This window comes from Quercus robur, chromosome 8 (assembly GCF_932294415.1).
Source record: "Quercus robur chromosome 8, dhQueRobu3.1, whole genome shotgun sequence".
Lineage (NCBI taxonomy): Eukaryota > Viridiplantae > Streptophyta > Magnoliopsida > Fagales > Fagaceae > Quercus > Quercus robur.
In genome coordinates, this window is record NC_065541.1 from 50,633,313 (window position 1) to 50,774,159 (window position 140,847).

Consider the following 140,847-nt stretch of genomic DNA (forward strand, 5'->3'; position numbering starts at 1 on the left):
AATTGAAATAAAGGTCGATTATCAGGTGGTCGGTGGTCTATTTAATTAGTAAGTACATTGTGTTTTGCTTTCGGTTACCTAGCTTACCCTACATTAATAGTACCTTGTCAGCATAGATAGAGGAAAACATAATGAACAAATTGATGTTCTAATGGAAAAAGGAGACCTCCAAATTTACTTTTCATTTGCTTATCTTTGAATTAATAACACTTTAAAAAGTTCTAGTATATATAAGTTGATCATATATATGTATATATATAAAAAAAAAAAAAAAAAAAACTTAGATTTTAAGCTAAAACAATCATGACAAAGTGATATTTCTTTTCTTGCTTCAAGTTCTCTTACCTTAATAATGCAATACCTTTTCCTTTCTCTTTTTCCCTCCTTTCTGGGATTTCTTTTCCTTTGGTGGATCCAAGCTATGCTATACACCAATTTGCTTGTCCCACGGACCACCACCATTTCACATAATAGTGCTGGATCATTTCGTCTAATAAGCATTATTTATCAATACAAATATACAATGAAAGAAGATAGTAGGGGTACTTAGCTAGCTAGAGGGGCATTTTCTAATGTTATGTATACTATCATGCATTATGTATGAATATTACTCCAATTAATTAATTAATTATTCTGTTAATTATAACTTTTTCATACACCATGATTGACATACTTGTGAGAAGTCACATGGGCCTTTGTCAATAAACTATAAGCCTTTAAGACACGCAATGTATGGTAAATAAAAGACCAAAACAGAAAAGAAAAAAAAAAAGAAAAAAAAGAAAAAAAAAAGAAGGATACTATTTCAAGTTTCAGCCACAAGGAAATAAGACCTTGTACTTGATGTAGAAGAAAGCTAGCTTGAAGGGGATTGGTTGATTTGTGTTGGCCATATAAGTAGGATACTATATCTGTATGTGACAGGGACCAAACTACACATTAATCATTTTGGTAAAATAAACACTCGATGCTCCATAGTCCATACCATTTTCGAAACGATTGGTTGAGCAGGCAAAAAGCTGCTCTGGCGTGAAAATAAAAAAGAAAGGAATAATAATAATAATAATAATAAAAAAGAAACCCACACTTTCTCCAATGTTTGATAAAGAAAAAAGGACTGTTTGTCTCTTACGATAAACATAATAAATGCATCATTCCCTCCAAAAGCCAATATTATTCAGTATTAACTCTAATAGAAAAAAAAACTCTAATAGAAAATTCTTTTTTTTTTCTTTGAAAAAAAGTTATTAAAATAAACTACGCTTAATTTTATTAAAATATAGTAGGATATTAAATGTCAATATATTTTATCATAAATACATAAACCAAACAGGAGAGTCTTGGTAAGGTTTCCTCTGTAAACCTCTGCCAAGCCGTGGCACTGTAGTCTCTTCCTTTGGAAGGAGAGTTTGTCCCTTGCATTAACAGTGTTAGTGCAAGGCTAGTTGGGTTTTTTTCCTGGGGATTGGGAAACACCACGAGAGTTTCGTATTGGATCTCCTTCCCTTGATATGGAAGACTTAACAAAACATTGGAGTTCTTTATCTTTGTCTGAAAATGAGGGCCTCGGACTAAGCCTTAAAAGCGAGCAAGCAGTCAATGAAGTCGGTATCGTCGCTAGATTCCTAACCAGACGCCCTTTGAACCTAGAAGCCATTGCCAACACTTTCTCTCCTCTGTGGCGATCTAAATCGGGTTTCAAAGTCAGAAACATCGGGAATCATGCGACCCTTTTTTCTTTTGAAAACAACTCAGATGCTGAGCGGATTCTCTCGTCGGAGCCTTGGAGCTTCGACAAACACATTATGGTCCTATCTCGATACGATAAGGAAAACCCAATCAATGCCTCCGAGCTAAATAAGGTTGCATTTTGGGTTCAAGTCTATGATATTCCATTAAGGTTCAGAAACAAAGAAGTTGTAGAGCAGATTTGTGAGATAGTTGGAACAATCCTACATCCCAACGTAGATTCAGATAATGAGGGAGGGAGTTTCATAAGGGTCAGAGTCATGGTTGATATATCTAAACCTCTCTGTAGAGGCCGACGCATATCGCTTGAGGATGGGAAGACGCATTGGGTCTCTTTCAGGTATGAACGTCTCCCTAACCTCTGTTATTGGTGCGGCTGTCTCACCCATAATGATAGGGACTGTGAGAAGTGGATTGAAAGCGAAGGTAGCCTAAAACCTGATGAACAACAATTCGGGTCATGGTTACGTGCTCCTCCATTCTTTTCTTCGAGGAAAAATGTTATTTCAGTCCAAGGTTTCTTTTCGAAGAAAAAACAGAGCACAGCAACCCACCCCACCAAACCTCAACAACCCATCCCTCCGGCAAGAGAACAACAACCCCCCCCGAAACTCCTCCACATCCCCCGAGGACATCCTCCGAGATTTCTGATAAGAAAAGATCTGAAGCTGTCAAGGCAGCGGATTTTCCGCTCCAAAAATATTTTGTTAGTTCCGAGGTGGTTCCCCCGCTGAAATTTTCGAACCATGGGGACTTCGAAAAGTTAATCCAAGACCTTGACAGTGACATCCACTGTTTTGACAGGTCGGAGGCTTCCTCAATGGACCCAAAAAATGCCTTACCTGTGAAAGATCAGATTAACCCGCCACACCAAGCCCAATCATCTGGCCCAACGGTTGCATGTTCTCAGGTTCAACCCAACGAGCCCACTCCTCTAAATGATCAAACGAATCTGGATATTGACATCCCGATGACCAAAACCCAATCTGAAGGCAAATGGTTAAGAGTTCAAAGGCCAGCCCATCTCAAGGAAAATCAAAACTCGGCTGTTACTTTATGTAAACGCATCTCCCTTGATCATTTAGATTCCCCAATTCCTCCAAAACGCAGAGGCCGTATTGGCGCTGCACAAGATGAAAACTCCTTACCAGAGGCGGTGGTTGACATCCAGCCCCGCCTTAAGAGATGAGTTGGCTTGTCTGGAACGTGCGTGGGCTTGGGAACCTGCGCACATCCCGAGAGCTCGAGGTAGTCACTCAAGCACAAGTCCCCTCTGCCCTGTTTTTGGCCAAAACGTGGGTAGGTGAAGCTAGGCTGCGTCGTTTATGCAATGAGCTGAAGTTTGACCACTGTTGGATCAGTCCTAGTGCTGGTAAGACTGGTTGTTTGGCTTTGTTCTGGAAAAAATCACTTAAGATTGAAGTGATGTCTTGTTCGCCGAATCACATCGATGCTACCGTTGGGGAAAGTTCAGAGACTCAATGGCGTTTCTCAGGTGTTTATGGGTTTGCCGACAAGGCCAGGAAACACGAGACCTGGTCCCTTCTCCGTGATCTCCACCGGCGATCCCCTTTGCCGTGGATGTGCGCCGGAGATTTCAATGAGATACTTTGGTCCCATGAGAAGCTTGGTCTGGGTGCTAGACAAGAAGGAATGATGAAGGACTTCAGAGACGCTCTGGACGTTTGTGGGCTTATGGACCTCGGTTTCGTGGGGGATAAATTCACCTGGCGAGGCAAACGCGTTGGCGGTTTGGTCCTTGAAAGGTTGGACAGGGCGGTGGCGGACAATGCTTGGTTCTCTCTTTTCCCCGGCACTAAGGTCCAACACCTCCGCACCCATTCCTCCGATCATAAAGCCATACTGATCAAGCTGGAAGGTATTAATCCCCATCCTGATCGCCCTTTTAAATTTGAACAAATGTGGCTTAGTGAGGAAGGGTGTAGCAAAACTGTTAACTTGGCTTGGGGGCCTACTTCGATGAATGCCTCTATGGTTCATATTGCCTCAAAGATCAGAGTGTGTGGTGAGAAGCTCTTGGATTGGAGCCGGCAATCTTTTGGCAGCATTAGGAAGCAACTTGTATCAAAAGGCAAACAACTCTCCAAGGCTGAGATCAATGCTGCCAGGGGTCATCTTGATTACGAAGTGGTTAAAGTCCTAAGAGCTGATCTCAACGATCTTCTAGACAAAGAAAGTAAAATGTGGCAGCAGAGGTCCAGAGCTCTTTTCCTTAAATGTGGGGACCGGAACACAAGTTTCTTCCATAGTAAGGCCTCCCATAGATGCAGAAGGAATATAATCTCTGGCCTTAAGAACTCTGTCAATTCTTGGTGCACGGAGAACAGCGAGATCAAAGAGATAGCCTTTGAGTACTACCGCTCTTTATTCACTTCTTCCCAACCTTCAGATTTTTCAGATATACTGGAGGCAGTTCACCCCTCTGTCTCTGAAGACATGAATACTCGCCTCCTTAGACCCTTCATCAGAGCAGAAGTAGAAGTAGGGATAAAAGAGATGAAGCCCATCACAGCCCCAGGCCCCGGCGGTATGCCTCCTCTATTTTATCAATCTTTTTGGTCGTTAATTGGTGATGATATCTGTGCTGCTGTGCTTGACTGTCTGAACAACTGTAAAATCCCTAAGGAAATTAACTGTACCAACATTACCTTGATCCCTAAAGTTAAATCCCCTGAATTCATTACTGATTTTAGGCCGATTAGCCTGTGTAATGTAGTATACAAAATTGTTGCTAAGGTACTAGCTAACAGATTGAAAGCTATCCTCCCTCATGTGATATCTGAAAACCAGAGTGCCTTCCAAGCTGGCAGGGTTATTACTGACAACATCCTCATGGCTTTTGAAACCTTGCATTATATGAAACACCATCAAAAGGGTAAGTCGGGGTTTATGGCTCTGAAGTTAGACATGAGCAAAGCCTACGACCGGGTGGAATGGATTTTCCTAGAAAATATCATGAAGAGAATGGGTTTTGATGTCAAGTGGGTTAATCTAATCATGGAATGTATTTCGACTGTCACTTATTCTGTCCTTATTAATGGTGAGCCTACCCAAGTGATCCTTCCCTCTAAAGGCTTACGTCAAGGGGATCCTTTATCGCCTTACTTATTTCTATTGTGCTCTGAGGGTCTCCATTTTCTGCTTCATAGGGCAGCGGAAGCTAGGCAAATTCGGGGTGTGTCCATATGCAAAAAGGGCCCTCGATTGACTCATCTATTCTTCGCGGATGATAGTTTGATTTTCTGCAAAGCCTCGCTTGTTGAATGCCAAAAAATCCAAGACCTTTTGGAATGCTATGAAAGGGCTTCCGGTCAAAAGCTGAACCGGAACAAGACCGGCCTCTTTTTCAGTAAATCTACCCCTCCTAACATTCTGGACCAGATCAAATCTTCGCTTGGTGTGCAGGAGATTAAGCAATTTGAACGCTATCTCGGCCTCCCCTCGCTAGTTGGAAAGAAGAAGAAAGCTAGCTTGCTTTATATCAAGGAAAAAGTAGCAGCTAAACTTCAAGGTTGGAAAGAACAACTCCTTTCCCAAGCCGGTAGGGAAGTTCTCCTCAAATCGGTGATTCAGGCGATCCCAACCTTTGCCATGAGCTGCTTCAAACTCCCCCTCACTCTCTGCTCCGATATTGAGGCTTTAATTAGGAACTTCTGGTGGGGTCAAAGGGGGAATCAAAGAAAGATTCACTGGTCTAAATGGAAAACTTTGTGCCAGCCAAAAAGTTTAGGAGGGTTGGGTTTTAAGGAGCTCCAGAAATTCAATGTTGCCATGTTGGCAAAACAGGTCTGGCGACTAGCGGACAACCAAACCTCTTTGTTTCATAGATTCTTTAAGGAAAAATTCTTCCCTAAGGGCTCCATTTTTGATGCTAAAGAGGGTAACGGTTCTTTTGCTTGGAAGAGCATCTTAAAAGGCAGAGACGTGATCAGCAAAGGGCTGCAATGGAGGGTGGGGAATGGTGCCTTGATCCAGATCTACCATGATAGATGGCTCCCCGATCCATTCAACAAGAAAGTGGTGTCCCCTAGTGACTTCCTTGGCTTGGATGCTCAGGTGGCTGTCCTAATTGATAAAGAGAAGCGGTGCTGGCTCCAGGGAGCAATTGACAACATTTTCATTCCCCATGAGGCGGCTATTATTAAATCCATCCCCCTCAACATTTGTGATTGTGAAGATAAGGTGTTTTGGCCTCACTCTCCTGGAGGCAAATACACTGTTTGTTCGGCTTACAGACTCCTTATGGATGAAGAGTTGAGTGAGTCTCCTTCTCCATCTGATTTAACCCCTATTAAGAAAATTTGGAAGGGCATTTGGAGTCTTCATGTCCCGAACAGAGTTAAGACTTTGCTTTGGAGAGCGGGTTCAGATTCCCTCCCCTTAAAGGCCAATCTTTTAAAGCGAAAAGTGCTTGATGTTGACACCTGTCCCAGCTGTAATAGGGAAAGCGAAACCTCCTTTCATGCCCTTTGGTCCTGCACTGAACTAACCTCAGTTTGGGAGGGCACCTTTGGCTGGTTAAAGAAGCTTTCCAAAGATTGCAGCTCTTTTTTGGATGTCTTTCAGCTTTGTCTTACTCATAAGGACCTTGTGGATTTGTTTGCAATGACTGTGTCTCAGATTTGGACTCGCAGAAATCAACTTAGAGTTGGTGACAGTTCAGCCCCTCTGTGGAAACTACTGCCCTTAGCCTCGGACAACTTGCTGGAATTTCAGAGAGCTTCGTCTGAACTCCCAGCAGCCAAAAAGGTTCTCACCAACGCCAAATGGCTCCCCCCTCCTACGGGTTGGCTGAAGGTGAACTTCGATGGGGCTATTTTTAAGGAGAAAAGCCTAGCTGGTATAGGTTGCATCATCCGAAACGACAGAGGTCTTGTAATGGCTGCCTTTACACAAGTTATTCCGCTGCCTACATCAGTAGAGATGGTGGAAGTGTTGGCAGCGCGCAGCGCCATTGGTTTTGCGCAAGAACTTAGTCTAGATCAGATTATTTTGGAAGGCGATTCAGAAACATGCATAAATGCGCTATCCAATGGTGGTTGGGAGTCTTCAAGCTTCGGGCACATCATGAAGGATATCAACTTCTTCGCTTCAGCTTTTAGGAGTTTATCCTTTAGTCACACCCGTAGGCTAGGGAACAAAGTTGCCCATAGACTAGCAAGATCAGCTTGTAATTTTCCCCCTTTTCATGCTTGGATGGAAGACATCCCCCCTGATATTGTCCCTGTGTATGCCTCTGAGTTGCAGTAATGAAATTTGCTTCCCCCTTTTCCAGGGGTGGTTTCTCAAAAAAAAAAAGCCAATATTATTCAGTATTAACTCTAATAGAAAAAAAAAACTCTAATAGAAAATTCTTTTTTTTTTTCTTTGAAAAAAAGTTATTAAAATAAACTACGCTTAATTTTATTAAAATATAGTAGGATATTAAATGTCAATATATTTTATCATAAATACATAAACCAAACAGGTTTTTTAAAATTAAAGGGCTATCGTGGTTTTGTAATATTTGAATTAGTTACAATTTAGGTTTATCATGCTAAACCTATGTATTTAATTTTATACACACTATATGTTGGGTTCATTGTAACATTTAATCATAGTTACATATAATAAAGATGACCATTGCGCATCCTTAATGAGATGGTCACTTCATAAGTATAAGTGTTTGTGGAGTGTGGAGGGACAAGAGCTGAAGTTCAAGTATTCAGGAGTGAGATTCATATACATATACACTTAGATTAGGTTAGAATAGAATTCTATTAGATTAGGTTAGAATAGAATTCTATCTTGTATAATATACATTTAATCATAGTTACATATAATAAAGATGACCATCGCGCATCCTTGGTGCAATGGTAACTCCATAAATATAAGTACTTGTGAAGTGTGGCGGGACAAGAGTTGAGGTTCAAGTATTCAGGAGTGAGATTCACACACATATACACTTAGATTAGACTAGAATAGAATTCTATCTTGTATAATATATATATATATATATATATATTTATATATACTCCATCCATCCCAATTTGTTTGTCATGTTTGAAAAGTCAAATTTTTTAAGGGAATATCATTTATTGTCTTGTCTGCCTTGTAAAAATGTATAAGTTTACAAAACTACTCTTAAATAAATTTATCAGCTTTTTAAAAAAGAGTTATTCTTAATGAGGCAACTAAAAAGGTGCCCCAATTAAATTGATTTTTTATTTATTTTAAATATTAGTTAGTTTTCTTTTTCAAATAGTTTTGAAAATAAAGTAGGGGTATAATAGGAACATTAGTAAACTAATAATTTTTATTTTTAGAAACATGATAATATTTTTGGATATCCCCAAATGGAATAGAGGATAAACAAACTGGGACGGAGGTAGTATATAATAAAGATGTGCTAAGATCCTCGTAACTCAATTAATTGGTATTTTTAATTGAGACATCCAGGATTGAAATCCTTCCTCCTCTAACTATCCAATTAATGACTAACTTGGTATGCTTAATTGTTCAATGACTTTAAAAAATAAAAATAATTAGGATCTAAAATAGAATGCAACCCAAGTTTTAGCAAATAAACATATATTTTTGCTTATCTTTTCCAATTTTATTCAATTTGGACATATCATTACTATTTTTTAAGTGTATGTATATATTTGTGTGTGTATAAGAAACAAACACAAACACACATGCACATGCATACACAAGAGAGGAAGAACGAGGTTTTTAGTTATCTTGCATAACAATATTTAACAAAAAAATTCTATAATATAATTGCATAACTAAGCATATTCTTGGAAATCTTATTAAACTCCAAACCTAATCAAATGATAATATAATTTCATTCTAGAGATTTCATGATATTATTAGGTATCATATTTTTAGAAATCTAGATTTTTGAGAGCTTATTAAGTGTGAATTTAGATGTTGCTGAAAACTGAAAGTTTAGTGCATTTGACGTTTTTCTGTGAGTCTCGTGCACTATTTACGAGACCCAAAATACGGAATTCAGCAAATTTTAAGTTAAAACTGGGTCTCACAGTACTATTCACATATTTAAAAATTATTTTGCTACAGTATTTTCAGTTTTCAATTTTCAGTTATAAGAAGTATCTAAACAGACCCTAAATTATTTTGAACCAAACCCTACATTAATGTACAGTTTGTAAATGTTTCTAAAGAAATAGTTTGGAGGAAAATTTTATGGGTTTCTTTTTATTTTTTTTAATCATCCTTGGAATTGACTGTCTCTATCAATTTTTTCCTTAAACTTATCATTTGAAAATTTAACTTCTGTGCACTTTTTTTTTTTTTTTGACGAAAAATTAAACCTTTTACTAATATTTTCCATTGAAAATTAATGCATTTAATTTCATGATGTATACATAGTATTTTTCATATTGTCAATAATTTTAAAATATTATTATTATTATCATGTACACATATTGTGGTTAAAAATGTTAATTTTAACAAGAACAAAAAAGCCTAATATAAGATACAATTTATTTCAAGGACCAAATGGACATTCACATCAAATCTAAGGATGATATTTGTAAAAATTCTTAAATTTATCTGGCAATAAAATTTTACTTAATCATGAGCCCCATTCATCAATTTCTTTTTTCAAATTATATAATGCAATTGATTTCAGAGCTAGCTGAGATTATGAGAAAGATTTATCAGAGTACAGCTGTACTTCAGTTTTTCTTGAATCTAACCCAAACGTATGGTTTGTAAGTTGTAGCCTGATATAGATTGTTCATACCCAACTTGAGCTCATATCTAACTTGAGCTGTCAGCTATATAATGGGGGGGTATGAATAATGAATAATCCATTGTTACGTTTCTCTTCTGTACGGAGTGAAAGTGAGAGAAAGAGACTATGACTTTAAGGCTAGGATTGAATATTAATTATATACGATAGACTTGAGGCACTTATCTAATTTCTCTGCCGTCTCTGCCTGTGGTCGGTTTTGTTTTTTACTCCAGGCATAGCCACATTTTCATAGACACTTTGAAGTTGCTTAGTTGTTCCGTCGATTAATTTGTAACACTCAAACATTAGAGGTAGGGTTTTTCTCCATGTTTGGTTGAAAATCGTCGGTTATATACAGTTCATCTTATTCTATCTCATGTCAAGAGAAATTTATTTTTACCAATTACATGCACTGCTGAGTCTGTTTGTGTATTAACTAGGCAAAATTTGCCAAACAGTGAAAATTTATATTCTGAAAAATTTTAGCCGGACAGCACGCGTTCAAACTTATTTAGTTAGTTAGACTGTTTTTGAAAGTCGAGTTTGGCAAACTCGACTTTGGGCTGGAATACGGAAAAAATTGCCAAACAGACTATTTCTGGGAAAAAATTAGGCGCGTGGCACACGTTCAAAGTTATTTAGTAAGTTAGACTCTTTTTTAAAGTCGAGTTTGGCAAACTTGACTTTGGGCTGGAAAACAGACGCTATAGTGGCATTTTTTTAGTGGCGTTTGTGAAAAACGCCACTATAGGTTCCCTATAGTGGCGTTTACTATAAACGCTGCTATAGACACTAAAAAAACGCCACTATAGTGTTCGTTTTCCAGCCCAAAGTCGAGTTTGCCAAACTCGACTTTCAAAAAGAGTCAAACTTACTAAATAACTTTGAACGCATGCCACGCTCCTAATTTTTTTCCAGAAATAGTCTGTTTGGCAAGTTTTTCCCTGGAATACAGACACAATAGTGGCGTTTGTAAAAAACGCCACTATAGGTTTCCTATAGTGGCGTTTTCTATAAACGCTGCTATAGCCACTAAAAAACGCCACTATAGTGTCTGTTTTCTAGTCCAAAGTCGAGTTTGCCAAACTCGACTTTCAAAAACAGTCTAACTTACTAAATAACTTTAAACATGGGCCACGCGCCTAATTTTTTCCCAGGAATAGTCTGTTTGGCAATTTTTTCCGTATTAGCTATAAAGTACACTATAACAGTATTAGTATATAGTTGAGTTGAGTTTATAAATAAATCTGATGTAATCAGACACGCTCACAACAGATAAGCTGCTGTGACACCACTAGTTTTGAACATCATTTTCTTGAAAGGTTTGTATTCATTAAAAACGCTAAAAAATAGTAGTTAAACTACAAGCCCTTGATTACGATTTTAGAATATTTACAAGATAAGCTTTACACCCCTAAAAAAAAAGTTTGATATAAAAGACTTTTCAGAAAAACTGTAAATATGGAAAGCATGCAAGTCTAAAGAAAGAAAGTCTAGGCAAGGCCGTATTGGGAATACAGGTTGGCATATGATATAGTAAAAACAACTGTACACACACATATATATATTGCAGTGAAAAGCTAGAAAAGCAAGAAAATTAAAGTTTCATAGAGTACCATTAAACATGAATAAGGGAGGTAGCTATAGGTGTAGGGTGTGATTTAATGAAGAGGAAAGCGACTTAACAGCCAGAGAGGCACAACGGTTTCTCAGTGCACAGTGTGGGGGCAGACGTTAGACTATTAGTGTGGGGTTCACTTTTGTAGAGGGAGATGGGAGAGAGAGATGGAAGGAATGGTGGCTCTGAATAATAGTAATTGTAGCCCCCACTGTAGCCCTTGCTAGCTAGACATTTCATAAAGGAATTATTTTGGTAATGACGCCCCCATTGAACCTAGTTCCCTTTCAGCTATTTGGTTGATTCTCTTGCTTCCTTCTTGCCTTACATATGGACCCAGTATTCCAATATACTCTCTCATTTTTGCAATTTATTAGTTCATATCATCTTAACTGGCAACATAGCTAGCCACCAAGTCCTAGATTGTTGCCTATATATCATCATCATGAAAGGGATATATATATATATATATATATATGCTAGCTAGCTTTATAGTTGTTGCGATTCATCTCTATTTCTTTATAAAAGAAAAAAAAAAATCAGCTATGATGCTTCTTTTTCAGAAAAAAAAAAAATTACCTATGATGCTTCTTTAATAATGTTTAAAAGGGAATAAAAAAACAAAAAAGAATTTTTTTAATCTAAAGAAAGACTACCATCTTTTAGCTAGGGCTGTATTTATTTTAATGGCATGGCATGCAATTACACCATCGACCAAACCTGGAAATTGGTGTGGCAACCCCAAATGAGGAACATGTGTCCTTTACAAGTTACAACCAAACTTAACCACTTGATAGTTGATTTAAGAAGTTAAGAACAAGCTTATTAAGCTTTAAATCTTATTTCTTTCTATTTTGTCTTACTAGAGAGCATAATTCTGAAGTGAAGCTTGATGTATATAGCATAAAGTACACAAAATAATAGAATATATCTGTTAAAAAAATAGAATTATTACAACATAGTGACATGCATGGTAAACAAGGGAAATCATGTGGCATTGATTTCTGTAAGAGAGAGAGAGAGAGAGAGAGACAGAAGGTGACAAAAAGCCAGCACAAGAAATCAAGAATTATGAAGCAGTAGGATATTTAGCCAACTGGGATCGTGTGTCTGGTTGTGCTAGAGTCTTGGGTTTGGGCTGTGGTCCTAGATTATTAACACTCTGGCTTTATCTACATATATATACTGTACACAACAGTAGCCTGTATATAATCCCAACAAAAAAGAAAAAAAAATTATATATAAATTTACTCTTAAGATAAATGACCCTAGTATTAAAGGGAGTGCATGCCCTATCATCTGAATAAATGATGAAAGAGAGGGATATAGGTCCCCAATAGGCCTCTGATACCTATAGCCTTTAGCTTTAAGGAGAGGGACGGTGGCACCACTGACCACCCCACACCTCTTCTACGTGAAATAATGATATTTTCCTCGAACATTCTCGGTAAATGTTACTAAGTTTGTTTTTTTGCTAATCACTGTATGTTACTACTAATTACTTATATAACTTTTTGCCTGTAAATATGTACTTCAACGTATATTAACGTGAAGTTAATCAGTAAGCATGCTTAAAGCCTCGTACACGTGCTAGCTTTTTTCGATTTTGGCTTTCAATATTCTTTCTTAGCCACCCTGTGATGGCCTTGTACTTTGCATTTATGGAGAGTTTATAAAGATAATTGGTATATCTGATGAGAGCCATTAGTTTCTTCAATTAATTTTGCCACTGTGCTAATCTGTTTAGTGTTTTGTGTTTATATATATATGCCTAGTATGGAATTCGTTTTTTCAAGCTCTCTCATCATATGCTTCTTGAATTTCTGATTAATTTGTACGAATGCTGACTATCGCATACCTTTTATCATTTAGCCAACCAAAAAAAAAAAGAAAAAAAAAGAAAGAAGAAAGAAAGATACATCGTATCCTTTAATTTAACAAGTATTTTTTCTTCTTCACGTGATGCCATGTTTGTGCCTTAAAGAATAGAATCTTTCCCTTTTATATTGTAGCTTATATCATTCATATTATCCGATTCTTTCCTAGAAGAGAATTTGAGTTTGACTTCTCCTCTACATTTTGTTATCATCATTTATGCCTTGCAGGCAAGAAAAAAAAGAAGCAGCTATTGTTAATTGATCTCAATAGTTTCCCATTTACTACACAAGAAAGTAAAAGGGCAAAGAGTAAATTATAAGGCTAACTTGTTTGGTGTATTTTACAAAGATCCATCAAGGAATTTATAACAAATTCTAATTGCATTCATATCAATAGAACTGTGTTGTCTGTCCTAGCTAGAAAGGACAAAGAAAATGCAAAGAAAATTAAGGGATGAAATGATTTGTTTATCCGAATGTATTATTCACAGATCACTGCTTCTAGCCAAATTAACTATAAACAAGTCTTTAACCCAATTCCAAACTTTTCAGGTAATTATAAAATATTTCAAAGTATAATATCATACTTTCTTTCCTAACATTAATGGTGATCTCATTATTTAAATTCATGGTAGGGTTTACAATTTATATGAGAGGAAAGAGTACTACAACATTAGTTATTATACTCCTAGAATATTGTATAATTTTCCGAACTTTTTGTTCTATGCCAAGATTTTGAGTCTTCACATATGAAAAATACTAGAGTTACAAATTATTTTACATTTTTTTATTATTATAAATTGTTGATGTAGTAAGTAATTATTGATAAGTGAAAAAAATGATATTAGTGGTGAGCTCAGATGAAAACCATTAAAAATTTGACATAGCAACAATTTGTAAAAATGTTTTTTTATTAATTTTTTATTTTTTATATATAAGATAGAAATTCTACTTTCACTTAATTTAAGTGTAAATATGTGTGAAACTCCTTTTTAGAGATTTAAACTCCAGTTATTGTCCCTCACACTCCATAAACATTTATACTTGTGAAGTGACAATTATGCCAAGAATGCGTGGAGGTGTAAAATAGTTTATGACTCTGTAGCATTACTCTTTAGATATATAAAGTATTTAAAAAGAATAATTCAAATTTAAATTGACTTGAATAAAGTATTAAATGATATATATTTTTATTATTAGTGAAATTTTTGGATAGGTTTTGAGTATTTTTAATATGTCAATTTCAAATTATTAGATGTATGACAAATATAATATCACAAATATTTTTTGTTTATTTAAAATCTCTAAAGCTCAAATTATCACATGTTGCTAAATTTATATAAAATCATTTACACTAAAATTTTCTTCAAATTAATTGATCTCAAATCCTCAAATCTAAAATCTAAAATCTAAATACAACCCATTGTTATTATAGGGGCACTAGTTTTGATCCCCTAATTTTCTAGACATTATAATTACATTGTACTTGAATCGTTACTAAGCTGAACTTGATTCTCAAAAATACATAAATAAAACAAAAAACTTACTAGTGAGATTAGTAAGAATATTCCTAAGATTTCAGGATTCAAAACGGAAAGTACATTTTTTAGTTGAAATTGGTCTTATTAATGTTCAAACAATTAAGTGAGGGTGATGGTTTAGCTCGTTTATTAATTAGGGTTAGAGTTGCAAGTGGTGAATTAAAGGAAGTTGGCACAACTATTCTTACATTGAAGCCATGCGTATTGTATAGTTTGGTCATATACAGCTACTACGGAAATATAACAAGCAACATTAAATAGATTATGGTTTTGATGATAATGTCAGGATGAGCATTGAGCACATAATTAAGATGTAGGTATGAGATTTTTTATTTTATTTTAAGAGAAGTATAAGATTTAACCCGTCGATCGTGTACAATTATATAATTGATAAATTACCAATTGTCCACAGAAAAAAAAAAAAAATTAAATGAGACTTAACAAGTATGAATTTTCTTTTTTAGTCCAACAAGTATGAATTTTCTAAATGTGAAGTAAGGTGGAAATAGGGTTTGAACTTATGAATTCTATAATTATTTAATTATTGTTATCCCATATAGTTTGACTGTACAATTTGTATAGCCTTTATCTCTGTGTTTTTATGAGTTGGGTATTGCCATATTTATGAGCGCTTGGAGACTGATTTTCCCATATACACTATCATTGTTTTAATGCAATTACAAAGATATATTATCTCTTTTACACCTGTATTATTAATCTTCTCTACTTCAACAACTTCGCCATGACTATCATCACTATTTTTGATTGTCAATTGCGTCAGATACAACAAAGAAGATATATATAGTGGCAGGAGGTTCTGTCCAACCCATAAAGCATAGGATCAAATTGGACCACATACATGATACATCAATGGACTTTTTTTGCAATTTTAGTGAGCACAACAGTAAACATACAGTAAGTTGGCCTCTAATCTAATCCTCTTTTTTTCCATACGCATATATAGGGAAAGTGGGTCACACAAAATTGTTCTGCACTCTGCAGGTATATATATATATATATATATATATGAAACTACAAAAAGAAAAACTTGTTTTGTTTTTCTTGTAGAGACTCTCTTCTTTACCACATGATGAACTAACTTAATTTCAAGTGTAAATTAAATAAAATTTTGTTCTTTAAATGACCTTTAATTAGGTTGAGTTTTTTACAGAGCCTTAGGGCAATGCTAGCCATATATAGTAAGGGTAACTCACCTGCACGTAGGGCAAGTGGAAGACTTATTTTAATGCGTGCAGTGTTTCTAATAGTAGTACAAGGCAGATGAAAGTCCCATAATTATTATTATTATTTGCTTGCAGTAAGTTAAATACCTTGCCAGCCATTTCTTCAAACTCGAATAAGAAAAGGATATATTGTGCCTCATTGCTAAGAATTTAATTATTGAGGTTTTTTTTTTTTTGAAGAATTGAGTTAAATTTACAAGAATTGATAGTAGATATTATTATTTTGTAAATCTGCCGATACTTTGAATTATCATGTGTGTATTTTAAAAACATAATATTTAAAGATATCATATAACAGTGTTTATTAATTAGTTATATACATTTTCACCATTATATATAATTTTTTTAACTGCTAAAAGTTCCCTTAAATATTGATAATTACATTTTCCGAATGAAATAAAGAACTCTTTTTCAAAAATTAACTTTATGTAGTTACTGTTAAGTTTTAAATTAAAGTTACATTACGTGGGAATCATTAATTTAAAAAAAAAAAAAAAAACATATGAAAAAATTGGCATAGCCTACTTATGTTTGCAAGAATTAATCATAATAAAAAAAAAAAAAAAACCTATCATTAACTAGTGACCCTGTTGGTACCAATCTCCTCCTCAGTTGCCTTGAGAACATAGGGATCACCCATCATTTTTTCGCTTCCATTAACTTCCTATTTAGGTTGTGTTTGGCTCAATGTAAATTTTTTTTCAAGTGTAAAATATTTTCAGATGAAATTATTTTTCAGAAAGGAAAACATTTTCAAATGTTTGGTTGTATTCCAAAAAATACTTTGGAAAATATTTTTTGGTGTTTGGTTGTATTCTTGAAAATGCTCTAGAAAACACATTTTTATCAGGTTTCTCACATTTTTCCAGGATTCAAACAAATATTATTAAAAAAAATCTCAATATATAAACACAAAAAGAAACATAAATCAAAACAAATTTTTTTTTGTCCTTCCTCAGATAGGACACTAGTCGTCAAAAAGGTGGAGAGAGATAGCTTGAGAGAAAGAGATGGGTAATGGCAGTGACAAGATTGTGAGAAACGTTGTCAAGCTAGAGGCTTTGGGTGACAAGATCAGTGGTTCAATCTAGAGGTGGTAGCAACAGTGAGGGTGGGTGGCGGGTTATAGATCGGTGACGATGAGAGGCAAAAGATAGAGGGAAAGAGGGAGGAAGAGAGGCGATGAGAGGTGGAAGATAGAGGGACGATAGACGCAACTAGCACTTACCGACACATGGAGAGTGTTGAGGCAGCGTGATCTGACCAGATTCGGGTTTGGATGGGGTCAGATTCGGGTTTGGATGGTCGGAGATGGTGGCTTTCCGTTATAGATCTCTCTCTCTCTCTCTCTCTCTCTCTCTCTCTCTAGATTTTTAGTTCGTAAAACTGAGTTTGAATGTAAATCGTGTGTGTAATTGATTTTATGGGTTTGGAGGCCAAATTTTACAATTAATGAAATGGTTTTCAGTTTGACCAAATTTTACGTGTGTAACCAAACACACATCAGGGTGTAAAATATTTTCCTTAATCCATTTTCAGCCGAAACAAACACAGCCTTATTCCATTAATGAATGTAGAAATACAGATAATTCTCATAAAAGATTTCCAACTTTCCATATATAGCCCAGCATTTATTTTCAACCACTAGTAAATGAAGACACTAACCCATACGTTCTTGTGCCACATGAGCAACAAATGGATGGGTTTCATTGCGCCATGTAGAGGTTTTTCACACCCTTAGGCTTATACATCAGCATTCCTCTTCTTAATAACAATTTAAATGGGAGTAAAACAAGAAAACTGAAAAGAAACTGAAGAAGAAGAAGAAGAAGATAATGTTTTATACAACATAATGGACAACTTGATTTCCATGTGATGTTCAACCAAACCATTACAGTTAATCTTGACTCGGTGATGGCTTATTTACACAACCAACTTGCTATATCACGTTTCAGAAATTAAAAAAGAAAAGAGAAAAGCGATTATCACATTTGTTTCAACACATAGCCATCATTTACTAATATATACATGCTGTTAACTAATAGGAGATTTCACGATTTAAAGCTGTCACACGTTTAGGATGCAACTTGTTAAGGTGCACGTTACTTTTCATATATTACAAATATGAATGATTGTGTTTTTTTTTTTTTTTCCTTTCCCCTAACGGGATGTCCAGATACAAATCCATTAATTTGGTTACCTTATGCAAAGATAAGGTAGACCAAATTATGGGTCAATTAGTAAATCAATTACATATTTCACATATACATGGGGCCACTTAAGTAAATCAAATTTTTCTATCAAGAATCTTTTGGTTCAGTGTCACTTTTAACTTATTCTAATTATGAGAGAACATAGGTTCAAACCCCATGGACAAATTAAGTCCACTCAACTTATTGCATGGGAAAAAAGAGAGTCAAATCTGCCTCAGAGGTGGGAAACATATATTACTAAGTTCATGTAACAAACTTGTTCATCCATAAATTTGTTAATAATCCAGACCCGAAGCTACATAAAATTAGTAACCGTATGGATCTTCTCTACTAGTATATTTTTATTTGATTTTGAAATAAAGATCAATTATCAGTGCGTATCTTTAGCGTGATGATCACTTCATATATAAAGTGCAAGTTCTTGTAAGGTGAGGACAATGACCGGAGTTCAAATTTTTTAAAAAAAGTTTCACACATATATAAACTTAGATTAAATTAGAGTGTGTACGTTTTTAGACCGCTTAAAACACAAGTTATTTAACCTAGTTATTTAGCCAAGTGATTATTTAGACAAATTATTCAGATCTAGGTTAACACAATCAAATCATATCATGTGAGTAATGCGAAAATATAAATAACACACAATATGATAACTCAGGAAAACCAAACCGGTAAAAATTCTAAGGAGGATTTAACCTAACTATCCTCATGGTAAAATAGATCCACTACGAAACAATTGAAGATTTTATAATAGAACTTAGACCATTAATATCCTATTACTACATCGTGTAGAAAACTTACTATCACGATCACGTGATAGCTCCAAGTCCACGGACTACTTCTTTCCTTGATTCACTGCAACCACAAGTACTCCCACTTGTGACTTTGAGACTCCACTCAAAGATTTCAGATCTTTTTTAAATTCTTTATGCAGCAACTGAAGCGATCACCAAGTTCTTGACATGAATCTTGATCTTGATAACCCTAAGTGTGTATGACGGTAAACTCCTCTAGATCTCACAAGAGATTCAACACACAGCACATTAAAGACATCTAAAATGTAGCTAGGATTTTTCCTTTTATACTTAGAGTAAAACATAAAACCCTATACGTCAAATTGGGCTTGGGCTGAGTTGGAAAAATCTGCAGAAAATTAATCTGCACGAGGTTCGATCGATCGAGCCTAATTTTTGATCGATCAAGCCTTGTAGATTTAGACCAATAAATCTTGCAATTACTTGATTCCAACTTTACAAATAAACACACTTTGAGCAGCCTAAATCTAGACTCTAAGTTTTGATCATGATTTGCCAACAAATTACAAATTGAAATTCTAATACATTTAGTTCCTAAAATCTCAAAACCTAATAAACTCCCCATTTGGCAATCCATGACAAAACACATTACACAAAATAAAATGCTCAAAGTCAAAACAACCCAATTACACATTATTGCCCAAATTACAATTCAAACTAACTACCAACTATCAGTTGCAAGAATAAACAGTAGCTTCGAATGAATTAACCTATAAATTCCTGAAACACTAAACAAACTATAAACGCATGTGTGGAAAATACAAGTAAACCAAAATAAACAAACTAAAGCAAATAACAAATATGCAAACTAATTCTCCTCCTAAGTTAGATACATCAAAAAATTTTATTTTCTCCCCATTTCAAAAACAATTTTATTTCCCCCTAAACAAAACATTTCAAAAACCCTTTTAAATAGGATTCCCCCAAATTTCATTTATTTCTCTCCATTTTTGTCATGTATTGACAAAAACAACTCAAACAAAGAGTAGATTGACAGTAAACATGAGAGAAAAAAGAGAACAAGGAACCACAAAATTCAAGCTCTATAGAAAATAGAGGTTACTCCCCCTATGAAGAGCAACAACTCCCCCTATGAATAACAAAGGTTTAAAAAAACTTTTCTCCTCTGATAAAAATAGGAAAAACAAAACATGTTTTAGAAAAAACAATTTTGGGGAAAATTTAGGAGCTGGGGAAAATAAAGACACACAAACCAAACTTAAAAACTAAGGTGATGATACACATGAAGAAAAATATTCTCTCTTTTAATAAATGCAAACTTGACACTATGTGACCTATAAACAGTTGCATGAGTAGAGAAAATATTTGTACATTGATTATCCATCATATCTCTTAAGAAAAATATTTTCTATAATTCACACATAAAAAATAGCATGTACTAAAATGTACAAGGGACTCAAAAATTAATCAACCAATTTTTAAATCAAGTTGAGTACTCGATTTAGCAAAGTGTATGCATGTTATGTGTGAAAATAATGAAAGATTTGACTGCAAAACTGTAAGATGGATACAGAAAACAATGCAATGCACGTGAATCCTAAACATAAATGATGCATGAAAAAAAATTTGATCAAAAACTTGGAAACTGAAAATTTTTTAGTTTCAATCGGTCGAGCATCGATCGAATACCAATCGAGTTAAGCAGAATCTACACTTGAAAAATCTAGAAATTTTCGATTGATTGAAAATTACACTTGATCGATCGAGACTCAAAAAAATAGAATTTTTTGAAAAACTAGAAATTTTTCTGCAGTCAATTTTCAAAAGATTTTTCATGACATGAAATGCATGTAAATGATTCCAAAAGTTTTTCAAAAACAAAGTTTTAGATTTTTCTTGTCAAAATTTAAACCAACCCTCAAAGAATTTTGCATCAAACATTACAAAGTGTATAATCTTGGATGACCAAACTAAATTCACACACAATTTTATTTACTAAGTCTAGTAAAAAATCACTTGTGTAGTGTGTGCAACTAGTAATGGCATGAGATATATGTGAGGTGATATGTAGATAGTAATCAATCATAATTTCTATAAAATTCATCACATAAGTTTGAAAGATACTATCACCTAAAGAGTTACATAATATAACTCTCACATCTATTAGAAAACAAGCTTGCAATCATGGAAGTTTCTTGTTTTGCCTCATAATGTATACACAAATTTTATTTCAAAGTGAAAATAATTGATTAGCTAGATAATGTACACACCAATTTTATTTCATTGTGAATTTATTATAGCCCAATAATGTACACACCAATTTTAGCTTTATTTCGAGGCTACACCTTATGTTCTTTTTGTGCATGTGCTACACTTTCTCGAGTACAAAATCTTATGATATGCATTAAGGTATTCATGATTGGTCAGTAAACAGCGGTAAGATGGTTATTTACACCTTTCTCATTAAGTTCAAGTCCTAACAATCAAAAGTATGTGACTTCAAAATCAAGATCAAGTGGTCAAAAACTATAAACAACTCTCACACAACATTCACTACATAGTTAAAACTAACAAAATGCAGTAAAATAAGCTCATCCAAGCTAAATAAGGTACACAAGCATGTTATGTAAAGATAATATGCCAACCTCAATTACACATTCATGATGTGTAATACAAAAGAAACTTTTTGGTTTCAAAAAAAAATTTATGACCAAAACTAAAAGCACACATTATGCTAAATGATTAAAAATGTAAATGCAATGCATGACAGTGCTTAACTAAACTATAGAGGGTACATAAACAAGAAATATCAATTTCTTAATTAACCTTTGAGTACATGTACAAACTAGTACATACTCACACAAAATCAGAAAAAGTTTAGCACTTATATAACACATGCTATTCAAGTTTCTCCACAATGTCAAGCATGTTTTAAATCAAGAGAGAGATATTATAACTCATGTAATCCTCAAAACAAATAAAACAAGACAAAAAATAAAATATTTTTGTCTTTTTGAAAATTTTCAATGTTTTTGGATTTTTTGAATAATCAAAACAACCTAAGAAAATAAAACAACCAAAAACTAAAAGTAAACATGTCCACAAATAATTGAAAGAATTAAATTAGGGGCAAGGCAGCAACACTCACCTTAGAGAATCTTTTCTCACCCATATAGCACAAGTCTTCGGTTTTGTAGGTGAAAATCCCTGTGAAATAGAGTGTATTTGAGAGATTACACCAATCTTCTGAAAAAGACTAAAATCCTACAAATTCCTTTCATAAGCCAACAAGCTTAAATTTTTAAAAAGAATATGAAACAATTTGTATGAACTTATGATAGGAGAAATATTATCACATATCCTATATTGAAATACAAAATTTTTAAATTTCAATCTATGACAATTAGGATGAATGTGACCGGAGACACCACAAAAGTGACAAACAGGAAAAAATTTAGGAATATCAGTATTCCTAACAACAAATCTAGTCTCAAATTTTGGTTTTTACCTCAACAAAGAACAATTTGGTCTAATATGACCAACAACACCACAAAGGTGACAAGTAGGCACAAAAATAGATTTATTATGTTCTCTAACAGTAGATTTAGATATAGGTTTAGAAATTTCAGTTTCTACATCAGAACTTTTACCTTGTATAACCTAGCAAAATAAGTCATTTCTTTATTATTCCTCTTAAAAGGAGGGATAGAAAGTTTCTCAGTTTTAGCTTTAAGAGAAACAGAAACACTTCTATTATCAATAACAGGCTTGGTACTAGTCAAATTTTCAATTTTAGCTTTAGATTCAACTAACTCTTGTTCCAAACTTTTCATTTTCTCATCTTGAGAGGAAATTTGACTTCTCAAAAATTCATTCTTTTTATTAGATTCATCTAATCTAACAACCAATTCTTCTTTTTCAAGATTAGCCAATTTTAACTATTCCTTGAATTTCTTAGCAATTTTCATAGATTTCAATAATTCCTTATGGAGAGTTTCATAGGCATCAATACGATTAATAGAGACACTAGCATCTTCTTTATTCAAATTATCACAAACATGAGCAGAAAGACACTTCAAATTATCCATGATAATAAGGGTCAAGGATCAACTCTTAGATCAAAAGATCTAACACAATAGCTAACCCGCTCTGATACCACTTGTACATTTTTAGACCCCTTAAAATACAAGTTGTTTAACCTAGTTATTTAGTCAAGTGATTACTTAGATAAATTATTCAGATCTAGGTTAACACAATCAAATCATATAATGTAAGTAATGCGGAAATATAAATAACACACGATATGATAACCCAGGAAAACCAAACTGGTAAAAAATCAGGGGAGAATTTAACCTAGCTATCTTCAAGGTAAAACAGATCTACTATGAAAGAATTGAAATTTTTACAATAGAATTTAGACCACTAACATCTTATTGCTACCTCGTGTAAAAAACTTACTACCACGACCATGTGATAGTTTCGAGTCCACGAACTACTTCTTTCCTTGATCCATTGCAACCACAAGTACTCTTACTTGTGACTTTGAGACTCCACTTAGAGGTTTCAGATCTTCTTTAAATTCTTTATGCAACAACTGAAGCGATCACCAAGTTCTTGACATGAATCTTGGTTTTGATAACCCTAAGTGTGTATGAAGGTAAACACCTCTTAATCTCACAAGAGATTCAACACACAACAATTCAAAGACATCTAAAACATAGCTAGGTTTTTTCCTTTCATACTTGGAGTGAAACATAAAACCCTACATGTCAAACCGGGCTTAGGTTGAGATGGAAAAATATGCATAAAATTAATCTGCACAAGGTTTGATAGATCGAGCCTTGCAGATTTGCAAATTTAGACCAATAAATCCTGCAATCACTCGATTTCAACTTTATAAATAAACACACTTTGAACAGCCTAAATCTAGACTCTAAGTTTTGATCATGGTTTGCCAACACATTACAAATTGAAGTTTTAATATATTTAGTTCCTAAAGTCTTAGAACCTAACAGAGTGAAATTCTATTCTAGAAAAAAAAAAAATCAATTAATATTTTACCTTTCATTTCGTTCAAGTAATAAGTGTTCCAAAAACATGCTTAAAAAGAATGGAATGGAATTGTCATTCCTTCCTTCTAAATTTCCAAATTGACATACATAGCTTGGCTAATCCATAAGAAGGTTCTTCAGGGAATCAAACAGGTGTTAAAGCTTCTAGAGGGGGTCCTACCTTTACTCAGTTTTGGCTTTGTTGTCTACTAATTCCTATTTCCGAAGGTCACAAAGAAGTGCTGTCAATCAATCACTAGGGTTTTACAAAGTTTTTGTAAGGCCTCAGGACAAATATATAAAATTTGAAAAATTCAATCAATCAATCAATCACTAGGGGCTGTTTGGATTTGCTGTTTCCATAACTCATAACTCAAAAATGGTGGGACCCATAGTTGAGAAGTCTGTTTGGTTTTTGTTTCCATCATTCAATTCTCTGATTTTTAAGTGATGAGTTATGGAAACTGAAAACACATTTTAGGTGTTTTCAGTTTCCATAACTTTGTTTTCAATGACATTTCTATAATTAAAATTACATAGTGGGTCCTATGGTTAGAGTCAGCCGCAACTTTTGACCTTTTTTTTTTTTTTTTCTTCATTGGGTTTGGTGTCTTCATCTTTTTTATTTATTTTTTTACACTAGGTGGCTTCTTCTTCTTTTTCTTTTCCCTTTCACGCTACGTCTTGGTCTTCTTCATTAAGTTTTTTTTTTTTCACTGGGTTCAATGAGTTTGGGTACTGGGGGTTGAAGAAAAAGAAAGAAAGTAAAAGCTGCACCAAGTTACAGGTATGAGGCTCATAAATAGTTGAAAAATTTGAGTGATGACAAGTTGAGTGATGGTACCAAACAGACTTTGTGTAGGGAGTTGGGGTATTTTAAGTGATGAGTGATGAGTGATGAAAATTGAGTGAGGAGTGATGAGTGATAAAAAAAAAAAAAAATCCAAACAGGGCCTTAATCTTCAAGCCTAATCTACTCAAAGTATTTGAGCTCTCTAAGGTCTAGCTACAAACAGACTTAACGAAGTCTTGTTTCACTTGCTTTCTAGATCCCACAATAATGCTTGATTGCACCACCACACCTTACTGGTTGAATATGCGGTTAAGCTTTAATGCTTTCCAAGTTCCAAAATACTCTCTATACTCAGATTGTGTGTGTGTTGTGTTATGTTTGGATGAAAACTCCTCTCAAGTATATGTAAATTGGAAAGGGAGAGAGTAGAGACTACAAATGAATTCTCTTTTAGTATGAGTAGCTCTCTCAAGAAGTGGGTGTATCTATTTTATCATAGAGGTAAAGTGTGGGAAAGAAGCATATATATAGTAGGGCTAGGCATGACTCAATAGGTATCCAACTAACAAATTTCTCTACAATACCGAGTCACTTGAGAGTTGGCCTTACTTGTGTGTCACTTGCAAGTTACTCTATTGTAACTGAAATTTGAACTCTCACATGAATTCCACATGTCCACTCGCAGGTTGCTTGGTTTTGCAAGTTGTCTCACGAGTTTTAATGTCCAACTGCTCTTCATTGATTTCTAACCCAACCCAATGCATTAATATACAAAGAAATTTGGCATGGAATATGGTCAATATAAAACAAGAAAAATCACAACTTAACAATACTCACTAGTAGAAAAGCAAGAATGCTATCTATGGCAAGGCGCCTCACTCTTATCAGTTTAGTTATTATAGTAATGGCCACAGATAGTTTGCAATCGTTTAGCTGCCAAACAAAGTCATAGTGAGATTGATAAACTGAATAGGAGCTTCCTCTAGGGATTCATTAAGATGAAAAATAAATTACCCCTGGTTTACTGGGATACTGTCACCAAGCCTTAATGCCAGAGGGCTTTAGGATCAAGAAAAGAAAATGTCAGAACAAATCCCTCCTAGCAAAGAGACCTTGGGCCATTCAACTAGATTTAGTTGAAAAGTGGGTAGTAACCCTCAAAAATAAGTACCAATTCAACCTTAATTCTTTGAGAAGAAGTTTCAAAGCAAACTCAATATGTGAAAAAGGGATGGGATAGCTAATCAAGGACGGTAAATTCATTAATTTCTAGTTTGACGACTGGACAAGCCTTAGTCAACTTCAGGGACGAATTTTGGGACCCAAAATAGGGAGGATGTAAAGTTCAAATTAGTTGACAAATGAACTGTGCCCAAATCCTTGTTCCCCAATTAAGAGGATTGATTGGCCTTGTTGTCACAATGGACAGTTAGAAAAGATTTATGCTTATCAAATTTCCCTAGAATTATTAGAGCATTCTTACTTAGAGTAGCCTAACTAGAAGTGGTTGTGGAAACTAAACAAGATCCCCTGGATTCACACCTTAATTCCTCTGGTTAGCCTACCATGAAAGCTTGGAAAAAAGAACTCCTAACAAGAAGAGATCATGAATCATGCTACTATTGTCCCAATTTCTAATGGCACCCTATAGACAGTCTTGCATATTTTGAGGGGCTGTCCTATGGTAGAAAGCAGACTTAAGGACAATTGTAAATTAACTGTGGTAATTGGATTTCACCTCCAACTGGATTCTTCAAATTAACTCAACACAGATGAGAAATATGTGTGTGGCTAGTGTAAGAGTTTTAATTTGAGATATCTAAGGCTCATATATTATAGACTTCTCTAGATATTGGCAATACCAACATTATGATAGCTAAACTTTGTGCACTTAGAGATGGATCCCACTTGGCTTCCAGCTTGGATATATATCGGAACAATCATCGTATAAGTAGATGCAAAATCAGTACGTAGTTAGACTATTCAGTACATACGACAACTCAATGCTTTATTCTCATACATGTAGTGCTCTAATCTTGGAGGCAGGTCACATCTTTAGTTGTTTGAGGTAGCTCAACTCCAATATACACACGGGGAAGGTAATAGTTGCGCAAATCTTTTGGTATTGGCAATATGTAGCAGTGGCGGCTTAAAGAGTTTTTTCAAGATAGTTATTAAGAAACTTAAATTATATAAAATTTAATAAAAAGAAAATTTCATATATTGACCAAAAAAAAAAAAAAAAATGCAAATACATAAAGTCTTACAATTTTTTTTTTACAAATTTTCTTTTTTGGAAATTGTTGTATGACAGTTTCATTATCACTACTACAAGCTATATCCCTTTCAAAATTTTAGTTAAGTATAAATTTTTTTGGGCCTTTTTTTTTTGTTTGTAAAGGCCTATATTGTTAATGAGATCAAAGTTTAAAGATAAAGTTTGGTTATAAACTTTGTTGTAGCTTAAGGCTACAACTTTCATTAAACAAATTAACATGGTTACATAATTTGAAAATTTAATCATTGAATTGCATGCGTTTTTATAATCTTAAAACACGTCAAATTTCATGTCAATTGGATGTTATTTACTATTCGATCCATAAATTTATTTTTTTATGTATAATTTTAGACTACAAAATTCAAAATTTAAATATTTGATTAATAACATAGTTATTACTCTTTGATTTTCTTGAAATTTTGCAAGTATAAAAGATATAAGAAAAAAATGTAATCTAATAGTGAATTTGTCAAAATTCACATCCAATAAAAAAAAAAAATATATATTGAGTGGAGTTGTAACCTTAGTGTAGAAGACTACAATCAAGTTTTTATCCATTTTTTTGGTCACATTTTTTTTAAGGATAAAAAATCGTAAGTTTTAAAAATTTATATGTAATAAATTTTTTTTTCCAAGTCAGGGTGGTATTGTGACTATCCTAAATACAATGAGGTGCTGCCCCTGTGTAGCAGTAGGGAATCTTTTGTGTTGTATTTAGATCATCCTTATATTATTGTAAGCCAATTATTAGCAATGCTCATGGGAGCATTATGAATCCTAGAATTTGTTGCTATTAATTTTGTCTTTAATTATATTCCAATTTTCAACCCAAAAAGAGAAGAAAAAAAAAAAAAAGAGAATGGACAGAATATGCTTTAAAGATCTTTTATTTTATTTTATGTGTTTCCATTTTTTTCCTTGTTCCAAAACGACTATAAGTTATTCCACTATTAACCTACTGTCTTTCTTCCTTTCTCAAATTTTGAATTTTTTTTCTCAAAAAAAAAAAAAAAAATTATTTTATTGTCTTCCCTTATATATACATATATATTTTTGGATCTTATAATTTTAAGTGACATGACACTGTATACATATTTAAATTTGTAATACTTTGTTTCTAAAAAATAAAAAATTGTAATACTTAATTTTAATCATGAAATTGATTAATTTAGGAAAAATGCTATATTCGTCTATAACACTTTCACAACAAATTTTAAGTGGTAAATTGTTATTGGTTCTAATTTGAACCCATCATTGAACGTACTTTTACCCATCAGTAATGGTTAATAACAACTTGCCACTTATAATTTATTGTGAAAGTATTGTACAAATGTTGTGGACATAGTATTTCTCCATAATTAAACATAAGACTCTCTTAGAGCATTGTCTATTCTACATTTTATTTTATTTAAATAATCATTTTTTATTATTTGTTTATTATTATCTTCAGAGAGAGAGAGAGAAAGAGAGAGAGAGAGAGAGAATTTGATGAGATAAGAGATGAGAGTAAAAAATTAAAATAATAATATACAAAACTACAGTTACCTTGTATATTTTTAACTTGACTGATGATGTGGGTGATTTTGGAGCTTAAATATATAAAATCGAATCATTTTTCTACTTTGCATTGTCGGATGCAAATGCTAAAAATGGTAGGTTTTTATTTTTATTATATTTATTTATTAATATTTGTTTGTTTGAATTATTTAACTTAGGGGTTAAGTGTCAACCAATAATAGAGAATAGAGATGAGGGTGATGGATGAAGTTGATCTAGATTGTAGACTTTGGGGTTCCATATATTCTGTGAAATGTGATTACAGGAATCTTTGCCACTAGGAGCAAGGGATAAGAAGGAAGGCGCGCCTGCAGGTCGGTCTGCTTCATTCCCTTAGCCTAGCTTTTCCCACTAGCAGGACCAGCACACAATCAATGACATCAAAAGTCAAAAACACAACCTAACTATAGCTAGAACATGCCCTCTCTATTACTGGCCTAAATTAATACTTATATATAAACTCAAGATAAAAAAAATAAAAATAACTGCGTAACTTGGAGTTCACATCTATCACAATTAAACCATTTTCTTCTGGAAGCGCTGGACTGTTGGGTCTTAAAATAGAGCAGAAGATATGTACAGCTTAATAACACTGATTAAAAAAAAAGAAAAAAAAGAAAAAAGAAAAGGACAAGCTCACATGACCCAAACTTAACCAATTATTCATGGGCCCCTACGTACACTCTCTCCCTAATTTCTTGGCTCCTTTCTCTTCTTCTTCTCTTTTAAACAACAAATTGTATGAACAAAAATTTCTACTTCTCCTGTAGTTGAAGAGAAGTTTTTCAAGCTAGGGAGACAGGTCAACAATAGCAACAATTGCAACTTGACCTTGTTAATTCGGCCATGGCAATTGTCTTGTTTAGGGTTCACCAATTCTTGGTCAAAGAAGAAGGCGCCGACCCTTTATAAGCTGAGCTTCCTTTTGGATCTCTGGGGCCTCAGAAATCTGGTAAACGATTCTTTTGTTCTAGAAAAACCATAAATATTTGCCAGGTGAGTGAGGTCTAACTTAGCTTGTGTATATATGTATATATATATAGATACTGTACCTATTTGACCATGAGGGTTTAATTAGACCCACCTTCTAATTTTTCTTTTTAATTATTGCCTTAAGGTTGGCTTGTCATTTTATTCCGAAGATCCAGTGCAAATCAGGTTAAAATTGGAAGTGGGTCATCAATTATCATGGAGTTTTTGCAAGAAGAAAAAGGGTTTTCTGACAGAGAAGAAGAGGAGGAGGAAGAGAATATGAGAGAAACAAGTAAGTTGTCTTTTCTTTCTTCCTCTTCATCTTCTGCTTCTTCCAAGTCCAAAGCTTTTCTTCCTCACTATCACCAAAACCTATGGCTAGGGAAATCTGAGTATCATGCTCAAGAAGAAGCTGTGGCTAGATCTTATGATCAAGCTTTAGCACCAGCTGAAGCTAAAAATTTCAGCAGCAAGCTACAACTGATGGAGTTATCGCTAGGAAATGATAATTATGATGAAGCAGCTGAAGCAACTGGCGGTGGTGGTGGCGGTGGTGGTGTTGGTGTTAGTACTCATCATGAGTCTATTGAGAAAGAGCATATGTTTGATAAGGTTGTCACACCAAGTGATGTGGGCAAGCTAAACCGCCTGGTCATTCCAAAACAACATGCGGAGAAGCACTTCCCTCTAGACTCCACCAACGAGAAGGGCCTATTGTTGAGCTTTGAAGATCGAAACGGGAAGCCGTGGCGGTTCAGATACTCGTACTGGAACAGTAGCCAAAGCTATGTGATGACTAAAGGGTGGAGCCGATTCGTGAAGGAGAAGAAGCTCGATGCTGGTGACATAGTCTCCTTCGAGCGAGGTGTTGGAGAGTCAGGTAAAGACCGATTATATATAGATTGGAGGCGCCGCCCTGAGGCACCAAATCTTACAAATTACCCACACTTCGATCGCTCACTTCGATGGCCTAGCAGACTATACTCAACACCACAGCCCTCATCAGTGTCTCGACACTACGAACATTTGCAACAGATGAACTATAACATTCATCCTTATCAACATTATCATCTTCAACATCATCACCACCACAACCACAACCACAACCACAACCAGTACCTTCAAAGTGGCACTCATGACTTGTACAATTACAATGCAGTGAATTCTGGGTCCGGTAGCTCCCTTTATTATTTAAGGTCATCAGGGTCACATGGTGATCAAATTATTAATGGGGCAGCACTGCCACAAGGTGGGGATATTGTTCCTATGGCAATTGATTCAGTGCAGCCGGTTGTGCACCGTGGTAATACTGTGGCTAAACGCCTTAGACTATTTGGTGTAAACATGGAATGTTCTATACCAGAAGAACCAGAATGCCCTTCGGTCTCTATGGCTCCTCAACTATTAAGACTGCCCAATGCCACCACAGTATTGCCGACAATTCCATCTGTGTTTTCAAACAAAGGAAAAAGTTCATTGACTTTTGATGCAGAGCCCTGATGAGTTCGTATTTTGCATTTGCTGTGGATATACATGGTAAAACCAAGTGAAGAATACAGTATTGAATGGGGTTTTCTTTTATCTCAGCTACGAATTAAAGGGCTTTCGAAGTCCACAACTTTCTTTTATCTTCAACTTTCAAAAATGTTGAAGATAATTAATTAAGTCGATCTTTAGTATTTCAGTTTTTTTTTCCCAGCCTTATTTAATAGAGTAGTTGAGCATTGGGGGTTTTGAAGAGGAAGTGGTCTATATAGTGACATCAAGTCGAAATCTTTCAATTGTGTATAATACAATATACCAATATTATCTAAGTATGGTTCCTATCAAGTTAGGGTTGTACTTCTTAAATTCTGTCCTTGCCATGGTCCCAAATCATCATTCACTTTATTTTGGCTTTAATTTTGTTATTTACATAATGGAGCTGTGTGTACTCTCTCTCTTCTGCCACTGCAAATTTTTAAAGTACATATATGTATATATACACACATATCTAATATGAGTAATTTAATAGTTGCCACTTAATTTCTTTCTCTCTTTCTATTCTTCTAATACTATTGCTAGGTTAATGTTACTTCTGCTGCTGCTGCTGCTTAATTAGTTAGGCACACTTTGCAGTGATGCGCCGAAAGTTGCAGCATTGTAAAAAGGTAACATATGTATTTTTGTAAAACAACTCTTTGGATTAAATTAAATTTTTTTTTTTAAATTATAATTGGGTAGTAACAATAATTACCCTTGTTTTTACCTTGGTAATATATTCAAGTATTCTTTAAACAGCCGCCTTGTTCTCTGGACTCTTATACACAAAAAGATCCTTCATACAGAATAAAGTGGATGTTCCCCAAAATAGTAAGCCTCCATATCGTATCCTTCTTTTTGAGCACAATTCTATCAAAATTTGTGCATCACAATTTTTCTGTTTTATATTTATATATCTTTCAAATCCCAATTTGTATCATATGTTAATATGATTGTGAAGATTCAACATATAGTAGCTCAAACACCTTCATAAATGCCACATTGAATCACAATCTTCTCAATATTCTAGCTTCACTGTGCTGTTTAATTTATGGTTTCCCACTTTTACTGAGGACACTATAGTCTATAACTATCTAAGCGTATGAAGCAGAAAATACTTTTCTTAATCAATGTAGTTAATTTCTGTCTCATTCTGGATAAATATGTAGCAATCAAGGAACCTAGTTCTTTTATGTACATGTCTGTTTTTTTTTCTGTTTTTTTTTTTTTTTTATAATTATTTATTTATTCAAGAAACTTGATTTGATTGATTAGTGAACCCAAACAGTCTGTAGCCGTAGTTATAACCACAGGGAAAGTGTTCATGTTGTCTATGATAAATTAACATTCATGAAATAGCACATATCTGTATTAGTTCCTATTGCATTCATATTCTCCTTTATTTCTTTAATATATTATGTCATGCAAATTGCCAAAGCTTGATTTTATGCTTTTAGCGTAGGTATTACTCAAGGCATATATTAATTTGTTAAGACGTTTCATTGAAATAAGATAGAACCTGATGTCTTTATGATGTGGGGGAAAAGATGCTAGAAGAAAATACAGTAAATAAGATGGAAATGTAAATTAAAAGAACAGTTTAAAGATAGTATATATAAATGCGCCCAAATTTAAGCAAACCTAATGAAAAATAGTAAATCTACAAATATAAGCTTAAATAAATAAAAACATGAAAAATGATATGTCTACAACATTTTTACAACAAATTCTGAGTGGCAAGTTGTTACTGGTTGTTATTGTTGGGGCAAAAAAGTAATCTTAGTGTTAGTTTCAAATTTGAACCAATAACAACTAACCACCTGTGATTTGTTGTAAAAATGTTATAGACGTAGCATCTCTCTAAAAACATACATAGAATTCTACCTATGTCTCAAAAAGTTCCCAAATTCTGAAAGGTTTACAAATATTTTTGGGAAGAAGTTTAAGATTCACAACAAATTATTAGAACCAAGAAGACATAAGCATGCCATCTCTCAGCCGCATATACAATGATTTACTTATTTGAGTAGAGTCTTCTTATCATATATGCCTCTTGTTTTTCGTGCTGTCTGGTTTCTCAAATAAGTGGACAACATTTCCTTTAACTATGGTTCCAAAACTTTTCTATGGTTCTAATGAGAAAAGGGCACTAGTTTTTTTTTTTTTTTTTTTTTTTTTTTTTTTTTTTTTTTTCAGGTAATATTTGTAAGTTTACAGGTTGGATTTGGTGAGATGACAAGTGTCTTTTATTAAAAATGATAAGTTGCAAGTTTGAGTCTAGAATCAACCTCTTTTTAAAAAAAAAAAAAAAAATAGGACTTATCAATAATCTAAATTTCTCATACCTCGTAAACATGAAAATTTTGTGCTCTAAGTACCATCTTTTTACTATTTGTAAGTTGAAAAACAAAATGATGTAACACTAAAATATCAACTGATATTAAAAAAGGATTTGATAATTTAGTGCTTAAACTTGCCCTCGCACTGCAGAGATAGTTTAAAACCAAGTACGAAAGCTAGCATCCTATATTATACTCATACTTACTGCCCCGTCAATGCTATCAAAATTATTATTTGACATGGATAAATGAAAGATTGAATCATCTCCCCAAACCCTGTAAGTTGTGTTTTTGAGTTTTGAGTTCCATGTATTTTGAACATCATCTCTATAGGGAAATTGCAGGTCAAATGGATGTATTCTGCAGCTACATTAGTTGTTATAATTACCTACAAATCATTTAACTAAGCACCCTACATCTTGATGAAGCTAATAAAATAAAGAAATTATGTGGTTGATCAAATGAAAACACACTTATAATATAGTTGCAACTGTTGCACTCTACAAAGTATGCTATAATGTACTTGAGTCAGGCAAAATCCTGTTCATTTTTTAAAGAAACAAATTTTACCCAGAGATAAAGAGAACAACAGTAATGCAATGCACTAAACATGAAATATAGAAATATCATCCATTTAACATCAGCACATGACATTTGGGATTATAAAAAATAGCATGATTATTTTATGAAGCTTTTCAACTGACAAGCAGAAGGGAAATATTAATTTTGTGAAATGCTTTTAAGGTTGCTTTGCATTGAATGATTGTCTTGTATGGAGGTGGTCAAGGTCAACTCTACAGAACCCTAATATGCATGTTAATTTAATCTCTTCACGAAATTACTATTTGCTTTATACAGTGACTAAGGTACTGTGTGCTTCATACAGTAGTACTGCATGTGATCTTTCTATTATGTATTGATAATTAATTGTTTTCATTCACAAGGCTAGGTGCAGAAAGATTTCGCAAAATTTTAAGAGGCTAGGTGCAGAAAAAAACAGTGAAATATGCGATCAACATAACATAAAATAATAGGAAATTAAACATTTCCAGTTGGTCATTCTCTCTAATTTTGGTCCATGGACCAATAGGGATTTATACAAGATTTTATATAATAGTGGATATATATATATATATATATCTATCAAACATAAGTTGTTCACTATATTGACTAATATTCTTTAGCGTGTTGCAATTGAAATGAGTCATTACTTTGACTAAACGGTAGATTGTGTTTATCATTGTCCATAGCTGCATGTGACCTTAAGATAGTAACATATAATAATTCTTTGCATGCTAGCCTGTAGAAATACTATTTGGGCTTTACTTATGCAGGGGCTGTCGAGATTCATGAAAATTTGTCAGACAATGATCTGTTGATTTAAATTCTAATGAAAAGGCATTGAGATAATAAAGAAATAATAGGAGATGTCTTCTTCTTTTTCTTTTTCTTTCTTAATTTTTTTTTTTTTTAAAATTTGCGTCTGATTGAACTAGTACATTCACAAAAATTACAACTTATTGGTGCCGGTAGTGAACCTATATAAAAATCAATAATAACTTGTTAACTTAATAGTTGTAAGAAATTTTGTGCCTCCCTTCAAAATTTCATAATATATATATATATATATATATATATATATATATTTAGACACTCAAAAATAAGAGTTCCTCTCTCTTGCCCCCTCCCCTCAAGCAAGGTTGGAACCTCAAAATAATTAAGGAACTCCCCATCCCCTCCACCCCCCTCCCCCTCCCAAGAGAACTTGTGTCTAATTGAATTGATGCATTCACAAAAATTACAACTTATTGGTGTCGGAAGTGAACTTATATAAAAATCAATAATAACTTGATAACTTAATAGTTGTGAGAAATGTTGTGCTTCTCTTCAAAATTTTATAATATTTATATTTAGACACTCAAAAATGAGAGTTCCTTTCCCTTACCCCCTCCCCTCAAGGTTGGAACCTCAAGATAAGGAATCCCCCCACCCCCTCCAAAAAAATAAAAATAAATTGAGTTTAAGTTGGCCCAATGACAAATATATATATATATATATATATAAGGAAATTTTTTTAGATATCCCTTTTGATGGTAATATTTTCTCTTGCATTCTTAAGTTCTTGATTACTTGACTTTAAGGGCTTCATTGATTTCATCGGATTTATTTATTTATTTTTTATTTATAATTGCTTTTGGCAGATAGTTTGGTAATTTAGATTGAAGAGGAAATTTGTAAGAATCACAGGGAGATAATAATATAGAGATAAAATATTTTATTCTTTAAAGATTTTATACCATTGATGAGAGATGCTAACTTTTTTTTGGATATTATTTTATATGTCTACAGCAAATTAGATAACACTTGTATGATTATTAGAATTTAGGAATTATATATATATATATATAAATGATTTACTATAACATTAAAAATTTAGCATATATACTACGTACAAATACACACTTTGAATTTGTCTAATATATTATTTTAAATAAATTTTTTGGAGGAAATTTCCTCCAATCTACTGCTTGACAAATCAAAGATTATGTAGTTGTACTTTTAATTATATAATCTGTTTAAATATTTATGTATATTGTTTAAATGATTTATTAATGAATGATATGATTTAATATATGTGAGTGATTTTATAAACCAACAAATAGCAATGGATTGGAATAAATATTTTCAAATTGGTTTAGAAAAACCTTGTCCAATCAATATTATAATTTGGTCCATTCAACTGAACTTATTCTTTGCTCCACTTCTAAGTAATATCTTGAATTCTTCTTAAAAAAAAGAAGAAAAAAAATATCTTGAATTCTCCTATAAAAAAGAAGAAGAAGTAATATCTTGAATTCTAGATGACACACAGTCGGAAAGACTTTAAGGGTTGTTTGATACATGTGTTTAAATATATGTTTTCAGTTTTTAAACAATATTATATGTATTTTTACACATTTATTTTCAAAAAATATAAACAATATTACTAAAATAACCTGATAATCCATTAAACTCTTAAGAACAATAATCAAGTACTAAAAAACATCTAGAATGGTTTGACAGACTTGATGACGTATGGTATAGTGGATGTTGGCAAAATGTATATATATCGTAACGAATAGATTGATAGAGGTCGAAAATTGTGCCATACTGTCTTCATAATAATTATAGGTACGTAGATGATAATATTAATAAATTCACAAAGATTCCTACCCTCCAGGCCCTGAAATTTGAAATGTCCACCTAGCTAGCTAGTAGAAACAAACAATATAGGTTTAGGTTTAGCCTCAGGCTCAAGGTGCATATATTAATCCACGATGATAATAATTAAATAAGCCACAGATACGAGGTACAAATTATAAAAATTAAAATTTTTTTTTCTTTGGTGATGTTGTCTAAAAATTCTTATAAATTGTTGTATTCACTTATCAAAAAAAAAAAAAAAAAATTGTTGTATTCAGTTAAACTTGTAGGACGCGTGCAATGAAAATCACTGGTCACCCCTACGGCTAAGCTAAAAATTGCATGGACCACCTTAACGTACGACTCTAGGAGCTCTCTCTCTCTCTCTCTCATGGATTAAAAAAGACTTTAGAGAGAGAGAGAGAGAGAGAGAGATCTTTACTTGTAAATAAATAGTGGTAATTTTGTAGTGTGTTTAGATTATTATTTTTCTTATTGCCTTATATATTTATGTAGATTTTTTTGTCAATTTTTAAGAAATAAGCAAGTAAATGTTTCAGAAAAAAGTTAAAAATCAAACACATGCTTAATTTAATGTTTAACCTAACTGAAGTAAAAGAGTGTCCCTTAATTATACATTTCTATCTGACTATCTCTGTGTGTTTCTATGGCTGAAATCTAAGGAGTGTAGACCTGTATATATGGCTAGAATTGTTGTAATATTCTTTGAAACCCTAATAATTAAAGGTGACAATATTTGGTGCAGTTGGTCCTAATTATGTTAAACTTGCACCCAATATCTGAACAGTGCAGGTAATGGAGTGTACGTATCATTGAATAAATTCCTGTTGAGGTGATTATTACTACTTACTCTCCATCCACTAGCTTTTCCTACTCCAGATAGAGGCTACCTCTGATCTACAGCTTTAATTTCATCCCAGTGTGGCTAATTATGGTCTGCTACCTTCAATATATTGAAGGGATATGGCAGCAAGTAAATAGGGTAAGGGTAACTATTGATGCTTTACACAATGATTACACTATCACACAATAATATTTATATTTATGGTCTAGTTAGTTCAACTAATAAAGTTTTTTTATTATCGATTAAGAGATCTGGAATTCGAACCTCGCCTACACAAAAAACCTATTGATATTTTAACTTGATGATAAAAATCATCAGTATAAAGAATATCCAAATTTACTAAAAAAATAAAAACCAAGGGAGTCATTAATTTTGTACTGGAGACTATTACAATTTGAGTAAGAGAATGAAATAGGAAGATACATGTGTTCACTTACTAAACCACGCTTAAGTAATTGTATATAATTATTTTAAGTGAGTCATATATGTGCATTGCACATGACAAAGATACATGTTATATTCTTATTGTTGGTTGTAGTCTTAGACTATGTCCTTAGCCCAAATACATGAAACCAATATATTAACTTAAATAACATTTTTTTAAATTAATTTTTTTTACTGTTTTTTAATGTACTGGTCAAAACATCCAAAGTATTTCAAGAATAAATCAGTATAATATGGTATTTTATTCAGTACATTTTTAAAGAGTACCTACAATATAAACCGGGGATAGCCGATATTGGTATAATATTATTTTTCTTGATGTGAACACAATGTGAAAAAGACTGGGGTAAGGAACACAATGTGAATCAAAGTAATTTTTATTTACATAATGCAGTAAGAGGTTAAAGAGTTTTTTCTGATCTTCTACTACTGAGAGAGTGTTGAAGTGGCTTAAAAATTGGGGTAAGGAACAAATTAATTAATAAGGATGCACCGCACACCATATTATCTACCCCTTCGGTAATGTCAGTCAGTACTTCAACCAACTCCGGAGTAATAGATTAAAGAGAGAAAGAATTTCTCTTTGTCAGTCAGCTTTCAGACTCTAAAACAAAAGAAAAAGAAAAAAGCTTTGTGTTTAGCCTTTAGGGTTTGATTTTTTTTTAAGTTCTCTATTTTATTAGCTAGTTGATTTTTCGTCTTATCATGGCCTCTGAACTTAAATTTTATGCCAAAGTACGAGCAAATCTTAGTCTCTATCTTTGTGATTCTTTTGCCCTATTTTTCTATTCTGATTTGGCCTATCTAGCTACTATAATTTATTGTATACACAATCACCAACGGAATTAGGATACATTCTAATAAAAGAAAACTAGTATTAAGTACAAGAAATTGATATTGTTCTATGTAAAAATCAATAACTCATCACAATTGTCCTCAGACGAATTTCCACATTCCAAAAGTATTGCTTAACATTCACATCAGTCCGTGTATAATAAAAAAATGTGTAAAATTTACATAGTTTTACCTAAAAATAATTTACATTAGTCCATGAATAATTGTGTACATTTACAAGTTTTCTACAATAATCTTGTAAATTTACCCTGATACTGTTAGGATCATATTTTATGTAATTGACTAATCCTTTAACAAAATGCACTTTACTTGTAATTGAGTAGATCTAAGATGAGTTTAATACATCAAGAAATATGTTGTTCAAAGCATATCAAGTGCTCGTATGAAAACTCATGAAGATTAGTCCAAGAAACAAGTGAAGAAAAATTATTCATTAAGCCTTGATAGATAGCTCGAGGGATGTCTACTATCAAGACTTAATGTGAAGCTCGATAGATAGCTTGATAGTAGCTCGATCTATTGAGAACTACGATTTTCAGTTTTCTAGATCTAAATTTTGGCCTAGGCTTATGTATTTGTTTAGGGTTTCTTTTCTCACAACCCTAGACATATATAAAGCCTATTTTAAAAACCGTCAACACACAGGTATAGAGACCAAGAGATTTTTTTTTTCTCTGTGAGAAATTACTGCGTTTGTACACCATAGGGTTTTGTAATCAAGTGCTTCCTGATCTTCATTGTTGATGAAATGAAGAACATTACAACCAACAACATCGTTCAAGTTGTTAGAGTTAGTCATGTACAGGGATCCGTGCAAAGAGTTAGCCATAGATTGAAGATTTGTACATCAAAGGAAAGAAGACTACTACAAAATCAAGTCCAATTGGGTATTAGAGTGAAGGTTCAACTGTAGGTTGGTATTTCGGGATAGGCCAGGGTAGTTGGTAAGATTTCTTATAATTGTAACCGCTTGATTTTTGATTAGTGGATTCTTAGAAGTGGTGACCTTAAAATCACTCGGCATGGTTCAACTGTAGGTTGGTATTTTGGGATAGGCCAGGGTAATTGGTAAGATTTCTTATATTTGTAACCGTTTGATTGTTGATTAGTAGATTCTTTGGAGTTGTAACCTTAAAATCACCCGGTGGAGTTTTTGCCTTACGAAAGGTTTTCCTTATTTGTCAACAAATTACCGTGTCAATTTAATTTTCACTGAATTTAGTTTATTTGGTGATTTGTTGGTACCTTCATGATTTGCAAACAATTGAACTTAATTAATCAACTTGGGTAATTGAATCAATTAACTTGGGTCAAGTTATCTTAACCCAACATATACTATTTATTTTGTATTTAGTTGTTTGTTCTTTCTTTACGCATCTCGAGGATGAAGGAAGAGAGTAGATGATGGTTGTATTTGTGTGTGAAAAAAGAAAAACGATTTATAAAATTAAAAAAAAAATTGATATTTTAATGAAATGTAGTGTAAAATAAATAATTTGATGTGGGGTGTTTTTGAAAAGTATGTATGTAAAATAGAAAAAGTAGATTCTTGTACTAAAATAGATTGAATTTTTTTCACGAACTAATGTGAATGATCTTACTAAGCTCATCAAACATCTCTTTCAATATGTGATAAGACAATACTCCATTCAACTAATAAAAAAACTTAAAATCAATTTAAATACAAACAATCTAACAACGTAATTTAAATTTTCTACTGATTAATGAAGAATTTAAATTAATTAAACTTGTCAAATACGTAATCTATATCATACTAAATTAAGAAATTCTTTATTAAAAATATAATAAATAATAAAAGCTGTGACATAATCAATTCCAATTCAAATAACCTACATAACTATAACAATTATTAATACCATCGAAACCATCTTTTTCAAATAGAGAAATGAGATAAGACACTTGCCCATCCACCTATTAAAATCAAGGGAGTCAATACCGTACTGGAAGCTGTATCGGTTTGGCCAGCAGTACGATATATTTCGGATACCGGTCAATACCGGTGTATCGTTTTAGGTTTACCGCTATTTTTTATATTTATAAATAAATAAATAAATAAATAAATAAATATATATATATATATATATATATATATATATATATATATATATATATATGTATGTATGTGTGTGTGTGTGTATATATATTATAATAAATATAAAAATTTACCATAAAACATTTTCTCAATTCAGAACTAATTATTCATGGTTTTAGACTTTAGTATCTATTAAAAGAAAAAAATATAAAAAATAGAAAGCTTAAAAGTTACCATTGCATACTAAGAAAACAAATAATACTAATAAGTTAATGCAAATAAGTTACCATTCTGCCTTAACAAAAATTCAAAAATTACAAAACTTAAAAAAAAAAAAAAAAACTTTTTTCTGTACCGGCTGGTACGCCCGATACAGGCCAATATTGCCCGAAATTGGCCGGTATGGCTGGTACATGGCTAGTACGGCCGGTATTTAAACCGGTACGAAATGTTGATGTTTCGATACCGGTATACATACCGGTACGGTATTAACTACCTTGACTAAAATTCTTAATAATCAATTTCAATTCAAACAATCAATATATATATATATATATATATATATACTTTTAAAAAAATTCAATAAGGGGCATAACCAATGATCAGGCCTAATCAAAAGAGGATTGGGCTGAAAAGCAGGTCCATTGCAATAAATTTGTAGAGGTGAGTTATCAAGGTTAACCATTCGAGCCTTAATAACTTCACTTGATGATTTAAACAAAGGAAATAGTCTAAGACAATAGTTTAAGAAGAGAATGGTACAGAGAAAAACAAGGATTCTTATTCAAGTTCTTCCTTAGGTTGACCAAGGAGCAATGGTTCTTGGAATTATACACTTCTTGGTTATACAATTCTTAATTCCTCTCTCTTTTCTCCCTCTCCCTTCTTTTTTCTCTTTATTCTAGGAGGATCTTCCTTACTAAATATAGCTACTGGGTTTGCATCCTAACCTTCAACTTGGATGGTTGTTAATCCTTCCTTGGATACTTGTCACATTGTTGCTTTGTTGGTGGTGGTAGAGTAGGATGTAGGTTATGAGGACACTATTCAGGGGTCATTATGCCAATAATGCAGTAGATTGAGTTGGTATAGTGCATTAAAGTTGGAGGTGATAGGTGTTTTATCTGGAAGTTTCCTCCTTTCATTGCTTGCACGTCTCTACTTCCTTCTTTGGCCTTCAGTCCTATGACTTTGGTAGTTCGTCTACAACCTCCCGAGGAGTGTATGCTCCTCGAGCTCCTCGGGCGGGCCGATTTCCTCAGTTTCATTATTTGGATTATCCTTATTGTGCTGGGCCTGAGCTGATGAGTAGTTGGGCCCAACTGCTCCTAAGGTCGAGCCTATTTGATAATCTTCATTCTTTAAGCTTCCCACTCCCACATTTACAATGGGTGGAAAAACTTGAGAATATCCCAGTTGGAAATATTATTAGGTATCAATTGAGCTATAAAGCAATTGGTAATTGTAAACTAATTAATCATTAAAGAATTTAACTAAACTTGCCAATACTTAACAAATATGATATTAAATTCTAACATTCATTATTAAAAAAATTAAATAATGAAAGCTCTAACATAATCAAATTCAATTAAAACAATCTAACAATCAAATAACTACAACTCTAACTCTCTCTCTCTCTCTCTCTCTCTCTCTCTCTCTCTCTCTCTCTCTCTCTCTCTCTCTCTCTCTCTCTCTCTCTCTCTCTCTCTCTCTCTCTCTCTCTCTCTCTCTCTCTCTCTCTCTCTCTCTCTCTCTCTCTCTCTCTCTCTCATATTGAGACATTGTGTTGTTTGGCTACACAGCACAGGGGAAGGGAAAAGTTAAGTAATAGGATTTAAGCTAAAATCCTTAAAAAAAATTTGCGGTAATCCTTAAAATTTAATATTATTAAAAATTGATTCTTCCATCCATCATTGTTATGTTTAGTAGTTGGAAATATTTGATATAATGGACACCTCTTCCGGTGCATGTATTTGACCCAACTTCGATTCTAATACATATCATCACACTTATTGATAATAAATAAGTCTATTTCCTTATGAACATGGGATTCTACATACTACTAACTCCTTATTTCCACAATAACTCTCATATCAATTTTTTCTCCAAAAAAAAAAAAAAAAAAAAAAAAACTCTCATATCAATACATTTAGCTTACCAGCTTTTATTCATTTTAATTATTTAATATTAAAATGCCACAAAAATTAGCAACAGTTTTATAGACAATATTGGATGAATGACCAACCTTTTATCTTTTAGGACCATTTTGAGAAATTTTGTTGTTGTTTTGTTTTAGGAAAATTTGAACCGTACATATACTGATATACAGGGAATGCTTTTCATTATTTTTATATTTTAATATACCCAAAAATTGTAGTATAAAAAGGTTTCACAATTGACTGCACACAACAACAATATTAATAATAAATCGAATAGATGCAATATAAAAAATTTCCAAACCTTTTTAATATTCTATATATACCATCATTTAAAATAGGGAAATGTTATGTCTATAACATTTTCACAACAAATCCTAAACGGCAAGTTGTTATGAGTTGTTATTAGTGAGCAAAAAAGTAATTTCAGTACTAGGTTCAAATTAAAACTAATAACAATTTACCACTCATGATTTATTGTTAAAGTGTTGTGAAAATGTTATGGGTGTAATACTTCTCTTTAAAATAGCATAAATATATGGGTGCAATTGAATCCACATAAATATATGTGGTTTCGCCACTGCTAATTAAAAAAAAAAAATTGATGTCGAAGGAATGTGTCATTTCTTTGGATCTTGGATTATTTCAATTTTGAATTTAAGCTTTTTTTTTTTTTTTTTTTTTTTGAGTATATGGTTATTTCAATGGTTTTTAAATTCATTCTTAGGAATGTCATTTCTTTGGATCTTAGATTATTTCAATTTTGATTTTAAGCTATTTGTTTGAGTATATGGTCGTTTCAATGGTTTTTAAATTCATTATGTTTGTACAATTGTTTATTTGATTTGTTTTTTTTTTTTTTTTTTTTGTGTGTCTGTGTGTTATGGTAGCAATTTTTTCATGAACATCAAAACTTGAAACATAAAAGTTTGATGAAAATTACAAATTTAGTCTATGGCACATGAAAATGTGTGCATTGTTAGAATAGTAAAGATCACCAACATCTTAGGTAGACGTGGCAAGCAAGCGGGTTGGGTCAAACAAGTTCAGGTTGAAAACGGGTTTGGGTAAAAAAATGAGTCATTATAATTAGGTTAGAAATTGGTCGGGTTGGGTCGAGCTGTATTTTTCACATGAATTTTTTTATTTATTAAAAAAAAAAAACATGTATTTGTCACTTGGTATGTCATGTAGCAAATTATTTTGTGTGAAATACATTACTTTGAATTCACCATCCATATCAAGAAAAAGTTGTTGAACAAATTGATACTTGTTCAATAGAAATCCCAACATTATTAATCAAAATAAAAAACACGAACAGAAAGGAGACTACATAATATCAACATCCCAAACTATAAAACAAAATTACAAATGCCCAATTGGATAGCTAATTTAACAAAGAATAAAAACTTATTAAAAATTTAAAATCTTAAAAAATAATTTCATAATCTAATATCTTCAAAAATAATCAATAGTTTTAATTTTAGATGCATTATGGTTGACATTCTATTTCAATTTGCATATACATCAAAGTTTGATTGTTTACTTATTTATATATGGTATCTGTAAGGACTCGATTTGGTTCTCAGCCCAAAGGATGGATGGACTCAGGCTTAAAAAGCCCAAAACAATGAATTTGTAGAGAGTGGGTTGGAACACTGGGTTAAAATGAGTTGGATGGCAGATAAAGTGGGTCCAAATGACAAGAACAAAAAGAAAGATTGGTTTAAATTGAAGAAAATCGTCCTCGGCACAATCCAAGGAGATCACCTCTTTTATATTTCTCTTAAATTTGATTACAAGTTTGTTTCTTGATTGCTACATTGTTTCTCTTTAGGTTTTTCAATCCTTTCTTCATGAAGGGCCTCTTCCATTATATAACTCGCTTTAGACGATCTTGGCCCTCCACTTGTTGACCATCCAAGTTTCTACTTGAGTGATTATCCCATCAGACACCCTCTTAGGCCCTCTATGTGTTGGGGTAGCCAATGTAGAATTATTCAGGGGTCTTCTTCACATTAATGCAGCCAAAAAGTTAGCTGCAGAGCATTCAATGCGGTGGTAGCAGTTTTCTCCTAAGATATTTTTAGGACTCCCCCTTGTCCCATGTTTCTGCAATGTTTACTCGTGCCAATGGAACTTCCTGGAATGTTATCCTTGACGGTAAACCACATTCTCTGACCTGGGCTCTTCCCATCCGAGGAGGGGTTCTTCCTCGGCCATACTTCTGGACGACTTTAATTGGATTACACCTCTTCACTTACTAACGCGGTTCCTTATGTAAGTTTTTACCCGTCCTCAGATCATTCAACGTTCTCGGATCGGGCTCTTGGCCCAATACATACATAAATATGGACTCCTGGGCCCAATACCCCTACAATAGCCCCTTGAGATTCTTCTTTCTGGCTCCTCGGGAAGAAAGAAGGATTTCGATGTAATGATAGTTCCCCTACGCCCATTTTATATCGCTTATGATGGTATAGATGCCCTTTTTAGCTACATAAGGCCCGCTCCTGATGCTTCAGCATTCGAGACTCTCCCTCATGAAATTTTTGCAGCTCCATGTTCTCTAAGTTCTACGGCACGATGCAGATCCAACGGCTGAGAATTCTGCGGAAACCTAGGTGGGAATTTTCCTACTTGCAACTTTCTCTTTGATATAAATGCCACTTAAATCAATCACTCATCTTACCTTAGCATTCACTTTGCTCAAGCATACATACATTGAACCTACTAATTTCTCCCAACTCACTCGTGCCCTTATAAGTCCTAAAAGCCTGTCCAAGGATACTCTTCTCCTTCTTGTAAGTCTTCATAAACTTTTACACTCTGTTTTTTCATATATTTTTCTTTTCTCTGTGCTTCTTTTCTCTTCGTCTCCATTTTCTTCTCTCAATCTTCTTAGTTCCCCCAAACCTTTCTAGAAATGGGTAGATTCAAAAGCCTGGTAGACTTTGAGGAGGGAATAGAGAACTTTAGAGCTTTGTATAGGATCCCACCAGGGGTGTTCATTAGGTACTGTAAAGAGGGTGAGTGGCACGAAAAAAGGCAAGAGGGAAAAGTGGTGATCCCAATGATTGCCTTTATAGAGGGTGGGATGAGAATTCCCATGGGTACTGTTACTAGGGATTACCTTAGAGCGTATAGGTTAGCTCCCACCCAATATGCCCCAAACATGTTCAGAATATTAGGGAGTGTAGACGCCTTTAGTGAAAAAATGGGTTTAGGGCTAACCCATCACGATGTCAACTGGGTCTATAACCTTCACCATCTAAAGGGACAAGGGTACTACCTAAAATCAAGGCACCCTGAGGTCAGGTTTATCCAATGCCTTCCCGAAACCAACAAGGGGCTGAATAAATATTTTTTGATTGTGTCCGAGGAGTGGCATGACGGCCTCCCCTGCCCGACGAGAGAGGGGTGACCAGGTGGGGTTTTAGGTTTAGGAAGATTATTTTATAATTACCTCGTTCCCTTTGATTTGTGCTATTCCTGATTCTGAGAGCCTTTTTTTTTTATTGATGATTTTGTAGATAGACACGCCACCGAGCCAAATTTCAACTTGGTCAACAAGGATAGCCTAGACAAAATTCTCCAGGCCAAGGTATTTATAAACAAGAACGGTCAATTACGAGCAGCTCACTTGATCCTGGGATATACGCCAATCTCATCCAGTTTTTAGGCGCCTAAGTGCGTCATAAAAGCCAAAGACCCCCGCCTGCACCGGATAAGCATTGCTGTCCCTAGTCTTCTCCTTCCCGAGGGCACTCCTATCCCAGAAGGCGCTCTCGTCACTCAACCTATCCCAGAAGGCGTTCCCAAAGTAGCTTTTCCACTTCAACACACAACTGGTGAAGCTACCTTTTCCCAAGCTACCTTTTCCTAACCTACCAATAAAGAAGTAGATGAGGAAGAAGAAGAAAAAGAAGAGGAGATAGTAGACATCTTAGACTTAGAAGACTTCTACGATGTTTTTAACCAGCCCTTGTCTCCTGATACATCAATTGGTGACCTCGGCCAGCTTTCCTCACCTCAATCCAATCACCTTGAAGAAGCTACGTCCTTATCAGATGAGATGGGGATACATTGCAGACCCAGGGGCAGCTTGTTGGAAATGATGGAGTCCCAAGCTGGGAATAAGGCACCCGAGGCTACCAGCCAAGCTAAACTTCCTCCTCTTCCTACTTCCCATGACACTTAGCAGGAGGTTGCAGACAAGAAAAGGAAGAGGGAAATGAGAGGGAAGGAAGTGATGGAGGAAGGCAAGGACGTTTCTTCCAAGGAAACTGAGCCTTAGAGAGGAGCTAAGGCAGCCAAGACTAATCAATCCAAGTCATAGACCAAGGTGGCTCCTAGAGATAGAGGGTGTGACCTTCGCATCAAGGTTTCCAGCTGGAATCCAGCCCTAGTGTTGGATGGGTCCCCTTTCCCAACAAACTCCTCCATTAGGGATCTCCAGCAAGGGAAGGCTGGGTACGTAGCAGATGCTGTAGAGCAAGCTTTGCTACTACCCAGTGATATGACTGAACTGAGGACCTTGAGGACACACGAGGTGTTTGTAGGTTTGAAGAGAGACCTAGCCAAAGTAAGTAAAATCTTACACTCATCATTTATTCTCTTACTTCTTTATCTATTTACTTACTTTTCTTTTTCATTACGTTTCCTACGTAGGCTGTCCAAGCTGCCTTTAGGGCCGAGGAGCTGGTGGACTACTCCCACTAGCAATACAAAAGCGAGGAAGGAAGGAGGATTGTTGCTGTGGAGGCCTTCAACGTGGCTAAGAAGAGCCTGAAGGAGTTGAAGATACAACTCTCTCAATTTGAGAATGAGAGAAATAGTGCAACGGCTGCATTGGAGGGGGCAGAGAGGCAAGTCGAGAATGTAAGCAGCTCCGCCAAACTGAGCTCGACCTTGCTGCTACTAGGGAGTAAAACAAGATATTGATGAAAAAGTTGGAGGAGGCTAAGAAAGCCAAGGACTAGGCTGAGCAGGACGGCTACAACGTGGGGGTAGCTGAAACTGAAGAAGCCTTCAGGTCCGAGGTCATGGGGGTGTGTAGATTTTACTGCCTCCAAGTGTGAAACGAGACTCTCAACCAGGTAGGGGTTAAGGCCTCCTCGGCGCTCAGGAAGGTAGAAAACATATATTATCCTCCTACCATTCGAACCTCAGGCTCCTCACCTTCCCAGGTCGACACAGCTCCCAATGTTGCCAGCCCTACTGAAGAGGCCTTGTCTAAGGATCCTCCCCTTCCCAGCAATCTTCAAAAAGGGGAGGATTAGGCCAAGGAGCAGGAAGCCCCCTTTAAGATGACAAAGCCCTCGGATGCTCCCAAGGACACTTCCAAGGATGGGGGAGCCTCTTAGATCCTTGAATTGGTCCTGGCAACTCTCCCCATCCCTGCCAAGGAAGATCCAAAAAGCAAAGAGATGGCATCCTCCACAACAGCCACCACCCAACCTAGTAAGACGCCCAAGGACAAGCTCGTGATCAAAATGAAGTCTTGAATTGTCCTTGTCCTATTTTTTGAACTGTTTTGCTTTTTGTTTGTAATATAATCAGACCTTTTATACGTAAACTGCCCTTTTCCAAGGCACAGTTTAATGAAATATATATATATATATATATTTATTTTGTGTTTGTGATACTTATGTCTTTTGCTTGTTTGGTTTTTGTTTTACTTAGTACTTGACTAATCATGACAAGGAGATATGACCCCATTCAGTTATCTGCATAGGCGGTAACACAATTCCCCTACCTCCCTAACTAGTCAATAGAACAGATTAAAAACTACTAAGTCCACAACATCATTAAAACACCCTTTTAACTTCCAAGTCCATACATTACAATAGAATATTTATCCACATCATTCTCAATAGGCGTTCTTACCTTGGGCATGTGGTTTGAGGAGGCAAATGTAACTGGGATTCTGTTTGGTACATAGGTTAATAACTTGAAATATCAATTTACCCAAGGTATGTGGTCCGAGGAGCTAGGCATGACCAAGGTCCTGTTTGATACTTGGATTGATGCTAGGAAGTATTAATTTACCCAAAACATGTGGTATGAGGAGCCAGACATAGCTAAGATTCTGTTTAATACTTTAAAAAATGATCAAAAGATATCAATTTACCCAAGGTATGTGGTCCAAGGAGCTAGGCATGACTAAGGTTTTGTTTGATACTTAGATTGATGCCAGGAATTATTAATTTACCCAAAGCATGTGGTCCGAGGAGTCAGGCATAACTAAGGTTTTGTTTAATACTTAGAAAAATTATCGAAAGATATCAATTTACCCAAGGTATGTGGCCCGAGGAGCCAGGCATGACCAATGTTCTGTTTGATACTTAGATTGATGTCAGGAAGTATTAATTTATCCAAAACATGTGGTCCGAGGAGCAGGTGTAGTTAAGGTTCTATTTAATACTTAGAAAAATGATTGAAAGATATCAATTTACCCAAGGTATGTGGTCCGAGGAGTTAGGCATGACCAAGGTTCTGTTTGATACTTAGATTAACAATAATATCTAGCTCAACAGATAATGCAATAAACGAGAGTGTGACAAGAAAGACTTTCATTAATAATAATATATTTTCAGGTTATTTACATTCCAGGGATATAGTACAGCATTCTCATCTAGGTCTTCAAGATGATACGCACCTATTTCAGCCACCGAGGTGATGCGATATGACCCTTCCCAGCTGGGCCCCAACTTTCCCCTATGCTGGGTTCTTTGCAGTACCTAGAACCTTTCTTAACACCAAGTCTCTAGGTGCCAGTGGCCTTAGCTTCACGTTAGCATCGTACCCTTATTTGAGCTTGTGTTGATAATAGACTAGTTGGACCATGACATTTTCTCTTCGCTCTTCAATTAAGTCTAGGCTCTTTTCTAACAGCTCATCATTGTTGCTCGAAGTGAAAGAACTTGTTCTCAGTGTTGGGAATCCAGTCTCCAGAGGAATAACAGTCTCGGCTCCATAAGTCATTGAAAAGGGGGTCTCCCTAGTGGACCTTCGAGGTGTAGTTTGGTATGTCCAAAGGACGTGTGGCAATTTTTCTACCCATTTTTCCTTTGCATCGTTCAGCCTCTTCTTAAGCCTACTCACTATGACCTTATTGACAGCTTCAGCCTGTCCATTCCCCTAGGAATATGCCAGGGTGGAATATCTATTCATTATGCCCAAGTCACAACAATATCTCCTGAAAGCTTTGCTATCAAATTGAAGTACGTTGTCTGAGATGAGGGTGCGAGGGATTCCAAACTGAGTGACTATATTTTTCCAAATGCATTTCTTGGCATCCACGTCCCTGATATTCACCAATGGTTCAACTTCAACCCACTTGGTGAAGTAGTTTATGCAGACCAACAAATATCTCTTATTCCCTACTGCCCTGAGTAAAGGGCCTGCAATGTCCAAGCCCTATTGAGCAAATGGCCAAGAGCTGGATAGAGGATTAAGGACACCTCCTGGTTGGTGAATGTTTGGCGCAAATCTTTGGCATTGGTTACATTTCTTCACATACTCTTGTGCTTCCCTCTGCATATTTGGCCACCAATAGCCTTGAGTGAGGGCCTTGTGAGACAAAGATCTGCCCCCTGTGTGGCTTCCACAAATCCCTTCATGTAATTCTTCCAGGTTTAGCTTAACCACTTTAGGGTGTATGCATAGCAGATATGGGCTAGAAAAAGATCTCTTATACAATTTTTGGTCCTTGGATAGCCAAAATTGAGGAGCCTTTCTTCGCACCTTGTCAGCCTCTAACTTCTCCTCGGGCAAGAAATCCTCCTTAAGGAACAATACAATAGAGTCCATCCAGCTAGGACTCACCCTAATCTAATGAATATGAACCACATTTCCCTCCATTTCAGTAGGTTTACACAAGTCTTCCATAAGAATCACTTGAGGTAAACTTTGTGCCGAGGAGGTTGCCAGCATGGCAAGAGAGTCGGCATGTGTATTTCTATTTCTAGGGATTTGTGATAAATTAAAAGACTTAAATACTGACTGTGAGTATCTAACCTGGTTCAAATACTCCTGCATTCTGAGATCTCTGGCCTCCAGCTCTCCCCGAACCTGGCCCACAACCAGCCTCGAATCAGAGAAGATTTCCACTACTTTTCCACCCATCTTTTGGACCATAGTCATCCCAGCCAACATAGCCTCATACTCAGCCTCATTATTTGTGGCCGAGAAGCCCAACCTCAAAGAATTCTCGATTATGATCTTCTCTGGAGATATCAGAATTAGCCCCATTCCAGATCCTTTGTGGTTCGCAACACCATCAATGTATACCTTCCAAGTCAAAGGTTCTTGTAAGGAGATAGCGCCAACTAATTTTCCATCCATGTTTTGCTTCTCTACTCTCTCCTCTAATGGGGTTTCAACAAATTCAGCCATAAGATCAGCGAGGACCTGACCCTTAACAGAGATGCAAGGTATGTATTTAATATCAAAAGCCCCTAGGATCGTACCCCATTTTGCAATTCTCCCTGTGTAGTCAGAACTCCGAAGTAGAGATCTGAGTGGAAGCTAGGTTAAGATAACAACTATGTGTGATAGGAAATAGTGGGGGAGCTTACGTGTAGCATGCACCACTGCTAGAATGACCTTCTCCATTGGTAAGTAATAGACCTCGGCCTTATGTAGTAACTTACTTACATAGTAAACTGGCCTCTATACACCACTATCAACCCATATCAGCACCAAGCTCACCGCGTGGGAGGCCACTGCAATGTAGGCAAACAAAACCTCATCCACCTCGGGTTTGGACATAATGGGTGGCTGAGAAAGATACTCTTTCAATTGTTGGAAAGTCAAGACACACTCCTCGGTCCATTCAAATCCCTTCCATTTGTTCAACAACTGAAAGAAAGGCATACACTTGTCTGCTGGTCGAGGCATGGGGAAAGGGTCTTTTGGGTAGGCCTTATTCAGATTTGTGAAGTCCACACATACCCGCCACTTTCCATTTTTCTTCTTTATAACCACAGTATTGGCCAACCATTTAGGGTAGAACACTTCTTTAATAGCCGCGACCTGTTTAAGCTTCATCACCTCGTCTTTGACAGCGTTAGAATGATCCTTAGATGAGCGCTGAGGTGGTTGTTTCCTAGGGGTAACAAATGGATTGATGTTTAAATGATGGCATATGAAGTTTGGATCCACCCCTGAAACTTCGTAGGCATTTCAAGCGAACACATCAACGTTCCTCTTGAGAAACTTCACCAGCATTTCCTTTTCCTGAGGTGATAGTTGAGCCCCAACCTGAAAAAACTTCTCAGGGTCATCACCCACAGTAAATTTCTCTAAATCCTCACACTTCGCATCCTCGGCTGGTCCCTTGATAGATACTTCACTTTCAAATGCAGAGTAGACGAGACGGTCCTCAAGGCATGAAGCCAAGATCTAGCCACAACGGCTGTGTAAGGAGAGTATGCATCCATTACAATGAAGTCTACTTTGACCACCTCTGACCCTGCCTGCACGAGCAACCTAATCTGACCCCTTGGGATGATAACTTTCCCATTAAAGCTCACCAAAGGTGAATCATAGGCTGTCAGGTCCTCAAGTTTTAAGTTCAGCCCTCTGTACAAGTAAGGGTATATAATCTCTACATCGCTGCCCTAGTCTACTATCACCCTCTTCACATCATACCCTCCTATTCTGAAGGTGACCATCGAAGCATCATCGTGCGGCTGGATGGTTCCTATCTTGTCCTCATCTGAAAAACTTAGTGCTAGACAGATCTACACTTTAGCCCTCTTCGGCTCAAGGTTATGGTCCTCGGCCTGTAGCTGAGCTATAGACATCACCCTAGAAGGATAAGAACCAGTCCTCCCTGGCGTAGCAAAGAGGACATTGATTGTGCCTAACAAAGGCCTTGAAGAAGCGTTCTTTTGAGCCCTTGACCTTGGTTGGTCTCTTTGTCCGTTGGGCCAATACAAAAATTACTGTAACTTTCCCTCTCTGACCAATTGCTCCAAATGGTTCCATAGAGTTCTACAGTCCTCGGTGGTGTGCCCTCCTTCTTGGTGGTGCTAGCAATGCAAACTTTGGTTGCGCCTCGTGGGGTCTCCTCCCATTTTGTTCAGCCATTTAAAGTACGGCTTATTCTTGATTTTTTCCAAGACTTGATGTATTGGTTCTCGGAACACTGTGTTAACCATCTGAGGAGCCGTAGGCCCAGATTGCCCGGCAAAATCCCTTCGAGATCTGTTATTGTTATAGAGGTTTGACCTAAAATCCCTCTTCTCCTAAAGGATAACCTTACTCTTCCCCTTGCCTTGCTGTTGGTCTTCTTCGACCCGTTTATACTTATCTATCCTATTCATGAGTTGGTGTACATTGGTGGCAGGTTTCCTAGTCAAAGACTTCTTCAAGCCATGCTCGACAGGTAGACCAACCTTAAAAGTCTTGATGGCTACATCGTCAAAGTTGCCATCTATCTCATTGAACATCTCCTAATATCTGTCCGAATATGTTTTCAAGGTCTCCCCCTCTCTCATGGACAGAGACAACAAGGAATCTAAGGGCCCAGGGACCCTGCTGCACGTGATAAAGCGGGATCCAAACACCTGAGTGAGCTCTTTAAAGGAATCAATGGAGCCTGCTCCTAAGCTATTGAACCACCTCATGGCCACGGGCCCTAAAATGGAGGGGAACACCTTGCATATCAAGGCCTCATTCTTGGAGTGCACAACCATTCTTTGGTTAAAGTGGCTCACATGCTCCACAGGGTTCATCTGACCATTGTACATGGTGAATGTTGGTTGAGTGAATTGCCGAGGAAGTCTCCCTCCCTCGATTTTGCGTGTGAAGGGTGATTTGGAGATTTGGTTAAGTGCTCTACTCATTGTGTCATTTCCCAAGCCTTTGGAAGATGAACTTCTGCTTCTATGCTCGTGATGGACATCTTCATCATACGAGAAAGACTCACTGGGAGGAGTCCTTGACCTGTGTCTGTAACTATGATCCTCTTCATCATCAACAGAAGAGTCAGACATGGATGGAGTTCTTTTTCGCCGTTGGTGACGCAGCTTTCTCTTCAGATTGTCGATTTCTAGTTGCAGAGCCCTTATATCCTCCTCGTGAGAAAGGTGCCTTGCATTTTGAGACTGGCTCCTGCTAGTGTGGGTGGTATGCACACTCTTCTTTGTTCTAGATTGACAAATTAATCTTCACGTTGGGACCCCATAGATTCTGCCTGGTGTGGACCTGACCCTACCATAATTGCACGTCAGACTCACTACAACACCAAAAATTCCCACAGACGGCGTCAATTGTAAGGACCCGATTTGGTTCTTAGCCCAAAGGATGGATGGACTTAGGCCTAAAAAGCCCAAAACAATGAATTTGTACAGAGTGGGTTGGAAAACTGGGCTAAAATTAGTTGGATGACAGATAAAATGGGTCCAAATGACAAGAACATAAAGAAAGATTGGTTTAAACTGAAGAAAATCGTCCTCGACACAATTCGAGGAGATCATTTCTTTTATATTTCTTTTAAATTTGATTACAAGTTTGTTTCCTGATTACTACAGTGTTTCTCTTTAAGTTTCTCGATCCCTTCTTCATGAAGAGTCTCTTCCATTATATAGCTCGCTTTAGACGATCTTGGCCCTCCACTTGTTGACCATCCAAGTTTCTACTTGAGTGATTGTCCCATCGGACAACCTCTTAGGCCCTTTGTGTGTTGGGGCAACCAATGCAGCATTGTTTAGGGATCTTTTCCACATTAATGTAGCCAAAAATTTAGCTGCAGAGCATTCAATGCAGTGGTAACAGCTTTCTCCTTAGATATTTTTAGGACTCCCCCCTGTCCCATGTTTCTGCAATGTTTACCCGTGCCAATGGAACTTCCTGAAATGTTATCCTTGATGGTAAACCACATTCTCTGACCTCGGCTCTGCCCATTCGAGGAGGAGTTCTTCCTCGGCCATATTTCTGGACGACTTTAACTGAATTACACTTCCTCACTTACTAACACGGTTCCTCATGTAAGTTTTTTCCCGTCCTCGGATCATTCAACATTCTAGGATTGGGCCCCTGGCCCAATACATACATAAATATGGACTCTTGGGCCCAATACCCCTACAATATCTTTTTTAAATATCATGTTATTGATAAGCAATATTCACTCCAAAAAAATCATCTTTTATTTTTAAAAGCCTTTTTATTTGACTATGGAATGTTAAAAAGTAGGCCTAAGCATCCATAATTTATGCAACTCTCATACATGTTTATAATTTCAAATAAATATTTTTAAGTCTATTACAACTAGATTTTCTTGGTATGTAATTTGTCATTTGATATTTAAAAATCTTTACTTACAGCGTTATTCAAGCAAGAAGAATGCCTCAACCATCATATTTCAATTTGTTTGCATGCAACTAGATAAAATCTCAATATTTTTACACCATTGTATTTGAATGATGTTAAATATAAATACATGTTTTTTTTTTTTAATGGCGTCATCCAATTTTTTTTTTTTTTTAAATTTGATGTTAATTAGATTAATAAAAAAAAAATCGTTTAAAACTAAAAAAAGTAAAATTTTTGTTTGTTTTTGATTTTTTAAAATTAAAATTGAGGAATTAAAATTTTTTTGTTTTAATTTTTTATTAATTAAAATACTGACATGGCATTTAAAAAAAGCCAAATAATTTTTTTAATAATATTTTAATGGCCATGTCAGCAAGCATGGTACTCCGTCTAGCACGTAGGGGGTTTCTGTTAGTGGGTTGACAGCAGGGACCAAAATAGAATCGATTTCTTTTTTTAGGGACTACATTAGTAGCAAAATTAATTTAGGGATCAAAATGAGAATTGATCCAAAATGTAGGGACCAAAAGCCAATAATTAAACATGTGAAATAGAAGCTCAAAAGCATGAAAACATGAAAAAGGGGCTAAACAAAAATATTGAATGTGAAAACAGAAGCAAAAACAGAGAAAATAAAATTAGGGTTTATGGGCTAGTTCATGTGCAGCGCATGAATAACCCTACGTGCGCAAGCAAGATTATGCGCACGTGGGTTTCTGCCCAGAAACCCTAGAAACACACAAACAAGGCAAGGTTTTAGAACACAAATTCTAATAACCTAACATACTTTTAAAACATACAACTACATAAACCTAAGCTATATAAACATATTAAATCATATTACAACAAAGAAACTGAAGCAAACAGGAAGATTAAAGTGTGAAAAGAAAAGAAAAGACAAAGTTTAGACTAGATACCTTGAAAAAATTCTTTTCAAGCTTGTTTTTTGACCATTCTCCTCAGTCAAATCTATTTATAATTCAATAAAAAAGTGATTAGTAATCTCAAACTCAAAGATCAAGGCCAGAAAATGCCCAAATCAAAATAAAATTGACTTGAGGATTTTTTGTGAAAAACTCCCTCTTTGATTTACTATTTCTAGTGAATTTTAGTGTTTTCCGATGAGATTTCTGTCTCTTTTGAAAATATACAATGTAAGGCTACTTATAGTGTGAAAATAGGGGTTTGGAATGACTCTCAAACGATGTGGGATTCGTTCCAAACCTTAACATTAATGCAGAAAACTTGTCTTATTTATGTTTCTGGAATCCGCTATGTGTACGCAAGATCGTGCTTGCGTGCAAAGGCTGCAATAAATAGGGGTTTGGAATGACTCTCAGACGATGTGAGATTTGTTCCAAACCTTAACATTAATGCATAAAACTTGTCTTATTTGTGTTTCTGGAATCCGCTATGTGTGCACAAGATCGTGCTTGCGTGCGCAGGCCGATTCTTGCGGCCTGCGCATAGCAAGAGTTTCCTTAGTTTTACTTTTTCAAAAATAGATTTATTTTCTCATTAAAAGTTATATTTTTCATTTTAACAATTCTCAAGTCAATTTAATATCTTATTGGACTCTAAACCAACCTTGGATCTTATAATTCAGCATTATCTGGGAACAGGGGCTCGAGTCGTAAGGGGTACAAAATGCGGTGTCTAAAATAGTGTACTGAAGATCATTCTAAAGTAATTCAAGGAGCTCAAGACAATCCCAGTGAAATTGAAGACACTTTACCCAAGGAGTATGAAAGTAGGCCTGATGATCAAGAATTACAAATTCTGAATGATGCAGTGTCAGAACCAACAACATTTGTTCGAGAAAGGATACAAGAACAAGATGAGGGAAGTATTTCTACTGGGTAGAATAGCACATCAACATCTTTGGTAAGAGTACCATTTGTAAGGGTCAAGTTAATTCACCCTATTACCAACATCTTGGGAAGCTTAAATGACAATATGCAACTAAGATCAAAAGCACTGAAGGTAATCACTCACTCTTGTTATTTGTCCCAAATAGAACCCAAGAAGGGAGATGAAGCTCTTGAAGATACTAATTGGATAAACTCCATGCATGAAGAACATCATCAATTCATTCGAAATGATATGTGGGAACTGGTTCCTAGACCACAAGGATTTAGTGTAATTGGCATTAAATGGATTTTTAAGAATAAGTCCGATGAACATGGCACAGTTATAAGAAATAAATCGAGACTTGTTGCTCAAGGGTACACTCGAGTAGAAGAAGTAGACTTTGATGAGACTTTTGCACCTGTAGCTAGACTTGAGTTTCGAATTCTCATGGCCATTGCATGTCACTTGAACTTCAAACTCTATCAGATGGACGTGAAGAGTGCATTTTGAATGGGATGTTGCAAGAAGAGGTGTATGTGGAGCAACCTAAAGGATTTGTGGATCCACACAAACCTAATGATCTCTACAAACTGAAGAGAGCACTGTATGGTCTTAAACAAGCTCCTCAAGCTTGGTATGACAAACTGACTTCTTATCTTACGAAGAATGAATTTAAAAGAGGAAATGCAGATAGTACTCTTTTTATTCAGAAGGATAAGAAACATTTTGTTGTGGCACAAGTCTATGTGGATGATATTGTTTTTGGCTATATTGATGGGAATCTTGCCAAATCTTTTGCTTATGAAATGAAGAAAATGTTTGAGATGAGCATGGTGGGAGAACTCACCTACTTCTTAGGACTTCAAGTGATGCAAATTGACAAAGGAATCTACATCAACCAAGAAAAATATGCCAAATATCTCGTAAAGAGATTTGGACTGGAAAATGTAGCTCATGCTAGAACACCAATGGCCACTAGCACAAAATTGGGGATTAATCCATTAGGTCAGCTTGTTGACATTATTTTATATAGAAGTATGATTGGTTGTTTGCTGTATCTTATTGCTAGTCATCCTAATATATCTTTAGTGTTGGTACGTGTGCTAGATTTCAAGTTAATCCTAAAATGTCACATTTAACTGTTGTTAAAAGAATAATCAAATATGTGAATGGGACTAGTGATTTAGGTTTTTTCTATAGAAAAGAGTCAAATGTATTCCTTGCTGGATATTTTGATGCTAATTGGGCTGGAAATGCCGATGATAGAAAAAGAACTACTGGATGGTGTTTTTATGTTGGAACAAATTTAGTTCCTTGGATGAGTAAGAAGAAAAATTCTATCTCTCTGTCTACTGCAGAAGCTGAATGTATTGCTGCAGGAAGTTGTTGCTCATAGATTTTATGAATGAAAAAACTTTTAAGCGATTATGGCATATCACAGGAAACTATGGTTGTATATTGTGATAACTATAGTGCTATTGATATCTCTATGATTCCGGTTCAACACTCTAGGACTAAACACATAGAGATTAGGGATCTTGTGGGAAGAAAAATTATTGCTCTTGAGTATATCCCTACTGAACATTAGAATACTGACATTTTTACCAAACCTCCTAATAGAAGTAGATTTGAGTCCCATCATCAAGTAATTGGTGTTATCACATGCCCCTATGTTTTTCTGATCCTCATGGTCCTTAGTGCTTAATCTCTCAATTCTTAGGACCAAAATGTTTTTGTTTAGGATTTTATTTTTTGCATTTCATTCATGCATTTCATTCTAGGGTTGATTAGGATGTTTTTAAGTTTTTTTTTGTTTTTTTTTTGTTTTTTTTTTTTTTTTTTTTTTAAGAAAAAAAATATTAAAAAAAAATTATATTGCACATCACTAAGTGTGTAATTAAGGTTGACCAATGAAATTTGTATTTCTTGACTATGTACCTTGTTTAGTTTTGATGAACTATTTTCTGCACTTTGCTAGTTTGTGCTATGTAGTGCTTAATTGTGTAAGTTGTCTATAGTCTTTAAACAAATGATCTTGATTTTGATGTCACATTTGATCGTAAGGACTAGAAAATCCTAGGAAAAAGGCATAAATAACCATCTCATCACTGTTACTCATCAATCATGAACACTTGTGTGCAAATCATAAAAGTCGTGCTCAGCAAGGTGTTGCACTTGCATAGCAAGATTAAACGAGATGTTATTCTTAAAAAAAAAAAAAAAGTGTAACAAGGGTATTTTTTTTTTTATTATCTCCTATATGCCCATACATGATATCTTTGATTGTGTTCAAAAGAAAAAAAAATTTTTAAAAAGAAAAATCTTAGGTTCTAAAGACTTAGGTTTTTATGTATTTAGAACTCTAATGTGTATTGTTGGCAAACCATGATCAAAACATGTTGGTTAGTCGTGTTTAAACTTGCTCAAAGTTGGTTCTTTTATGTAAAGTTGGATTAAGCTGTTGCAGGATTCATTTATGCTTCTCGACCTGGTTCGATCGATCGAAGCTTAGGCTCGATCAATCGAAAATCGGGTCAGAGGCATTTTTCTATAGAATTCCAACTCAACCCTAGTTTTTTTTAAACGTTTAGGGTTTTCTAATTTGCCTTAAGTATAAAAGGCAAACTCTAGTCACGTTTTAGTGTTGCTCATATTGCTGTTTGTGTAAATCTCTTGTGAGATCTGTGAGGAGCTTTCCTTTACACAAGCTTAGGATTATCAAGAAGATGATTTCTTCAAAAGCTTGATGATCATTCAGTTGCTGCCATAAGAACTTAAAAAAACACAAGCGGGTGTGCTTGTACTTGCTGGAGAATCCAAAAAAGAAGGAGTCCGTGTTTCGGAACTTGCACGTGGTCGTGTCAATAAGTTTCTACTGGTGGGTAGCGATAGGATGTTAGTGGTTTAAGTCCTGTTGAACAACTTCGATTCTTTCATAGTGGATTTAGGTTTTACCTTGAGGATAGTTAGGTTAAATCCTCCCCAGGTTTTTACCGGTTTGGTTTCCTAGGTGATCATATCATTGTGTTATTTATTTTTCCGCTGCTTTGCATGATATGATTGTTTGATTGTGATAACCTAGAATTGGAATTTGCACTAAGTAACAACTTGGCTAATTACCTAGGTTAATCCAATTGTGTTTTTAAGAGGTCTAAAAACCATCAAAAAAGAAAAAGAAAAAGAAAAAGAAAAAGAAAAGGCAAAAAGAAACAAAATGCTTTTACATGATTGCAAGTGTGTTTTCTAGAAAATGTGAGAGTTATATGATGTAACTCTTTAGGTGATAGTCACTTTCAAACCAATGTGATTGATGATGTAGAAAATTTGTTTGATTACTATTTATATATCATCTTTTCTGTACTTTATACACTTACTAGTTGCACACACTATATGTAAGGACTAGAAAATCCTAGGAGAAAGGCATAAATAACCATTTCACCACTGTTACTCATCAATCATGAAAACCTATGTGCAAATCATAAAAGTCGTGCTCGGCAAGGTGTAGCACTTGCATAGCAAGATTAAACAAGGTGCTATTCTAAAAAAAAAAAAAAGGTGTATCAAGGGTATTTTCTTTTCTATCTCCTATATGCCCATGCATGATATCTTTGATTGTGTTCAAAAATTTTTAAAAAATAAAATAAAAAAGAAAAGAAAAAGAAAAGGCAAAAAGAAACAAAATGCTTTTACATAATTGCGAGCTTGTTTTCTAGGAAATGTGAGAGTTATATGATGTAACTTCTTAGGTGATAGTCACTTTCAAACCAACGTGATTGATAATGTAGAAAATTTGTTTGATTACTATTTACATTCATCTTTTCTGTACTCTATACACTTACTAGTTGCATAGCAAGATTAAACGAGGTGTTATGAGAAAATTGAACTTTTTAATGCATTAGTTCATGCATCTCTAATGCAGTTTGTCCTTGGTTTTTGTATTTTTTTTTTTGGTGTGTTTCCTTTCTTTCTTTAGATCCTTGTCATGGCTCCTAAGAAATCTAGAAACATTAAGACCAAAGCCAAAAGAGTCTCTGAGTCCCCTTTTACACATGTTGAGGAATTTGACCACACTAGGTTTCATGTGTTTCAAAATTCTCAAAAATTTGATTCCTTGGTTAAGTATAGGTCTATTTGGGGTGAGCGATTGGTCAATCTAGATGAGTTAGATTGTTTGGTATAACAAAATCCAGAGTCTAGGAAATTGTTGCCTTTGTGTTTTGACCTTGTACCTCCTCTTGTTGCTTTGATTAGAGAATTCTATTCGAGTCTCTCTACCCATTCTGACTCATCCAGTAGTCATGACTTGACTACTTGGATTTGAGGTGAAGAATTTCAAATAACTAAGCAAATAGTGTCAGAAGCTCTTCGTGTGCCTCTTGTTCGTCGACCTACCTATCTATACACTGCGTCTCTTCATATTGATGATGTTATGATACTTTTTTTATAGAAAAATTGTCACTTGTGGAACTGAACCAAGACTTAAATCCCATGAGTTAACTAAGCTAAATTATATTCTCTTTAGGATAATGTGTCACAACATCTTTTCTATCTCCCATGTGCATACTATTCCTATAAATAGGTGTATCTTTTTGTATGCCCTCATCACTGATGGTCCCATTTGTTTTCCTTCTCTTTTCATTTAAAACATTGTTGAGGTGCATAGGAGCAAGTCTAGGAAACAAAGTCTGTACTTTCTAGTCTTTATCCTTAGGATTCTAAACTTCTTAGAGTTGGACAACTTTCCTTCCCTAGAGTTGATTGTTGGGAAATTTAGACCCCGGTTGATAGAATTAATAATTTCTAAATCCAAGTTGTTAATTAGATTTATTATGAATAAATCTTGTTAAAACAAACAAACATCAATATTATGTCAATATCATGCACAGCGAAATAATAAATAAGACAAGATATGATGACCCAGAAAAACCAATGAAACAAATTAGTTTCACAGTAAAAAACCTGGGGGGAAACCTTCTCAAAAAGCAATTCAATATAGTAAAGAGAAGTTTCAGATCTAGTACAAAACCTTTGTCCCTAGACTCTACAATCCTCGTAAATGAACTTATAGCAGAAATCTTCTACCGCTTCAGAACCTCTGAACTCTTTAATATATGAATACCACCCATTTGCACGGATTCGAGTATGTGACTAACTCCAGCAACTTGAAGATGTTTTTGGCTACAAAGTTCTTCACTTCATCAACAATGAAGATCAAGAAGTAATTGGTTACAAAATCTTAAGGCGTAAATGACGTAGTAACTTCTTGCAGAGAGAATAAGACACTAAAATAAGCCTTATATACGTCTAGGGTTGTGAGAAAAGAACCCTACACATACATGTCAACTAGGGCCAAAAATCAGATCTAGAAATTCTGATTTTGTAGATCTTGATAGATTTAGCTTCTATTGAGCTTTGTTCTTAAATCTCGGTAGATACTGTATATGTCGAGATATCTGTCGAGTTTTAATAAACAACTATTCTTCACTTGTTTCTTGGTTCAATCTTCATGGCTTTAATACTTGACTTGAACTCTTGTTTCTTGAAGTACTAAATCCATCTTAGATCTACCAAATTATAAGTAAAATGCATTTTGTCAAATGATTAGCCAATTACATAAAATATGTCCTTAACATTGATCCATATCATTGCCCATATAGGAGCCACCTTTCTTAGATAGTGGAGTGCACAAAAGAAGACTGTTGAGCCAAGTGTTGGTTCATCAAAGAGACCTCGAGTAGAGTCTATTGTTGGAGATAGGCTTGCTGAGGAGATTCCTTTTGATCCTACAGCTGCTGTTGCTGAGGATGATGTTAATGAGGTAAATGTTGATACTAGAGATAGTGAGCCTATTGTTCCTCCTCCTCTCTCTCTTTGTGCTATGATGGAGATGTTTATGATGACTCAAGCAACTCATGGACAACTTCTGGATGAGCTTATTTCTAAGGTGGCTATTTTGAGAGTGGATTTTTTTAAGTAAAGGAGTGTTTTTCCACCTCAATCCTTGATGGTTGCCTTTGGCAATACGTAACAAAAAGGGGGAGTAAATAGCTCTTGTAATTAGGGGGAGAGCAGATTTTGTAGCTTTTGTAGCTAAGGGGAGAATAGATGATATTTTTTTGATATATATTTGTTTCTATCTTTTGTTCTTGTTTCACAAACACGATATTTTTTGTTGATACATTGATTATATTAATGGTATTGATGATGTTCTTCATTTGATATCTGATCTTCTTTTATGTTTTGTGAATTCAAGTTTAGTTTTTAGTTTTTAGCTTACATTGTATTTTCCACACATGCGTTTATGGTTTGTTTTCAGTGTTTTAGGAATTTACAAGTTCATTCTTTCATCAACTACTACCTACTTTAGCAACTGATAGATAGTAGCTTATGATAGAATTATATTAGGGCAATACCTTGTAATTGGGTTAGTTCTTGAATTGAGCAATTCATGATTACGTGTGTTTTGTCACAGATTGCCAAAGGGGGAGATTGTTAAGTTCTAAATATTTAGGATTAGATGTTTAGTTTCCACATTTATGTATTTTAGCAAATTGAGAACAAAAACATGTCTCAATTAGGTGTTAGACATTGCTCAAGTTTGTTTAAGTCAAGATTCAAGAACTGTCAAGTTGCAGAAAGAAGAAGCAAGCTACTGTAAAGCTTGATTGATCGAAAGATAGGTTTGATTGATTGAAAATCGTATTCTGTAGATTTTAAATCAGGCCCAAGCCTGTGAAAACCATTTAGGGTTTCAGTCCTACACTACTAAGTATAAAAGGAAAACCCTAATTACGTTTTAGAAGCTCTTGGAAGACTTGTGAGTTACTCCTACGAGATTTGTGAGGTTTTTGTAACCTTTTAACTCTACAAGCGTCTACCGGAACGAGATCTACATTAAAAAATTGATGGAAACAAGTTGTTATATAAAGATCTACTGTTGATGGTGATCTGAAACCTTTGAATGGGATCTCAAGTCACAAACGTGGGAGTTTGTGTTCAGGAAATTCGAGATAGAAGAGTTTGTAAAGTCGGAGTTACATGTGGTCGTGTTAGTAAGTTTTACAAGAGGTAGCTTTAGATTTAGGGTTTAAATCTATTGTAAACTTCCATTCTAACATAGTGGATTTTTTACCTTGAGGATAGCTAGGTTAAATACTCTCTAGGTTTTTACCTTGAAACAGTTGGTTTCATTGGATTTTCTAGATCATCATATTACTGTTTTCTTTACTTTTCCGCACTAAATAATATGTTTGCATGTGTTTAATATAGTTCTCATAATTAACCCAAGTAACTACTTGGCTAATTCATTAGGTTAAACTAATTTGTTTTAAAAGGGGTCAAAACAAAACAAACAACATAGATGTTTGAAAAATTAACAAACAAATTGTTAAAGAAAATAAACCATATACAATACTGTACTTACCACATTAGGAAATGAATAAGAAAAAGCCAGATACATTTGCCTACTACGATATTATTAGTTTATGAGAGAGAGAGAGAGAGAGAGAGAGAGAGAGAGAGAGAGAGAGAGAGAGAGAGAGAGAGAGAGAGAGAGAGAGAGAGATGGTGTGTAGACTGTGGGAAGCCGGGGTCAATGATGGACAGTGACGGCTCCAGAAAATTTTTCAAGGGTGGTTATTAAGAAATTTAAATTATACAATATTTTATAAAAAAGATAGCTATATCTCATTATCAATGCTGCAAACTATATCTCTTTCAAAATTTTAGTTAAATATTTATTTTTTGGAATTTTCTTTTTGTTTGTAAATGCCCAATATATCGTTAAAAGGACCGAATTTTGACTACAAACTTACAAATTAACATGACTATATATTTTGAAAATCTAACCGTTGAATTATATATTTTTTTTATGTTCTTAAAACACATGTCAAGTTTCATGTTAATCGGATGTTATTTACTATTTGATCCATAAACTTTTTTTTTTTTTTTTTTTTTGCGTATAATTTTATACTACAAAAACTCGAAAATTAAACATTTGATTGATGACATAAACTATTTATCTTTAATCTTCTTGAAGTTTTCAAGTATGGAAGATATAAGAAAAAAAATGTAATCTAATTGTAAAATTGTTAAAATTCATACCCAATAAAAAAAATATTGAGTGGAGTTGTAGCCTTAATCTACAACTAAGTTTGTTGCTAAACTTTATCCAAAGTTTAATTATATTGGACCTAAAAAAAATTTAGGGTGGTCACACATTTTTTTTAAGGTAAGAAAAATCATAAAATTTTTAAATTTTATATATAATAATGATTTTTTTTCTAGGCCAGGGTGGCCCTGTGACCACCCTAACTCTAACGTGGAGCCACCAGTGATGATGGAAAGGTGGCGGGGTTGGTTATACAAAAAATAAATTACTTTCAACTAATTTTAACATTTGAAGTTTTCTATCATCGTAAGAGACAGCCAAAAATGTTTTATTCAAATTAATTTAAGGCCATTCTAAAGAGTATAAATCAATTTTAAATTGTTTGATTAAATTACGAGAGAAATGTTATGTCAACAATATTTTCACAACAAATTTTTAAGTGTTACGTTGTTACGTTACTAATGGACAAAGAGTAATTTTAGTGATGAATTCAAATTAGAACCATTAATAACTTTCCAATTACGATTTGTTGTGAAAATATTGTAAACATAACTGTACTTCTCAAATCTGATAAATGGTCAAATTAACGATTTAAACTGGCATGATTTAAGAAAAATGATAACTGAAGCTACCTACATGTTTAAGATGACAAGCCTAAACCTAATAAAGGTAAAAAGACCATCCCTAGTTTGCAAACCGAGTATTTAACTTGTACCATAATAAATATATTAACAAAGTATTATACGTGTACAACAAATTTATTAGCCATTTACAATGTACGGTTAGTTTAGGATTTAGTATCCTAAAAACATCTCACATTGATTTCATTATATAATTGTATTTAGTATAATAAAGGTATAACTATTAAGGGCTTTCTTATGTGAACATAGGATGAACCACGTAATCCACACCTTCCCTCTATAAACAATTCTATGATCTTCTTAAGATGGTCAAGATCAAGTGGCAACAAATTTTCATACATATATCTATCTTCAAGCTATATTAAGGAGAGAAAAAATAAAGCTAGTCTCAACAAGTGGAGAACAAATGGTGAGAGTATGAATTACTAAATGGAGGTCATCAAGTTTATTTTGAATAACAGTCTTATTAATATACATTAATTATTTGCATTACAATCTTTTTTCACATATCTTTTTAACTTAATTTCATATTGAGGTGAAAATCATCTTTCACTCATCAATTTCTTATCATTTTATTAAGTTCTCAAGGGTACGTACAAAAGTCTATGCAAAAATGCAAAAATGTAAACCTTATAGGTAAAATGTATATGTGACAATGTGCCAATGTGCCATGCATACACACAATGGCTCAAAATTGAATTAATATTAAAATTACTTTCAATTTTATTACAAAAATACTATTAGAAATTAAATTTTAATTAATATTTAAAAATTGAAATCTCTATATATTAGGAGAGTTTAGAAAGTTAGTCATGGCTTCAAAAAAAGTAAAAAATACCCCTAATCTAATTAGTGAATCCTTACTCTTCAAAAATAAAAAATGGGGTTAAAATTTTATTTCAACAAAATTAAAAAAAAAAAAAAAAAAAACTACTAGAGAAACTTTTTTCCTAAAAATTAGCACTCTCTATTTAAATATATCTCACGAATGTTTGATACAATTTTTTCAAAAAACTAGCACACACTAAACCCAACAATTTACTCCATTTTAAATCATAAATTTTAGTTTTTTAAAAATTCCTTCAACTCACTAATAATAGATAAATTCTTGTGTAACCTCACTAATAATAGATAAAATTCAAATTGAAAAATTACATTAAACTCAAAATAAAAAAAGAGCCTTGTCGCACGTGTGATGAGGCTAGTATCAAATTATAAGATTTGTAATATCTTTAAGAGTATCCACATTGGTGGTGCTAAATTTTTTAGCTTTTATCACTTAAAAAAGCCACTTTATCTATTTTAACTTACCATTTCATAGAGCTACAAGCCACACCAACCCATCCCAACCGTTCACTTAGCCGGATCCGGAGCATGCAGAGAATCAGCAACACCGGGAATCTTAATCGGTGGTGGCAGTGAGGGCTCCGCAACCAACGCCAAAGAGGAGAGCCATGATGACATTCAAGATGTCCTTGGTGCGGTTACAGAGGGAGCTGAAGTTGTAGGAAGCGAGAGGCTGCTGGTGAGGAACAGCGTGGCTTGAGAGAGAGAGAGAGAGAGAGAGAGATGAAAGAAAAAAGAATAAAAAAGAGAAGAGCAACGGGAAAAAAGAATTAAAAAAGTATTAAAAGCAAGTAGCAACTTGCTACAGTAAACTGGTACTAGTAATAGTTTACCGTAGCAAGTTGCCAAATTTTTTAAACTATTGCACCACTAATGTAGCACAACATTTTGTAGTTTGTGGTGGTAAATATAGTATTTTAGCAATATGCCTCCACTAATACTGATGCTCTAAGCATGTAGTTAATGGGTGCTTTTAGGGGTGTTTACCAAACCGCAAAAACCGCACCAAAATCACTCACAAAATGGCACAATTGCACCACATTGCAAGTAACAGTGCACCGCACCACACCCTCACTATATATTAATATATTTATTTTTTTAATATTAAATATATTATTAATAGTTTAATAACCCTAGTTATCAAAAAAAGAAAGTTTAATAACCCTAACAAGTGTTGATTAGGAAAGCCAACCCAAAATAAAGAAAACTAGCTCAATAGTTTAAAACTTGACCCAAAACAAAGGGAAAAAAAAAATCAGTTTTAGGCTCAATAGGAAAAGCCCAAATTTTTAAAAATATACTAACTTCAAACCGCATCTTATACGCCGCACCACATATGTGATCGCAAAAATGAGATGCGGTAATGTAGCACAACATTTTGTAGTTTGTGGTGGTAAATATAGTATTTTAGCAATATGCCTCCACTAATACTGATGCTCTAAGCATGTAGTTAATGGGTGCTTTTAGGGGTGTTTACCAAACCGCAAAAACCGCACCAAAATCACTCACAAAATGGCACAATTGCACCACATTGCAAGTAATAGTGCACCGCACCGCAAGTAACAGTGCACCGCACCACACCCTCACTATATATTAATATATTTATTTTTTTAATATTAAATATATTATTAATAGTTTAATAACCCTAGTTAGCAAAAAAAGAAAGTTTAATAACCCTAACAAGTGTTGATTAGGAAAGCCAACCCAAAATAAAGAAAACTAGCTCAATAGTTTAAAACTTGACCCAAAACAAAGGGAAAAAAAAAAATCAGTTTTAGGCTCAATAGGAAAAGCCCAAATTTTTAAAAATATACTAACTTCAAACCGCATCTTATACGCCGCACCACATATGTGATCGCAAAAATGAGATGCAGTGCAGTTATGGTTTTGGCTAAACTCTAAACCATACCGCACCGCACTGCACATGTAACCACAAAAATGAAGCACGGTGCGGTTATGATTTTAGTTAAACCGCACTGCAAAGCGCGGTGCTAAAAATAGCCTAAAAGCGCACTGCGGACACCCCTAGGTGCTCTTATGACATTTGTTAATGGGTTATTTTAGGAATGTTTTGATATTACTTTTATGAGAAATATAAAAAGCTAAAAAATATTAGTTACTTTTTCTATTCTTATATAAAGTTTCTAAAAATGTTTCATAAACCAAAACCCTTAAGACATTTGTTAACTTTTCTATATCTTCAATATTAGTATTTTATTTTTGATAGATACAACAAAGATGAGGGGAATTTTGAATATTGATTCTTTTTATTAAGAAGAATATTTATGTCAATGCCATTAAATTATGGTACTTGACTTTAACATCACTCTTAAGATAGCATTTAAAAAAACATAAATGACATAAAGAATGTGAATTAAGAATAAAGGAATATTAGTATTTTAAAATAGAGAAATGGAGGTGATATGATAGTTGAAACTTGCAACACATACATTGATACATATCAAGAATAAAGGATTTTTAGTGCATTTGAGAAAGCTGGATTGGTAAGACTATAACCCCCATCAACAACCAAGTTCAATCTACTCACATACTTAGACTCGTCACTCCCCAAGTATAGCGCTGCCTCAGCAATATCTTCAGGCTCCAATACCACTCCTTTCAAGTTTGCAACCGATGAAACCACATCCTCCACCTTAGTCTTCTCCATCTTCCCCAATGCATTCGTTAGCAAAGGAGTTGCAGTTGCAAAAGGAGCCACACAATTGACTCTTATTCCATACTGTCCCAACTCCACACTCAAGTTCTTAGCCATTCCCACCACAGCATGCTTTGATGCCACGTATGAATGTGAAATATCATCGACCAGTATTGAAGCCAGGCTTGAGGTGAAGAGAATGCTTCCTTTCTTTGCTGGAATCATAACCCTAGCAGCATGCTTGACACCCAAGAAAGCACCAAAAACATTGACATCTAAAACCCTTTTGAAATTATCGTTTTCAAATTCTAAAATTCGTGATTCTGCTTTGCCTGAAATGCCAACATTGTTGAACATGATGTCCAGCTTTCCATACTTGGATACAGCCATGTCCACGACCTTTTCAACATCAGATTCATTTGTTACATCACAATGAATGTAAGAGATGGATTCAGAGCCAATGTCTTTGCAAACTGAGTAGCCAAGCTCATCTTGGACATCAGCTATAAGGACCTTAGCACCATGTCGAACAAAAAGCCTTGTAGTGGTCTTACCTATGCCACTGGCACCACCAGTTATTAACGTTACCTTACCTTCTAATCTTCAAGCACAAAGAAATGAGGAAACTAACATTTATTAGTCTAAACTCTTAGCTAGTTTTTTTTTTTTTTTTTTTGAGCAAAACTCTTAGCTAGTTTTTAATATAACATAAATGATATAAAGAATGTGAATTAGAGAATACAAAGTTTATAAAATGTTGTTATAATAATACCTTTTGGTGATGGGATTTGCTGAAGAATTAGCATTCATATTGTCCTTAAAATTGATGGGAAATCTTTGCCAAATTGAAGATGTGAGTTATGTTTGTGAATGTCCCCTTCATTGTTCATAGATAATTTATATAGAGAGATGGTGTGTAGACTGTGGGAGGCTAGGGTCGGGGATGGAGAGGTGGCAAGGATTGTGATACAAAAAATAAGTTACTTTCAACTAATTTTAGCATCTAAAATTTTCTGCCATATTGTAAAAGACAGCTGAAAAAGGTGATGTCTTATTCAGATTAATTTAAGGTCATTCTAAAGAGTATAAATCAATTTTAAATTGTTTGTCAAAATTATTATAGAAATGTTATGTCCACAATATTTTCATAACAAATATCTAAGTGTTACGTTGTTATTGGTCATTTCTAGGGAACGAAAAGTAATTCTAGTGGTGGATCCAAATTGGAACAAATAATAACTTATCAACTAGCTAGGATTTTTGTTATGAAAATATTGTAAATGTAACACTTCTCAAATTATAAAGCATCTAACCTTAGGCATATGGAAAGAAAGTTCCTCGCATTAAACCAAACTTTGTGTCTAATTAGATCACAAATCTTATTTACCTGTTTAAGATGAAAAACCTAATCCTATCTACATGTTTAAGATGACAAGCCTAATCCTAAATTCCTAATAAAAGCACAAGACCATCCTTTGTTTGCAAGCAAAGTATTTTACTTGTACCACAAATTTGTGAACAAAGTATTTTATTTGTACAACAAATTTATAAACTATATATAAAATGTATGGTTAGTTTAGAATTTAGTATCCTATACATATCTCACATTGAGTTCATTATAAAATTGTATTCAGTATAGTAAAGATGTAACTGTTAAGGGTTTTTTTTTATGTGAATGTAAGCCTAACCACGTAATCCACTCCTTCCCTCTAAAAAAAATCCTATGATCTTCTTAAGATAGTCAAGATCGAGTGGCTACAAACTTTCATACATATATCTATTTTCAAGTCATATTAAGGAGAAGAGAAATAAAGCTAGTCTCAAAAAGTGGAGAATAGATGGTTGAAGTATGAATTACTAAGTAGAGGTCATCAAGTATATTCTAAAACCAAAATTAAAAAATATGCATACATAGTAGAATGACGATACAGAAAAATATGGGCTTTCAAAACTTATAAGAAACCTTAGAGCAACAAAAAATTAAATACTTATATATAATATATAATATATACACATGAAATTGATGTTTATAAGTAATTGATATTTAGGTAGATAATATTGTAGTTTGGAACCTCTAACTCTATCTATCTATCTTTATACAGTACGAGTTTATATTAAGTATGATAAACTTTCTTCTTGTCAGGACGAAGCTTGGAGTGGTGACTCATATAGACCTCTTAAAATTTTGAAATGCTATAAGTTTTCTTTGCATTTGAGAATTTTTTTTTTAATGAAATTAGATGGAGGACCTTAAAAAAATTTATTTCCACTATTACACATATGGCCTTGTTGTAATAATTACAAATAATCTCCTTTTTAATTTGGTCTCCCAATTCTAGATTTGGGCTTAATCCACTCTTATAAATGTATGGCCATGAGCTGCATTATTCGGCGTTTGCTTATGTAAAGAAATTAATATAATAAAACAAACGATACACGATGAAACGATATGGGGTGGTGGCGCAGTTGGCTAGCGCGTAGGTCTCATAGCTATATCGAGTTATCCTGAGGTCGAGAGTTCGAGCCTCTCTCACCCCATTTTTGTTTTTGAGCTGACAAAAAAATTTCATGATATATATATATATATATTTTTTTTTAGCAAGCTCCCACCACAGGCTATCATACAGAATAAAGAAACAAGTGTGTACATTGCTTGGCTTCTCGATAAAATATGCTCAATTTGGTTTTGTTTGGGATCATTTTCAGTAGGTTCCTACAATGAAGAAACATAGGTTCCATCAAGAGACTTTTTGCTTGGTTATTTCTAGGCATATTAACAATGCATTTAACATCAAGTTCAACTGGTTGCTCACTTGGTAACAATGCATTTAGCATCAATGTGTAGGGAGGATAGGCCTAAATTCAGAGCAAGCAAAAGGCCATCCTTCAATACTCTCAATTCTGGCAACACACTAATTTTATGTCCCAAAGATCATGTAAAGCTTTTTACCCAAATTCCAAATGAGGAGCCATAGATCTTGAGCTCAACCCACCTAGGAGTGGGTTTAGACCAATTAAATGCTATAGAGGAACAATTCAACCTGGTAGAAGGATTGATGGTTATTTTAAAAAATTCCATTCCTTTTTGTAGACAATTTCTTGTTTGAAAGGGTTAGAGATTCCTATGTAACCATAAATTCCAAATACCTATGTCTTCATAACATGCACAGATTTAGTGCAATAAAATTTGAGCCAGTCCCTCCAACCCATTGTAAAGAAAAGGAGCAAAAAGTAGTAAGTGGAATAGTCATCTTTTCCGAGAAGTTTGTTGCAAATGGACAGTCACTAAGGACATGTCCTATAGATTCTATTTTTTTATTGCAAATGGTGCATACGGGTGATACTACCTCTGGAGCTCAGTACTTCATAAACAGGAGCATTGTTACTGTAACCCCCAAAATCAAAGGCAATAAAAGTCTATTTAATCTGAATAATCCATAAAAATATTAAAAAAAAAAGAAACTATCAACCTTGAATCTGATTACAAAAGTCAGAGCTCTAATTCACCAAATACAAAACATCCTCAAAATAATTCTCCAATACAAAGTTTAATGCTATAAAATAATAATAAAATCCTCAAATCCACAAAAATAGTTTGTAACTTCTATCTCCCAAGAATCTCTACTCCAGTAATCCACCTAATGTATCTGTAATGGGAAATAAAGGGAGGGGGGGTGAGATAACTCAATAAGTGGAATTCACTAACATTGGGGTGTGGGAACAAACCTTTCAAATAAATAATTCTTTCAACAGATTCACAACTTATAACTCACCAATATTTTGTCATCAACTATTTCATGTAAAAGAAAATAATATCTTTATATTGTGAGCCATCATAATATATATATTGATACCATCACATAAACAATTTCCTAGGCTTTTCTCATGGTCAACGTTTAAGCCCTATTGACAGGGTTGTGCTGTCCCCTTTTTGGGACTGGAACCTCTTTTCATCCCATTTCTTAAGGATGGCTCCTTTGGAACCTAAAGGTACACTCCCTTGCTAAGGAGTTTCCTTTTGGATCCTCAATAGTATGCTCCCTTGCTAAAGAGCTATCAAATATGCACTGCCCCCTTTTGGGACCGTCCCTTGCTAAGGACTAACTGCAGTATGATTGTCCCTTGCTAAGGACTAAAATACCATACTGAGCTTCTAATCACGACTTGCCATAGGTTTTCAAAACTTATTCAATATGCCCGCAAAATAATCCATTCATAATTCTCAAAATATAAAGATATATTCACACATACAAGTTTAAATAAATTTAGGTTGTCCCACAAGTTTTTTATAAAACGAATAGTCAATGTGCACGTCAAGAAATTATAAAATATCCATTTATATGTATAGAATAACAATATATTTCTTTGATATATAATAGTTTAATAACCAACACTGTTTGGGAAAACCCCCAAAATTAGTAAACACCACTTACCTCTTAGTTGCAAAATAAAGGAAATCAACCTTCCTTGAATCACAACAATTCAATAGAATTAGAACCTGATTCTCCTACACAGTCGTAGAGAAGACAAGAAACAGCTTACTTGTATGTTGCCATTGAAAATAAAAAGGGACTTCTTATGTATATACACATGTAATTTAAGAGAAAAAAGGCTAGGGTTTTCAAGGTCCATATATGTACTTATGTCACCTCACTTGGGCTTCATATTCCATAGTATTTATCTTCTTTTTAATACCTTAGGCCCAAATTAATTTAATCCATTTTAATTATAGGCCTTCATTAAAAATTTACGTATAATAATTTAATTGGTATCAAATTATGGGGTGTTACAGTTATGAAGTCAGTGGCCAAACGAAATACTTAACACAATGTGTGGTTTGTGTCTGCCAAACCCAATTGCCCAAGGTGGGAGGTAGATTCAGGGACTTAAAGCCTATTACATTCATAGTTGTTGCAAACTAATTTGTAATAATTTTAGTATTTTTCTTTCAAAATCGAACAATCTCTTCGCTTTCGCTTTAATATGTTAAAATGTAAGGTATTAGATATATTGTAGATAAGCAGGAAACAGAAAACATGATTTTAGGGAAAACTAGCCGGGAATTTTCCTTCTTAGGGAGGAGCACTGCCTTGTTTAGGAGGCTTTGTTTAGGTGACAGATAGATGCATCTTATAGCTGAATCCTTCACTAGGAGAGTTGTCCAATAGCATCATTCAGTCACCAAATGAGAGAGAGAGAGAGAGAGAGTTTTAGACTTTTAGCACGCTGACTGAACCCCACAATCACCTACAAAGTTGGCAAACCATAGAAAACTATAGGCGTAGGGAACCACGTGAAATCTTGGAATGGAAGCAAGACTCACACACAGACCAATTTCTGATTAGCTAACAAAAATTTGGAAAGGGTAGGAGCAGCTGAAAGCCTTTATCCTGGCCATGGAAGCTTTAGGTAGAATGTGGCATCAATTGCTAATCAACAAAATGATCATGAAACAGAATATAGCCAAGTCAATCAAATGTCTCTACTGTTCAATAGCATATCCCTGTTCTGATGTTAAGCCATTAGATTTAGAAACCAATATAGCACAAACATGAAGTGAAAAATTGCAGCAATAATTTCCAAACCACATATATAAATGCAAATCTAATCATGACAAAAACCATTTATAAAATTTTCCATTCAACATTAATGTTCACAAAATCCTCAAACCTCAAGTAAAAATATGACATTATTACAATCAAGCCATATATTACAAAATGAAAAATGAAACACTGACACTATACACATGCCATAGATATACGCATACATCTGGGCACTGTATGTCTTCTTGTAACGAAATGTAGCAAAATATAACCCATAAATATTGCAATACTTGGGTGAAACGGACTGATTTTATTTTATTTTTTCAATTTTTTGATAAGTGAGCTCCAAAGGACCGAAATTTTTTTTTTTTTTTTTTTTTTTTTACGAAGTTTAGCACCAGTTCCCATAAAGCAGCATTTCCCGAATAAAGACCACAAACAAAAATATACCTATGAGTATTTTGACAAAATACACCAAGGGCGGAGTAGATTCATGGCCTTTTTGAGATGTCTCTTGGAAAATGAGGGAACCCTTCCGATCACTGCCCGCTGACCTAGGACTATTATCTGCATTGGTACCTTGAGCCATTTTCTGCTCTTTGTCAGATTCCGTAATGGATCTTTCTTTCTGGGGCAGATTAGTAGTAATACTGAGTCTTGAAGCATCTTTGGCCTGCAAAAAGAAATACTATGTAGTCAAAACATAATAGCATATACGTCCTGAATTTTTTCTTCCATTTAAGACAATCTCAGTAGAGACAATAGACCATTCATGTTCTGCTGCAGCTAAATCCTCTCACCTTGTCAACGGATACAACTTTAAGACTGCTATTCTTCGGGTGGAATTTTCTAGGAGCAGCTCTCTGTTCTACAGAGTGGCGGGATCTTGGTGGATATTGAAGCTTCAAGGTTCCTATGCTTGGAGGAGATCGTTGACCCTGCGATTGAGTGCTGAGCACATGACGGATATCTGCAGCTGAGTCGAGAGAAGAAGCATCAAGAACGACACCATTTCTATTTTCTTTGTACTGGCCACGGTTAGACGAGGATGCAGTTCCACCGTTAATGATATGCATTTGCTGGTGCTGTAACATACAGAAATGAACACGAAATTTAAATTTCCAAGCATCCTAAACAAGAAAGTCCAAAAAAGTTGTTCTGAAAGACTACACTGCCAGAAATGTGGCAAAGTATGGGTACTTGACTGGTGCAAAACATCAACAGAGCTCAAAATTTTCATTCTACCCGAAGACTCAAAGATCTATAGGAGAATATTATATAACATTGTAGCAATATGAGATTCATATTATTACAACGTTTTTAGTAATATTCTGCTATAGAGATTTGTGATTCACAAGCTATTAAAGATATATCCTTCAATAGCAGGTACTGGAAAATATATATTTACCTGTGCTTGGGCTGTGTCAGTGTCCGAATCACTGCTTAGTCCACCGCCATTATAGTATATCTTTATCGATGACTCTGGTGTCCTGGAATCATTGGATTGCCTGAATTCTTCAAAGGTATATTCATCCTGCGGGTTGAAAAGTGAATTGACAAACTGATCCTCTTCCTGTTCATTAGCGAAGTCGTAATCCTGTTCAAAGCCATCAGTAAATGTGGGATCCACAACACAAGGTTCCGGCTGATTGTATTCTTTTAGCTGCAATGAGTAAGCGACTTTGTAATCCTGATGCTGAGATTGAAGGAGTGATGCCGGGTCTATGTCTACTCGATTGATTTCATGAATCTAAAATCATAAACAAGAAGGCATCAGTTCCAAAAATGCTTCCCAAGGTTTACATGAAGAAGTTGATATTGGAAGTATGAAATAATTTCAGCATAAGGCACGCTCCTTCTAACCTCTGGAATTGTATGCCCTGGCACCTGAGTTTCAAAATCAGAAGCATCATCAAGGGGAGCCTCATTAGTCTTCACATCTGTTTTTCTCTTTAAGCGGCAGAGGACAAAAGCTTTCTGCACAAGTTGGAGAATGAACTGATATCACTTAGTGGTAGTAAATAACATAAGTTCAGGAAGAAAATAATAATAATAATAATAATAATAATAAATAAATAAATAAAAAGTACAAGAAAATTTCAAACATCAACATCAGAAGCATATAACCAATACTCTTCTAATCGCGTCAATGACTGTCTAGGATGACATTAGGCATCAAGTACTAGAAATATACTTTATCTGTTTAAGAAAGGCTAGTTTTCAGAGATAAAAACAAAGTTACCAATTTCTTCTTGCAAACAATAATGATGAAAGAAAGTAAGTTGGTGGCAATGAGAAAATCTTAGCAAAGAGGCGTTGAACTTCATGGTAATGCACAATAGTTATGCAAAAGCAAGTGTATGAATGTGATTAGCAAGTACCTGATGTGAAAATACTACTTCACCAATTATTTTTCATAGATAGAGCAATCTTCTAGTTCTAGCTGCATACAGGTCCAGGGCATGCGATTCCACCAGTTTAACAAATTTGTCTTGCAATGCTTAATAATTTTTTCTTGGCTAAACAAACAAGTCTTAACTAAAACCAAGATTCTAATTTAGGCGTAATTCTTTAAATGCTTAAAGCACAATTCAAGGACCCAATTACTCAAGGTCAAATCAGATTACCTCAATCAAATTTGAAAAAAATGGAGACTGAATGGATACTAGCAAAATATGAATGATATTGATCATAGGTACAATGACATTAATTGCAGCATAGTCCAAACACAATCAAACGTGTATAAAAGCAAGGAAATGTATTCTTACCATAATCTTAATACAAATTCATAAATTCAACAGCAACAATCTTCATCCAAAGAGAGACAGCAATTAGTGAAAAAATTGATAAGAGCATAACATGAAGATTAACCTCGTGATGATGAAAGGCAACTGGCTGATACTCATGTATAACCCAAGAGGTCCTGACCCCAGTTGGAACACGACCTTCATGGAACACCAAAGTCTTCTTTGTAGCAATTACAGTGTTGGTTCCTTTAGCCCTGATATTCCTATCCCTCCCGGTGGATTTCCAGTAGCCTCTCTTGGTCGCCCTGTTCACTCGGGATCGGTTGATTTCCCGGGCACAAAAGAAGAACCATTCTTGGTCATCTGACTTGATCACTGATAACCCTGCACAACCATGCACAAGAGACAAGACCTTTAATTCATTACAAAACCTCAAACTTTGATGAAACACATTAAGACCAATTCTTAACTTGAAAATTGAATAACTAATACTATTGAGCTTAGCAAGAACAGAGTGGATTGCAACAAGTAAAAAAGATTAATTTTTGGCACTTGTGTCAGTAAGATAAGTGAGTACCGGGTAAATCCCAAGGCTCGTATTTGCAGATATTAACTTCACCGATGGCTCGGACTTCGTATTCCTTGTCGCCTTGCATTTTGAGCCCCAGATAGTGGCTGACCAATTCTTCATCGGTTGGGTGGAATCTATATCCCACCGGTATTGAATCCAATCCAGTTTCAGAATATGTCATGCTTGTCATCTCTCGTAAACTTCAACTTTCGTTAAAGCAAAGAAACTATAAAAAGGAAACAAAGAACCCCAACAACAACAACAACAACAAAAGTAAGCAAAAGATGGTAACAAGTAATAAAGAACTATGTGTTATTGTCGGGTTTGAACTGGAAAAATTTAGATTAGAAGAAGCAGGAGTGAGCAGAGAAGAGACCGTGTTTTGAGGGTAATGAAATAGTTAGAGTGAGGGCTAATGGGCCATTGACTTGACTTGAGAGTAACTCTTCAGCTTAGTTTAGAAGCTATTACCAAACTCCGAGTCTGACAAAAGATTGAAACAGTTTTGGATTGGCCTATGACACGTTGACACGCAAGTGCTCCTGTACTGTGAGGGTGTGGATCCCATTTCTATTTTCTTAGCCGTGTCTTTCTTCTAGGCATTTCAGCTTATTAACCCTGATTTTCAAACATTATAATTAGCTGTCCACGTTTTTAAATTATATTACAGACTAACATCTTGAGCCTAAGAGGCTCGATTTTGGACTGTTTTCAAGTTTTGACGGAGTTTGAGCTGGCTTCTTTTCCACTTGAGTCTTTCCACGTGGAAATCAAGTCTTAGAGACTCGATTTTCAATCTATGGTCCACGGCCTGCCACATGGTTAGGGTAGCTATTGAACATAGTCCTCATAATGTGGGTTTGGAGTCTCTCCGTTTTTTCCTCCAAAAAACCCAGTAGCTCTCTCTTCCTCTCTCACTCTCTCTCTCACTCTCATACAAAACTCACCCCATTTCAAAACCTCAAATCAAACTCACCCTTCATATTTTCACATCCTCATGTTAGGTAAGGTTTCTCACTCTCTTTAGTTGTTATATATATATATATATATATATATATATATATATATATGTATTGTTAGGTTTTTTTATGGGTATGTATATCATGACTATTTTTTTTTTTTAGTTTGATATTGTTCTTTATATTTTTGATAGCATGATTTGAAGGTTTGTAATGGGGTGAGTTGTGTGTGTGTGTTTATTTTTTTTTTTTTTTTTTTTTTTTTTTTTTTGATTTGAGTATGATTAATGAATTTTTATTTTTTTTTTATTTTAGGAACAAATGAAAATGATTGAATGTGTGTATGTGCTAGGGTGAGTATATGCAAATGTGGGGTTTGTATATGCATATGATTTAACAAGTTAGTGTATATAACTATATATTTGTTAGGCTTTTATAAAAAGTAAAAAAATATTATAGATATATGTATTGTTAGGCTTTTTATCATGACTATTTTTTTTTTTTTTTGAGTTTAATATTTTTCTTTATTTTTTTGTTAGAATGAGTTGAAATTTTGTAATGGGGGTGTTTGTTGTCTTTAGTTTTTTTTATTTGTTTGAGTATGAAATGATAACGATTGAGTGTGTTTGTTTGTGATGTGGGGTGAGTATATGCAAATGTGGGGTGACAATTTGTAATTTTTAAACTTTGAGTAGATAGAAAAGGTTTTGCTGTCACTGTTAAATGAAAGAGATAAAATATGTCACTAACATATTACACTTGACTCTAATAGGTTCACAATTTCTGAAGAATATTGATATAAATGTATACTACGGTGGACCCCTTGTCAATCCTGGAGAGATTGATGGATTCCCATTTAGAGGGTTGGGTATCGAATGCTACTACATGATGATACGCCGTAAGTTGAAGACGTTAAATGATTTGAAGAAGAAAATAATGGAAAAATTGAATTTGAACCCTGCTTGTTATGACATAAATTATTTATCGTTACCCACAAGAAGTCCTTCATGAACGGATAAATTACAGGTATATGGCTATCAAAGAAGACAAATATATAAAGATCATGTTTAATAGGATCCATAAAATGCCCCAAGTAAATGCTGTTGAGTTGTACGTAAGTTCGGAGCCGCTTGCAGAAGCTAATACTGAGGAGGTGCAACAAACAACTATATCTTTACAATTTACAGCCTTAGATGATGGATACACTACAATGGGAGGCTATACAATGGGAAGTTATACGCTTTCATCTCAAGATCATGCTGCTAATACTGGTGAAACACTCCAACCTCAAGAGACACATTTAGGGGAGGAAGACAAAGACGAAGATCATGTTGTGAATAATGGTGAAAATCTTGATGATATGGATGAGTATGAAGAGAGGAATGAGCGAGGCGACTTTGACAGGGATGTGGATGACCATGAACTCGTTCCCAATTTTGAAGAGGAAAATATGGAGTACCATGATGAAAGTGATGCAGACAATGAAATTGGCATCCAGCATGATACAAATACGACCATTGCCTACATACCTCCTGCTGAGTCTACGCAAATACTTGGCAAGATATGGTTGATCTTTCACGTCTTTAGATACCATTTGTTTCTACTTGGGAAGATGGGATGCATTTTAGTAAAGGGTTGACTTTTGCAAATAAAGAGGCGGTGAAGTGTGCATTGATAATATACGCACTAAAGGAGAATAGAAATTTTTTTATCCAGAGGTTGACCAAAACTAAATTGTGCATCGCATGCATTGACACCAATTGCAAGTGGTACGTTGAGGTATTCATGAAGGCTAAACTTAATGGTCTGTGGATTGTCATGTCTTATGTGGGTCCACACAGTTGTATACCCTTTGGCCTGCGAAAGGACGGTAAAATGATAGATTCTAATTTTGTTGCATCATAAATTGTGGGAAAATTGCGACAAAATCACACTGCTCGTATTGATGAGCTCTGGGAGATCATTCATACTAAGTATAATCATGAGCTTTCTTACTATAAGGTTTGGGACGCAAAACAAAAGGAAATTGTTAAGATATTTAGGGATTGGGAGGAGTCTTAGCAAAAGTTGCGAAAGTTGTTGATGGCATACTTGGATCAGGATCCGGGTACCCAGTACAACTATTTCGCCATACCTAGGGAACCTAGTACTACGTTACTGCGCTATGTATTTTGGGCATTTGCTCCATGCATTGCTGCATTTAGATATTGCAGGCCAGTAATCAGTATTGATGAGACTCATCTGTATGGTAAATATCGAGGGGTGTTGATGATTGCAATGACAACTAATGCTAACCAAAAGGTTTTACCTCTCGCCTTTGCTGTTGTGGACAAGGAGTCAGGGCATAGTTGGGGGTGGTTTTTAGAGTGTCTCAGGAGTTCGATAGGGCATGTGATACCTAATGAGTGCATTTGCATTATTTCTGATCGACATAAAGGTATCAAATGCACCATTGCAGAGTGGCCTAGAGGTGATGATGGAAGCATATGGGTATTTCACCGATATTGTCTTCGACATGTTGATAGCAACTTCAACACACACTTTAATGACCCGACTCTAAAGGCATTGGCCTTGAAAGCTGGATATGCGACTCATGAAGCTAAATTTGAGTCCATAATGCAAACCATTAAGGATGTCGAGATTAATGCAATGAGCGGTGTAGAACCTGATGATCCCATTATTGCCCGCCTGATACCATGCACATATCTAATAAGTGAGGATCTGGACAAATGGACCCAGTCACATGATGGTGGAAGACGTTACGGGGCAATGACAACCAATATCTCAGAGTGCTTTAATAGGGTACTTAGAGGTACCCGCGGTTTGCCCATTGCTGCAATGGTTAAGTTCACTTGGTGCAAACTTGTTGCATAGTTCCACGATCGACATAAAGAAATTACTTCTCATCTCTCTCAAGGTAAGGTGTGGAGTGATTATGCAATGGGGATCTATAACAAAAATGCAGAGAAAGTTGTAGGACACACTTTGAGGAATTTTAATCATGAAACTGGTGTGTATCAAGTGGTTACCCCATACAACGACCATAGAGGTGGAGGGGGAAACCACAGTCATGAAGTGCACGTATTTGCTAGAACATGTGGTTGTGGAAAGTGGCAAAACATTAAGATCCCTTGTTCACATGCAATTAAAGTCCTTTAAGGTCTGCACCTCGATGCGACCACCTATGTTGACCCATGTTACAGTTTGGAGAACGTCATTCACACATATGCACATCGATTTGTGGTGCCAAAGTCAAAGTCATTGTGGAGGGACGATCATGGACCACGGTGGATGCCGGAACCACAGCTATTAAGGGCCAAAGGTCGTCCTGTGAAGTCAAGAATAAGGAATGAAATGGATAGGGTACGACGAGAACGAGGAAGCCGGAGGGAAGATCCAGACTTGAGGAAGATTCAATCAAGGCAGCGATGCGGAATCTGTCATGAAGAAGGGCATAACTGGAGAAGATGTCCCAATTCCTATGGGGCTTCGACAAGCGATTCTCGTGGGGCTTCGACAAGTGCTATCCCTATTTTATATAATATGCTCAAAATATCATTTGCTTGTTGTTCTTCGCATTTGGGAACTAACGATCATATTTTAATGTGGCTCAGGCGAGCGAAGACTTGATTTCGGAATGGCATTGTACGTGGGAGTTATGGTTATCTTTGGTATGGACAAGTGCTAGGCGACTATGTAGACTATGTTGTATCGACTTAGTTGTTATTTTGTTCATGGTTGAATGTTGTTGTAATTGAACTATTCGTTATCCATTGTACTCGTTACATTAGTTGTGTTGTGTAGCGTTTGCCTATAATGCCAGCAATGATAGTACTTTGGCAAGTTCAATGATAGCTAGTAAAGTTTTTTTTTGTGTGCTTCATGTAGTGGTTAAATATGTCTGCTCTGTAGGTAAGAGGGCAACTGTAATGCCCATGAACAGTAACTAGTTCAATCCAGTTTTTTTTTTTTTTTGGTATCTCATGTACTCTCCCTTTGACTGGTGGTATCAAATATATATATATATATATATATTATGCTCGTATCTTTACGTAGCCCATGTGATGTGTCTAAATCTGGTTTTTTGCTGTAGGTGGGGGAAGGGAAAAAAATTCCTAGTGGAATGTGTTATGGATTTGGTTTAATGCAAGTGGGGGAAGAAAAAGAAAAAGAAAAAGAAAATCCTAGTGGAAATCAAGTCTCTTAAACTCGATTTCCATTTAGGTGGCAGGATGGTAAATAACTACCATTATAAATCGAGTTTCAAAGGGTCGATTTCCATTTGCGTGCTCCCTGTTACAGCGTCAGCATCAATAGGAAGCCGAAGAAGAACCTCCACATCTTGCAATGTTATGGTGACCTCACCATGTGGAATGTGGAAGGTGTGAGTCTCCAGCCGCCATCGCTCCACTAAGGCCGTTATTAGGCCATGGTCAATCTCTCTTCTCGGTTGCCTGAGGAGTCCCTCCAAACCAAGTGCCTTGATGATGTCAACAACTCGATCGTCCACCATTGGCTCTTGGTTGGAGAACTCTTCAGTACGGCCACGGCAGGTAAGGGACCCTGGATCTTGCATAAAACGGAACCATAGATTAATATATGACAACAAGTGCATGTACATTGTATGAATTAAATGCGTGTACATTCGTTAAATCTTTAGTGTTGTGTTTTACCTGCCCATTCCAAATAGCTTCTGACCGATGGATGGGTTGCAACTTCAACACCGACGTGTCAATAGGGCCAGGCTGCGTATGGTCAATCTGTCCAGCATTTGTAGCAGCCATATTGCACAAGAATGATAAGCAATTAGCATGTATTAGACATGATTGAAAAAAAAAATCTAAGAAGTATTCTCAAAAAACAACTACCAATCATCACTCCACTATAATTGACATTTTAAGTCAGACAAAAAGGATTTTTTCGGAATAGATTTATGCCCAAGTCTTTTCTCGATTGATTGGCAACAAACTTTAAGTTGACCATCTTAAACCAGGTAAATATACCATTCTACACATTGCAAATAAATATGAAAACATAATTATTACCACATGACTTTAGACATAAATAAGGGTTCAAAGAATTGTGTATATTGAGAAATAGTTTTTGAAGAAGTTTCTTGTCAAAAACATCGACATTTTACAATCTTGTATCTGTTATATCTCTTCAATGCAGTTGCTAAAATTTCAAATTTTCATTTCTAGAGAAGAAACAACTATAACCAGGGGACGAGAAGGTTGAATGGGAGAGCTTTCAAAGCTCAACGAGAGGATAGCATTAGACGAACGGTTTATTTTTCTGATATTGACTAGCATGTAAGTGGAAATTTTGGGAATTTCTAATCATCTTGATCGTTGAATATATAAATATAAAGTCTTTATTTGGTTCTAATTTTTGAATAATAACTTTAATAAAGTCTTTTATCAAATTTAGGTCACTGAAGAGCGGCTTGCTGCCTTATTTAGTAGTTGTGGCCAGGTAAGTTGCAATGCTCATTTGAACTCTGATCAATCCATTGTTTTTTCAGTACTTTAATATATTTGAACCTAGGAGCTGCATTTTGATTCTTTGATAATATTTTAATTCACTTAGAGAATTCTTTTCCGTTATAACTTTGAAGCTGGCTAATTCATTTTAATTTTTTATTTCATCCTAGAGAACTGTGCCAATGGGCTCTAGCTCAAAAGACATTTCCTTCCCCCATAAGAAAGATTGGAGGATAAGGTTATGGATTCAAAACCCACTGCATGTGTGTGCAAACTTGTCAAAAATAAACAGAAGAATTAAATCATGTCAAGGGGAGTTGTAACAATTTGGCTATGTGATCCCTTGAGTCTTTCACATTTTAAACTTTTTGTCAATGAGTTCATCACAAAAATTTTGTGGAACATATTTCAGCAACTATATATGTTTTCTTGAGTCCATTGTTCCTTTGAATGCAATGAGAAAATTTACACGCTTGACCAATTGTAGCTGCTGCCTAGTGCCTACCCCCTTGCTCCATTGGTAGCCCCAGCATGAATACCATTATTAATACAGCAGTCTCTGATACTTCTTCTGGCATGTAGCCATTGTAAGGGCCATTTCCTAGCATGCTACCTAGGCATGTAGCTTCTAGCAGGCTGCTTGAAATGACACTCCCCCATTCTTTGAAACTATCTCCTTTACTCTACTAAGCAAGTAAAATTTTTTACTTTACTGTTTGGCTGTTTTTATTTCACTTTTATTTCACACTCTTCTTAATATGAGCTATGCTAACCCTAATTTTTTTTTGTAATAAGGCTTGGTTGTTGTTATTGTTATTTTCTTAACATAAGCTATATGGATTTGTTAAGGGAGTTGGTGCCATGAGCCTTGTAGCTCAATTGGCGCTTCCTAGTGTTTCCAAAGGAGATGTCTAGGGTTCAAAGGGAGCTGGTGGTTTGTTAAGGGAGCTAATGGTTTTCGTTTTTTGGTAGTTAAATTCTTATGTGTATAATGTAGAAGGATTTTGATTGTTATGATGAAGTATCTACCTGACTCTCAATATGTGTACCTGGGCATGCACTAAATTGTAGTTTTTGAAGTACTAATTTATGTAATGGAACAAGTATATGTGAAAAAAAAATTCATTAGAAGATGAATGGTAAAGTTGTCACTAGAAAAAGTAAATACTCTAGTTGTGATCATCACCTAGAAGTCTAGAATGGTTATCTGAGTATGAAGTGTTGGGACCTGATGCATGCCAGAGATTAGTTCTCTCCATGCCCTTTTTGGGACTAAGAATGATTCTTGGGGTTTTTATTTTTAATTTGTAAAATCGGAAGTGGTCGTGTTGCTATAGCTACCTCATTGATAGGCCTAATGTACTCTATCAATGGTCTTGCATTACTTGTAGTTTGAGCTGTGGTTGTCCACTGAATGATTAGTATGGATGTATTTGAAGGGCTTTAGTAATTTTATAAGCTGTTAAATCCGATAGTTTCATTAATTAGAAGCCAATAAGCTACAGCTCAATTGGCACTTCTTTCCCTTGTAAGAGCAAGGTGGAGGGTGAGGTTGTGCATTCAAGACACACTGGGTGTGTGTGTGTGTAACTTACCAATAAAAAAATAAAAATCATTGATTAGAATAAGAACCAATCATGATGGGGATGTTTATAATTATCTTTGACTGCTCAAATAACATAATCAAGCCACCTTTGGTGATATATGACTGTTGAAAAAAAAAGTATATATATATATATATGTTCTTTTTCTGCTCTATATCTTTGTTTGTTATATACTTTCCTTGGTAGGTGCAATTTGATAATAAAAAAAATTCATCATGTTTCATTACTGTTGTGTAATCTCTAGTTCTTCACCACCATAGCCTTTTTAACTACTACCTCATTCCTACAAGAGTTGTAGTCAGCAATATTAGTTTAATTTTGCCAAATTTATTTTCTGATTTAGCTTCAATATTTGCAATTCTTTATATATTTTTTTTCTTCTCATAAGTACACTGATTTAAGATCTTGTTCTCACTATGCATTTGAATCTGTCTTCTATGTATCTCCTCTTTTATATGAGTCATTGGTTGAAAGGTTTTGTGGTTGTGCTCCTTGATAGAGGTTTAATACTTTTTTGCTGTTTTTTATGATCTTGTTAGTTCCCAGACATAGGAGGTTATGGTGCATGTCTACCATGGTAGGGTGTGTTTATTCTGTATTCAATAGCTGCCTTTTCTGTTTCATGTACATTAGATTCAACTAGACTAATTATTTTTATTCTAAGAAAATATACCCTCTTTTCATATATAATAATTTTCAAAATTCTTAATCCCTTTTCTAAAAAAAATTCTTAATCCCTGACTAGATTAGTTAGGGTTAGCCTCATGTATTATTATTTTTTCCATCCTATTCTATCTAAATTCATATGATCTATTACTTTGTTCATTGACATGTCCTTTTTTATTACTTCTACTTATGATTTTTGGTCTTCCTCTACCTCTTTTTTGTTCTTTCAACTTGGATCAACTCACTCTTTCATGCCGGTGCATTAGTCTTTCTCCTCTGAACATGATTTTTCTGATTTTTTCATCAATAGGGGCTACCCTATCTTTAAGCAAATTTCCTCATTTTGAATCGTATCTTTCCATGTTGAAAGAACTCCATTTGAGCATGTTTTACAAATTTACCAGACTAATGTGCACTGTCGTTTCCTATACAAATTATGTACAACTTGTGATTAAAAATTATGTTAATTTCTATAGACTAAATTTTGAGACCTAGTTTGAATTGTATGAAATATTACATCCATTTGTTTCAAATGAATCAAGTATCAAAGAAATTGGACTAGTATTGAATGTTTTATGAGTTTTTCATTCTGACCCTTAATCTATCTTTGACGGAATTGAGTTTAAGGGCTTGTACAAATTTTAATTAATCATTGAGAAATGAGACTGAACTGAAATTTATAGAGTATGAACTAATCATATGTATGGTTGTTCATATTAAGTTTTATGCCAATTGGAGACTTTTAAGTAAGTTAAATTAAGTTCACAAGTAGACTGATTTACATTAACTTGAATCTGTAAGAGTAATGAAATACTAAAAAATTAGAGACTTAAAGCTTGGTTTTGGATTATTATATTAGATTTTCATTTGATGTCACTATCCATTGATATGTGTTTTAATACTTGAGCAAGTTTATTATGGCTTCATTCAATGGTTTAATACCTAAAAGAAACATATGTACTTCAGTATCAAAGTAAATTTTGATCAACGAAGCACTAAAATTAAATCCTCAGCAAATATAAACAAACCCAGAAACATAATCCGATTCCACGGCAAATATAAACAAACCCAGAAACATAATCCGATCTCAAAAAACAATAAAGTTTCGATCTTTTTTAATAGTTCTATTAGAAATTCAAAACAGAAACCAAAATAGAAAAAAACGAATTGAAACCAAAGTTTCTTTGATTTTTCCCACTGTTTCCTGACAACCAAACGGTGAAAGTGAAACACACTTTGAAGCAACTCACCTTTTTTTTTTTTTTTTTTAGTTTTGAGAGACAGCATAGATTGAAGGAACTCAAAGCTCTGTGAGTGAGAGTGGAGACTTTATCAAAGCTCTGTACACCTCGCTGTGGTTTTATCAAATCTTTCGACGAAGATGATGAATGTGAAATAGACTGAGTGAGAGAAGAGGGTGAGTGAGAGAGGTGCTGAAGTGTGAGAGTGAGAGGGTGAGACTGGTCTGTGTGAGAGAGAGGGTGAGTGAGGCGTTAATTTAAAAAAAAAAAAACCCCTATTTGAAACCGAGTCTTAGAGACTCGGTTTCCCAGTCTTCCACGTGGTTCAACCACGTCATAGCCAGATCGCCACGTGGATGCCATGTAGGAAATCGAGTCTTAGAGACTCGATTTCCAAGTAGACCTCCTACCAGGTCAGATTTGATCAAAACATGAAAACCGAGCCTCAAAGACTCGATTTATAGGCCCAAAATCGAGTCTTTGAGACTCGAGATGTTAGTAAATAATATAGTTTGAGAACTGGGCCTACTAACTAAATAGTTGGGAAATCATGGTTAAATTCCAATTTTGGTCCTTTCTTCTCCATTGTCCTTTCGTACATACCACGTATGGAATCTGGACTTGCCTTTCCAAATGTTCTAGATTTCTTGGTGTCTTGTGGAGTATATAATAATTGTACAGGTACATTTGGTCAAGGGTGCTGTACCATATTTGATTCATTTCATTATGTCCATTTGTTTAGGTAATTGTTTGTTTTCAGCAATTTATTTTTATAAGGGTAGTGTTAACGGGTATGCAAGGTGCTCGAAGCAATTTTATGTCAATAAAGTCAATTTTTTGACTAATTTTATAGGGTGTGGAGCTAATAAAGTAAACTTTTTGAATTTCATTTTCTATCATTTCATCAATTTATACTAATTTTTTATTAGGTAAACCCCATAATAAAACTTCCTTAACAAAAACCTTACAGTACCCGTTAACATTTTTCTTTTTATAACAAAAATTAAAAAGGTAAAAGTTAATGGTTTTTTTTTTCCCTTCTAAATACTAAAAGTTAAGTTATTTGAAATAAAATTAAGATAAAAAGAGTTAGGATCATATTTTCATAAAGTTAGTATATCTTATGATAAAATGCACTTTATTTATATTTGAGTAGTTATATATAGATTCATCATTCAAGAATATCATGAACAAAGATAAATTTACTACCAATTTTATTATAGAATATTAAAAAATTATTAAAATATAATATAAAAAATTAAAATTTTTAGTAATTTTAATTTAGAATATTAAAATAAGCTAACAAATAAAATATATATTTTTAAAAAGGTAGTTTCGTTAAATTTATAAGCTAAAAACTTAAAGTTTTTGCCAACTAAACTTTAAATAAGATTAGTTTTATACAATTCTTGTAGCGACCTCCCAAAATTTATATCAATTTATGCTTTTTACTATGACCGGTATAAAATAAAATTTTTGGTGGGGCTCTTTGTTTATGGATGATGTGTCAGACTTTCAATAACATCTCTTTCTTAACTCTTTCTAATTTTTTTTTTTTTTAAATGAATAACATCTCTTTCTTTAACAAGTAGTAGTAATAATTTCCTTTGAATTTGTCTTGGAAATATTCGGTGGGACATTAACTTGCTGCCTAAGCTTTGAGCCCATCTCATATCCTCTCATTTTACCTTTACGAAACCAAACAAACATATGCTCAATGGTCTTTTGGCCTCCTTTTTGGCGGTTTGTTATGTTCCCCACTTTCATATATTCTCTTCAAAAGATGTATTAAACAATCAAAACCACTCATTTGATTCTTATCCTTCCTCAAATCATCAATTTACTAGGAATAAAAATAAAAAAGAAACTTAGAAAAATATCTCCTATAAATGTTGTCCTTTATGGCTTTATAATAAAGAAAATAATTAGATAATAACTTTATTGAGTATCTAAACTACCTATAAGAGTTTATAATATTTCTTTTGAGGTAAACTTAATACTTTTCCTAAATGGATCTCATTTATCGTTTTCTTAAACTAGCTTAATGAATCCATGATCCATTTTGAAAAAATTCATCCTTTAAAGATTCTCATCTCCTTCTTGGAAAAATATAGGGACAACATTGGTTTCTACAATCAGTTTGAGGCAATCTTTTAATAAAATAAATACTCTCTCCGGTCCTATATTGTAAGTTATATTTAGATAATTCAACATTTTAAGAGAACAATAGTCGCAGGTCCATGCAATACGTGGGATAGTTGAGATATATATATGTATGTATGTATAAAGTTTAGTAATTTCCAAATACCTATGTCTTCATAACATGCACAGATTTAGTGCAATAAAATTTGAGCCAGTCCCTCCAACCCAATGTAAAGAAAAAGAACAAAAAGTTGTAAGTGGAATAGTCATCTTTTCCTAGAAGTCTGTTGCAAATGGACAGTCACTAAGGACATGTCCTATAGATTCTATTTTGTTATTGCAAATGGTGCATACGGATGATACTACCTCTGGAGCTCAATATTTCATAAACAGGGCATTGTTACGTAGTCAGAGGTAAAACGAAATACTTAACACAATGTTTGGTTTGTGTCTGCCAAACCCAATTGCCCAAGGTGGGAGGTAATTTCAGGGGCTTAAAGCCTATTACATTCATTGTTGTTGCAAACTAATTTGTAATAATTTTAGTATTTTTCTTTCAAAATCGAACAATCTCTTAGCTTTTGCTTTAATATGTTAAAATATAAGGTATTAGATATATTGTAGATAAGTGATGGAAATCACGATTTTAGGGAGAACTAGCCAGGAATTTTCCTTCTTAGGGAGGAGCACTGCCTTGTTTAGAAGGCTTTGTTTAGGTGACAGATAGATGCATCTTATAGCTGAATCCTTCACTAGGAGAGTTGTCCAATAGCTTCATTCAGTCACCAAAATGAGAGAGAGAGAGAGAGAGATAGTTTTAGACTTTTAGCACGCTGACTGAACCCCACAATCCCCTAAAAAGTTGGCAAACCATAGAAAACAATAGGCGTAGGGAACCACGTGAAATCTTGGAATGGAAGCAAGACTCACACACAGAACAATTTCTGATTAGCTAACAAAAATTTGGAAAGGGTAGGAGCAGCTGAAAGCCTTTATCCTGGCCATGGAATCTTTAGGTAGAATGTGGCATCAATTGCTAATCAACAAAATGATCATGAAACAGAAAATACAGCCAAGTCAATCAAATGTCTCTACTGTTCAATAGCATATCCCTGTTCTGATGTTAAGCCATTAGATTTAGAAACCAATATAGCACAAACATGAAGTGAAAAATTGCAGCAATAATTTCCAAACCACATATATAAATGCAAATCTAATCATGACAAAAACCATTTATAAAATTTTCCATTCAACATTAATGTTCACAAAATCCTCAAACCTCAAGTAAAAATATGACATTATTACAATCAAGCCATATTTACAAAATGAAAAATGAAACACTGACACTATACACATGCCATAGATATACGCATACATCTGGGCACTGTATGTCTTCTTGTAACGAAATGTAGCAAAATATAACCCATAAATATTGCAATACTTGGGTGAAACGGACTGAAATGTGTTCTTTTTTTTTTTTTTTTTTTTTTTTTTTTTTTACGAAGTTTAGCGCCAGTTCCCATATAGCAGCATTTTCCGAATAAAGACCACAAACAAAAATATACCTATGAGTATTTTGACAAAATACACCAAGGGCGGAGTAGATTCATGGCCTTTTTGAGCTGTCTCTTGGAAAATGAGGGAACCCTTCCGATCACTACCCGCTGACCTAACCTTTTTCAACTTAGGACTATTATCTGCATTGGTGCCTCGAGCCATTTTCTGCTCTTTGTCAGATTCTGTAATGGAACTTTCTTTCTGGGGCAGATTAGTAGTAATACTGAGTCTTGAAACATCTTTGGCCTGCAAAAAGAAATCCTATGTAGTCAAAACATAATAGCATATACGTCCTGAATTTTTTCTTCCATTTAAGACAATCTCAGTAGAGACAATAAACCATTCATGTTCTGCTGCAGCTAAATCCTCTCACCTTGTCAATGGATACAACTTTAAGACTCCTATTCTTCAGGTGGAATTTTCTAGGAGCAGCTCTCTGTTCTACAGAGTGGCGGGATCTTGGTGGATATTGAAGCTTCAAGGTTCCTATGCCTGGAGGAGATCGTTGACCCTGTGATTGAGTGCTGAGCACATGACGGATATCTGCAGCTGAGTCGACAGAAGAAGCATCAAGAACGACACCATTTCTATTTTCTTTGTACTGGCCACGGTTAGACGAGGATGCAGTTCCACCGTTAATGATATGCATTTGCTGGTGCTGTAACATCCAGAAATGAACACGAAATTTAAATTTCCAAGCATCCTAAACAAGAAAGTCCAAAAAAGTTGTTCCGAAAGACAACACTGCCAGAAATGTGGCAAAGTATAGATACCTGACTGGTGCAAAACATCAACAGAGCTCAAAATTTTCATTCTACCCGAAGACTCAAAGATCTATAGGAGAATATTATATAACATTGTAGCAATATGAGATTCATATTATTACAACGCTCCTAGTAATATTCTGCTATAGAGATTTGTGATTCACAAGCTATTAAAGATATATCCTTCAATAGCAGGTATTGGAAAATATATATTTACCTGTGCTTGGGCTGTGTCAGTGTCCGAATCACTGCTTAGTCCACCACCATTATAGTATATCTTTATCGATGACTCTGGTGCCCTGGAATCATTGGATTGCCTGAATTCTTCAAAGGTATATTCATCCTGCGGGTTGATAAATGAATTGACAAACTGAACCTCTGCCTGTTCATTAGCGAAGGGGTAATCCTGTTCAAAGCAATCAGTAAATGTGGGATCCACAACAGAAGGTTCCGGCTGATTGTATTCTTCTTCTAACTGCAATGAGTAAGCGAAGTCGTAATCCTGTTGCTGAGATTGAAGGAGTGATGCCAGTTCTGCATCTACTCGATTGAATTCATGAATCTAAAATCATAAACAAGAAGGCATCAGTTCCAAAAATGCTTCCCAAGGTTTACTTGAAGAAGTTGATATTGGAAGTATGAAATAATTTCAGCATAAGGCATGCTCCTTCTTACCTCTGGAATTGTATGCCCTGGCACCTGACCTTCAAAATCAGAAGCAGCATAGCTGCTTACATCACCATCATCACAGGGAGCCTCATTAGTCCTCACATCTGCTTTTTTAAATAAGCGGCAGAGGACAAAAGCTTTCTGCACAAGTTGGAGAATGAACTGATATCACTCGGTGATAGTAAATAACAGAAGTTTCAGAGAAAAAAAAAAAAAAAAAGAAGTACAATAAAGCTATAAGCTCTTCTAATCGTGTCAATGACTGTCTAGGATGACATTAGGCATCAAGTACTAGAAATATACTTTATCTGTTAGCAAAGAGGCATTGAACTTCATGGTAATGCACAATAGTTATGCAAAAGCAAGTGTATGAATGTGATTAGCAAGTGCCTGATGTAAAAATACTACTTAACAAATTATTTTTCATAGATAGAGATTAAGGCGTGATTCATTTAATGCATAAAGCACAATTCAAGGACACAATTACTCAAGGTCAGATCCGACTGCCTCAATCAAATATGAACAAAAATGGAGGCTGAATGGATACTGGCAAAATATGAACGATATTGACCTGAGGTACAATGACATTAATTGCAGCATAGTCCAAACACAATCAAACGTGTATAAAAACAAGGAAATGTATTCCTACCATAATCCTAATACAAATTCATAAAATCAACAGCATCAATCTTCATCCAAAGAGAGACAGCAATTAGTGAAAAAATGGATATGAGCATAACATGAAGATTAACCTCGTGACGAAGAAAGGTAGCTGGCTTATACTCATGAATAACCCAAGGGGTCCTGACCCCATTTCGACCACGACCTACATAGAACACCAAAGTCTTCTTTGTACCAATCACATTGTTGGTTCCTCTAGCCTTGATGTTCCTATCCTTACCGGTGGATTTCCAGTAGCCTTTCTCGGTCAACCTGTTCGATCGGTTACTGTTAGTGAACTTGATTTCCCAGGCACAAAAGAAGAACCATTCTTGGTCATCTGACGACGGGAATACTGATAAGTCTGCACAACCATGCACAAGAGACAGACCTTCAATTCATTACAAAACCTCAAACTTTGATGAATTTTATTTAAGAATCCAGTAGAATAAACACAATAAGACCAATTCTTAACTTGAAAATTGAATAACTAATACTATTGAGAGCTTAGCAAGAACAGAATGGATTGAAAACAAGCTCTTGAAATTGAAGTAAAAAAGATTAATTTTTGGCACTTGGGTCAGTAAGATAAGTAAGTACCGGGTAAATCCCAAGGCTCATGTTTGTAGATATTAACTTCACCAATGGCTCGGACTTCGAAGTCCTTGCCGCCTTGCATTTTGAGCCTCAGATAGTGGTTGACCAATTCTTCATCGGTTGGGTGGAATCTATATCCCACCGGTACGTCTAATCCAGTTCCAGAAGATGTCATGCTTGTTATCTCTCGTAAACTTCAACTTTCGTTAAAGCAAAGAAACTATAAATAACGAAACAAGGAACCTCAACAACAACAACAACAACAATAGTAAGCAAAAGATAGTAACAAGTAATAAAGAGCTATGTGTTATGTCTAGTTTGAACTGGAAAATTTTATATTAGAAGAAGCAGGATTGAGCAGAGAAGACAGTGGGTTTTGAGAGTAATGAAATAATTATAGTGAGGGCCATTGACTTGAGATGAGAGTAAGTCTTCAGCTTAGTTTAGAAGCTGAGTCTCTGTGCTCTCTGACAAAGATTGAGACAGTTTTGGATTGGTCTATGACACGTTGACACGAAGTGCTCTGTACTGTGGGGGTGTGGATCCCATTTCTATTTTCTTAGCCGTGTCTTACATCTCCCATGTCCGTCCGTACATACCGCGTATGGAATCTGGATTTGCCTTTCCGAATGTTCTAGATTTCTTGGTGTTTGTGGAGTATATAATAATTGCACAGGTACATTTGGTCAAGGGTGCTGTACTATATTTGGTTCATTTCATTATGTACATTTGTTTAGGTAATTGTTTGTTTTCACTTTTCAGTAGTTTATTTTTATAAGGGTAGTGTTAACGGGTATGCATGGTGCTCAAAGCAATTTTATATTAATAAAGTCAACTTTTTGTCAAATTTTTGACTAATTTTATAAGGTGTGGAGCTAATAAAACAAACTTTTTGAATTTCACTCGTCACTTTAGTATTATTTTCTATCATTTTATCAATTTATACTAATTTTTATTAGATGGGCTCCATAATAAAACAACATTAACAAAAACCTTACGGTACCTGTTAATATTTCTCTTTTTATATCAAAAATTAAAAAGGTAAATAGTTAATAGTTTTTTTTTTCCTTCTAAATAATAAAAGTTAAATTATTTGAAATAAAATTAAGAAAAAAAGAGTTAGGATCATATTTCTTATAGTTAGTATATCTTATGATAAAATGCACTTTATTTATATTTGAGTAGTTATATATAGATTCAAGAATATCATGGACAAAGATAAATTTACTATCAATTTTATTATATAAATTTTACAAATCGATATGTCATAATTCATTCAAAATAAATATAATTTAATAAAATAAAGTAATTATATTTTGCTCTCGATGCCCAAACAAAGCTACAATTTTAATACGGTGAGCAAAGTTTGTCATGATATGTAATTAGAGTATACTTAGGTTAAGCTGGGTGTTGTTTTAGGTAAAAATTGATTTTCAGCCTTTATAAATGTCTGCTTGGGTATTTTCAGGTACCTTATTTACTAAATATGATATATAAAAAAATTATAGTTTTTACTTTTTAGTAACCTTTAGAGTATTAAAATGTATGACAAAAAGCTAAAAAATAATATATATTTTTAAAAATGTAGTTTAAAAAAAAAATTGAGACAAAAAATTAAAAAGCTAAAAGTTAAAAGTTTTTACCAACTTAAACTTTAAATAAGATTAGTTTTATAAAATTCATGAAGTGACCTCCCAAAATTAAATTGCACATCGAATATGCCCCCAATTATAAATTCATATAAATTTATTCTTTTTATACTATGGCCAGACTAAAATAAAATTTTTGGTTGGGCTCTTTGTTTATGGATGATGTGTCAAACTTTCAATAACATCTCTTTCTTAAATCTCTTTTTTTCTTTTTTTCTTTTATTTATTTAAATTCTAATGAATAACATCTCCTTCTTTAACAAGTAGTACTAATAAACAGAGGCATTGTTATGAAGACAAAGCCAAATGAAATACTTAACACAATGTGTGGTTTGTGTCTGCCAAACCAAATTGCCCGAGGTGGGAGGTAGATTCAGGGGCTTAAAGCCTATTACATTCATTGTTGTTGCAAACTAATTTGTAATAATTTTAGTATTTTTCTTTCAAAATCGAACAATCTCTTAGCTTTCGCTTTAATATGTTAAAATATAAGGTATTAGATATATCGTAGATAAGCAGGAAACAGAAATCACGATTTTAGGGAGAACTAGTCGGGAATTTTCCTTCTTAGGGAGGAGCACCGCCTTGTTTAGAAGGCTTTGTTTAGGTGACAGATAGATGCATCTTATAGCTGAATCCTTCACTAGGAGAGTTGTCCAATAGCTGCATTCAGTCACCAAAATGAGAGAGAGAGAGAGAGAGAGAGAGAGAGAGAGAGTTTTAGACTTTTAGCACGCTGAATGAACCCCACAACCACCTACAAAGTTGGCAATCCATAGAAATCTATAGGCGTAGGGAACCATGTGAAATCCTGGAATGGAAGCAAGACTCACACAGAGACCAATTTCTGATTGTTAGCTAACAAAAATTTGGAAAGGGTGGGAAAGCCTTTATCCTGGCCATGGAAGCTTTAGGTGGAATGTGGCATCAATTGCTAGTCAACAAAATGATCATGAAACAGAAAATACTGCCAAGTCAATCAAATGTCTCTACTGTTCAATAGCATATCCCTGTTCTGATTTTGAGCCATTAGATTTAGAAACCAATTTCGCACAAACATGAAGTGAAAAATTGCAGCAATAATTTCCAAAATGCAAATCTAATCATGACAAAAACCATATATAAAATTTTCCATTCAACATTAATGTTCACAAAATCCTCAAACCTCAAGTAAAAATATGACATTAGTACATGTTGACAACAAATCAAGCCTTATTTACATAATGAAAAATTTATCGCTGTGACACTATACACATGCTATGAGATATATGCATACATCTGGACACTGCATGTGTCTTCTTGTGATGAAATGTAGCAAAACATAACCCGTCTGAATTGTAATATATAGGTGAAATGGACAATGATTTTATCTTATTCTATCAATTTATTTATAAGTGAGCTCCGAAGGACTGGAATGTCTGTGTTTTTTTTTTTTTACGAAGTTTAGTACCAGTTCCCATATAGCAGCATTTCCCGAATAAAGACCACAAACAAAATTATACCTATTAGAAATTTGGCAAAATACACTGAGGGCGGACTAGATTCATGGCCTTGTAGAGATGTCTCTTGGAAAATGAGGGAACCCTTCCGATCACTGCCCGCTGACCTAACCTTTTTCGACTTAGGACTATTATTTGCATTGGTGCCTTGACCCAATTTCTGCTCTTTGTCAGATTCCGTAATGGATCTTTCTTTCTGGGGCAGATTAGTAGTAATACTGAGCCTTGAAGCATCTTTGGCCTGCAAAAAGAAATCCTATGGAGTCAAAACATAATATCATATACATCCTGAAATTTTTTCTTCCATTTAAGACAATCTCAGTAGAGATAATAATCCATTCATGTTCTGCTGCAACTCAATTCTCTCACCTTCTGAAGGGATACTACTTTAAGACTGCTACTCTGCTGTTGGAATTTTCTAGGAGCAGCTCTCTGTACTTCAGAGTGGCAGACGCTTGGTTGATATTGAAGATCGAAGGCTCCTATGCTTGGAGGGGATCGTAGACCCTGTGATTGAGTGCTGCGCACACAAGGGATATATGCAGCTGAGTCGACAGAAGAAGAATCAAGTCCCAAGAAATCATCAAGCACGACACCATTTCTTTTTTCTTTGTATTGGCCACGGTTAGACGAGGATGCAGTTCCACTGTTAATCATATGCATTCGCTGGTGCTGTAACATATAAAAATGAAAAAAAAATTTAAATTTCCAAGCATCCTAAACAAGAAAGTCCAAAAAAGTTGTTCTGACAGACTACACTGCCAGAAATGTGGCAAAGTATAGGTACTGACTGGTGCAAAATATCACAAGCTATTAAAGATATATCCTTCAACAGCAGGTATTGGAGAATATATATTTACCGGTGCTAGGGCTGTGTCAGTGTCTGAATCACTGCTTAGTCCACCATCATAGTATATCGTTATCGGTGAATCTGGTGCCCTGGAATCATTGGATTGCCTGACTGCTTCTAAGGTATACTCTTCCTGTTCATTATCATCTGACATATATTGCCTAAAATTAAAATCAAAGTCATCAGTAATTATGGAATCCAGATCTGGAGGTTCTTGCTGATCCAAATCAAAGTCATAATCCTGCCACTGATGTTGACGGACTGATGCCAGGCCTGCATCTACCTGATTGAATTCGTAATTCTAAAATCATAAACAAGAAGGCGTCAGTTCCAAAAATGCTTCCCAAGGTTTACATGAAGAAGTTGATATTGGAAGTATGAAATAATTTCAGCATAAGTCAAGCTCCTTCTTACCTCTGGAATTGTATGCCCTGGCACCTGACCTTCAAAATCAGAAGCAGCATAGCTGCTTACATCACCATCATCACAGGGAGCCTCATTAGTCCTCACATCTGGTTTTTTAAATAAGCGGCAGAGGACAAAAGCTTTCTGCACAAGTTGGAGAATGAACTGATATCACTTAGTGGTAGTAAATAACAGAAGTTTCAGGGAAAAAAAAAAAAAAACAGTACAATAAAAAATTCAAACATCAATATCAGAAGCATATAAACTATACTCTTCTAATTGTGTCAATGACTGTCTAGGATGACATTAGGCATCAAGTACTAGAAATATACTTTATCTGTTTAAGAAAGACTAGTTTTCAGAGATAAAAACAAAGTTACCAATTTCTTCTTGCAAACAATAATGATGAAACAAAGTAAGTTGGTGGCAATGAGAAAATCTTAGCAAGGAGGCGTTGAACTTCATAGTAATGCTCAATAGTTATGCAAAAGCAAATGTATGAATGTGATTAGCAAGTGCCTGATGTGTAAATACAACTTCACCAATTATTTTTCATAGATAGGGCAATCTTCTAGTTCTAGCTGCATACAGGTCCAGAGCATGCGATTCCACCAGTTTAACAAATTTGTCTTTCAATGCTTACTATTTTTTTCTTGGCTAAACAAACAAGTCTTAACTAAAACCAAGATTCTAATTTAGGCGTAATTCATTAAATGCTTAAAGCACAATTCAAGGACACAATTACTCAAGGTTAAATCAGATTGCCTCAATCAAATTTGAAAAAAAAAATGGAGACTGAATGGATACTAGCAAAATATGAATGATATTCATAGGTACAATGACATTAATTGCAGCATAGTCCAAACACAATCAAACGTGTATAAAAGCAAGGAAATGTATTCCTACCATAACCTTAATACAAATTCATAAATTCAACAGCATCAATCTTCATCCAAAGAGAGAGATGTATAGCAATTAGTGAAAAAAAATTGGATAAGAGCAGAACATGAAGATTAACCTGGTAAGGAAGAAAGGTAGCTGGCTGATACTCATGTATAACCCAAGAGGTCCTGCGCCCATTTGGAACGCGACCTTCATGGAACACCAAAGTCTTCTTTGTACCAATCACATTGTTGGTTCCTTTAACCCTGATATTCCTATCCCTCCCGGTGGATTTCCAGTAGCCTCTCTTGGTCGCCCTGTTCGCACGGGATCGGCTACCGCTAAAGGACTTGATTTCCCGGGCACAAAAGAAGAACCATTCATGGTCCTCTGTCTTGATCTCTGATAACCCTGCACAAGAGACAAGACCTTTAATTCATTACAAAACCTCAAACTTTGATGAAACACATTAAGACCAATTCTTAACTTGAAAATTGAATAACTAATACTATTGAGCTTAGCAAGAACAGAGTGGATTGCAACAAGTAAAAAAGATTAATTTTTGGCACTTGGGTCAGTAAGATAAGTGAGTACTGGGTAAATCCCAAGGCTCGTATTTGCAGATATTAACTTCACCGATGGCTCGGACTTCGTTTTCCTTGTCGCCTTGCATTTTGAACCTCAGATAGTGGTTGACCAATTCTTCATCGGTTGGGTGGAATCTATATCCCACCGGTACCTCTAATCTTCCAGAAGATGTCATGCTTGTTATCTCTCGTAAACTTCAACTTTCGTTAAAGCAAAGAAACTATAAATAACGAAACAAAGAACCCCAACAACAACAGTAAGCAAAAGATAGTAACAAGTAATAAAGAGCTATGTGTTAAGTCAGTGTGTTTTGAACTGGAAAATTTGATATTAGAAGAAGCAGGAGTGAGCAGAGAAGCCAGTGTGTTTTGAGAGTAATGAAATAATTAGAGGGAGGGCCATTGACTTGACTTGAGCGTAAGTCTTCAGCTTAGTTTAGAAGCTATTACCAAACTCTGAGTCTGACAAAGATTGAGACAGTTTTGGATTGGTCTATGACACGTTGACACGCAGTGCTCCTGTACTGTGCGGTTGTGGATCCCATTTCTATTTTCTTAGCCGTGTCTTACTTCTCCATTGTCCTTCCGTACATACCGCGTATGGAATCTGGACTTGCCTTTCCAAATGTTCTAGATTTCTTGGTGTGTTGTGGAGTATAAAATTATTGTACTGATACATTTGGTCAAGGGTGCTGAACTATATTTGGTTCATTTTATTGGGTACATTTGTTTGGGTAATTGTTTCTTTTTGATAGTTTATTGCATAATGCAAAATAAATAAAAAAGTATAGTTAATAATTTTTTTTTTCTAAATACTAAAAGTTAAATTATTTAAAATAAAATTAAGAAAAAAAAAATATAGAACATATAAACAGTAAATAATTTAATCAAAAAATTAGTTTTTAAATTTTAATCGATTGTTTTTTTTTTTTTTGGTTAAATTTTAATCGATTGTTAGTGTGATTGTTAGTGTGCTTTTGGCAATCGATTAAAATTAAGTACACTAACAATCACACATTATCACAAATTATTTTTTCTTTTTTCTTTCTTTCTGATAAAAATAACAATGATGTAGAATACAATAATAACTTACCATTTTTTCCTCTTTTTTTATTATAAAAAACTATATTCTAAAATAGGGTGGAAGAAAAAACAACTTGACATAAAGTGGAACAAAAAGAGTAGGACAGAGTATATTTTTATTCACTTTTTGTTTTTGGGGAAAAAAGTGAAAAAAAATGCTATCAATTTTAATGTATAAATTTTACAAATTGAAATGTCATAATTCACACAAAAATAAATTTAATTTAATAAAATAAAGTAATATATATTGAATAAAAACTAAGGTTTTTAGTACGATTCATCGACCTCACCCCACATGACGACAATGGATAATATATATTGCTCATGATGTCCAAACAAAGCGATAATTTTATTACTGTGAGCAAAGTTTGATGTTTTGGGTAAAATTAGTTTTCAGCATTTATAAATGTCTATTTGGGTTTCTTTTTTGGTAATTTATTTGCTAAATATGATATATATAAAAATATAGTTTTTAGTAATTTTAATTTAGAATATTAAAATAAGCTAACAAATAACATATATATTTTTAAAAATGTAGTTTCGTTAAATTTATAAGCTAAAAACTTAAAGTTTTTGCCAACTCAACTTTAAATAAGATTAGTTTTATACCATTCTTGTAGCGACCTCCCAAAATTTATATCAATTTATGCTTTTTACTATGACCGGCCTAAAATAAAATTTTTGGTTGTGCTCTTTTTATGGATGATGTGTCAGACTTTCAATAACATCTCTTTCTTAACTCTTTCTATTTTTATTTTAATTTTTTTAATTGAATAACATCTCTTTCTTTAACAAGTAGTGGTAATAATTTCCTTTGAATTTGTCTTAGAAATATTCGGTGGGACCTTAACTTGCTGCCTAAGCTTTGAGCCCATCTCATGGCCTCTCATTTTACCTTTACGAAACCAAACAAACCTATGTTCAATGATCTTTTGGCCTTCTTTTTGGTGGTTTGTTATGTTCCCCACTTTCATATATTCTCTTCACAAGATGTATTAAACAATCAAAACCACTCATTCGATTCTTATCCTTCCTCAAATCATCAATTTACTAGGAAAAAAAAAATAAAAAGAAAAGAAACTTAGAAAAATATCTCCTATAAATTTTGTCCTTTATGGCTTTATAATAAAGAATATAATTAGATAATAACTTTATTGAGTATCTAAACTACCTATAAGAGTTTACGTATAATATTTCTTTTGAGGTAAACTTAAGACTTTTCCTAAATGGATCTTATTTATCGTTTTCTTAAACTAGCTGAAGGAATCCATGATCCATTTTGAAAAAAATTCATGCTTTAAAGATTTTCATCTCCTTCTTGGAAAAGTATAGGGACAACATTAGTTTCTCCAATCAATTTGAGGCAATCTTTTAATAAAAGAAATACTCTCTTTGGCCCTATATTATTAGTTATATTTAGATAATTCAACATTTTAAGAGAACAATAGTCGCATGTCCATGCAATACGTGGGACAGTTGAGATATATATATGTGTGTGTGTATGTATGTATGTATAAAGTTTAGTACTTCTTCCAACCACAAAATAGGGTCATCAACATAAAGAGAGCTTGTTTTGTGTGGCCTTAGTTTGTCATATTAACTATTTTGAGTACTTATATGAAAACATATATGATCATTTTTGTTAGAGAATGGAGAAGAATATAAATTTATTTATAAAGGAATTTCTATCATTATTTGTTGAATAACATTGCAAAATTTTAAATTATGATTCTGAACTTAATATCATAAATCTTCAAATTTCTCACCCCTTTAGGGGGAAAAAAAACCTCAATTGGACTTTAAATTCAAATTCTATCACATCAATACAATAAAATTAAATAATTCACTCAAAAACTAATATATTAATATTATCTAAGGGGGGAGGGGGAAAGAACATAAGGAAAGATAATACCAATGGACCGAAAAATAATAATATTAATTTTTGTTATCTTGGATGGACCGAGGTGGACTAAAATGAACCTAAAGGGGTGAAGTGGACCCAAATGGACTGGAGTAGGCAAAAGTGGACCAAATGAACCAAAATAGACCAAAATGGACTGAAAAGACCTTAGTTGACCGAAATGGACCGATGTGGATTGACCTAGACTAAATGGGTAGAATTAGTCCACTTCCATCCATTCAGTACTGTTTGAACTATTTAAGAGGATGAATCGTTTGTAAGGAGATTGAAGTGGACAGAAATGGACCGAATGAATTGAAATGCTACGCTTATATTGCTTATATCGATTAATTAATGCATTTTTTAAAACAAAAAAGTCTAAAATTTCAAAAACTACCATCTTAAATTTAAACTCAAATAAAAAAGAGTATTGACTTTTTGATAAGTTGAGAAAATTATTAATGGTGTGTTCATTGCTTTCTTAAAAAAAAAAAAAAAAAAATTGGGACATCCCACGATAAAATATAAGAACACCAATATGAGGAGACAATGAGTACACGATCATGTTATTTGTCACTAAAAATTATTTATACCATTTGGAGTACCTTCTCCATTTTTTTGGAGTTTCCAACCTGCCACATTCAGTGTTATTGGGTCGGGCCCAGCCCAACAACAACGGGCCACTACCGGGCACCGACCTGATCTCCCTACAATTACTGCACCAAAATATGTTCAGATTAAATTTTTCCTGTTAAATAATTAGTCTTATTTTATGTTATAGAATTTACCTATTTTCTTATGTATAGCTTTTAAAGTTCTACATTTTTTTTTTTTCTTTTTAAACACAATTGTGCTTTTACCAACTTTCAACCAAAAAAAAAAAACTAATCCAAATGCATGTAAAATGTTTACCAACCGGGCTTCCCTTCAAAATCTTTTAAGCTAGGCCATATCTCAAAAGACATATTTAACAAACCCTAGAGCAGTTTCAAGAAATGCAGCAGACTTGATCAATGCCTGCTATTCTAACTCCTTCTCAACATTCTTTACACCCTATCTATTTTTTAACAAAGTTTCAAAACCACCTGCCACAAATAGGTCCAAAATCACGCAGGTAATGAAATGGACTTAACACTTATCACACAAGGATCATACATTATACTAATATGAATTAAGTCATACTTAAAAGTCATGATTTTCAAATCCCTTGAACTAGTTGTTTCTGGTTAAACATTTTACATTGTAAATCAAATCTGATACATAATTATTGTGTTGGCCTGAAAAGATTGGCAGAGGCTGACCAAAACCGGTTACAGAACTTTGGTCTACCCAAACACGAGCAGCCAGAAGAGGATTTACAATAGGCTGTAGATATAAGTTCCTCAAAGATTTACATTGTTCTAATTGTGCTCTTCATTGTTCTATCTACAGTTGTATGTTAGGGTATGATTATTGGACTGAAAGTACCGAATAAAGGCGAAAAGACAACAATTTGTGGAGCATAATCAGAAAAGGAGAGTAGTTTTCAGGCCACTGTCCTTTCTCCACTTCCCAGGGGAAGAGAACTGCATTCTTCACCCTGAAACCAATGTTTTCTTCGTTGGTGCCCTGTTTAGGGTCTTCTATAGTTGTCTCATAATACTCCTCTATTTGCTCTGGCCTTGTAGGATTCCAAATATTCTGCTGCAAAGTATGTTGTTATTATTTTATTCAAAATCAAAGGCAGTAAAGAGCATGTCATTGCATACTGATAAACAAATATGACGCTATTAATTGCTAAGGAATCAGCTAAGAACATCATATAATAGCCTGTGTGCGTGTGTTTGTGAGTTAAAGAGAATTCAGATGTGCCAGAGTCTAGATACTTGCCCAAGCTTGGCCAAAACACTAACAATACTCCTAGTTAACACTGATGTGTAAAATCACATAACAATCTTTAAGAAATAGAGAAGTTAAATAATAATAATAATAAGATCCCAAAATTTGTTATGTTGTTAACAACTAACAAGTTTCACCACTTATTTTTCTTATTTAGTGTTATCTATCTTGAACTAAGGATGTAATCTAATATAATTTCACACAACCAGATTCTTGTATCCAGATTTCAGAGAATAATATATTTGGAAGGCCAGATTCATGACTGGACCTGGCTTCTGCAGTTAAATGACTGAAAATTTAAGGGCAGATTCAACAACTTAAGGCTTGAAGATACCTTGAATTCTTCATAATCAACAACACCATCTCCATTGATGTCTGCTTGGGCCAATAGATTTTTCATCCCTTGGAAACTCAGTCCATGAGGAAGACCAAATAGATTAACCTGTATAAGGTCATCTGATCATGGTGAATCTATCTTTTAACTGAAATTTACATCTCATATAGGAAGCTAAGTAGCTAAAATTTTCACATCCAACCAGACATAACACATAGCTCTTTATTACTTGCTACACTCTTTGCTGACTATTTCTGTTCCTTCCTCTTGTTGTTGGGGTTCTTTGTTTCCTTCTTATATTTTCTCTTTCTTTTTAAAGAAAGTTGAAGTTTACGAGAGGTGACAAGCATGACAGGATGAAATCAATGCCGGTGGGATTTATGATTGCAGTATTTGCCAAACAAAGTTAACCATATCATATACATATGAACATGATATGGTTAACTTTGTTTGGCAATACTGCTATCATAAATCCCACAGGCATTGATTTCATTCATGTCATGTTTATCATCTCTAGTAAACTTCAACTTTCATTAAAAAGAAGAGAAAATATAAAAAGAAAGCAAAGAGAGTAGTAGCAAGTAATAAAGAGCTATGGCTTATGTGTTATGTCTGGTTGGATGTGAAAATTTATAGTTTAGAAGAAGCAGGAGCTGGCAGAGAAGGAATGGTGTTTTGAAAGAGAAATGAAATATTAGTAATTATTGCATTGACCTGAGTTAGAAAGTTTTGGATCGGCCGTAGTGAAAGAACATTTTTCTTTAACCATGTATTAGCTGTCAGTAGTTCATACATCTTGTGTACAGGACACCCCAGGCTACATCAGTTGAAATTGTGTTTTCAACACAATTTCGGGTATATTGGAAAATTATGTTTTAAATTTTGATTATAATTGAAATAGTGCTTTTAAAATACGATTTTACCGAGAATGTATAGGAGAATATAACAAAGAGTATGTAACACAGTTTGCCTACCGACTTGCCTATAACATTCTAGTAGTGACCTCTCAATTGCACATCGAATATACCCAGGCCAATTATAAATTTAAATCAATTATGCCTTTTACTATGGCCCCTCTAAAATAAGAAATTTGGTTGGGCTTGGATGAGGTGTCAGTCTGTCAACATTCTTATCTTCGTTAACAAGTAGTAATAATTTCCTTTGAATTTGTCATGGAAATATTCGGTGGGACCTAAACTTGCTTTTTATTTTTTTATTTTTTTATGCTGGACCTAAACTTGCTGCCTAAGCTTTGACCCCATTATCTCATTGCCCCTCATTTTCCATCTTGAAACCAATCAGCCCATGTTCAATGATCTTTTCGCCTAACGTACGCAAAAAATTTTATAATATATATATATATATATATATATATATATATATATATATTTTTTTTTTTTATAACATTTGAGTTGACAAGTTTTTATTAATTCTTATTTGAAAGTCAAGCTTAAGTCTAGTATCTAGTAATACTGGACCTGTTGAAATGATTATATGTATCTACTTTTAGACACGTGTCATTATTTGACCGGATCCAATACACTAGATGCACTAGACCTAAACCAAGTCCCTCATTTAACCAAACACAAATATCGCTTTTTTTATTTATCACTTACAATTTGCTACATCAATTATTATGAATTTTTTGTGTTTTATAAACTTTCTCCCTTATATTTGGTGGTTTGTTTCGTTCCCCACTAGCAAATATTCTCTTCAAAAGATATACTGAATAATCAAAACCACTCATTCAACTCTTATCCTTCCAGTTCCTCTATAAAATAATAATAATAATAATAATAATAATAAAATAAAACTCTTATCCTTCCTCATTTAATCAATTAGCTAGGAAATAAAGATTTTTTTTTTTTTTATAAAAAAAAAAAAAAAAAAAATCTCCTATAAATGTTGTCCCATATCATTAAGAATATAATAATGACTAGATACTTACTCTATTAAGTATCTAAGTTACCTATAAGAGTAGATATTTATTTTATGGTAAACTTAATTAGTACTTTATCCTAAATAGTCTCATTTATCATCATTTTCTTAAAGTAGCTTAATTTATGATGCATAAAAAAAAGTATGCTTAAAAGATATTCATCTCTCTCTCTCAAAAAAAGAAAAATGAAAGAAAGATATTCATCTGCTTCTTGGAAAAAAATAGGGACAACAATAGTTTCTAAATAAATTTGAGGTAATATTTTAATGAAATATGTACTCCTTCTATCCTACATTTTTAGTTATATTCAAGAAAACCAACCAACTTTTTAAGAGAACATTGTTTATGCATTTTAAATAAATAAAAAACAATAAAACAAAATAAATGTAAATTTTCAAAACTATCATATTTAATTGAAACTCAAGTAAAAAAGAGTATTGATTTTTCCAATAAAGCAAATGATAAATTGATAAAATTATGTCAATGTTTTTGTAACTCAATTGACAAATCCTAGTGTTTTAAACGAAAATGTTCAAATTCAAATCTCCATTTTTCATGTAACAAATGAATCATTAAAAAAAAAGGTTTAAGAATTTTTTTTTTTTTTTTTTTTTGATAAGAAGAAAATTATTAATATTATGCTTATTGATAAAAATGATTTTTTTTTTTTTTTTTGGGATGTCCCAAAATAAAATAAAAGACCAATAATATGGGAGACAAGAAATATATTATCATGTCAGTTGTTACTAAAAATTAATTGTCATTGGGAGGATCTACTCCATTATTTTGGAGTCCCCAATCTGCCACAAAAGATGAGCTAGATAATTATTACGACTAAGCTCAGCGGATTTAAACTAGAAATTTGGTAGATTATTACTGGAACAAAATATGTTTGGATGAACTTTTTTGCCGTTAACTTATTAGCTTATTTGTTTTTTTTTAATGGAATTAACTTATTTTTCATGTATAGTTTTTAAAGTTTCTTTTTGTCTCCTAAACACAATTGGCCTTTTTACCAACTTTCAGCAAAAAGCTAATCCAAACACAAGTAAAAATATGTTAAAGTATACTTGTACCATATTAATAGGCAGCTCCTTTGAAATCTTTTAAGGTCGGCCCAAACTTTTAAAAGACATATAACAAACCTTGGAGCAGTTTCAAGAAATGCAGCAGAGTTAATCAATGCCTGCAACTTCAATTCTTTCTCAACATTCTTTGCACCCTATCCATCTTTTAACATAGTTTCAAAATTACCTGCCACCAATAGGCCCAAAGTCATGCAGGTAATGAAAGGACTTAACACTCATCACATCAAAAAAAGGATCATACATTATTATACTAATATGAATTAACTTAAAAAGTCAGCATTTTCATCTAATCAATCGAATTAGTTGTTTCTGGTTAAGCATTTCACATTATAAATCAAAAGTGATATTACATCATTTCTGTCCTGGCTGAAAAGACTAGCTGGGGCCGACCAAAACTGGTTACAGAACTCTCCAGAGCATTTGGTCTTTCTGAACACGAGCAGCCAGCAGCAGATTTTCTATAGGCTAAAGATACAAGTTCCTCTACAATTTACAGTGTTCTAATTGTGCTCTTCATTGTTAGGTTCTCAGGTTTCACTAGTGCCGTATCTACAGATGTGTGCCTAGATATGATTATTGGGCTGAAAAACACTGAAGACTTAACGGTGAAAAGACAACATTTAACGAAGCATGATCAGAAAGAGAGTAGTTTTCAGGCCACATTGCTTTCTCCGCTTCCCGGGGGAAGAGAAGTGCATTCTTCACCCTGAAACCAATGGCTTCCTCGTTGGTGCCCTTTTTAGGCTCTTCAATCATTGTCTCAAGATACTCCTCCGATTGCTCCGACCATTTAGGATTCCAAATCTTCTGCTGCAATGTAATTTGTTATTATTTTATTCAAAATCAAAGGCAGTAAAAAGCATGCCATTGTGCAATATATTGCATACTTAAGTAAACAAGTATGATGCTATTACATGCTAAGGAATCAGCTAAGAACATCATATAATTAGCCAGTTAAGTGAGTATGTGGGTGTATGTTTGAAACACAGAGAGAGAGAGAGTCGATGTGCCAGATTCTAGATACATGTCCAAGCTTGGCCAAAACCCTAACAATTTAAGAAAATAGACAAGTTTCACCATCTATTTTTCTTATTTAGTATATCTATCTGGAACTAATGATGTAATCTTATATAATTCACAAAACCAGATTCCTGTATCCAGATTTCAGATAATGATAGATTGGAAAGGCCAGATTCTTGACTGGACATGGCCTCCACAATTAAATGACTGAAAATTTAGGTCATATTCAACAATATAGGACTTGAAGATACCTTGAATTCTTCATAATCAATAACACCATCTCCATTGATGTCTGCTTGGGCCCATAGCTTTTTCATCTCTTGGAAACTCAGTCCATTAGGATGACCAAATAATTTAACCTGTATAACATTTGATCATAGTGAGTTTATCTTATAACTAAAATTTACATCTCATATGGCAAAGTTAATAAAATAAAGTACCTGGCTCAATGCTTCATGGAGAGCAGAAAATGTAATAAAATCACCCTGGTTGTCCCCCTTGAGAAAGGCAAATGCATCATCTTCAGCCAGTGAAGCTTTTCGAAGCAGATACTGGAAACCAAAAAAAAAAATTTGCATATTAGATGATGAAAGCTCTATAACTGTATTTGCCAAACAAAGATAACCATATCATGTGTACTCTCCAAACTCAATTTTCCAGAATTGGCTCCCCGTCCCTTAGTTTAAATCACATCTGAATGACAAAAGTTCAAAAATTGTAAACCGGAGAGTTTTTATTCAATCACTTGACTCTTCTCAATAACAACAAGCAGGGCTGATGTTCCCCACACAATTCTCATGGACAATTGGACAAACATATTGGGCTATGGTCATGACCAAAATACATGCTATACATAATATTTGTTGCATTGATCACTTATTGCACATTCACTAATGAGCCGTACAATAAGTACCACTCTACCAAATCTACAAGTCAAACAGGGGAGCTAAACCAGCTCAATCCAACCAAGACTAGAGCAAATATTCTACAGGCCTTAGAAACAGCTTTTATGGCAAAATTTACTCACGTAAAGCTGAAATTACAAAGAACAGGAAAAAGGAGTGGGGCAAGGGCTGGTAAAGATGGAAAATGCAACCAGTTTTCAAGAATAATACCACTTATATGTCACACCTGAAGGCAGGGAATCAATAAGCCTTTTAGAGAAAAATGAGCTCGAGAACACAAAAAATTATTATTACTGAAAAATCAATACCATGTATAAAATTTAGATCTTATTGGTGGATGGATGGCATATAGGAAATCTGAAGTCAGCAGATACCATTCTGAAATTACTTTAATTAAGTGTTTCAAAATCATAAATACGGTATTGTGGAGAAAGTTAAATGTTCACTCTATACATCTTTTCCTTTTCTTTCTTTTTTGTTCCCCAATCTAAAGTTATTTGTCTTTCAGGCAGGAAATAGGCATAAGAAACATTTAGAATACATATTTACCCAACTGTCAATTAATGGGAAGTGAAAAATGTAACTATATTTTACTAAATAATAAATAGTACTCACCTTTAATATACTGAAAACTGCTTCAGCCCAACTTGTTCTTAATGGTTTGCGTGACTTGTTAGGATTACAAAGCCAAATGAAATCAACACCACAGATGTTTCCCCTATGATTGCGGTGGCTAACCCACTGCAGGACATTAAAAAAGAAATAGACATAAAAAATATGGTAATTGATTAGCTTTATTTGTTTGGGAAATGAGTGGCCAAGTAAATACCAGGGCACTAAAATAGTAAAATAAAATTGTAACTTGAAGGCAACAAACCTTGTGAGCATCTGCATCACTATATTTATGGGCATCATCATATGATGATACAAATCCCTGCGACCTAAGAAACTTGTAAACATGCCCCCGCTTGCTTCCATTCCAATCACTACAAAAGTAGAACAAAGAGTACATAATTTAAAATATCCATCTTGGAGGTTATATAAGAGTAAGAGAGCTTTCTCATGGAGCATCAAATGTAAGGGGGAAAATTGTAAAAAGAAGCAAACAGATACGCACCCACATAGTATGATGGGAATTCGTTTGAGCTTGTTTTCTCTCTGATATGATTCCACATATTGAAGTATTTTGTAAACCTATTTGAAGACAAATATGAAACCCCAGGATAAGCAATGGCACAGTTAGTTTGGCTAGAAAATCCATGGTATCAGGAACATATTTGTTAATAAGGGAAATATATATACCTGATGCAATCTTACTAGAGAGAGACTTGAATCATGAGGAAATAGCAAATGGGTGTTCACAATAAGCATTTCTTGTCCAATGTTTCCCTTTCGGTTTGGGAGAAAAGGCACAACTGACTGAACATGAAGCAGCTGAGCAACTCGGTCTCCAAAGTCATTAAAAGGCAACTCTCGATAATTCAGAACCCTTAAGTAGTCCTTATGTATGGCAGTCAGCAGACCTGTACAGAGCGAATACAATATCTCAATTCATTGAGCAACAAGGAGTACTTACAAAAGCTCACTAAAATCATAAAAACAATCTCATTAATTAAGTGGATAACTTAGAATAGTTGTAAGAATAGTTAGAACTTATGTAATTAAATTTAAAGCTTGATGATCAGCCTATAAATGCTCCCAAGCAATTCTTAATGTAGAAACATTTGAAACATCTTATATATATGACCACATAGTGACAATTGAGGTTGTCTGTGTTGAGCTAATAAGAATGAAGGGGAAGACAAAGGAAACTTGGGAGCTATAAAACCGCCAATACAACTCGAAAAATTGTGATAGATGCACTTAAAATTCTTGGAAAAAAGTGCAACAAGGATGAGTCCAAATTCTAAAACCACTAACTGAACTATCTATTCATTTTGCAAGTAACATGCAGAATCTGAAACTAAAAAGATATACTACAATTTTTTGTTAGAAATCAATTTAAGTTTGAATTAATCAACAAAATCAAAAGAACCAAAGGTTATACCCAGGAAAAAAACTAGGCCAAAATACACCGTTGATCCCTAAACTCTAGCCAATGAGCAATTTTAGTTCCTGAAGTATAAAACAATCATTTTTAATCCCCAACAAACAAAGTTATTGTTTTTAGTCCCTAAAAAACTTTAAAGTGATCAATTTTAGTTCCTAACAAACTTAAAGGGATTGCTTTTAATCACTAAGAAGTGAAACAAGTTAGTTTTTAGGTTGGCCATGTCATCAAAAGGACTAAAATCATTCAAGTTTAGGAGTCAATAGTGTATTCAAGCCACACCAAAAGAAAAAAGGTAGAATGGTGCAGGACAAAGTCGAACTTATAATATAGGCTATAAAAAAAATAATGAAATACCATCTCCACGGTTGTTAGTTCTTGCAAGATTGAAGGTGATATAGCCTGCAGCTCCTAGCCTCTCCTGGTACATATGCACAAGTTCTTCACTTCCAACCCAGAACTCCTACTCAATAGAGCAAAAACCACCACAATCTAAAATTAGGCTTGAATTAGTCCACTTAAGGTCAACAAGAAATCTAGCAAGAGGGAGTGTGTGAATGTTGAATAATGAATTGAAGATCCACCTGAAGACAGATGATGGAGGAAGATTTATAGAGCAACCAATCCAAAATCCTTTGGTTCCTGCTCACCCACATGGCCCTGAACTCACTTTCCCGAAGACCTTGATTCTGTTCCACACCCATCAAAAAAAAGAGTCAGTGAAGCTTGTTATAAGAAGAGGGATACTGATTGATGATGTAGTAGTGAGTGAGTGAGTAATTTTCAGACCTGTTGATCAATTCGTTTGTAAATGGGAGCCAGGATATTGAAAGTGGTGCATGATAAGCAACCCTGTTCTTGTTCTTGCTCTCGTTCTGTCTCTGGCATTGACAACAAAGACATGTAGTTGGGTGCTAATTCAAGACCCATTTTTCTTTTTTTTTCAAAAGATCACTTTGGCGCGGATGGATTACTTGGCAAGAGAATGAAACTAAGGCTTAAAGGAAAAGAAAGCTAGAGATTGGTGGTTGTGTCTGGGAAGTCTGATTTGTTTTTTTGCAAATGGGATGTGTGATGTTTATGAGTTTGAAAATGGCTCCTAATTTTTACAGCTATAAATGCACGTATGATGTTTGTGTATATATAAGACTCGTACACACTCATCAAAAGAAAAAGAAAAAAAAAAAAAAAAAGACTCGCACACGGTTTCCGTATTGAGATTGCGGTGGAACGCTGAGAGTGAGTGAGGGAGATATTTCATATTTGATTCTATGGGTAACTAAATCCTAAATTTGTACGAAAATCTTGCCTCCTTTTTATCGTTTGTGGTCCCCATACTTACTAGATTTTCACACTTTGATGTGATGGGACAGTTAAAAGTCATTTTATAACATTTTTACTAATAGCTATGTGATAAATTCTTAGTACTTTTTATTGGAGTTCATTATTTTTGCCGCAACTCGTTACTTAATGAATAGTAAGTTGTGAGTAGTGAACATCTTCACACCCACACCATTTAAACTTCATATTGTGTTATGGTGTGAGACAATTTGGGTAATAATGGAGTCTATTATTATTCAAACCCACAACTCATAAACTTGCAGAAACAATCACTTCCTACCACTAAGCCTACCACTAGGTTATCTCCTGTGTTTGTGGTTTTTGTGGGTTTTTTGTGCTTCTGGTCACTAGTATGCATATGTAATGTTTCACTTTCAATCCTAGTCACTTTGGCTTGTAGAGGGTAATCCTAGTCACTTGTTGTTATCCCCAAAGAGAACCTTATTAGCCATCTCATTCGTTTATATCCAAACCGAATTGCGGAGGCAAGCTAAATTCTATATATATTGGGATAAGCTTCAAAACTTACTTTCATATCATTCTTTATAGTTTATACAGTTTTTAAAAAAAAAAAAAAGATTCACGTTTTAGACAGGTAATTCTAAGTAGACTTCTAAAGCAAAATTGACTGTGACAATTTAGTTATTTGAAGAGGACCCTAAATTTAGCCATACTAAAACCTTACATTTCTAATTTTCTATTGATTTAAGCTTTAGCTAAAAATAAATAAATAATTCAATAGTGTAATGCTATTGTTTTAATTGATGAATGTTGTGAAATTATTGTGGTATTTTGTTGTGTTTATTACTCTTTTAAATAACATAGCTTCTCTTTCTATATTGCATTTTGCTTCTCTTTTTGGATTTTTCTTTTTCCAGTTTTTAATCTAATGGTAACCTCCATGTCTTTGGAGTGTCTATATTGTTCCATTTTTTTCATGTTCCAAAATTACGTAAGATTTTGGATTAAAGTGATAGTTCGATACTAGTCAATCTTTCAATCCTAGTCACTTGTGACAATGCTAGTCATCTCTTTCTTTTATATTCAAACTGAATTGGAGAGGTAAGCTAAAGTCTATATATATTGGGATAAGATTCAAAACTTATTTTCGTATCATTCTTTATATAGTTTTTGAAAGATTCACGTTTTAGATGGGTCATCCTAAGTAGACTTTTAAGCAATATTAACTATGACAATTTAGTTAGAGGACCCTAAATTTAGCCATACTAATTTTCTATGGCTTTTAAGTTTTAGCTTAAAAAAAAAATTACATTACATTTACCATACATATTTCAATACAAAAATATTATCGTTTTAATTGAAGTATTGTGAACTTGTTATGGCATTTTGTTGTATTCATTACTTATTTCAATAACTTAACCTTTTTTCCACATAGCCATTTCCTTCTCTTTTCGCCTTTTTTTCTCGGGTGTTTCATTTATATTGTAATCTCCGTGTCTTTGGAGTGTCTATATTGTTCCATATTTTCTCATGCTCCAAATTTAATTAGAACTTAGGATTAAAGTGATAGTTCAATACTAATCATATTTTTTGCGGTGGAGAAAAAAACACACACACACATAGCATTTCTTTTCTTTTTTTTTTAATTAATAAAGGCACAGAAAGCAAAGAACAGATTACAGGTGTCACGCGGAAATGGGAATGACCAATATATTGATTATTGGTAGCAGGAATAATATGATAATATATCTCATCTCATCCACTCATCATCCCTATAATGTAAATGAAAAATTCTGGAGTCACAAATTAGTGCATAGTTTTATGTACAACTCGCCCATATAGCGAGTTATAATTGGTAGAGGAGTGACCCACCATCACCTCTTTATTAATCACAACTCACCATATAAGTGTGTTGTATAGAAAATTGTGCACTAATTTGTGACACCAAAACTTCTCATTGTAAAATAGTTTCATAAAAATAAAATAATAATTTGTATTTGTAAAGTAGTCATGTTGAAAAACCGTGTGTCGGTGCCTGTCTGTCTTTGGTGGCCCAAATCTTCAGATTTTTGGTGACACGGTCCACCCCCATTAATGGGGTGTACTGTTGTAGATACTTCTATGACTCTAGTTTAGGATTGAATGGAACCTATATATACGGCACATTACTTGCCTCCCAAGCCTTAAATTATGCCGTGCATTCATTCACAAGACATCACCTACCTATATATAATTATAAGGACAACTTTTTTTTTTTTTTTTTAATACAAGAGAGAATTCTATTTTAACATAATCTAAGTATATATGTGTGTGAGTTTCCTTCTTAAAGACTTGAACTCCGACCCTTACCACCCATACTCCACAAGTATTTATACTTGTGGAGTGACCATCGCACCAAGGATGTACGATGGTATTATAAGGACAACTTAGATACAGTATCTTAGGTTTTCTATTTAAAATTTTGACATCTGACCAATTTAACATCCCAAACAAATAGCGATAAAACTAAAAATTCTTTCTTTTTTTTTTTCTTTTTTCCTGTACTGTGAGAACCCACGACTTCAAATCTCCAGTTGCCTCATTTTCTACACGACTTCAAATCTCCAGTTGCCTCATTTTCTACTGGTTTCAAACCAAAAAAGGACCCTTCTCCCCCATTTTCTCAGTAACCAAACAGGAAAGGTCAAAAAATAATAGCTAGATCTACTGGGTTTCAAACCAAAAAAAGGGACCCTTTTCAGTTATACTCGAAACTTCCACACTTAACATCAACAAAGTCATTGTCACAGCCTCTTTCATTATTTTGTCCACAGAGAGAGAGAGAGAATCATAGATCAGAAAAGAAGGAAACAAATACACATACATACACACACACACACACACACCAAGAGAGAGAGAGAGAGAGAGAGAGAGAGAATCATAGATCAGAAAAGAAGAAAGGAAACAGATACACATACACACACACACCGAGAGAGAGAGGTATGAGATATTCTTTTCTTTTCTTTTCTTTTTTTCTTTTTTGGGTTTTGGGCTTGGAAGAGAAGGGTCATGAGTGGTTTGGAAGAGAAAGGTTTTGGGTTTGGAAGAGAAGCCATTTGCAAGTACAGGAAAAATAAGGAAGAAGGAAATATGGGTTTTGGGTTTGGAAGAGAAGAGTCATGGGTGGTTTGGAAGAGAAAGGATTTGGGTTTGGAAGAGAAGCTGTTTGTAGGTACAGGAAAAAGAAGGAAGAAGGAAATTAAAAAAAATAAGATATTTTAGTTTTAATGCCGTTTACTTGGTTTGTTAAATTGAACATGTGTTAAAATTTTAAGTAGAGAACTTAAGGTACTGTACCTAAGTTTTGCCCTAATTATAAATAGACTTGATAAAATTGGGCTAGGATTTGTTAACTTGCCCAAATATGAGAAGACTAGAAGGAAATAATTAAGTTCTTACCATAACAATTTTTTGTTACAATTTTGATTTGATATAATGAATGATGAGGAAAAAAAAAAGTGTACAATTAGATTGTGTTTGGTACAACGGAAATTGATTTTTGGAATATATTTTCCTCTTTTACGAGTATTTAGGGAAACGGAAAATGTTAGTTAACTGAAAATTATTTTCGAGTTGACTATAAAATAAAGATACTTATAAGGAATTTGGTTTACGCTTTCATTTTTGGTAAACCGTTTTCCTCATCGCCCAAAACTTATTAGCCAAACCTCTACCCCCTACCCCTACTATCTGCCACCCAACCACCACCACCCCACTAACATCCTCAGGCTCTAGTGGCCTACCACCACCGCTAGTCCCTAATCACAATTTTTTAATATCAAATTTTTTTTATTTATTATATACGTGCTTAGAGAATGAGAAAATGTAAGAAAGCAATAGAAAATATATTTTCTATACCATTTTCAGAAACACAACCAAACACTAAAAATATTTTCAATCAAACTCTTAAAAATAATTTATTTTCCAAAAAATATTTTCACCTAAAAATATTTTATGCTTACAAAATATTTTGCATCCAACCCAATACAACCTTAACCACGTTAAGAGTAGTGACACAAAAGTCGTGTCTATAAAGGATAACTTTCGTGGAAGAATATAGGGGTAAAATGTTTTTGAACTTATCAAAAACAGGTCAAGCTGCATTGAATAGACTTAAAGTGACACGGCACACGGGTTATCCGGATTTTTAAGGGAGAAGATTCCTTTTTTTGGTCTGTGTTTGTTTCAACAAATGAGTCTCTGATGGGCACAAACTCTTATCTAACTTTTCAATCTGTCTTTAGGTAATCTAACTCTCACTGGTTCAGCTACAAGGGCATTTTCTTTTCAAATCATGGACTAAGGCACCAATGGGAAGTAGTCTTATATGTTTTTTTGGTCATACCCAAAGCAGTCTAAAAATACGATCTTTGGAGAAGAAGCCTCTCACTACCCAGCATGAGTCCAAACCTGTAAAAGTCGGTAGATACCGGACTTATTTAACTCATTTTCCTGTACAACAAGGCTCTTTTGTGAGACTTTCTGCCTCTGCATTGTCAGCATCAAAACCATACAAACTAATCTCAGTAATACATGATACATCAGTTTGCTAATCCATCATCAACTAGAACCAGTTGCAATCACCTACCAAACAGCATCGCTTTGAAATCAAGTCGCCTCAACCTCCATGCCCTGACTCATTTGTATTGCACCTACCCACCTGGATATTGCTTAATAATAACAATTCAATATGCTTCTTATTATTCCATTGCAAAAAATGCAATTATACATGTCTTTAAAGCATATAATAAATAAAATCAAACAAGCAAATTTAAATGCGTAGGAGAAGACATATTGACGTATCAATTGAAGACCATCACACCACCAATCACAAAACAAAACTTCAAAATAACTGATTTTTCCCTCCCAAAAAGGAAAAACATCATTATATTTTGGACAAGAAAATAATAGTGTAATCAGTTCAGCTCTCTTTGTCCAATTCACCTTCAAATGAAACATCTCAACTAACAAAAGCCATTGTTTTCTATTTGTTAGATTAAATAACAAATATCATCATAGACTCCTTAAAAACATACCAATGAAAGGTCCCGAAAGAAGAAATCATTAGCCAACACAAAATGAATAGCCAACTCCTGCATCCAGAATATTCAGCATTCCAACTTGAACGGGCCACGGAAGATGTCCGCGTAACATTCTTCAAATGTGTCAGATGGCAGCTAGAAGAAACATTGGACGCAATTGACTGCCCTTATCACTATTTCTGTGATAGCACTTATCCTGGCAATTATCCACCTGCTGTGGACATTCTGGTATTTCTGTTTACTGCAGCTTCATACTTGACAACCCTCATCTTTATGGTGACAGATATATCAAGAAGAGGGCAAACCTGCCTTAATCGTTCAAAGAGGTACTTATTACCATCTGGTCCAATTTCTCTCCCAGTAATCCTCTTGACACTGGCAAAAGGCCACCGAATCAACACTATATTTCCTCTCTCGAGCATTGGTCCTGCAATCCTCCTACTGGTTCATGTTTCTGCCCTGACCTTTGATCACGAGGCTAATAGAGACATCAAATATGCTTTTTTTGAGGCATCAACAATTTCTGGAATTTTACATGCAAGCCTGTATCTGGATGCTATTATCTTACCTTATTATACAGGTTTTGATGCTCTAGTGTTGTCAAACTTTTCAGGTGAGTGTGCATCTTGCGTATGCAGGAAAGAGGTTTTGATTGTGGGAGGGATCTTAGTGTCATACAAGGGGTGGTCAATAACCACATTTTCAGTTGTGGGTGCTCTCTGCTTAAGGATTATCTGCAGATTGTCTGGAGAGAAAACAGGAGCTACCGCACTAATTAGGCCATGGCTGGAAAGCGTAGCTTGGATCTTGATATCAATGGACTGTGTTTATCTAGCAACAAACTCCCCACCAGGAAGTACAATGTTGAGAGTTGCTGCTTTTGGAGGTGTATTTGTTTTGATTTGTCTTCATGTACTCAAAAGTGCATGCACTCTGATAACAAAGTGGCATTGTGCAGAAAAAATTAGTCAAATATCATATGGAGGATAGAAAAGTATAATGATCAGAAGATACATAAATTTACAAGAATGAGAGGAAACAACAATGTAAATGTGTAAATAGTCTGTTTCTCCCCCTTTTTCTGATCAATGAAATACACAATTTGCCAAAATGATCATAAGAATGTATCCTACATCAGAACATATAAAACCTATAAATCAAAATGTTCCAGCATATTAAGGGAGATGATTGGGATAACTTCCAAAATCATCAAAGTACCAAACCTATTCACCAAAAAATGCTTCTAACCCACAACAAGGGAACTTGAAAGCAGTACCCCAATGCAAGTCACAAGAAAAACCTCCTTCGGCTCGTGTCTATTACCGACTAAAATTCAAATGGGAGAACAAAGCAAATAAAGTGTGAAAGAGATAAAGGGTATTTTTTTTAACAAAAAGCAAGACAAATAATCAGATCTAGATAGTAGCAGCCTGAATTGGTTGGTAGGTTGACTACATTTTGAACCCACTCATATTCCATGCCTTCAGTATCATAAGTTCCAAGCTGCAGACTGATCAGCCTTCAGTTTGAAACAAGGGCCACATTCTTGCATGTTTACATACATAACTCATTATAGGAATTAGTTATTGGAATGATTTGATGAAATTCCATAGTAATCTGATACAAAGGGGCCATAGCAGTGTTACCACAGTTTTAATTTTATTTTGGCAAACTATGTTGTGCAATCATGTGATCTAAACCAGTATAAATCTGTGTTGACTTGAACATTTCAAACTCTGAAGCTACCCCATGATCACTTTATGGCTCACACACATACTTTCTTAATAAGCAATAACGGAATAACATATCGGAACAGTCCAAGCATCATATGATTATGTTATAGATTCATTAATTCTTTTTTAAAAGTACACTAGAACAGTACAAAATGCCTGCAAATAGTTTTATTCAAACGAAATATTCAATATTTACATCTCATAAGTCTCATGATCTAGTAAAAATAAAAGACAGAGAGAAACACATGACATGATTATCATAATCAGACAGTGAAGGTCTCATCTGGGTCTTCAAAGTTGGGGTCCTTGACATCAAGAACTCCTGCAGATTCGAACCCAATCTCAGGCTGAGAGTAGCCATCACCAACCCAGGTGAACTTGCCTCCGTGACCCCTCTTCTTCGGCGATCCATTCATGCCCGTCCCTGATTTCCGATCTTTTCTCTCCTCTGATTTTCCACTGGGCTTGTAACTCTTCCCTGTCTTCTTCATTTTCTCTCTCTCTCGCTCACTCACTCACTCGGTGTCTGACGGTGATGGGATTGGACTGGATGGCTGGATCGGTGGTTTCGTTGGTTTTATATAGGGAGCTGTTGAGAGATTCGTTTTCCTGTGATTACGGGGAGCGTGTAGAATGTGATTGGAAGATTGGCAAGTGGATAAGAACGCCCATGTCTAAAATCTTATTTTAGATGGACAGCACATAGTATCCGGTGTGCGAGGCAGGTGAATCGTCTATGGTCTTGAATTATTATTTATAAAATTACGTTGGGACACATCTTTTGGTATAAATTTGTACCATAATTTAACACATAGTGAATTGTAATCTGTAAGAGTGTGTCTCTATATGACCCACTGATATATTCTTACTAATTATAACTTATCATGTGGCGAATTATAGTACAAAATTATACCAAAAATTATATCCCTAGCATAATTCTTATTTATAACATATCCTTGACGTGACCAAGGTCAGTGGTTACTAACATACTAACAAGAATCAGTTCACCTAGAGTGGGCGGCAAGGTTAGATTCAAGTCTTAGCTAAGAAGTTTCACATATATATTTAATAGGGCTGTATACGAGCTAAACCTTGCTAAGTAGTGCATGTTTAAATTTGGCTCGAGCTTAAGACAAGTTTAAAAATAATGTTTGAACTCGAGCTTGTGAAAATGCCAAAAAGTTTGAGCTCGGCTTGGCTTGACTTGATTAATTAGTCAAGCCAAGCTCAAGTTTAATATCAAGCTCAAACTTGAGCTCAAGTCAAGATTTTTAGCTTCGGACCCAAAAAAAATTGCATTATCAAATGCATATATCACCAAAAATCAAGTAAACAAAATAATAATATACTCATTTTATCATGCTTCTAATTCCACCTATAATTAAAAATTGTTCAAATTACAACTTTACATAATTAAATCTATCCATTCATTATTTATTATCTATAGTTTAAGTAATTGTTCAAAATACAATTTTTACATCCACATTTGTTATATGTGCAACTATAATCTTCACAGATCTAAATAAATTAACATTCCAAAACATATATGAATAAACAAACTATAAATTAACATTCCAAAACATATGTGTAATGTCATAATAATGAGTTTATTTAATAAACATATATTAAACTATAAACGAGTCTAAGCTCAGCATGTTTTGTATCGAGCTCTATTATTCACGAGCTTGTTCACGAACAATTTTTTTTGCTTGGGCTCGACTTGTTTATCAAGCAAGCCTAAAATTAAGGCTCAAGCTTGGCTTATTTATAAACAAACGAATATGAACGAACTTTTTATTAAGCTGGGCCTCAGTTGTTCATAAACGACTTGGTTCGTTTATAGCCCTACATAACATATACACTTAGATTAGGTTAAAGTATAATAATAATTTGGTAAGGAGGGAACTTCACATATATACATTAGATTAAGATAAAGTATGATTTCTATCTCAAATCCAAAAAAGAAAAAAAAAATCGAATACCTGACTCAAATTGTTGCCTATAATGATAATTTGGTAACAAGATTATAATGATAGTTAAAATAAGTACTTACTAGTTTCCCATAAAAAAAAAAAAAGTACTTACTAGCTGTTGACCGGCATGGGTTTTTATTAGATATTTGGTTTAAAATTAATAAACTTTTACCTACATTACACCATTATTTTCTCAAAGAACTCAATCCTTAAACTTGCACCCTAAAATTAAGAAATGCAAACCTTGAGCTTTAAATCAATTTTAATCCTTCTCCAAAAAAAAAAAAAAAAAAAAAAAAAAAAAAACGATTTTAAACTTTCATTATTTACGCATTTCTAAAAAAAAAAAAAAAAAAAAAATTAAGCCCTAATGCTTAAACAAATATGTGTAATTTCCAAAAGTCATCATTTTGTGTTTATTTTACTTTCGGTTCTTTTTTATTAGCATGTAACCCATGCTTATGCATGGAAACATTCAATCATACATGATGAAAGGGAAAAAAATTGAAGAATTACATCGACACTTAAAATCTCATCAACAAAGAAAAAAAAAACATTAAACCCATCAAATATAGTGTATCATAACAATTAGACAAAGGTTGATGTGCAAAATGTAGAAGCCTATTTTAATTTGACAATTCCACTCCCATATAGTTGAAATAATAGTTTTACTACCTTCATAATTGCAAGTAAATCCAATGTGGCTACAAAGTCCCTCTCTTTGTTGGGATTTCATTTTTGTTCCCAGAACTGTAAGCTTTTGTTACACAATGTGGCAAGTTGGGCTGCCTTTTGTAATTGGGACCACCTCCATTTCCTCTCTTTTAGATTGGGTCCTTTCACCCGAAGTTGGAGATGGGCTGGACCCTCCCCTTTTCCTTTTAATATATCATTATTCTTAATTAATAATTAAGAAAAAGTGTCAATCCAATAAAACACACATCAAAAGATTTTCTCAATACTAAAAGCCCATTAATCTATCAATCAAAATGGAACATATTTAATGTGTGTTTTATTGGAACATATCTATCCATTTCTCAATCAAAATGGAACATATCTCAAAATGGAACATATCTATCAATCAAAATGCAACATTATTCTCAAGTGCCACAAAATTTGACATCTCATTTAGAATCTAGTTGAATTTTCTTTCAACTCACAAGACACAAAAAGTAAAAATTAGATGAGACACGTATATTGTACAAAAGCTTTTTAGATCTCAACCATTGTTAAAAAATCCATCATATTTAAAGTACTAAAAACTCCAAATATGACACAACATTTTCACGATAAGTATATGTACACACAAAAAGAAAAAGATATTACATCTACAATATTTTTACAACAAATCACATGTAATTAGTTGTTATTGGTTCAAATTTCAAACTAACGCTAAAATTACTTTTTTGCTCTAATAATAACAACTAATAACAACTTGTCACTTAAGATTTGTTGTAAAAATGTTATAGACATATCATTTCTCCAAAAAAAAATCATCATAACCCTATTAAATATTAATAAAATAATAAAATTTGATAGAAAAAACCGAAACAAATAATAACTTTTTTTTTCTTTAGTAAATAAAGAAAGAGGTCAGAATCATCTACTAAACCCGTTTAGTTCAATTTCACTAATTTTAAAGAATTTTCAAATATCGTTTTCCATATAAAATTTGATGTACAACACTTTTTATACTTTTGAGTTTAAAAAATATAACAATGATAATCACACTAAATGAATGTTAAAAAGAATTATCAATCTTACAAAAACATCTATTAAAAGATACATTGATATTTCTTCCTTTTAAACAACTAACACACTTTTAATTCGTATCATGTGAATTGGAGATTCTTTTCTTTTAACTCTAATTTGAATTTCCTCTCCAAAAAAAAAAAAAAAAAAAACTCTAACTTGAATTGCTAATTAATTCGATGTCATCTTTTGGTTCTTACTCTATCATCGTCAACAACACCATCCTCATCTTTCCTCCTTCTGACCACAGTCCACGCATTAAGATTTTTAGAATAAATATAAAAAATTCATCATGTAATTTATCGAATGGATTGTATACATGTAATTAAGCAACTAATCATTTCTATTAAGTAGATATAATATTACACAACATCATCATCCTCATCTAAACCAACCCCTATTCAAATTATATGTTTCACCAAAGCATTTAAGATAAAAATTTGGCTAGCATTTACTCCACAAAAGACTATTTATTTTTTGGTATAAAATTCAACACAAATTTATGGTGTTCCAAGAACAATATTAGTGCATTTTGAATAATATTTTCAAACAGAGAGAGAGAGAGAGAGGTAAATTTCATGGTGTAACTAAGGAAAAATATACTTATTTAATTGTAAATAAATATATATATATATATATATATATGAGTAAAACTTAGATACAGTACCGTAGGTGTTATTCCTTAAGTTCCCCTCTTAAAATTCAATCATGTGACTACTTAACTAAGAAATACACTTCCATTCCATGATAAAAAAATCCATATGGCAGAATTTTAAGAGAGAATCCTAAGGAACTACACTTAAGTACTGTGTCTAAGTTTTGCTCAATATACATATATATATATATATATATATATATATATATATTCTTATGTACTTGAACCTTCTTATTTTCTTTTTTCTTTTTTCCTTTTTTGGGGGGAAAAAAGAAGAAGGAAAAACCTCATTTTTCCCTCTCAAAAAATGTTGAATATAATTAAGGAGTCAATGTGTATATAAACTAACACAAAATTCACTTTTCAAATACTCTGTACAATGTTCAGCCAAAAAAATAAAAAAAAAAATCTCTGTACAATGCTTTAGAGGAATGCAAAGACAGAATAAATATCATTTAATCAAAAGCTTCTATCAACTACCCAATAAATCTTCTTTGGAAACCACATTCCTTTAGGTTCACCTGGTAGAAACAATTCATCACAATATTGAGAATGTTAACATCATGCACAATTCCAAATATATAGACCCATTATTCAAACAAAGAAATCACAGTCTATCCTGATGCATTTTGGTAATCACGAAACACACAATGAAGACAGTGGTCCCATCGAACAAACTCAATGCATCATCCGTATTACCAACCACCACCAATATCTATCTCAAGTTTGTCAAGCAATGACCTTTATTAGGTTCGTAATAGATTTACATCTTCATTAATGTTAATCAGAGCTAAAGCCTTGAGGATTTGACTTTTTTTTACTCAATATATAAAAAGGTGGGTGAATTGCCTTAAACTGAAGGGGGAGATGAAGAGTTGATAGAGAGACCGAAAGTTAGATCCTTTTTCATTTTTGAATATGGTCAATTGCTAGAATATGAAAAAGCTAAAACTGCTTATATTTTCAAATTATCATTACTTGCAAACTTACAATTCTCACCATTAAATCCTACATTTATTAGTTTTTTTTTTTTTTTTTTGGGTATTTATAACAATCACTCTTTTTATTTTCCTCAATGTGAATTATGAGTTGTACAAAGTAAATGGGTGTTTTCATGGTCATTGGACTACCAAAGAGTGTTGATGGGGAATTAATTGTCTTCATAAATGAGAGATTAATACGAGAGTTTCTACATGTGTCATTGTTCTATGTTTAAATAAACAGACACATGTCATCATTGTATACATCTTCCAATTTGTGAAATTTAACTTTTAATCTAACTTTTATAACAGATATATACTTTCTTTTTCACACACACCCAGCCAGTCTTTAATCAATTCCTACTTCACTTTCTTGTTTCTCTCAAAATTTCCATTTTTGTTAATTCTCCTCGAGTTAATTTTGTGCTAGTGGCCATTACACAGTTACAGTCGATGTAACAAAACAAATATCAAATATCAGTGTTGTTAGTAAACACAAGCTTGCTTGTGACTGGTTGAATAAAATAATAAATACAATGGAAGATTGACCTGTCATAGCCCACACGTCTTAAGAGCAACTTGAAAAACAAGGTTTAATCAGTTATTCCTACTTACTAAGCAAAGCCAAAAAAAAAACCCATGATCCCACACTGTTAAGAATGCATGTGATTCTAAGAGTGACTATAACTTTCATCTCAAAAAAAAAGAAAAAGAGAGAGAGAGAGAGAGAGGCTATAACTTCATAAATTCATATTTCTCATTCCAAGCTTCAACAACAAACCTTAAGGTTATGATTGTTTGGAGGATTTTAGAGAGGATGGAGAATTGAGGTGAGAGTATTTTTAGTGGGTGTTTTGATTGAGAGAGGGGAGGAAAAAAAAAAAGTGGTGGGCTTGAGAAAATGCCCATGCACTTGCACAGGAGTTTTGTCTTTTCTTTATCAATTGCCTTTTTTTTCCCCTTTTCCTTTGAATTTTGTTTCTATGACTCTATCTCCTCAATGTACTATTTGTTTCTTCTTCTTTTTTTACAGTTCATTTATTCTTTTTTTCTACTTCCGTTTTTTTTTTTTTTTTTTTTTTTTTTTTTTTTTTTTTTTTTTGGTGCTCATCTTCCTTTGGCTTGTTCTATTTTTTGACATATAAAAAAAAAAAAAAAATTTGAAGTTTCCATACACAATTTTTTTAATAAAAAAATGTGTTTCTTTTTTGTTCTATTTAATGGAGACATAATTATAAATTTATACTAACTTTATTTTTCATCCTCTCATTTTTCTTCTCAACCAAACAAATAAGTTTTCTATTTCTCCACTTTTCCATCCTCTCAACCAAACACAAATGGGAGAAAATTAAATCTCTTTTATCCTCCTACTTTTTTATCTCCTCCCCATTTTCTATCTTCCCACTTTTTTACTCCTTCAACCAAACAAACCTTAATATACTTGCACAAAACATGCCTCAACTAATGATTAGGCAAGCGTCTACAAGACAACAAGAAAAGATGACAGTAAAAAATATATATATATACTGTGGGGCCCAATGATCCGTGGGCCAGGCCCATTTACTTGTTGGGGTCCAGAGGCCCAAGCCGAGGAAGGTGATGGCCTAGGTTCGGCAATACAAATACGAAGTAGCCTTGGGACACAGCCGAGGACGATTCACTCCTCGACATAACCGAGGTCTCATGAGAAGAAAGGGCAAAAATGGTATAGAAACAACTTTGAAAAAGATCTAAAATATCGGTGCCAATAAAAAGGGGTATGCTGGAAAGTGTAATGACCAGGGAAAGCTGCCCTTACTGCCATTCAATATTCTGCACCTGACAGAGCCATACTCTCCAGCTTTTACAACCACCTCCAACCACTCTGAGTATGGGCTGATGGGACAAGTATCAGTCTTGGAATGTCGATCCTACACGTGGACGAAGGATAAAAAATACAGGCTAGTATAAAAGGAAAAGTAAGCAATTCATAAAGGGGGCTGGGAAAAATGGCCAAAAACCAGAGCCTCCCAGCCCGCCTCCTGGAGAAAGACTCCTAGGGCGAGAATGACTTAACCATGTATGAACACCACGAAAGACTCACCGCCTGGTGATTAAGGCCTAGCCTTTCAAACCCACGCTCTACAAATGATATTGTTTGGGCCTTTTTACGTGTGTTGAAGGCCAAAATTTCACAAAAAGCCAATTCCATGAAAAATAAAGAAGGCCCAATTCAAGCAGCAAGAAGAATCAACATTAAGGCCCAATTTATGTTCAGATTTACAGCAAAAAGGTCATCAAAAAGTCCAGCAAAATCCAATGAAAGAACTGGGCCGGGATACCCAGAGGCTGCCAGAGGCCCGGGATCCTCAGGTAATGCAGCACAGTTACTGTGGGATTGAAACAGCTCAACAGAGGTACCACGAAATACAAGAAAGGAAGAACAGAGATGTCCTTCTCAAGTATCCAGTGGTGCAGCAAAGAATCAGAAAGTATAAAGCAAACATTCATGAACAAAGGAGTTGTACCACAAGGAACCAAGAATGAGAAAATCATACGTAGAAGCAATTGGAAGAGAACTTTCAACCCAGCAGTAAAAAGATTCCAACTATTTGGGAATAACGACAACAAGGAAATACAACCGCAGCTGAGTCTGAAAAGTGAGAAATCTTGAAAGAAGAGAGATTGAAGGCTAGGATGCCCCGGAATGGAAAGTCAGCAAGTGACTTTTAGAGAAACAGTATTAAAAGATGAAAACCATGAGAAAAAAGGGAAGAGACCAGCTCCTAAGAAAATGACACAGCACGAGCTCTGAGGGGCAAAAGAGAGAAATCACTAGTACCTCAGAGCCCTAGAAAACACGCTATAAAAGGAAGAGAAAACCCATGTTGAAGGGGGAGGATTTTCAGTAGGAAGAATATCAAAACAGAGTCATTAGAACTCTGTAAAATTTAAGAAAAACAGAGGAATGTCTCCCGGTATCCCAGAAACAGCCACTATAGCACATACTTGGATTCAAAATGATTCAAACTTTGCAAGTCTTAGAGGCTTGAATAGCCATCAAAGTCTGTAATTTTTGAGTTTATTTGAACCTTGTATCACGTCTTAGTGAGCACATTTGTAATCCACAATCAAGAAAAATAATGAAATATCTCATATTGATTTGAGAATTTCTAACAATTACTTTGCATATTTCTTTATTATATTATCTTCCTTTACTGCTTCTTGCTGCTCAATATATATATTCTTGCTTGTAAAGCTGAGTCCCTGCCCAAGCAAAACCACTTAGACTTGAGTTCCAAATCCCACAAGTCTTGTGCAAAAGCATAAGTCTGTGAGAATTGGGGCTAGGATCCTCGTGGCTGAATCATCCTTATGAAATTCATTTACATATATATATACGTATTAATATATATATATATATATATCCTAATCTAAGAAACTAACAATTATTTGAAGATATGTGCCTTGTATAGTTGTTCTTGTGTAGGACCTATAGAGGTAAAAAGAAAGGACAAAACTTCATTGTATAACAAGCATGGAGAAAGATTGTATAGTGCAGAGAACCAGAGATTCTGGGTTCTTACAGGCCTAATACGCTCCGGGATCCCACGACAGTACGTCCCGGGATCCCACGACAGTATGCCTGGGGAGGAATCGCATTTTTGCCTTTAGGAGATTTATGTGACTTGCGCACAACTTGGTTCGTAATCAGCCCCCATTTAGCTGCGGTGAACCAAGCCCAGTCCACCAGAATACAACTATTTGGCCCAGGATCCTTGGGCCTGTGTGCTAAAGAAAAAAGCACTCTCACATTTTGGCGACTCCACTGGGGACTGGGGAAAAGAAGAGGGAAAAAGTAGTCCCTTCGCAAGCATGGCTCCAAAGCTAGGAAACACCTAGAGGAAGGAAAGTTCCTCTTAGTGCATTCAACATCAAGATCCCAAAAATGCGGGTTCCTCCAACAAATGTTCTACCGAGGGACTCTATATAGAATTTTGGGGAATTTCCCAACACAAGATAAGTTTTATGCGTTATTATTTTCTCTGCTTTACAATATGAACATAACGGATCATTGCCCTGCTTTTTAAAAGAAAAACAGGGGGTCATGTAGTAATATTTAAACAATCATAATATTGTCTCATTGCTTTAAAGAAAAATAGAGAAGTGAACAAATGAAATATATTGATGAAATGAAGATTCTATGAGCTATATAATAGAGAATGGCCCCACATTTGGGGGCTAATGTATTCTTTCTTTTAAAAAAAAAAATTCATGATATTGTTTCATTTGTTTAAAAAGAAAAAGAAGAAAGAGAAATAAGTGAATCAAAGAGATTTGATGAAATGTAAATTACATAGCAAAGCAATTTCCTCACGTTGTGGGGCTAAATAATTTTGCAGCAACTTGATAATAATATCATATGGCGCAGGTTAACAAAATGGACAAGTTCCTTAGCTCCATGATCCCAGCGAAGTCTAGGAGATCCTTGACTCCAGGAAAGCAAAGCCTGGGAGATCCTTGATCCCAACAAAGCTGAGGAGATCCTTTATTCCAGCAAGGCTGAGTACATTCTTAATTCCAGCAAAGTCTAAGAGATCCTTAACTCCAGGAAAGCAAAGCCTAGGAGATCCTTGATCCCAGCAAAGCCTAAGAAATCCTTGGTTCCAACAAATCTAAGGAGATCCTTTATTCCAGCAAGGCTGTGTACATCCTTAATTCCAGCAAAGTCTAGGGGATCCTTGACTCCAGGAAAGCAAAGCCTGGGAGATCCTTGATCCCAACAAAGCTGAGGAGATCCTTGATCCTAACAAGGCTGAAGAGATCCTTGATCCCAATAAAGCTGAGGAGATTCTTTATTCCAGCAAGGTTGAGTGCATTCTTAATTCCAGCAAAGTCTAGGGGATCCTTGACTCCAGGAAAGCAAAGCCTGGGAGATCCTTGATCCCAACAAAGTTGAGGAGATCCTTGATCCTAACAAGGCTGAAGAGATCCTTAATCCCAATAAAGCTGAGGAGATCCTTTATTCCAGTAAGGCTGAGTGCATTCTTAATTTCAGCAAAGTCTAAGAGATCCTTGACTCTAGGAAAGTAAAGCCTGGGAGATCCTTGATCCCAACAAAGTTGAGGAGATCCTTAATTCCAGCAAGGCTAAGTACACCCTCAATTTTAGCAAAGCCTAAGAGATCGTTGGTTTCAGCAAAGGCGAAGTATTTCCACGAATCCAGCAAAGTAAAATGGTTGTAAAAAAAAAATGGAGGCATCCGGAAAATGGATAGGAGTTCCATAATAGCATCAAGAGAAGGTGGATCAAGCATGATTCAACAACCGCCTCATGTCTTGGGGGTTAAAGCCTATTATGCAGTGGACCTTAATTATATTTTGAAGAAAATCAATAGAAACACTATATTGCAAGTCAGCAGCAAAATCAACATTATTGAAAGCTCAACAACTATACAGTGCATCTATCATTTCTTACAGCTCAATAATTGGGCTCACCTATGGAAATAACAAGATTTGGAGGAGATACAGAGACCACTAGAGGACACCTACAACTAGCTCTAAAGGCCAACCACAACATCACAAGTATTGTCTGATCCTCTTAATGTACCATTAGCACGTGAAAGAGGGATTGAATGGGAAGCCCATAAAAGTCGCTGCCAATCTTAGTCCTTTCATCCAGCACATAGTAAATTTTGTGGAAAATATACTTTATGATGAATCGGCTCCAGCTGAAGAATATCTCATTGTTAGGATCCCGGGGGGCTCCCATATCTGGGATCCAGGGGGCTCCTATCACAGAAGAAGAAGAAACCTGGAGGGAAAGCAGAATATTGCTTATGAAGGCACGCGAGACCTGAATATAGCCTACAAGAGGATCTCGGACCACCATCTTACATGATAGCCCAAGAAGAGATCCTGGAGGAACCTGGGGATACGATGAGTCAGAATTTCCCATCTCCAGGATCCCGAGGGGTTCCCATCCTAGAAGAAGGAAGCAATGCCCATGGTTTGAGGGATCCCTTGGACAGAAAAAGAAAGAAGGAGGAAGGCTAATATACTGTTTACGAAGATCCTGGAGAAACTTACAGATATGGAAAGGAAGACATAAATCCTACCAAAGGAAAAACTAGAAGAGGTGAACTTGGGGGCTGACGCAAGGAACCCAGGGCCCATCCTAATCAGCAGTCAGTACAAAAAAAAGAGCAACTGGTGGAGCTATTGAAAAAATATGAAGATTTATTGGCGTGAACTCCTTCAAATTAAATAAGGCACGTCCAAAGGATAAATTTCCTTTGCCTAACATCGATCTCCTCATAGATCCAACTAAGGCAACAACAATATCAACCATGAAGAGGCATACCACGGTCAGGAAACTCAAGAGCTTCTTAGAAAGAGTTTGTTACATTAGGAAGTTCACACCAAGACCAACCTTGGTCATTAGTGGACTATCCAAACTGTTGAAAAAGGGGAATGTTTTCATATGGGGAGTTGAGCAACCAAATGTCTTTCATAAAACTTCAACAGATCATGAGTCATTTGCCTACCATATGAGTACTATCCATGGAAAAATCACTATTGTTGTACCTGGGATCTTGATCCCAAGCATACAAAGCATTGAAGAACACTGAAATGAGGTATCCCAACATAGAAAGGGCGTGTATGGCAATTATGCATCTCAACAACTGAATCATTACTTTTCATCCCACCAAATCCTATTGGTGACAAGCTCTCATCCAATAAAAACCCTCCTCAATCAGCCCTTACAATCTTGAAGAATAGCCAGGTGGTTAATATTAATTTCCCAATACAACATAGGTCTGAAGGACCCCCAGAGCTATCAAGAGCCAAGCTGTAACAAACTCACTGATCCGGTTCCCCGAAGAAGAGAAATACCTATTAAGTGAGAAGATCTCTAAAAAAGTAGCAGCGGTAGAGATCCTTGTAAAGAAACAGACTATGAGGTTTGTGAAGAAAGCCTTCAACGAGCATGCCTAGAAGAAGTCATTCTCTTCCAGGATCCCCGTACGAAGATCCCCGTACGAAGATCCCCTACTTGAAGAAAACACCATGACAGAATCATCTTGGTGGAGCTCCTGGCCATCAGTCTACCATTGAGAGCAACCTTAGATAACTCATAAAAGAAGATTCTTTCCATAAAGAATTTGTTCACAGCCAAGAAAGGATATTTTAGAAAATCCTCAGAGAAGAAAACAAATCCTCATCCCTTTAAAGAAAAGAAAAGAAATCAGTTCAGTAAGCCCATTTGAAAATGAAGGGCTACAAAGAAACTTTTTCTGAAGATTGAAAAATTCAATGGTCATGAACAAATTTTCCAAATGGCATGGTCTAGGACTTGGGAAAAGGCAAATTTTCCATGTACCTAGCCCAGAACTTGTGCAGAACAGAATTTTTTCCAAGTAACATGGCCTAGGACTTGGGAAAAGGCAAATTTTCCATGTACTTAGCCCAGGACTTGAGCAAAACAGAAATTTTCCAAGTGACATGGCCTAGGAATTGGGAAAAGGGAAATTTTCCATGTACCTAGCCCAGGACTTGATCAAAACAGAAATTTTCCAAGTAGCATGGTCTAGGACTTGGGAAAGGGCAAATTTTCCATGTACCTAGCTCAGGACTTGATCAAAAAAAAGAAATTGTCCAAGTGACATGGCCTAGGACTTGGGAAAGGGAAAATTTTCCATGTACCTAGCCCAAGACTTGACCAAAACAGATTTTTCCAAGTGGCATGGCCTAGGACTTGGGAAAGGGCAAATTTTCCATGTACCTATCCCAGGACTTGATCAAAAAAAAAAAAAATTTTTCCAAGTGGCATGGCCTAGGACTTGGGAAAGGGAAAATTTTCCATGTACCTAGCCCAGAACTTGACCAAAACAGATTTTTTCCAAATGACATGGCCTAGGACTTGGTAAGAGCAAACTTTCCATGTACCTGGTCCAAAACTTGGCCTAGAACCATTTTTCTAAATACATGGCCTAGAAATTGGCCAAGAGCAAAAGTTTCCAACTACGACCAAGAAAATGGTCAAAAGCAAAAGTTTATGGGTACAAGCTGTAGCACGTACCAGCAATAGGTAAAAGTGCATATTGTAAGCATATCACAATCATGGCTACAACTTTAGCATGTACCAGCAATGGGTACAAACTGTAACATGTACCAGCAATAGGTACAAGCCATAGCACATCCTGGCAAAGGATGCAAATTGTAAGCAAGGCCCAACGAGGGGTACATAGAGAAAGAGCCTCGAGTGGGTATGAAAACCCAAAAGTGGGTGTGTAAAGTGCACAAGATTGACCTCCTTGAAAGGAATTGGTTCAAGGGAGCCTAAGGAAGCAAGGAAGGCGTAACTTAAAAAAAAAAATTTCTAAGAGTACATCACTCGAAGCCACACAAGCATGGATACTTTTGCAAGTTTCTATACAAAGAGATTAGTCAATGACATTGCAAACCAGCTAGCGACATTTCCCTCCTCCTTCAAGGTGCAAACTCACCAAAGGCTTGGAGGTATTTCGACTTAAGAAAGGTACCCTTTTGGTAAGCCCACTCATTACTACCATGTTTGAATATATCAAAACACTGCAAAATATTGTGCAAGAGGTATCACCCATGCACTAATATTTTATTCATATAGATTAAAACGAAAATTCTAAAAATTTTGGTCTTCTTACTTGACCAATTATCAAAAATCAAATTTGGAATTCTTGTGTGGTTGAGATCCTCACATGGTTTCATATACATGAAGTAATTTTTATTGTCATATCTTATTTGGCAATTGGCTTTTCCAGTGCATACACTGGGGGCTAAAACAAGATTATAAATTTTCCTTAGATATATCTTTTACTTGATGAAAATTAAGAAGTCTAGTGCGAACCTTACTGTACATAAGTTCAGCCACTATTATTTTCTTTGGCTTATGAACTATATGGAATATAGCAATTCAAACAACAATATAATTGGTGGCATAGTATGTGAATAATCTGCTGCAACCTGAAATATTATATAATCTCTCACAATTTGGAAAAAGAATGAGGCAAAGATCAAGAGCATCCACCAGAAGAGCAAGGTCTTTAGCTAAAGCAAGGCGTGGAGATGTTCCTAAGCCTTCTAAGTCATGTCCTCAGGGAAGTTTCTATCTCTTAATACATTTTAAGAAGAATAGCTAACCTTGATTAGACTTTAAATCAGTATGTTTTTATGATTCAATGATTTATGATATCATGGTCCCATTGGTAAGTCACTATTCATGGACTAAAAATCTCATGGGGCAAACATCTTGGTGTTATTCACCTTAGCCATAGCAAGCATGTACTACAATGCATAGAATATTTTTGGCAAAGTTCATGGGGGATCCCCTCATTCAACCTATTTTGTAAAACAAACAAAATCTTGTTGACAAAGCTGTGCTATCTTATATTAAGATTTAATATGCATTCAACATGATTTTTGTATGCTACTTTCAAAAAAAGGCATATCCTAGAATTGCTAGCAAAAAACGTTAGTGCTAGAAATATACTCTTAGTATCAAATGCGATACCAATATAATTTGGTTATACATATATATCTGCATATATTATTGATAGTTTGACAAAGTTGATTTATTGGATACCAATCTACAACCTAATACTAATATGAAGGTGAATTCTAACCTTTCGCAACATGTTAGTACATCCCATGAAGGAAGTGTAGTAATTCCTTTGGAGTTTCCCTCAAGAATTATTTGATCTACACATTAATTCTACAAACCAGAAAAGTGTCCAAAAACAATTTATTTTCACGCGCGTGGGCTACAGGTAACCCACGAGCTCGGGGGGCTAATGTTGAAGGCCAAAATTTCACAAAAAGCTAATTCCATGAAAAATAAAGAAGGCCCAATTCAAGCAGCAAGAAGAATCAACATTAAGGCCCAATTTATGTTCAGATTTACAGCAAAAAGGTTATCAAAAAGTCTAGCAAAATCCAATGAAAGAACTGGGCCGGGATACCCAGAGGCTGCCAGAGGCCTGGGATCCTCAGGTAATGCAGCACAGTTACTGTGGGATTGAAACAGCTCAACAGAGGTACCACGAAATACAAGAAAGGAAGAACAAAGATGTCCTTCTCAAGTATCCAGTGGTGCAGCAAAGAATCAGAAAGTATAAAGCAAACATTCATGAACAAAGGAGTTGTACCACAAGGAACCAAGAATGAGAAAATCATACGTAGAAGCAATTGGAAGAGAACTTTCAACCCAGCAGTAAAAAGATTCCAACTATTTGGGAATAACGACAACAAGGAAATACAACCGCAGCTGAGTCTGAAAAGTGAGAAATCTTGAAGGAAGAGAGATTGAAGGCTAGGACGCCCCGGAATGGAAAGTCAGCAAGTGACTTTTAGAGAAACAGTATTAAAAGATGAAAACCATGAGAAAAAAGGGAAGAGACCAGCTCCTAAGAAAATGACACAGCACGAGCTCTGAGGGGCAAAAGAGAGAAATCACTAGTACCTCATAGCCCTAGAAAACACGCTATAAAAGGAAGAAAAAACCCATGTTGAAGGGGGAGGATTTTCAGTAGGAAGAATATCAAAACAGAGTCATTAGAACTCTGTAAAATTTAAAAAAAAAACAGAGGAATGTCTCCCGGTATCCCAGAAACAGCCACAATAGCACATACTTGGATTCAAAAGGATTCAAACTTTGCAAGTCTTAGAGGCTTGAATAGCCATCAAAGTCTGTAATTTTTGAGCTTATTTGAACCTTGTATCACGTCTTAGTGAGCACATTTGTAATCCACAATCAAGAAAAATAATGAAATATCTCATATTGATTTGAGAATTTCTAACAATTATTTTGCATATTTCTTTATTATATTATCTTCCTTTACTGCTTCTTGCTGCTCAATATATATATTCTTGCTTGTAAAGCTGAGTCCCTGCCCAAGCAAAGCCACTCAGACTTGAGTTCCAAATCCCACAAGTCTTGTGCAAAAGCATAAGTCTGTGAAAATTGGGGCCAGGATCCTCGTGGCTGAATCATCCTTATGAAATTCATTTACATATATATATATATATATATATATATATACGTATTAATATATATATATATATATATATATCCTAATCTAAGAAACTAACAATTATTTGAAGATATGTTCCTTGTATAGTTGTTCTTGTGTAGGACCTATAGAGGTAAAAAGAAAGGACAAAACTCCATTGCATAACAAGCATGGAGAAAGATTGTATAGTGCAGAGAACCAGAGATTCTGGGTTCTTACAGGCCTAATACACCCCGGGATCCCACGACAGTACGTCCCGGGATCCCACAACAGTACGGCCGGGGAGGAATCGCATTTTTGCCTTGAGGAGATTTATGTGACTTGCCCATAACTTGGTTCGTAATCAGCCCCCATTTAGCTGCGGTGAACCAAGCCCAGTCCACTAGAATACAACTATTTGGCCCAGGATCCTTGGGCCTGTGTGCTAAAGAAAAAAGCACTCTCACAACGTGCGAACCCAATACTGTTACGGGTCGTTACGAATCGTGTCCTTACAATTGGCGCCGTCTGTGGGGAAGGTTTGTGTGTTGGCATAGGCGGTAGGTCGAGAGAGTTCCTTTGTCATTTCTAACAACTGGTTATAGAGTTTTAGTGTAAAAGTTCCGCTAGGGGCTATGCTTCTTGACTGGGGGCTACGCTTGGTAGCGTCAATCGCATGGATGGTTCTAGGGGCTTGGCTGAGGAGCTAACTCCCCTAAAGCCAAGGTCCCACGCAAAAAAAAAAAAAAACAAAAACTGAGTTTTGGACAGAACCAAGGTATTGTATGGTCCTCGGACAAACCTATGGGGAAACCAACTACTTGGATGAGAAAACTGAGTTTTGGACAGAACCAAGGTATTGTATGGTCTTCGGACTCAAACCTATGGGGAAACCAACTACTTGGATGAGAAAACTGAGTTTTGGACAGAACCAAGGTATTGTATGGTCCTCGGACTCAAACCTATGGGGAAACCAACTACTTGGATGAGAAAACTGAGTTTTGGACAGAACCAAGGTATTGTATGGTCCTCGGACTCAAACCTATGGGGGAAACCAACTACTTAGATGAGAAAACTGAGTTTTGGACAGAACCAAGGTATTGTATGGTCCTCAGACTCAAACCTATGGGGAGACCAACTACTTGGATGAGAAAACTGAGTTTTGGACAGAACCAAGGTATTGTATGGTCCTCGGACTCAAACCTATGGGGAAACCAACTACTTGGATGAGAAAACTGAGTTTTGGACAGAACCAAGGTATTGTATGGTCCTCGGACTCAAACCTATGGGGGAAACCAACTACTTGGATGAGAAAACTGAGTTTTGGACAGAACCAAGGTATTGTATGGTCCTCAGACTCAAACCTATGGGGAAACCAACTACTTAGATGAGAAAACTGAGTTTTGGACAGAACCAAGGTATTGTATGGTCCTTGGACTCAAACCTATGGGGGAAACCAACTACTTGGATGAGAAAACTGAGTTTTGGACAGAACCAAGGTATTGTATGGTCCTCGGACTCAAACCTATGGGGAAACCAACTACTTAGATGAGAAAACTGAGTTTTGGACAGAACCAAGGTATTGTATGGTCCTCGGACTCAAACCTATGGGGAAACCAACTACTTGGATGAGAAAACTGAGTTTTGGACAGAACCAAGGTATTGTATGGTCCTCGGACTCAAACCTATGGGGAAAACCGAGTTTTGGAAGAAAAACTGAGTTTCATAAGGTCGGCTACTTGATAAAAGTTCTAAGTTACTCAGTCCTCGGCTCAAATACCATAAAAGTTTAAAGCTATTAAAAGTGTTAAGAAGATGGTGAAACGCCCTACTATTCAGCAACCTGGAGAGGCTGTTCGTTTTGTGAGATGTATGTCTTCGGATGGTTACTTCCTACACTGTACCGAGCATTCAGTTGTCATCTCGGCTATTTTTGGGGTAAGTGTTGTTCTCGTAGGTCGGCATTGTTGTGCCAAACAACTCTATTAAAATCATGACAATATCTTATCCTTAGCGAGAATTTTGATCCTAAGTGTCATTAGTTCGAGTCTGTATTATTGTGCTGAACAGCACTTGTAAGTTCATAATAGCGCCTTTTTCTTTGATAAGGGATTTTGGCCCTAAGTATTGTGCTCTAAGGTTGGCGGTATTGTACCAGGCCGCCTTAATAGGCTCATCATAATGTTCCTTTCTTTTTCTTCTTAATAAGGGTTTCAACCCTAAACGTCACTTCTTCAATTCAGTAGTATTAAGTCGAATAATGCCTATAAGCACAGAGTAAGATCTTTTTATTAACTAGGATTTCGGTCTTAGACATCGGTCAAAGTGTAAAAATAAAAAGAACTCACAAGATAGTATGTCTATTCACGGTATAACCATTTCGGAAATAAAGAGATGGAATGTATGAAATAAAACAGTAACAACTTTTATTAAAATAAAGAGGTATTACAACGTACAAGGAATGGCTTAAACAGGCCTATACAAAAGGTGGATTACAAAGATAATAAAAGAAAAACAACAACAATATAACCGGTCCGATGTCTTTTTAAAACTCGTCTCCGAAGTCTTTCCAAACTCTGCCTAGATAGCGCCCATATTGAGAGGAGGACCTTCTTCAGAAGAAGATGGAGGAGATGAATAGAAAGAAGATGGAGGAGATGAATAGAAAGAAGGAGGAGAAGAAGAGGGAGGAGATGAAAAGAAAGAAAGAGGAGAAAAAGAGGGAGAAGGAAAAGTACCAGAATAGATCTGGTGGTGGAAAGAAGAAGAAAGAGAGGCAAAAGGAGACACCAGTGAACGAAGAGAGGAAGAAGCAGGGGCACTTAGTCCCTGCCTCAGTCCTGACTCCTAACACGCTGGTGCCATGTTAGCTATGCTCATGAGGGAGCGGCTGGTATTGATAATGGGTGACCCCAGCTCAGTCACACCGAATGTTTGACGTGACGAGCCCCTGCTTCGGATTTTGGCTGAGAGGAGGGTAAAGAGGATCTTGAGTCTTCGCCATCCTTGCCCTGACCGAGCCATTTTAAGTTTTGAAAAAATGTGGAGTTTCTAGGAGGGGTATGGTTCTTTCATTATTTACTCCTATCTCGAGTGTATCACGAGCTAGGATACCACAAGTGAATAAAGTAAACTCTGGAGGAAGCTAAAGGTTTCAGACTTCAGAGGGATTAAAAGGGTTCATGTATAAGAGAAAATAATCTCTCGCTTTTTCTTTTTATATGAGGGGCGAAGCGGAAGGTATTTAATATGTTCAGATCTCCAAAGAAATCTGCAAACAAGAATATGCCCGCTCCACTTCCCCACACCATCAATAACCATTAAATTTGAATGATCTCGTAAAGGGAAACTATTAAAGGCACGTTTTGGATAGCCAAACGGCATGAGCGCGCCGTGAATGAATTCAGAGGAATGCCTCGTAGACCGGTACATTTCCTGGGCAGATGAAGAGGCGTCAACATTAATAAAGGGCTGAGTTGAATGAGCTATAATAAAGGCTTGGTATTACCAAAACCCTTCTCTCCAACCAAGAGGTTGGACAGCAGGGTTTTGAGGAGCTATTGTGGGGCCCAATGATCCGTGGGCCAGGCTCATTTACTTGTTGGGGTCCAGAGGCCCAAGCCGAGGAAGGTGATGGCCCAGGTTCGGCAATACAAATACGAAGTAGCCTTGGGACACAGCCGAGGACGATTCACTCCTCGGCATAACCGAGGTCTCACGAGAAGAAAGGGCAAAAATGGTATAGAAACAACTTTGGAAAAGATCTAAAATATCAGTGCCAATAAAAAGGGGTATGCTGGAAAGTGTAATGAC

General features: G+C 34.8%; 8 protein-coding genes, 1 long non-coding RNA gene and 1 other non-coding gene across 15 annotated transcripts; 5 read left to right on the plus strand and 5 right to left on the minus strand.

Annotated features, from left to right (window-relative positions):
* The first annotated feature begins 29,070 nt into the window (after window positions 1-29,070).
* LOC126696878 (B3 domain-containing transcription factor NGA1-like) lies at window positions 29,071-31,264 on the plus strand. 3 transcript variants are annotated; one of them, XM_050393613.1, is made up of 3 exons: window positions 29,077-29,458; window positions 29,580-29,726; window positions 29,817-31,264. In XM_050393613.1, the coding sequence occupies exons 2-3, from the start codon at window positions 29,651-29,653 to the stop codon at window positions 30,932-30,934; spliced, it is 1,194 nt and encodes a 397-aa protein (XP_050249570.1). In that variant the 5' UTR covers window positions 29,077-29,458; window positions 29,580-29,650; the 3' UTR covers window positions 30,935-31,264. The 3 variants fall into 3 exon arrangements, with proteins under 3 accessions (XP_050249569.1, XP_050249568.1, XP_050249570.1); XM_050393612.1 differs by having other exon boundaries at window positions 29,071-29,414; window positions 29,580-31,264; XM_050393611.1 differs by having other exon boundaries at window positions 29,072-29,458; window positions 29,580-31,264.
* A 37,819-nt stretch (window positions 31,265-69,083) lies between these two features.
* LOC126694025 (short chain aldehyde dehydrogenase 1-like) lies at window positions 69,084-70,088 on the minus strand. The gene is made up of 2 exons (XM_050390051.1): window positions 70,051-70,088; window positions 69,084-69,879 (listed from the first exon to the last, which is right to left on the minus strand). Exons 1-2 carry the CDS (start codon window positions 70,086-70,088, stop codon window positions 69,084-69,086), a joined length of 834 nt encoding a protein of 277 aa, XP_050246008.1.
* A 1,641-nt stretch (window positions 70,089-71,729) lies between these two features.
* On the plus strand, window positions 71,730-71,816 carry TRNAM-CAU (transfer RNA methionine (anticodon CAU)). Its single transcript is given in 2 exon segments — window positions 71,730-71,767; window positions 71,781-71,816. It is a non-coding gene; the product is annotated as a tRNA-Met (tRNA).
* A 3,073-nt stretch (window positions 71,817-74,889) lies between these two features.
* Window positions 74,890-78,581, minus strand: LOC126696881 (protein NTM1-like 9). Its single transcript, XM_050393616.1, has 6 exons — window positions 78,146-78,581; window positions 77,693-77,952; window positions 76,685-76,798; window positions 76,230-76,571; window positions 75,622-75,906; window positions 74,890-75,494 (listed from the first exon to the last, which is right to left on the minus strand). The coding sequence occupies exons 1-6, from the start codon at window positions 78,327-78,329 to the stop codon at window positions 75,213-75,215; spliced, it is 1,467 nt and encodes a 488-aa protein (XP_050249573.1). The 5' UTR covers window positions 78,330-78,581; the 3' UTR covers window positions 74,890-75,212.
* Window positions 78,582-81,180: 2,599 nt separating this feature from the next.
* On the plus strand, window positions 81,181-81,972 carry LOC126696444 (uncharacterized). Its single transcript, XM_050393188.1, has one exon. The coding sequence runs from the start codon at window positions 81,181-81,183 to the stop codon at window positions 81,970-81,972; it is 792 nt and encodes a 263-aa protein (XP_050249145.1).
* Window positions 81,973-91,454: 9,482 nt separating this feature from the next.
* On the minus strand, window positions 91,455-94,987 carry LOC126696879 (NAC domain-containing protein 96-like). The gene is made up of 6 exons (XM_050393614.1): window positions 94,485-94,987; window positions 93,977-94,248; window positions 93,231-93,365; window positions 92,773-93,117; window positions 92,165-92,449; window positions 91,455-92,037 (listed from the first exon to the last, which is right to left on the minus strand). Exons 1-6 carry the CDS (start codon window positions 94,654-94,656, stop codon window positions 91,741-91,743), a joined length of 1,506 nt encoding a protein of 501 aa, XP_050249571.1. The 5' UTR covers window positions 94,657-94,987; the 3' UTR covers window positions 91,455-91,740.
* LOC126696882 (uncharacterized) lies at window positions 92,667-98,626 on the plus strand. Its single transcript, XR_007646110.1, has 2 exons — window positions 92,667-92,750; window positions 98,468-98,626. It is a non-coding gene; the product is annotated as an uncharacterized LOC126696882 (long non-coding RNA).
* Window positions 97,237-100,772, minus strand: LOC126696880 (protein NTM1-like 9). Its single transcript, XM_050393615.1, has 6 exons — window positions 100,361-100,772; window positions 99,903-100,177; window positions 98,894-99,028; window positions 98,490-98,780; window positions 97,999-98,301; window positions 97,237-97,870 (listed from the first exon to the last, which is right to left on the minus strand). The coding sequence occupies exons 1-6, from the start codon at window positions 100,527-100,529 to the stop codon at window positions 97,574-97,576; spliced, it is 1,470 nt and encodes a 489-aa protein (XP_050249572.1). The 5' UTR covers window positions 100,530-100,772; the 3' UTR covers window positions 97,237-97,573.
* A 3,743-nt stretch (window positions 100,773-104,515) lies between these two features.
* On the minus strand, window positions 104,516-113,677 carry LOC126696883 (uncharacterized calcium-binding protein At1g02270-like). Of its 4 annotated transcripts, none has more exons than XM_050393619.1 (12): window positions 113,340-113,677; window positions 113,135-113,239; window positions 112,908-113,013; window positions 111,803-112,023; window positions 111,618-111,694; window positions 111,378-111,486; window positions 111,116-111,241; window positions 110,036-110,146; window positions 109,847-109,954; window positions 108,633-109,382; window positions 105,549-105,656; window positions 104,516-105,019 (listed from the first exon to the last, which is right to left on the minus strand). In XM_050393619.1, exons 1-10 carry the CDS (start codon window positions 113,478-113,480, stop codon window positions 109,149-109,151), a joined length of 1,338 nt encoding a protein of 445 aa, XP_050249576.1. In that variant the 5' UTR covers window positions 113,481-113,677; the 3' UTR covers window positions 104,516-105,019; window positions 105,549-105,656; window positions 108,633-109,148. The 4 variants fall into 4 exon arrangements, with proteins under 4 accessions (XP_050249576.1, XP_050249575.1, XP_050249574.1 ...); XM_050393618.1 differs by having other exon boundaries at window positions 104,516-105,016; window positions 108,633-109,385; window positions 113,340-113,676; XM_050393617.1 differs by having other exon boundaries at window positions 108,633-109,385; window positions 113,340-113,676.
* A 5,027-nt stretch (window positions 113,678-118,704) lies between these two features.
* LOC126696884 (uncharacterized) lies at window positions 118,705-120,045 on the plus strand. The gene has a single exon (XM_050393621.1). The coding sequence runs from the start codon at window positions 118,970-118,972 to the stop codon at window positions 119,921-119,923; it is 954 nt and encodes a 317-aa protein (XP_050249578.1). The 5' UTR covers window positions 118,705-118,969; the 3' UTR covers window positions 119,924-120,045.
* The last annotated feature ends 20,802 nt before the right edge of the window (window positions 120,046-140,847 follow it).

Coding starts and splice junctions, on each gene's coding strand:
- LOC126696878 (XM_050393612.1), top strand. CDS start 29,651: ATGGAGTTTTTGCAAGAAGAAAAAGGGTTTTCTGACAGAGAAGAAGAG.
- LOC126694025 (XM_050390051.1), bottom strand. CDS start 70,088: ATGAATGCTAATTCTTCAGCAAATCCCATCACCAAAAG. Junction 69,880..70,050: donor GCAAATCCCATCACCAAAAG/GTATTATTATAA, acceptor TTGTGCTTGAAG/ATTAGAAGGTAAGGTAACGT.
- LOC126696881 (XM_050393616.1), bottom strand. CDS start 78,329: ATGACAAGCATGACATATTCTGAAACTGGATTGGATTCAATACCGGTG. Junction 75,907..76,229: donor CTGACACAGCCCAAGCACAG/GTAAATATATAT, acceptor TGTATGTTACAG/CACCAGCAAATGCATATCAT. Junction 75,495..75,621: donor AAGTTGTATCCGTTGACAAG/GTGAGAGGATTT, acceptor TTCTTTTTGCAG/GCCAAAGATGCTTCAAGACT.
- LOC126696444 (XM_050393188.1), top strand. CDS start 81,181: ATGGCATACTTGGATCAGGATCCGGGTACCCAGTACAACTATTTCGCC.
- LOC126696879 (XM_050393614.1), bottom strand. CDS start 94,656: ATGACATCTTCTGGAACTGGATTAGACGTACCGGTGGGATATAGATTC. Junction 93,118..93,230: donor CAGGGCATACAATTCCAGAG/GTAAGAAGGAGC, acceptor TTATGATTTTAG/ATTCATGAATTCAATCGAGT. Junction 92,038..92,164: donor AAGTTGTATCCATTGACAAG/GTGAGAGGATTT, acceptor TTCTTTTTGCAG/GCCAAAGATGTTTCAAGACT.
- LOC126696880 (XM_050393615.1), bottom strand. CDS start 100,529: ATGACATCTTCTGGAAGATTAGAGGTACCGGTGGGATATAGATTCCAC. Junction 100,178..100,360: donor CGAGCCTTGGGATTTACCCA/GTACTCACTTAT, acceptor TCTCTTGTGCAG/GGTTATCAGAGATCAAGACA. Junction 98,302..98,489: donor CTGACACAGCCCTAGCACCG/GTAAATATATAT, acceptor TATATGTTACAG/CACCAGCGAATGCATATGAT.
- LOC126696883 (XM_050393618.1), bottom strand. CDS start 113,480: ATGGGTCTTGAATTAGCACCCAACTACATGTCTTTGTTGTCAATGCCA. Junction 112,024..112,907: donor AACTAACAACCGTGGAGATG/GTATTTCATTAT, acceptor CGCTCTGTACAG/GTCTGCTGACTGCCATACAT. Junction 109,386..109,846: donor TTGATTATGAAGAATTCAAG/GTATCTTCAAGT, acceptor ATTACATTGCAG/CAGAAGATTTGGAATCCTAA.
- LOC126696884 (XM_050393621.1), top strand. CDS start 118,970: ATGAATAGCCAACTCCTGCATCCAGAATATTCAGCATTCCAACTTGAA.